The sequence below is a fragment of the Talpa occidentalis genome, unplaced genomic scaffold, assembly GCF_014898055.3.
Source record: "Talpa occidentalis isolate TD23 unplaced genomic scaffold, MPIMG_talOcc4v2.1 talOcc4.8, whole genome shotgun sequence".
Lineage (NCBI taxonomy): Eukaryota > Metazoa > Chordata > Mammalia > Eulipotyphla > Talpidae > Talpa > Talpa occidentalis.
In genome coordinates, this window is record NW_023605194.1 from 110563347 (window position 1) to 110707525 (window position 144179).

General features: G+C 40.6%; 1 protein-coding gene across 1 annotated transcript; it reads right to left on the reverse strand.

Moving 5' to 3' along the window:
- Positions 1–1118: 1118 nt before the first annotated feature.
- On the reverse strand, positions 1119–91608 carry HHIP (hedgehog interacting protein). The gene is made up of 13 exons (XM_037497545.2): positions 91298–91608; positions 85435–85627; positions 78846–79002; positions 77970–78171; positions 35380–35531; positions 34825–34998; positions 33970–34113; positions 30295–30416; positions 28042–28165; positions 26988–27118; positions 23357–23438; positions 3832–3980; positions 1119–1395 (listed from the first exon to the last, which is right to left on the reverse strand). Exons 1-13 carry the CDS (start codon positions 91574–91576, stop codon positions 1202–1204), a joined length of 2103 nt encoding a protein of 700 aa, XP_037353442.1. The 5' UTR covers positions 91577–91608; the 3' UTR covers positions 1119–1201.
- Positions 91609–144179: the final 52571 nt, after the last annotated feature.

Genomic DNA, 144179 nt, shown 5'->3' on the forward strand with positions numbered 1-144179 from the left:
TGACCCAAGGAACATTTTCATTGAGTTCTGAAGGAACATATACATTGAAAGTCATCGTTGGCAATAATTATCATATTAAAAATTTGTACAAGTGACAGCTTACAGAGCCAAGATTTGTTAACAACGCGTGAGCTCTTCTCCAGTGGGGCTCGATTCACTGTGAAATCTGCCACATTCTAATCCCATATCCTCTGACAGTCTTGCTATGCTGAAAAGCACTTTACAAATGTTTAATGCTGGAATCTTATAAGGACTGGTTGTTTTCTTGCTTTCTCGTCCGTCGTTAATGATTACATGTTGGCACAAGGACACACTGCTAGTTTAGATCCACAGCACATTAAAGACTGTTTGCTTTCTCCCCTTCATTCCAATTAAGTTGGTGAAAAATGTAACTTTAGTATTTTACAGGACAGGGTAAAGGTGTTTCATCTAGGTGATGTCTATATTATAAAAATAAAATAAAAAATATAAATATGTAACACAAACCCAGTGCCTACTGTTAAATAAAAATATACAATAAAAGCAGACCTTTTAGAGAGATTGGTTTTAGAATATGCTGTTTGATTAAATTATGAAACACTTGAAAACAATCTGGGATTAAGCTAGTAACCGGGTTTCTCTGCCAATAAAAAGGTAAGTGTGTAAACATTCTGTAATTGGATACATCGATAGAAATGAAGATTACAATTTTATATCAAGTTACTCATTTAGAAATGCATGAGGGAGTTCTGAAACATTTTCTCATCTTATAGTCCTTAATATGAAAATATTGCCTTTTTATTAGCTCCATCAGATTGCACAGTAATGTTTCAAAACTCCATTTAAGTTGATGATAGTTATTACAGACAAAATTCCTGGGAAGTAAAATAATCTCTTCTGGTGACATAAAAATTCCGTTATCAATTTACAATGGAATTTCTGTGTAAATTACCCCGCATAAGGAAATAGAGATTTTAAACACCCATCTGTTTTGCAGCCATGTGTAATAGGGGTCGTGAGTGTGTGAGTGTGTGTGTGTGTGTGCATACGTGAACAAACTTGCCGACATACACACACAGGATCTGCACATTTCTGGTTATTTTTAAATTAATAAACGAAAATGAAATCACAGGAGTGTGTAGCAGGATAACAGTCTTTCTTTTTAATGACAGGATAAAAAATAAATGCCCACTGGAAAGGAATATTCAAACAGTCCCAGAAACTATACAATGTAACTTGTTAGATCCAGCAAATAAGATGTCATGTCAATGATCTGATCAAGAATACCTGCCCTGGTCACTCTGCGGATGTTTCTGTCCACTTGTTCACATTGAGGACCAAGATATCCTTTTTTACAGAGGCACTTGTTCGGTCTAACACAGACTCCTCCGTGCCGGCACGCTGGCTCACATTTTGCTGGGAGGAAAAAGAGCAATAAAATCACACTCTCATTCTCTAGATCAGAAACAGTACTGAGGACGCAGCCAACACATATTTGACATAAAACGGAAGGAAGGAGCAGAAAGAAGAAGCCAGTCACAAATACTCCAGAAAAGAATAAACACAAGAAGGCAAGAGGCCTGCAGACCTACAGTCAGCAGAGGACCCGAGACCCTGCTTGACAAGCAGAGGTCATGGGAAGCAATTTCAGTCCCTTGCAGAACTGACCATTTAAAGTGAAAGTTTCAGTTCTTTCAAACCTCTGCTTGATAGGGCAATTCCAAGGGAGGCCTTCCAGGTCACTCTGTGTCCCCCCAGCTCCTGGGCAGGACCGCCTCTCCAGTGCAGAGGACAGGACTGGTCAGCTGTGCATTTTGCTTAGCTGGAATGTCCATATGGACTCCCTGGCACCCCCTCCCCTGGCTCCCAGGGGGTGCACAGTTGGGGTTTCCTCCCTGGATACACTTTGAAAACCCTTCCTGGGGCCAGCGCGGAAGGGCAGCAGAGGCTGTGCTGGACGTCCTTGCCAGGGTTACCCTAGAGCTCAGAATCTCCTCAGGACAGGGTTTTTAGCACTACGATGTAGGTGGGGAAAATTCGGTTTATGCTGGGGTGAGATGGAGCGGGAAGGCTGGTGAAGAAGCCTTTCAGAGATGGAGAAATCTTGGGGATGCAGCCACTACAGGCAGAAGTCCTTAGGTTATCAGGGGTCAGGGGCGCTTTTAATTTTTTCTAGCACATTAGTCAAAATCCAGGGGTCTCTGACTGATACATGGAAAATGAACAACAAGGAGAAAACAATTAGACTAATTGTCCTTTTAAATTTGTGGAAGTTGAATAAACTATGTGAGTGTGAGGAAATTCCATGCTGGGGTCAAAAATATCATGGTAGATTATTTTCATAAAGAGTTGTGGTTTATCGTATATGTCAGGCTCATTAACTTGGCTTAGTGGAAAGAGTAAAGTACTTTATGGAAAGAAAACTTAATGTTAACACAAAGAATGTAGTTTCATTCACATCACACTATAATAATAATAGTTATTATGATTATTAACATCTGTTATGCTATGCATACCATATTTAAAATAATTGCCACCTATATTTGAAATAATTTATTTACTCTCAGTTTAAACATACTGTTCCTAAAAGACAATGATTTGTCATCTGGTGACTTGAGGGACTTACGAGGTTAGATAAAATGCAAATAAGGAATAAAGCAGAATGGACACTATGCAGGCAGCAGGGAGAGAACAGATACTGTCAGATAACAAAGGAAGCCTAGGAGGAAGACATCGCTAGGAATTAACATATCACTGCATCTAATGCTGATTCTCATGTTTTTGTCAACTGGAAAAAGGAAGCTAGACTGGATGGATAAAATATAAGCATTTTGTCTAAATAATGCATTTGCTTGATATGGAACCATTGTATTAATCAGGTAGTGTTAGAAGTGCTGAAGCAATTAAACTCACAATATATATTGCATAAGTGGACTTTAAATGCTGGCTACTTTTTGTTGGACAAGATATAAAGTAGACAAACATGGTTATAATTTTTTGAAACAAATACATGTGTAGAATAAAGAAACGGGCACTTATGAATGAAGAATAATGTTAAATATTAAATCGGAACTTTAATTTTCATTAGCAAGAGCCATGAGACTATTTGAAACAGCCACCCTGTTATAAGCAACACGTTAAATACTGGTTGTTCAATATGCACTTTCAACCTAAACACCATAAACTCTAGGTGTTATCTAATTTTCTTATTTCACCAAGTAGACTTTACATATTGTTACATGGAACTGAGGGAATCTCAAAGGGTGGCATAACCCTGGAGTAAATCTCCTTTGCGCTCTCTGAGCTGTTGTACACCTCGATGATATTTCACAAGGGAGAGGCAAAAATAATTTTAAAAGTCTCATAATTTTCCAGACAATTGCAATTTCCCCTTTTATTTAATAACACCCACTGAAAGACCCTGTTTTTAGGGTGCCTTAGCAGGAAGGCAAGCAGGAAGTTTAGGGAGGACATTTATGGGGTGTCTGGAAAATGCTGGGAGGGGCTCTGTAAACAGTAAGTCATTGGCTGGTGTGAAATCTCAAACCCAGGACTGAGAACCAGCTGGGATGATGGAACTATACTGTTTTCACTTTTTACTTTGTGAAAGAACTCAATTATTTAAAGGCCTTTGGTGTTTATGTTGAATTTATACACATGAATCATTTACCATAGAATATTGAAAAGATTTCATTTAGCAGTTGAGAAACAGATTGGGCATTAATATTATTGTGGAGGGGTCACCAAGTCCAAACCCTAGAAAGTTCTAGAAAAATAACCACTGCTGAGTTCTTGCATTACTACTGTGGCCCCAGGCCAAGTCTTTCAGGGCGATACAACAGAAACACTGACCGATTCTGCAGAAGTCCCCTTCCCAGCCTGGGCTGCAGCAGCACTTTCCCGACGGGGTACAGTAGCCATTCCGACAGAGCCCGGCACACTCCGAGGTCAGCATCTGGGCTGGCTGCACCGTGGCCCTGCACTCCTCAGGCACCAGAGGTCTGCAACACACACAGCAGTTCAAAGTGCGTTTGATTGAAAATCAAAATAGGAATGAAATGTAGTGATTTTGTAGCTTACAAAGGATGTCTCTTGTTTTCTAAAGAAACCTTTCTTTTAACTGACTCGGTCAAAAAGATGGACAACTTTCTAAGAATAGAGTACACACCAGTGAGAATAAACTGACCTGGTTTTGAACCAAAGGGAACACATTAAACATTGTAAGGCACTTGGTCGGGATCACAATTCACTGATTACAGATGTAGTGATGCTATATTGCTATTTAACGTCAGGTAGCTAGTAATTTCTCACAACTGCAATTTAAAAAATAAAGACATGCAGATGTTTTAAAACTTTTTCCTCCAGATCTATCCACAATGTTAGAGTATCAAGAGAGGTTTCACTTGTTATTGGCATACTTGCCAGCGTCACAGTCTGAAGGCATTCCTCCAAAGGAACCTTGTAATCTGAAAAGTCTGGGAATCAATTTTTGTTTCAATTTTACATTTCTTTTGGGGTACTTTTTTCCAAGACTTATTTGTTGTGTTTATGTTACTGACTCAGAGTTTAAACTCTTTACCTAAATTATGTGCCATAGAGATTTTGTATGCGTACATTTATCTGTGTGTGTATATAATGGAGGGAATTCTAAGTCATTCTGCCTAAGATCTAGTCCCTGCCGATCTATTTGTGGGTGTACTTATTTCATACATGGACTTGCTTATAAGACCGTGTGGTTGTCATACATAAACATTATCATTCCCTTAAGTCTTTACCTACATTTCTGGGGGAAATTATCTTTTTTTCTTCTAAGAAGTTGATAACTAACATTCCTCAGTTAGCATGTTCAGTAAAGTTTCTCCCTCTCATACACACATGCACACTTTTTAAAGAAATCTGATGCCATCCTGCTATGAAGAAAACACGTGCTAGGAGCAGAGAGCAGGAGCGTCTTAAGACGTCATATACTTTGTTTTAATTGCTCAACAACTGCCATCAATGAGGGAGGAACAAGGATGCCTTCAGAGGAAGATTTTTATGGTTCTGTTTTTGAAACTAGAGGCTGCCTTTCAAGCAGGGTTAGGCTGGAATCGCTGTCACTAGGGCTCACGACCTAGCCTTCAGGGAAAAATGTGCAGTGGCTCAGCTCTCAGCAAGGTCACCTGTGCTACATGTGGAGAGAAGGTTCTTTCCAGCTAAGGAATGTAAACAAACTGTTCCTTCACCACCCAAATCACCAGGGTGAGAATGGCCCAAGCAGCTGGACTCCTTAAGTATCATCACAAAGAAGGTGATAATTATAGGTCAGAACCACCCCAAGAGCTAAATTATATAGCTTTCTGAGATAAGCAAATAATTAGGCCCTGTAGACTCAGTTTTCTTGAGCTAGATTACCTTGTTATGCTCCTACGCAGTAGTGGTGATAATTTGGGGCCTGACCTCAGGCTGTTTCTATAATGGCTCAAAACCTTATTAAAAATAAAAATAAGTGACTCTTTAGATCCTCTCTCCAATAAAAATCCCACTATATGTTGAAAGCCCTGTGTTTTGCAACTAATGGGACCATTCAGAAAATTGCCTTCATCTATTCAAATTCTTATTTAAATCTAGAAATGGTCAGTTTATGTAGAAGGTCCTGAAAGCATTCCACCCACAGAGCATATTTTCATTCAGGAAACATGACTGATTACTTTCCATGTGTTCCCCAAGGGAGTCTTTCTGGAAGTAGGGCAGAGTGGGGGGTGGCGGGGAAAATGGTAAACGTTATGCCAAGGAAGGCGAAGGTATTGCCTTCTCCTTCTAGAAAAACTCTGTCTGCTGTTTTTTCCCCGATAAAATTCTTATTTTGTATGTGAGGTGTGGGTGGCATTTTTGGCCATTAGAAGAGAAATTTTCGTAGAAGTCAGATCTTTCAAGTCCCCGACCATTATAGTGTCATGGTGACGTGACTCTGCAGAGACTCGGCTTGCATGCCCCGCAGCAGGACAGTTTATGCCTGAACGGATCTATCAAGAGAGGACACCACTAGGTCAAACAGCAACCTGGGGGCAAGGAAAATTTGATCCGTGAGCAGTGGGAAAGGAACTAGGATTGTCGCTGATGTGCACCAGGGTAACTGGTCCTAGTTTCCCAGCTGATCCTCAAAACTAGATGTTTTCACTATTTTTCACCAAACACTTAGGTATGTGGAAACCCAGTGTATGGAGGGGGAATTCTAAGTTGTTTTGACCTAAGAAATAGCACCTGCCTTTCTACCTATAGGTGTACTTATTTCAATTTAGGGTTGTTTATTTTAGCTTATATAGGACAGTATGGCTGTCCTGTATATAAACATGATTCCTATAAGCTTTTATTTAAATAGTTCAGAAAATTATCTTTTTTTCCTCTTATAAAGTTGATAATTAACATTCCCTAGTTAGTACATGCCATACATTCTCTTTCTCTTTTAGACGTCTAAGCCTGACATCTGAAACTTCAGTATGGTTATAAACCAATGTTACCTCAATAAAAATCAGTTAAAAATTAAAATGTTATTATTTTGGGGATCCTTTCACAGGAAAATTTACACAAAATATAGCTCATCTCTTAGGGGAGTGGGCTGTCTTACCCCCATTCCTTGCCCAGTGAAATAAAAGCTGTCTTAAGCCAACGCTGCATGTTGGGACCCCTGCAAGTCCAGTCATTTATGTGAGCAAACACTGTGTCCTTCATGGGCAGAAGACATAAAATATAACCCTGTTCCTCAAGGACCCTTGTGGGGGAAGACAGACACACAAGCACAAAAATAGAACGTGGGTGTGATCTCTGTCGTGATAGAGGTGAGGACGCGGTGTCGTGGATGTGACTTGACTTGTTATCTCTTTCAACTGCTTATATTCACTGGAGCTAGGAAAATACCAAAAAGGCATTCCATCCAAGACTTTATGTAATTGAATGTATATAGTAGATACTCCTTTCAAACAAATATTTTCCTCTCCTCTCTTGCATCTCTCCAGGATCTAGAACAGTGTATCACATGGAAGATGATCATTAAAAATCTGTTGGCTGAGTGAATGAAATGAGGAAGAATATGGGATTTGATAAGGGTGTTTGCTTCATTTCTGCATTGCCAAGTGAACAAATTAGGAATATATGGGCCATTTAAGGACCATATCATTAAAATCTAATTGCTATACTTTTACATCATAATACTGAAAACACTCACTGTAGTTTCTCTATTGCTTAAAGTAACTTAAGCCCTACAAAATTCTTCTAAGGCATGTTAAATTCATTTAAATGAAGCATTTTTACACTAATTATAATTAAATAACAGTTTAAGAAGTAAGCTAGATGTAAAGAGATACAATTGTTTTCTCTTCCAGCTGTGAGTTAAGTCAACATATTAAAATTGATTTTTCTAGTAATATACTTGGTAAAGCCTGACAAAGATTTCTGGGATCCCAACCATCCCTCTCAGCTCACTCTTTGTTCGAGTGACATTTCTTCCTCCCATTGAAAAGAGCAGGGTACCTTTACATGGAATGAGGAAGAAATAGGATGAAGATGAGTAAATCTGAACTTTATTATTATTGTCATCTTGAAATAAGCCATCTCATGTACCTTTAAGTACTACATCTATAGATACACGTGTGTGTGTGTGTGTGTGTGTGTATACACCAAGATAGGATCTAAACAAAAACTTAAGAGTATATAACTCATTTTTCAATCTTATTTTTATTAGACTGGAAAATTGGGTAGTTTAATGTATGGTCTAATAACAAACTGCTTAAATGGTTTTGTTCTTTTTTAAACTTTCGGACCCTTAGGTCTACTGGATGAAGTCCAAAGTAGCTTTCAAGATAGAAATTTCACCAGAGATATTTCAGTTTGTAATAAAGATGACAGTTACCCCAGAGTCCTCAAACTTAATTTAAATCAGAAAAACACATTTCCAAATCCCTTGACAAAATAATGGAACACTAAAAGACTAGTGCAGAAAATTACCTGACATTCCAAAATGCAAATATTTGCCTGTTTTTGGAAATTTAAGTCATTTGCTCAGAAACCTACTTGGGCTGGTTTTGTGTAGTAGCAGAGAGGCTCAGATACTTTCTTGAAATAAAGGAAGAAGTTGAGAAGCATAAGGAATTTATAAGCACTTCACACGTGATGACTTTTTGTGAAAAGCTAAGGTCTCTGGGTAGCAGGATTATGTATGGTTTTAAAAATTTTATGATATTTAATTGAATAAATGAATAAATCAATGAGACATTTGTGCATGTGTATGGAAGCACAAGGATAAATCCTTACTTTTTTCTTTAGAGTAAGAGTTGCAGAAATCTATTGTGTCTTTTACAAAAAGGAAAGGCGTTGGTGCTGAAATTGTGCTAAGGGTCCAGATTTTAAATTCGTGTCATTGTAAAATAAGGTACATGGGTCACTCAGTTATAAAATCCGATTCACTGGAGCTTTCAGAAGGTGTAATAATGCCTTCTCTTAAGCACCATCTGCGTAGGGCCAGGGCCTAGCCAATGGCCTTGCTTCACGTGACCACGAGTCCCAAGCTCTGCAATCTCATGTTGGGTGGGGTCTCCCCTCTCCACCCCCATGCAGAGGCAGTTGTGGTAAAAATGAGCTAAACCATGGACTGTGTGGTCTATGGATTTCCTCCCTTTGCAAGCACTCTGACACATACTATTACCCGGAGACTAACACCCAGCCACTCACAGACTACCACCAACACTCAGCACCTTTACCTAGAAGCGGGTGAGGCAGGTAAACTTCCTAAGTCAGGGGAGATTTTACAGAAGCCCTGCTGCCAGTGCTGGGTCACCCTTTAAGCTCATTTTATTGCCTTTGTCCAAGGTCAAGGTCAACACAATCATCGACTTTCTTTTTCTCTTTGGTTGGGATACAGTTCTTAAATCTGGATGTTCGCTGACTTTTTCCTGGGCAAGCAGACATCTCGCTTGTGCCAGGCTGTCCATGAGAAGCAACAGGTGTGTAGCAGATTCAACCTGACTTTGTGTTCAGAAGTGGCCATATTCCAGTCAGAAGAGAAACAAGGGAGTCTATTTCTGGGGAACCTTATATTATGGATGTCGTGGTGACTTTCTGGCACAACAGGTGGGCATATACATCTGCTGACACAGTCAGGTGTGGGGTGCACCCAGACTGGGGTGCTGTCAGTCATCCTTAAGCAGTTCCTTCCTCAACATTATGTAATATGGAACTGCATAAGATCTTTTTACATATGTCCTGAGTGACCCTGACATTGGAGTAAAGGGAAAGAAAAACTCAAAGCATAACTCGAAACTTGTATACTTGATCATATTAAAAATTTATGCATATTTTTAGAATTCTAATTTAAGAGGTGTCAACCCAGTGTCCTATGCTATTTGAAGACAGGGTCTTAAACCACTATATTTCTCTGTTCTGAAATCTGCTGGAAAAATGGGGCTGGATGTCTGTTGTGTTCTCTATGACCAGTGCTGTCTTCATCTTGAGGTCTTCTTGGATTTTAATGCTGAGCACATGCGTACTCAGAACTAGGGTTAATTGACCTTAACACCCAGGCCAGGAGGGTCTGAGTGGGCACTAAACTCAGAAGGGCTCAGGCAGGGGTGATTTGGTGAAATGAGCCAAGAGCTTGATATTCTAGTGCTAATAAGTTTCTCAGAACTTTCACAAACACCCACTAAATTTTCTTCCATGGTTAAAGATGCAACCATAATAAAAGTGATAATGAATTCACTCAACACTTTTAATAATTTCGTATTCCACTTTATCCTCGTGAGACAGACCTGGTCTTGTCACCCCCAAATTTAGAAGATCAGAACATGTGGCGAGAGATAAAGTGGCTTTTACACAGCTAGGTAATAGGACTCTTTCCTAGTCCAGCCCTCAACTGTTCCTCTCCCTCTAGGTAAGAAGTGGCAGGTCACCTGCATCCATTATCCAAACGCACCATCACAATACATAAGTATCTACAAAGGCGTGTGGGTAGACCTCATTCAACTTTATTATCTTACCTCAGTATAAATATTTTCATGGGAAAATTAGGGGATGAAAACATATACACCTAGATGATAGTCATCTGCTTTTAGAAAAAAATGCAAATGACAAAGTCCAGTTTTCTTGAATTGCCTTGGCTGTTGGTTGTATCATGTTTGCAGCGTCCTAAATTCAGAACTGGTCTATGCGATTATTAGTGGTATTAGTGGTGAGTCGAGAACAAGTCATTTCCGCTTGAATTCAATGTATATGATCCTGGAAAACCTTATATCCCACAAAATCACATGCTAAATATAATAGCGCTGATGAGAATCACAGGGTTGGAATGTGACACCCCCCAGGTCTTTGCAACTTTGTAACTAAAGCATGAACCCAAACAAAAGTTGGGGCCTTGGAGGCAGCACGGACTACCAGGGAGCAGGTTGGAAGTAGCTGGAGGTGGTCTCGGTGCAGATGAGAGATACAGAAAACAAAATGGCAATGGCAGTGAAGCTTTGAATTTGGAGGATGTGCAGCCTGCAGAGAGCCAGGGACCCAACCAAGAGATGCTTCTGGGGGAGGGAAACACAGTGGGTCTCAACACTGCTGAGAGGCTCCCTCTGAACGCCTGGCTGAGGATTTTTTCCTAGGCTTAAGTTCCAGCTATACTTTTTTGCAGAGCCACATAACTTCATGTTAAGCAGTCATCATTATACAAATACTTGTAGACTGATTTAATCCTCTGATGTATCTTGGATTGCATTAACACTTACTCTGATGATTAAAAAATTAGGGTACAATAAAAGTCAGTGTCATTGCTTCCTTATACAAAGAAATTTATATTTTTGTGTTAGAATAAATCTGTTGAGAAGTTTACATCCAAAATCAATTTTTTTAACTTAAGAACTTGATTTATAAACCACAACTAATAAAGATATTAGACCCTAAATAAGAAAAGTCTGCAAGTGAGAAAATGGTATTTGAAATAACTATGATTCAACCTATTTCAGAAGATAAAGCCTACAGTATTTTTTAGAATTATGATTAAATCATTTTCCTACTCATAAAGCTATAGATTTACAAGTGTTTTAATTTTGTATCATGATAGCAGAAATTTTAAATACCCTTAAATGCTTTAAATGGTAACTAAAAAATTGAAAAAAGTTTCTCTCCTTTCAAAGAGCAAAAAGCATCACTTTAAATTCTCTTTGAAGACACTTCAGATGACAAATTCCCAAATTTTGATCTTATACTCTGATTAATTTGTCAATGTTGACAAAAACTAGTCATTTAAGCAACAGATTTTTTACTCAACTAAAATAAATTAGTGAAAAAAAGCTAATACTTTTTTTCCTTAAAAAGTTTACCCTCCTCTAGAAAACACCTTTTTACAAAATTCATGTCTGTTTTATGCAAGATGAAATCTGCCTATATCTCAAATACTGATGATACCTATTGATACATTGCCTTATAATAAAGTATAAAGTATTCAGCAGTGTAACAATATCAGACTTCTGCCATTGTCCCATGGGGGAGAAACATGGAAATTAAAAGGAAATCCTTTAAAGAGAGGGGGCGGAGCAACATGGCGGCGAGGAGACGCTGCGAGTAAGATCTCCCATTAAAAAAAGTGAATAGGGAGGAAAAGCGGCAGGTCCCAGAGAGAACTGGGACACGGAAGATAAACGGGTGACTCCAGCAAACTGCCCGAAGAAGAAAGTGGCCATAAAAGAGGACTAGAAGGGAGGGAAGCGCAGAACCCTGCTCCCCTCCCCCGCCCACAGAGGCGGCACTCTCCGACCGGCAGAGAGGAGGAAACAACAAACCAAAACGACCCACAAGAACAAACGACGCAGCAAGCGGGACTGGGAGTGGAAAGGAACTATTGCAGCCACCACACCCCGTGAACGGGAGCTGAGGCGAACCCTGCAGGATTCGCCGCAGCGGTGAGCGAACGGCTCCGGGCGCCATTAGAGAAGAACAAAGACCCCGGGAGACACGCACACAGCCCGTGCTGCCCGTAAGCTGGCGCGGAAACGCGGCGCGCTCGGGGAGCTTGAAAAGCAAGTGCAGACCAGGATCGCGGCTGCCCAGGTCCCCGCGCCTGCGACCTAGGCTTGCGCGGAGGTCCTCACTGAGGTGAAGGTCCCTCCCTGAGTGAGCAGGAACCAGGCACCCAGGCACGGGAGCGGGTGCAAAAGGCGCCATTCCCGCGCCACTGAACTGGGCTACAGCCCGCGTCCTGGACCTGAGGGCTTTGAACTGAGACCTGGGGCATGAAAATTCGGGGCGTGGGTTCTCCACGACGGTGGGGCACAAGGCAGACACAGCACCCCAAAGCTGTTGAGGTGTACCCTACCATTCCTGCTCTGTTCCCCGTCCCACGGGGTGGGAGGGGGTGAAAAACAGCCCCCCAAGGACAATAGGAGAGATCTCTGGCGCCACCTAGCGACCAGGAAAAAAAAATCACTAACACCCCATAGAACAGGAAATTTCTTAAGACTGCTTGAAAAGGGCAGAAGGCTTCTGCAGTGGCCAGCCGGGAAGTTATTCCACGCCAGGCCCCTTCTGACCAGCAGTCTGAGCCCACAGAGGGAGCAGGCACCCACGTCCGGGGCAGACCGGGTGCGCAGAAGAGTGTGCCTGAAACCGGAGGCGCAGGGACTGCATCCCGCTTCGCCATTTGAGAACAGGGACATTTCTTCAGTAAAAACTGCCTAAAACCAGCAGAAACTCCCCCAGAAGGCAGAGATGGCTCCTGGAAGAGCCAGAGGGGAGCGCAGAAGTTCACCCAAGATGCCAGTCAGTCCGAGCATCACAGTGTCCCAACGCATACGACAAATTAGAAAACAGACAGTAGGGAGTAGAAGAACCACACGCAACCTAACAACTCCTCAGGAAAGAAGCACACCACAAAAAGAAAACACCTCCCCAGATTGCAACGACAGCAACTGGGAAGAACTTCTGAGCCTTCCAGAAAGAGAATTTAAATTGCCATGATTAAAAAGTGATAGATCAGAAGAAGGAAATTGAGTCCCTAAAGAGGGAAAACAATGGTCAGAAGAATGAAATTGAGTCCCTAAAGAGGGAAGTAAAAGAAATGCAGGAGATCAAAGAATTAATGGAGGAACTAAAGAACTCCGGGAAAAGCAAGGAAAGCAGAATAGATGAAATGAAAGAACGAATAAGTTCTCTTGAAGACACAGAAATAAAAAGAACCAAAACAGAAAAGGAAAGAGAAGTACGAAGGAAAAAGAATGAAGAAAGACTTCGAGAACTATCTGACTCCATGAGGAAAGGAAATATAAGAGTTATAGGAATTCCAGAAGGAGAGGAGAGAGATGTAGGAACAGAGAAAATATTCCAGGAGATAATTGAAGAGAACTTCCCAAATGCGAAGAAGGAGCTGAAAATTGATATACAAGAAGCAAGAAGAACACCAAACTTCCACGACGAAAGGAAAAACACAGCAAGACACATAATAGTAAAGCTCCCAAGAATCCAGGACAAGGAAAAAATAATGAAGCTGACAAGAGGGAAGAAACAGATAACATTCAAAGGAAAACCAATCAGGCTGACATCAGACTTCTCTGAAGAAACACTACGGGCAAGGAGAGAGTGGAGGGACATAGTCAACAGACTCCAAGAAAACAGATGCCAACCAAGAATACTCTATCCCGCAAAGCTCTCTTTCCTCCATGAAGAAAGAATATGGACCTTCCCAGACAAAGAGAAACTCCGGAATTTCATTACGAATAAACCCCCACTCCAAAAAATACTACAAGGAATCCTAAAGCCAGAACCTCAGAGGGACGAAAACAACGAAAGAAGACCAAAAAAAAAAAAAAAAATTATTAAAAGAATAATAAATAAAATCAAAGGAAAGACAAAATAATGGCAAATACAGATGCTAACATATCAATATTAACTCTAAATGTAAATGGACTAAACTCTTCAATAAAAAGACACAGAGTTGCAGCCTGGATTAAGAAACAAAACCCAACCTTTTGCTGTCTCCAGGAAACACATTTAGCTACAAAAGATAAAAATAGGCTCAAAGTCAAAGGATGGAAAACAATCCTACAAGCAAATGGGCCAAAAAAGAAAGCAGGAACAGCTATACTTATATCAGATAAAACAGACTTCAAACTCAAAAAAATAAAAAGAGACCCCAATGGTCACTACATTATGATTAAGGGGACAATACTTCAAGAAGAAATAACACTCATTAACATATACTCACCAAACGAAAGAGCACCAAAATATATCAGACAACTGTTGTCCTCTCTGAAAACAGACATCAGAGAAAACACATACGTAGTGGGAGACTTCAACACACCACTATCAACAATGGATAGATCAACAAGACAAAAAATAAGTAAAGAAACTAAAGCTCTAAATAAGGACCTAGAGCATTTGGGCTTAACAGACATCTATAGAACACTAAACCCAAAAAAAACGGAGTACACATTTTTCTCAAGCGCACACGGATCATTCTCCAGGATCGATCACATACTGGGGCACAAGACAAACATCAACAGATACACCAAGATTGAAATCATACCAACCATCTTTTCTGACCACGAAGGCATCAAACTAGAAATAAATCATAAAAAGAAGGCAAGGAACTATCCTACCTCATGGAGATTAAAAGCCACACTACTGGAAGACCACTGGACTAATGAGGAGATCAAAGAGAAAATTAAAAAATTCTTTGAATTGAATGACAAGGAGGACACCAATATCCTAAATGTATGGGATGCAGCAAAAAGCGTAATAAGAGGAAAATATATAGCAATAGAAGCTCACATCAAAAAACAAGAAAGAACTCAAAGAAACACCTAATCTCGAAGCTCAAAGATCTAGAAAAAGAACAACAAAAAACCCCAAATCCAGTAGAAGAAAAGAAATAATAAAAACCAAAGCAGAAATAAATGAAAATTGAAACTAAAAAAAACAATCCAAAAGATCAATGAAACCAAGAGCTGGTTCTTTGAAAAAATAAATAAAATAGACAAACCCCTAGCCAGGCTCACAAAGGAAAAAAGGGAGAAAGCACAAATACACAGGATCATAAATGAAAGAGGAGAAATTACAACGGACACAGCAGAAATCAAAAGAATAATCAGTAACTACTATGAACAGTTATATGGAAACAAGTTCAACAATCTAGTTGAGATGGACAAATTCCTACAAGTCTACAATCACCCAAAGCTAGATAAGAAGAAATAGAACACCTAAACAGACCAATTACAAGCAGCGAAATTGAAATGGTAATCAAAAACCTCCCCAAAAACAAAAGCCCAGGACCTGATGGATTTACAAATGAATTCTACCAAACATTCAGAGACGAATTAGTGCCTATCCTCACAAACTCTTCCAAAAAATTGAGAAGGAAGGGACAATACCAAACATGTTCTATGAAGCCAATATTACACTAATACCAACAAATAAGGACAACACAAAAAAAGGAAAACTATAGGCCAATCTCCCTAATGAACACTGATGCAAAAATCCTCAATAAAATTTTAGCTATCAGAATCCAACAATGTATCCATAAGATAATTCACCACGACCAAGTTGGATTCATTCCAGGGGCACAAGGATGGTTTAACATCCGAAAATCAATCAACGTTATCCAACACATCAACAAAAGAAATATAAAAACCATATGATAATATCAATAGATGCTGAGAAAGCTTTCGACAAAGTGCAACACCCATTCATGATAAAAGCCCTTGAAATTCTTGGGATACAAGGAACATACCTCAACATCATAAAGGCCATCTATGACAAGCCAACAGCCAGTATCATTCTCAATGGTGAAAAGCTGAAAGCAATTCCATTAAGATCTGGAACAAGACAAGGATGTCCACTCTCACCACTGCTTTTCAATATAATACTGGAAGTCCTAGCCAGAGCAATAAGACAAGAGAAAGACATCCAAGGAATCCAAATAGGAAAAGAAGAAGTCAAACTATCACTATTTGCAGATGATATGATAATATACATAGAGAACCCCAAAATCTCCACAGAAAACTAATTCAACTCATCAGTCAGTTCAGTAAAGTGGCAGGATACAAAATCAACACGCAAAAGTCAGTAGCCTTCCTATACCACAAACAATAAATCTGAAGAAGAAGAAATCAAAAAAACCACCCCTTTTATTATTGAAACAAAAAAATCAAATATTTGGAATAAATCTAACAAAAGAGGTAAAGGACCTATACAAAGAAAATTATAAAACACTGTTAAAAGAAATAGAAGAAGACACAAAGAAATGGAAAGACATCCCCTGCTCATGGATTGAAGAATAAACATTATTAAAATGGCCATCCTACCAAAAGCAATATATCAGATTCAATGCTATTCCAATCAAAATCTCAATGGCATTCTTCAAAGAAATAGAACAATTATTGATGAAATAATGGAATCACCAAAAACCCCGATAGCCAAAGCTCTACTGAAAAAAAAAGAAGGAAATGGAGGCATCAAACTCCCAGACTTCAAACTATACTACAAAGCCATAATCATCAAAACTGCATGGTATTGAAACAAGAACAGACATAAAGACCAATGGAATCGAATAGAAAATTCAGAAATAAACCCACAGATTTATGGTCAACTAATCTTTGACAAAGAGCAAAGACTATGCATTGGAGCAAAGAAAGTTTGTTCAATAAATGTGGTGGGAAAACGGGTCGCTACATGCAAAAGAATGAAGCTTGACCACTACCTCACCCATACACAAAAATCAACTCAAAATGGATTAAAGAACTAGACATAAGACCTGAAACCATAAAATACATAGAAGGAAATATAGGCGAAACACTACGGGATTTGCACATCAAAGACATCTTTACAGACACATCACCCAAAGCAGTGATAGTGAAGACAAAGATAAACAGCTGGGACTACATCAAATTAAAGAGCTTCTGCACAGCAAAAGAGACAATAACAAAAACAAGAGAAACCCCACCAACTGGGAGAACATTTTTTGCACACCCAACACTAGATAAAGGACTGATCACAAAAATCTGCAAAGAGCTGATGAGACTCAGCAACAACAAAGAAAATAATCCCAGTCAAAAAATGGGCAGAAGAGCTAAAAAGAAACTTCTCTGAAGAGGAAATGCAAATGGCCAACAGGCATATGAAAAAATGTTCAACATCACTTGTAATCAGGGAAATGCAAATCAAAACTACCATGAGATACCATCTCACACCAGTGAGAATGGCACATATTAAAAAAACTAGCAACAACAAATGTTGGCGAGGGTGTGGAGAAAAAGGAACTCTTCTGCACTGTTGTGGGAGTGCAAACTGGTCCAACCCCTATGGAGAGCTGTGTGGAGATTTCTGGACCTACTAAACATAGAGCTTCCATATGATCCAGCAATTCTACTCCTAGGTATTTACCCAAAGGACACAGAAACATCAATTCCAAGAGCACCTGCACCCCTATGTTTATAGCCGCACTGTTTACAATAGCTAAGCTTTGGAAACAACCGAAATGCCCAAAAGTAGATGACTGGATCAAGAAGATGTGGTACATATATACCATGGAATATTACTCAGCATTCAAAAAAGATAAACACATGCAATTTGCAGCAACATGGATGGCGCTGGAAGGGATCATGCTCAGCGAAATAAGCCAAAAAGAAAAAGAAAAATATCCGGATGGTCTCACTCATAGCAGGAATCTAGAAAACTTAAATAAGGGACCAGGAAAATGAATATAAGAAAGTGAAAATCAAAATCAACAAAAACCTATGAACCAGAGACACTTTTTGGGGGTGGGGGGGCGGGAGGGAAGGATTGGGGTCAGAATGGGGCGTTTGCAATTGTATGGGGGAATATAAAATTAAAATTTAAGATTAAAAAAAAAATAAATAAATAAAAGGAAATCCTTTAAAGAGTTTTCAACTCCTAATATGAGTTTCATTTTGAAGAATATATTGTCATTATTCATATTCCCCACTTTGTCTTTTTAGTGCATGCCATTTATAAGTGGGAATCAATCAAATTTTATTGCAATCTGTACAATTACTCTGGGGACTGATAGTCCCCACATTCAAAATTGATAGTTTAAGAAAGACTGGAATTATTATATAAGGCAGAAAATTCCTCTGAATGTCGTGTCTCAAGGAAATACATATTTATATATAAAGTCAAGCATGAGCATTTTAAAAAAAACGAGGTTATATAGATAACATTAAAAAACTATTATACAATATTATGCATTTGTTTTGAAATAGGTGATGGCTCTATATGGCATTGTGTGGGTTACCTGAGTATATTTAAATACATTTAAGTGTGTGTACAAATATATACAGAGATGCAAATTCTGGTAAAGTATGAATAACATTCCACTTCCACTTGGGCCATTACCATATATTATGCATGCGTGATCATCCATTCATTAGAAATTTGGACTTTGATCTAGTCCCACCTTTTGTAATTCTTTATGGTTGAAATTTATAATGCTATCTGGCCGCTTAGAAAGGATTTGTTAGGTAAAAAGATATTGTGCCCCACGATATAAGAAAATATTGATAACAAAATATAAGCTGGCAGATACATATAGAGCTATTTTTTAGCTCTATATAATTTTATAATAATAACAAAATAATAGCAAAATGTGGGACATGCGTCCTTGTCCTTTGGCCTTCCACTCTGGCACGCTGAATGGATTTTTATAGGGCAGAGACTTGTGCGTGACCTCCAGTGTTAAGAAATTCTGTCATGTTTGAAAACTAGTCCCTGGTGGAGCCCATGTCCCTGTTAATAGCCGCGAGGCCAGCAGAGCTGCTAAACAGTTTGTGTTACTGTCAGGGTGGCCGGGAAAACACTGCCTGCAGCAAGAGGACTTGGCAGCTGGGTCAACAGGCACTGTGGGGATTTATCAACCTAGGGGGGCCACTTGCATAAAACTTTGACTGATGAATGGGGACTCCACTGGCTCCTTGGGCTAAAGCTGCTCTAGTATGTAGGGCTTTCTTTAGGGTGGCGTGGCTGCCTGCTGGCTCTGAGACACATGGGAGGATTCACCAAGCTGATTTCCTCTAATTTTTATTTTTGAAAAATACAAACAAAAACAACACTCTTCAGCACCTGTAGGGTGGCAATATTCAGGAGGAAAATGAACAAAGGGCGGGAAGTAGGGCCATGTGGGGGCAGGAGGCAAATGAGCACTTTTTGATATTGGTCATGGGGAGGAGCTGGAAGGGACATTTTTGTGAAGTGACCTCTCGAGTTTGGAATTTGCATTGTTAATTTATAGACCGCTGTAGGGCACGGTCAGTGTGACTTAGGTGGGTAACTGATAGGCGATATATTAAAATCTAGTAAGACAGGGTACAGAGGAATTAAATCAACCTGACTAAGAATGATTTTGTTTTACTCCTAGAGAAAGCACCCTGGAGACATTTCAAAATCAAAAAAGGGTCATATTGTTTCAGTTCTTCTGAAACAAAAATTAAAGAATCTATGTCCATATTGTGAAAAAATGTGTGTTCTGTAAAAGCGAAGTTTGGAAGGCACAGATCTCTGCTCGAAGGCCTGACTTTCCATCTCCCAAGAGCATTTGTTAGATACTGAAAAAATAATAGTGAAGAGCAAGCCTCCAGGGACTTGCTGGTGTGCACACTGGGTAGTAAGAGCTCTGCAAGTGTCCACGGACACCTTTATCCCAATTTCGGAACTAAGGGAGCCTTAAAAGTGGAGAGATCACCTGAAAATATTTCTTGAATGAATGAATGAGCACTAACCGGTGTAATGAATGTAACGTGCTTTCAGGAGATTATAGTCATCTCCCCAGAACTCTACAGAAATGGGGCAGTAACCTACACGGCATCACCTGTATGTCACTGGGGGGCACCGGGGCACTGGGTGGGGAAGCAGCAAGGAGCCCTACACTAGGGGAGAAAGAGAGGTCAGATAATGGAGCCCCAGCCTATCAGGATGGCGTGCGTCTGGTCTTGACTAGCCCCTGATGGCTCTACCTCGTGAATCTAAAATTATTGCCCAGCTGGGTGTTCCATGCATGGAAATTCATTTTCTGGGAACTGTGGACCAAAGGACTTCCCATACCAAGCCATGTAGAAGATAGTACTGGAGGCTTTGGGGTCCAGTGAGTTGACCCCCCATCCCTCCATGCGGCCATAGCTGGGCCTGCCCCGCGCTGGCAGAGAGTGCTCCAGTGTGTTTAGTGTCCTAACCTGGAGCTAAGAGTCATTACTGCTCTGCTGCCTTAGAAACTTGTTTCCTTAATTAACTCCTGAGTTCTAGTTAAGCCTTAGGGAGACTGGGTTGTATTCTCATTGAATTTGTTTTCCTTTTTTCATCATAAATAATGGCATTTGATTTTTATAACAGGCTATCTTGAAATTCCTTTTTGAGAAGGTTGCTGCTTGTAGATGACTTGAAGCATACCTAAGTGATTACATAACTTACAGCCTTAGATCAAACTGTCCTTACAGAAGGAAGTGGTAATACTAGAACCTTGTCTGCTTTTGCCCTAGTGACTTCAGACTATTGAATATGGCTCAAACTTCCCCATCTTTCTTGTGTATGTGTATGTGTGTGTGGGTATGTAGGAGAAAGTAGAAAAACCATAGATCTTATGGTGAATCAGAATATAATTTCTAACTCAGGTAATTTAGAATATATAAATTTTATAAAATTTGTTGTAGTCTCTCCCAGGGCCTTGAATTGATGCTTAAAAACATTTTGAAAGCATTATTCTCACAAGATTGGGAATGTTTCCACAAGAATACAATGAAACTAAGATTTGAATTTGAATAGATTTTTGATACAGCAAAAAAAAAAATCTACATATTGCTTTTCCAGTTGATGGGGTTCTTTCTTCAAATTCCCTCTCAAAAGTTCCAGAAAATGTTTTGCTCTGAGGCAGACACCCTGAACACCATAATTAGCTTGTATTTCCAAAATAATCCCATTCACATACACTAAAGCGTCTGCTTATATAAACCTTCAGATCATCTAGGGAGAAATACTATAATAATAAACGTTGGCATCCAAATCGAAACAGCATGAGACTCCCAACAAATGTTTATGAAAACATTTGTTTTCTTATCGTCAGTTTAATTTTGAAGCAAATGCTTATGCCTGTGTACAAGGCCGCTGTCTTTGGAACTGTTACTCCCCCCACCTTCTGAAAACCAAACACACATCTTAAACGCGGCCCCCCACAGGACAGGACTCACCAGAAACAGGCACTATAATGAGAAGGCAGGCCTTTCAGGTATGTCACTCTGAGACCACCCTACTCGAGGGGGCCTTAAGAACACAAAGCCAAGGTCCCTGATGGCAGCCCTGGTAATTGGACACTAATAATGGATAGAAGGTGTAAAATTCACCTCGACTCACCGACAGACTAAACAATCCAGATGAAGAGAGAGATGTTTGTGAGGAGGAGGGAGAATTAATTATGAGACTACCAGGAAGCTTGTAAAAGCATATCCACTTTGAAAAACATAATGGACTAAAGATGATTATTTTGAAACTAAATGGCATTAGATCTGAGTGAAGTTCCTAGAATCATTATGAATCATCCAAATGCTATTATTTTACGAGTTAACATTAGTTTGGTTTTTGTTCTTAATATTGCCAATTTCAACAATCACTAGAAATGTCTGGTGTGGTTTTGTTTTTTTTTCACACATCACTTTGCTTTTCACAAAGAAGACATTGGTTTCACACCCAAAAAGGAAAAGAACCCCTACGGTGTAGAGATTCATATTTGTCTTATTGTGAAAGAAAATGTGTACCATTCAATGGAGATTGGGATTGATTTTTTTTTTTTTTTGCCCTGTAGCACTAATGTCAACTTGTATTTTCCTTGGGAAAGAGAATGTTTTCTAATTCCAAAGGAAATATGCATTTCTGTGTTCATTCCAGCACTGTTTATACTAGCCAAACTATGGAGCACTACCTAGGTGCTCCAAAACAGATGAGTGGATAAAGAAGATGTGGTATAGATACGCAATGGAATACTACTCAGCTATCAAAAATGATACACTGCCAATTGCGATAGCATGGATGGAACTGGAGGAGATTATAAGTAAAATAATCAAAAGAAGAAAGACAAATACTGAATGGTTTCACTTACTGGTGGACTGTAGAGAAATAAAACAAAGTTCAGATAAAGCTAAAATAATACTAAACTCTTGAGATCTGACAACAGAAGTGTAGGGAGAGGGATGAGAACAAAATGGGAGGGGGCACAGTGGACAGTGGTGGAGGACTTAGGGTGCTTTGGTGGTGGGTGATATGTATGGTGTAGTGTGACTCCTGAAAGGGTAGATGCTATACTCCTAAAACAAAAAATTTTGTAAACCAATGTACCTCAATTAAAAAAATAAAAAGGACAAGAACCTCCATTCTATTAGCCAGTGACTTTTTCAGAAAAATACACACAGCTTATGACTTACAAATAATATTTTAAAGATGGAACTAAAGTTAATGCTTTTAGTAAATTTTTTAGATTATTGAAACTTATTCTTCTAAAAGGGTCTTGAAGTTCAGGAACTGAAATTTGCAAGTAGTCTTCCAAAGATACTTTACTATAGGGAGAATTTAAAATCTGCATCCTGGCAGCTGGAGTGTGACAACAGCGGAGGTTCAACAATAGTTATACCTGTGTGACGACTTCCGTACTAGTTGTTTCTGAACTTATGACTAATGTCTGTTTGACAGGATCACTTTGGCAGCATCTGATGATTTAGTTTTTATCCATAAAATTAACAACTCATTCTGATTCAAGATCTTTTGAAAGCTGCGTGTGTGTTGAAGTTGTGATGGGTAGGTGGAGAGGAGCAGGGCGAGATAAATATATTCTTTGAAGGAAGAAAACGTTCGACTCTTCCTTTTGCTGAGGGATATAACAGAATACTTCTGTTATCATTTGCTTGGTACAGCAGCCTGCGTCAGGAGCTGTGAGTTTTCAGATAGTTTTGAAATGAGGCTCAGAAGTGGAATTTCCAAAGTAACTTATCCCGATGACCCCACGGGTGATCATACTAAGCAGCTGTCATGACTGCTGGATGCTTTTAGTTTCCTTAAAACAAAAGAATTTTTGCTTCCAGTATGAGAGCTGGGGCCACTTCCTCAAGGGTCTGAGGCTTCTGGCTTTTAACTGAGGACACGGAGGCCACAAACACACTGCTGCTCTCTGACGACTAAGAAGGGTGGGCGTTTGGGTGCAGTAAGGTTCTCAGAGACTCTACTGTGGCCAGGTGACTCTCACTGACCTGAGCAGAGGGCCCCCCAGGATGCCACTGGGACAGGGCAGTGCTCACCTGCAGTCATCTATCACTAACTCGCATGCATTCTAACACCACAGGGAATATTACTTGACCGAAAGAAAATAACAAGAGCTCACCTTTTGGGGTCTACAATTTTGTAGAGTTTTCCATTATGAGTCTGGGTCATACTTTTACTACTGGATAGAATGTAAACTTCGCCTGTGAAGAGAGAAAGCAAATTAATTCACAAAATTGCAAGGCTCTACTCCCTATTGCCTAGCAGATATTTTATAGAAATAGATACTGTGTATTTATATTTTCTCTGTCTCTCTGCTTCTCTCTCTCTTTCTGCCTCTCACCCTGTCTCTGCCTTTCTCTTTATTTCATATATATGTATGTTGACCCCTAAACAATGAAGGAGACAGGGGCATCAAACCTACCCCCCCATGCAATCACAGGTCTGTATACAACTTTTTTCTCCCAAAACTTAATTACTAATTGCCCACTGTGGACCAGAAGCCATACTGATAACATCAACAGTCAAGTTCACACGTTTTGAATGGTGAATGTATTCAATAGTATGTTCTGTATTCTTACAATAAAGTAAGCTAGAGGAAATCATAGGGGAGAGAAAATACATTTGCAGTGCTGCGCTGTGTTTCTCCATACTATAAGTTTACAATGTGCTTATAAGAAGATCCTCATGTGAGTGGGCCCATGCCGTTCAAGCCCAGGTTGTTCAAGGGTCAACTGTAAATGTGTATGTACATATGTATGCATATGTGTATATGGATGTATGTGTATGCATGTAGCTGTAACTATCTTTGTGTAGCTGCATTTCTTGCATAAAGATCATGCAAGAGCTGAGCAGTCTAGCCATACACGTGTCTGGATTCTGACCACTTCTCTCTCGAGTCGAAGCCAGTCCTGACAGTGGCTGGGATGCCGCATGCTCTGATCTCAGTTGCATGTTTGCCCTCTCACTCACTTCTCATTGGCCTCGCTGGCCTCTTGGCTTTGAACAGAGGAGTCAGATTCCACTCCCAGGCCTTTCCCGGTTCAGCATCTGCCCCAGGTCTTGTCTCTGGCTCCTGCCTCAGGCTGCTGACTCTCAGCAGAGCTCTGTCTACTCCATTCCCTGCTCAAGTCTGTGCTTAAATGTTATCTGTCCTGACTGTACTGTTTAAATTACACTTTTCCCAACTCCTAAACATCTGTATCCCTCTTTACAACCAGATTTTTCTCCAAAGCACTTATTACCAGTTGACATCCGTAGTTACATATATACCCATATAATACAAATATGTAAATACACACATTTTAAAAAAACATTCATTTTTTTTTTTTTTGGTCCTACTGGAAAATATGAAATTCATGTCTATTTGCCACTGTGTCCCTAACACCTAGGACAGAACTTTACAAAGAACAGGTGCTCAATAAATATTTGTAAGATGAGTGTTGAAGGCAAGTTTTATCTTGACTTATTCTACCCAAATTTGAAAGATTTTGTTGCAAAGTTGAAACTGTTAACTGATAATTTGAGGCAAGATGGAATTAGGGTATTCTGTGCTAATTTTTTAAAAGATTTGTTTATTTATGCATACAAGATCTGGGGTGTAGGCCAGAGGTGTGGATGGTGAGAGGATTCAGCAGAGACAGAGTGGGAAGCAGAACAGGTTGATCTACTGAAATACTGGGGATCGAACTCATGCTGCAGTGGCGATAGCCTGATAGTGCTGAGACTTTAATCCCTGTGCCACCAGGGAGGCCCTTTCTGTGTCAATTTTTAACAATTTAAAGCAAAATAGAATAAAAATTTGGAATGAGAGAGAAGGGGGAGTAGAGCTGGGAGTTGGGGAGAAGGTGGCAGGTAAAGGGAGAAGGAAGACAGAAATCCCAAGCCTCAGTCTCAACTCTGCCTCCCTAATTCTTGGTGCGAGGCTGTGCCCATGATGATGAAATACAGCCTTCTACCCTATTTGAAGAGAATCATTCTGGTTTATTACCACTGCCTCCGTGGAGTTCAGTGTATAGAATGGATCACATGGATAGGGGTTTGTAAGCTGATTTATGACTGTGTATTTATGAGGCTTTAAAATTTACTCAGTACTCATTGATAAAATAGTGTTTGATTTAGTTTATATTTCTCTATTCTACTCTATTATTATATATTAAGCAGAGCCTCCTACTTTCTTCTAAAACAAGCCTAAAACAAGCCTAGAAAAAATATAAATGAAGTGGAAAAGCAAAGGAATTTAAGTGAAAAAATTAATATTTATTTCACCAAGAACTTTAGTTTACTTCACTTAAACCTCACAACAAACCCATCTTGATATTTTAGCTAAAAGCAAATACATAGAAAAAGAGACTCTTGATAACTTTTGATTCAAAAAATACAAGAACTTACTCATTTAAAAATGACTGCTAATTAAAATCAGAGTTTTACATGAAAGCATAATTCAGTGAAAATATACTTATTTTTAATTGTGCATATATATGATGTTGTAGCTTTTGACAGAAGGGCTGTGTGTGCTTTATCTGTTAGTTTACGCCCAATATAGAATTCAGATGGACATTTGGGTATTTTTAACCAACGGTGGTGATGCTGATAGGATGAGTCACTTGTAGTAAAATTGAGAGAAATCAAAATGATTTAGTCACAAGGTCTAAATATTCAGTTCTAACTCTGCCACAAACAAGAAAATCTTAACATTTTAAAATCAGAGTTGCCAATGAGATTTAAATTTCATTACAGAGGATTAAGTGAAAACTGGTGTCTTTCTGGTTCTTTTGAATGGGATAGAAGAATATCAAGGGGAATTAATTTTAAAATGCTTTCAGTGCTATAAAAAGGACAGTTTGGACTTCTCTTATTGAAATCATTGAATTCCTGTAGCTCTGAAATATGTGCTATGCGTTTCAAGAATCTTGAATCTAGCTCAGGTGAATGGCATGGAATTATTCTGATAAATTCTCCTTTGATGTCAGAGAACCTAACCTATGTGTTTAGAGAAAATATTCTGATTTAGGTGGGAAACATACATCTATTTTCTTAATACAAAAATTCATCTCTGAGGCAAAAGGAGGACAGTAACCATATGGGAGGTTGGATGTAGTTCTTGAAATGGAGTCATAATGACAGATCCATGTATTTTATAATTTAAAATCAGTAGAATTTCCATTCTTTGCTTGATCAAATTCCAATTTCTTTGATAACTTGCCAACAAATACATTTTGTGCTATCCGGTAGATCACCAATGAGAAAATAATTTTAATCTGTTGGAAATGTGATCTTGCACAAATTTCATGCCCAGATGGGTAAAAATAATACATTAAAAAAAAGAGAAAATTAGGTGAGATTTAGATTACAATAATTTTTTTACTAACTGCAAGAGACATGGATACGTGGGACGGCTTTCAGATAGGAAATAGGAGCAAATGACTCAGAAGCATCAAAAATATCTGTAGACACTTAAATTTTTCTTTCTTCAGGACTTAAAAATTCTTTTGTTCTTGCCGCCCCCTACCCACCCACTTTCCTGCTTTGCTACTTTTCTATATCTATGGTGGAAATAAGACTTGAAGAGCCCCAGCAAAATGGTTACTGGAAAAGAATCCGTAGCTGGATCACCACCCATGTCTATGGTTGGTCACCTTTGCTGTAGGTTGCATTTCCAAAAGGGGAGGATGAGGGTGTTAGACTTAGTCTTCAGGGCAGAATACCACCTCTGGGTAAGGGAGCAAGAATGGAACTTAATAGAACAGTACCTAATTCATCTTCTCCAAATCCCAGGATGTGGCCTGAAAAGTAACCTCTACAAGAGCCACCGCTGCCCAGACACAGTGGCTTTTCTTGCCATTGCTTGCTCACAGGACTTTGCTGGAGAGTTAAGAAATTCCTACAAAGAAAACATACCAGAAAACAACATTGAAAACATACTTTTGCATTAAAAAAAAACACCACAATAAAATGTTCAGACTAAAACTCAGAATAAATTCTGTGCCACAGACCTGGCTTCTAAAGGGAAAAATAATAGAGCCCATAATGTGTGTGACTGTGAAAACCCATGTGGGGAGAAAGTACTTAAAGATACTATTTTGTTTGGAGGGGGGCACTAAAAGTACCTGAGGATGAGCAAAGCCCTCCCCTTCATCCAGAGAATGAAACTTCCTCTCCAGGACTAGACTCCATGCTGAGCTATTAATCAGAGAGAGGGGCAGGGGGAAGACCATGGAATCAGTACACTTTTCTAGTTCCTTTTAGTGACCAAGCACATCAGCTCTGCCAGATGCCTGCATGTCGGAGACTTGGAAAATGAGACTCTTCATTTGGATTTCACCATAGAGTTTTTTATAATTTCCCACAATGAAATCTCTAAAATTCAGGCCAGAATTTAATTTTGTACTCATCTGCCTATACAGGCAAATTAAGTTCTATTGCTTAATGTCCTAAAAATCTGGCCCAAACAAAAATTCTTAGGCTTTCGAGATAATTACAAAAATATTTATAGAACTCGTGTAAAACAATAGTTTTCAAATTACTCACTGCCATGGTAAATTTATATGAAGGATGAAGGGAAGAGTCTAAATAATATGAAAAGTCCATTTGAAGACTTCTCTTCCCAAGTCTGTTTAAAATGCATCTCCTAGAAAGTTCTTGAAACTCCCATACATAGTGGAACTGAAAATAAATAATAATATTGATATGTGTTCCAGACCTAACCCTACGGGGAGACAAACATCTGAACATTTGGGGCAGCCTGACAACTAATCAATGAATGTATCATTTGATATATCAGATCATGGTATCAAGGAAACCTACCCGTTACGGTCTCCAAACACATAACTTCCATACAGTCTCTCAGACTGGCAGCCTCGGTAAACAAATCCACCAACCAAAGGGCCGTTACTGAATGGCTTGAACTCTAAAAGTGAGGGCTCACTTTCTGGAAAGAAATAAACAGAGCATTAGATCAAATGAGACACGTTGTAAAGAAAGAGCAACGCAGGCCAAGCAACAATTGCTAGAACTATTGACTAATTTGCCAATGTGTTCCAAGATGCACAAGGTAGATCCTTACTATGTATATATTTTGTGAAAATAATTACTCCCATGGCTGAAATAGTATAAAATTTGAAGGGTTCCCATGTACACCTTAATGGAACAAGAATGCTCTGTTAATGCCTTCTGGTATTATAATTGCCAAGACATACCACATTTTCAATGAAATTAGAACTTGGATATATTGGAAATCATGGCAATCTACTTTAAACCAAAATACTTTAAACCAATAACACTTATTTCTTTTTGTAGAAGTGTCTTTTGTAGAAATATCTTCATTTGAACTATTTTAATGTTTTTGTTTAAAGAGTTGTGTGGCTGACGAAACCTATTCCAGCTATTTCTTTTGAATTACATGTGTTGTAATTGTGTATCTCAATATTTCCATGCAAGTCATATACTTGACTGCACATATGCTAATTAGAATGGAAAAGATCTAAGTCAGTTGCAAATTAATCTGAATTATTTACTGTGTGCTTAATGTCAAGTAGGTTACTACCACCAGGCAGTATTTTAGGCAAAAGCATTTGTGGAAAGACTTTACAATTTAAATTTTAATTAATTTAAATTTTAATTAAATTTTATACCCCTCCTCCATGTCCTTATGGTGAATACATTATAAAAATTAGAAAAGATAAGCTCTAAATAACCAGGTCACTGGGAAGCAGCATAATTGACTGATTCAGGCCAGCCTCTCTTTAGTCAGGCTGACTGGGTTCAAATCCAGGTCCTGCTATTTTACATAACAGACACCGAGACTTTCTGTGCCTCAGTTTCTTCATCTGTACATTATGGCCAATAAGAGCGCATGTCACATAGGCTTGCAGTGTAGATGTAACTACAGCACTGGGCATGTAGTTTGTGGGGGGATTTGAGGTTCTTTTTTTAGCTTTATTAAAGTATAATTGACATATAAAACTAAGATATTTAAAATGTATGTGGTGGTCATTTGATATATGTATACTCTGTGAAAGAATTCTGTGGATGTATTTTTAAAACATAAATGTAGGGCTGTCAATATTGTAACCAGCTCCAGCTGAATCCCAATTAATGTGATTATAGAATTTAATATTCAGATATGGTCAGCATTCAAGCTAGTGACTTATTAGATTTTGTTCAAGCCACATTATTCTTTGGTTTGGCTTTTAGAAGATGCATATACACACACACATACTACCTAAAATTAAAAAAAGTAAAATAACTGGCTACCACGTGAACTAACACAGCTGCCTCATTTCTCATGCTAAATAAATATCTCTGTTGAATGAGTAAATAGAAAAAGCAGTCAATTTAATAATCCTAATCTATTATGTTCCCTGAATCAAAATAACATTTGATATATTGCTTCCTCTAAAAAAGAGTAAATACTAAAACATTGAAAGATATTAAGTATTCTAGACCTCATTATTATCCAATTTTACATCTTTCAATATGTATCTCCAGATATTCTAGTAATCATATTATTAAAAATAATATCTAAATGTCTCATTTCTATGACTAGAGTAATATGTTTTTACAAGTTATTACTTTGTTTTCTCTAAAATAAACACCGGAAAAAATTACATTCTTCTTTGAAACACATAATTTTCCTATTTGCTGAGACTAGCAAGTTGAGTATTGGGAAATTTCTTGTCTTTAACACTTGGTTTTTCCCCTGTATATAAGAGATTAAGACAAGTTCTCCCTTATATATAACATAAATGGATGTTATTCATCATGATTCACAGATGAACAAAATATAAACTGCTAACTTTTGAAGATCCATTAAATTTTTTGGACCTACAGAGCACCATTCAATTCCTGGGAAAGGTAATTAACTAAATGGAACCCCCAGGGCTTGTAAGAATCACTGGATCTTTCAAAAGTGAGCAGTTTGCTCGCCTGCCACTGTTCAGTGTTTTTATGCTCTCCTAAACACTCCTTTTACAGACCATTTTTTCCTCTTCAATTAATATACTTAAATAAAACAAAACTGCAATTAAAGCAGAAATCAACAAATTAAGCTTTCCTTACCATAGTCTTTTCCCTTTATTATCTGTAGGATTCTGGCTGATGATCTGTTCTTTCCATTGGAGTCTGAACAGAGTATTGTTAGGTTGATGTTTATATCGGTGGGATGTCGGTCCACAGCACATCTACATAACAGAAGGGGAGACACTCAATATCTCCTACCTGGGGATCTTCCAAGGTCAGAAATGGGGATTCCTAACATAGGAACCCTTTGTGGGGTGGCAAGGGATCCTATGGGCTACTGAGTTCAGATGATCTACAAGCTGCTACAGGGAACATGCTGAGGTGTTTGTTGACTCTGCTGAAGCCTAATGACTCTGGAATGTATTTCTCAATTTGTCTTGGTTTCTTCCTCAATTAGGAAAGTGCACACTGACTTAAAACATTTGTTATTCTATTGTTAAGGAACAGTGTATGTATAACATACTGGTAAAATATATGGAATAAGAATCAGCAGCAATATCAACTCACATCAACAACACACAAGTAGTCTTACTTATATTATCAGCTTTGTGTTTTGTGCATGGAATCATTATGGCTAAGGCTCAGATTGCTCTAACAAAGGAGAATAAAGCTGCCCCCTCCCCAGCCAAGGAGTTCTTTTACATTGACGCTGATTTCACTTTGTGTTTACCCCCAAGGCGGGGCCAGAATGTTTCTGTGAATTAGGCCATTGACTATCAACTCTGTGAGGACAGCAACTGCCTCCAACTTTTTTTTTTTTTAAAGATTTATTTTTTATTTTTATTTATTTATTTATTTATTTAATTTATTTATACAAGCACTGGGTACAGTCAGAAGTGCGGGAGGGTGAGAGAATTCACCAGAGCCAGAGCAGGGAGCAGAGCAGGCAGAAGGACCGAAGTACACTGCTGAGGGGAGCAGCGGGCGGCAGGAGAGGTCTGCACGCCATGTGGGACCCTCCTCCAGTGGCTGGGGAGCAGCCGGGGATCGAACCAGCACTGCAGAGGCTGCGGGCAGCTTCGCAACCCTGTGCTCAACCGCTGTGCCACCGGGGAGGCCCGCTTCCAACTTCTTGATCACTGTATTTCTGTTACCTAGTTCGAAGTCAGCAGTATAAAGGGAGCTCAATATTGTTGAATGCCAAATCAACTATTGACTGATCGTGCAGAATTGGGGTGGGGTGGGGATGAAATTGAATAATGAAATTTTTGAAGTTCTCACTAATGTGGGAAACAGTCTTGCATTGTTTTTAGGTTTCTCAACCTTGGCATTACTGACATTTGAGGACAGATAATTCTTTGTTGGGTTGGGGAGGGCAGTGTGGACTTTGTCCTGAGCACCATAGGATGTTTAGCAGAATCTCTGGTCCCTAGATGTCAGTAGTAGGATCCCCTCCTCCTACATTGTGAAAATCAAACAAGTTTCTAGACATTGCCAAATATCCTCTGGGGGAAAAATCATCCCATTGAGAATCACTGTTTTAGTCCAATCAAATATATTAATGACTTAAAAACCCAACCCAGCCCAACCCAACCCAACCCAACCCTTGAGGTTATTAAATAAATTAAAAAAGAAAAAGGAAATCTGAGAGTAGATTCTGGGGCTTAAGAGACATTAAGAGTGATATTTAGCAATTATTTAAACAAGAAGGAAACAAAAAACTTGGCTCCACATGATTCCATTCATAATGGGGAAACGCTAAGCCTGACCTGCCAAGGATGGGTTAGTTGTTCTGTGACAACAGTCCCCTTATTGTCCTCTTTTATTCAATGATTCACAGAATACAATGCCTGGCAGGGACGATGACACAGGCATGCTCTGATTTCAGGAGAACTAAATCCACGCAGGATGAGAACATGTTTCTGTGCTATTTTTTGAAGATGGAGAAACGATGAGCAAAAAAATTTGATCTGTTTCTAATAAGAAAGAGTAAATCTAGAAGGAAAGGCCCAGTCCCCCAAAGATGGAGTTGCTGGGAGCATGAGGTTGAATTCTGGCTGGAAACCAGCTTTCCTGAGAACCATCGGACTCTTTAGTTTCTTATGTAAAATGGAGGCCGATGAGTGAGACTTATCTTTGCGATGCTATCATGATGGATACAGGTCATTGGGCATTTGTCCAAGTCCACAGAATATGTACCAAGAGGGAACCTTATGGAAAGTGTGATTTTGGTGATAGTGATAGGTCAGTGTAGGCTCATAGATTTTAACAAATGGATCGCTTGGTAGGGGATGCAGATAACAGAGAGGGTGCTCTGGCATGGGGACAGGAGGCACATGGGGACATTGTATCTTCTGCTCCATTGTGCTGTGAACTTAAAAATCGTTCTGAAAATGAAAGTCTTTAAAAATAAAGGGAGAGTGCCTGATCCAGCTACTCGAGGGAACTGCTGAGAGGCATAAAGAGACAGTGTGTGCAAGACACTCTGTTCAGTACTCTGCACCAGGGCGCTTAATACAAGCTTTCCTTTTAGCCAGTAATTATTTTAGCTTCCTTTTGGCTTGATTTTTTTAAAAAAGATTTATTTATTTATGCTTATAAGAACTGGGGTATAGGCCAGAGGTGGGGGGTGAACGGATTCACCAGAGACAGAGTGGGGAGCAGAACTGGCAGATTGACTGAAATACACTGCTGAGGGGAGCAGAGGGAGAGACAGGAGAGGTCTGCCGCACCATGTGGATAGCTCCCTGGCCAGCGGTCGAACTGCTACAGTAGTTGCAGATAGCTTCATAGTGCTGACGCTTAACCCCTTGCTCCACCAGAGAGGTCCCTGTTTCGGCTTGAGTAAGCCTTCCTCTGCTTGAGTACTCTTGGAGGGATGCGAGTTTTTCCTTTAGGCCCCGCTGCCTGTAGGAGGCAGGACCACAGCTCAGGCATCCTGCCATCATCAGGTCTGTAAAGGAGCTAGCACCGTGTTTTTGCACCAAGGGTCCAGGAACCCAGGGGAGGCTGCACCAAAGCACCAGTGGGATTGCAGTGACTCAGGCTGCAGGACTTCCAAGTACTGCTTTGTGGTGCTGCAAGTCTCGAGCTAGAGGAATGGAATGTGACAGCTTCCTCCACATCCTGAACCCACCTTCCCTCTTCCATGTTGCACAGATTTTAAGATCTGATGAGAAGCCAAAAAGGAAATGAACTGTAGACTCGGACTTTGATGGAGGGGAGATGAAGGGCATGAGGGATTATAAAAATAAAAAGTTTGAGAAATACTCACCTTGCACATAGTGAACACTCAATAAACATTACATAGCAATAATAACTTCGCTAGTAAGTGAATGAATGTGGCCACGTGTCCCCTTGTCTGTGTAACAGACTGCAGATTGGATGCAGGCTTCATCACAGAATTGCTACATGCATTTTTGATGTGTACCTGGAATTTCTCTCTCTGTTCCTTTCAGCATTCCTTCCTTGATAGTTCACTATGGTCACGATGAATTCCTTTTCTACTTCTTGTTTTTATGTAAAAAATGTCAATATTTAGCTCAACTCCTTACAAACTGATACTGGTCTAACCTGATACTGATATTTTCCTGGTCTAAGCTGCCTTCTTCATCTGCTTCCCCCAGACAGGAGAAAGGGTGATGGGATAGCGAGTTGGGGTGATTTTAGAGGCACATCCTCTTGCCGCTTTTTGTGGGGTGGCTCTCTTTCCTACCCAGCCCCCTGGCTACCCAGCTGGCTTTAAAGCAGCCAGGTCCAAGGCCGTGTTCTCACCTGCCTGGATCATGGAGGCCGTGGGCAAACACCTCGGGGGGCTGATTGGTGCTGTTGAAGTGCGGGTTGCTCCTTGGGATGGAGTAAGGCACGTTGCACGTGTCCGCGTCCACATCCAGCCGAAGCACCGAGCCTGTGAAGTCACTGAGAAATGGCCGGGCCACATGAGTGTCCAGTCTTGGGACACCGTTCCCCCCAGCAACGCTCAGGAAGCGAAGTCAAGGTACAGCTCCTGGCTGACGACTCGAATGAGAAGCGCGTGGCTTTCTGCACCTGATCTTTATTCCTTCTCCAATCCATGTATTTTCTGCCCCCCCAAAAGCTCCCCGGGGCCAGCATTTGCAGGCCTCAGGGGGTGCTTGCTTCTCCCACCCTGCCTATCAGAATGGCACCCCTACAATCCGTGCTGGGACAGCAGCCTAGCAACTTTCAAAAAGAATGCATTAGTCTAATACTGGATTCCAATTCATCTGATAATACAGACAAGGATAACAAATGTTATGTCACCAAGGTGCTGTAATTCAATGGCAGTTTTTTTTTTTTAGTGGCGGTGACATTCGTTTCCAACACTGTCTGTGATTGAGAGGCTCCGGATCCCACCTCCCCAGAGGCATGTCACCACCACGGCGCCCACAGGCCCCACCCTGGCCCTCCGTGCCCCTGCTCCTGCCTCCCCTTCCACCCTCCCCTCGTGGTTCTTACTGGTTTGGTTTTGTGTGACCCTTTGTTTCTCTGTATCCCACATATAACTGACATCATCCGGTATTTGTCAAGGACAGTTCTAAACTCACTAGCTCTGACCCTTTTTCTTGGCATTTATAGCATGTTCATACCAAAAGGAACCGGTTGTTTTACCTCAGCCCATCCATCTCTTCCATGTCATCCAGCGTGATCATGCCGTCACCAAGGATGATGTAGAGGAAGCCGTCGGGGCCGAAGAGCAGCTGTCCCCCCAAGTGCTTCCTGTGCAGCTCAGCTACTTCAAGAAATACCCTGGCCGTCCTCAGATCCACTTGATGAGGGTTTTTTCTGTATTGTGGGGTGGAAACAACACAGGATTGTTAAAGAAGCAGAAGCCCTCACCAGCAAGGCGACAGACACAGACAGGGAGCAGATGCCCGGCTGGCCGGTGAGGGAACACAGCCTTGACGAGCAGTTCCTAAAAATTACTGGGAAAACTGTGCTCTGTTCTAAGTTTCAGAAGTAGCATTTAAGTAGAAAGATGATTGAGGAAAAGTGCCAGAGCGTTCATTTTGCTCAGTTCTCCAGGCTGTAAGCGAGACGTAGATTGTTGTTTAATTATTACCATCTTATGGCTAATTACGTGTAACTCCTACACGAAAAATTATGAAGAGATAATGGGAAAATAAGACGAAAACACATCCCTGCCTGGGTGCCGCTCAGGGGTACCTGGAGACGGTGTACTCCACCACTCGAAGAATGTGGTCGTGGGGGCCGATCGCCCACCGTTCCTGGTTGGTGGTGTAAGACACATACAGCTTTCCATTTTTCTTGTAATTGGGATGGAATGCAAGGCTTAACAGTCCTCTTTCATCTCCTCCCTGCAGTCAAATGAAAAACACAAAGAATCGTGAAGTTAATTATGTTCTTTATTGTGCTTCCACTGGAACCCCGAAAGAGTCTCTTTCTTTCTTCTGGATAATCTTTGCCCAAACTCTTTTCTTTTCTTCCTTGCCTACTGCACAAAAAAGGATTATAAAACATTTCACTTTGTGGTACTCTTGAAGGGTTAGAACAAGACAATTGTCTTGTGGTTATCTACGCGCAGGACTCTTACAGCACTTTTGTCGAGTGATTTGTGCATGTAATCTTGGGAAGCTAGGAAGACAAGTTTAAGTGCGGTGAAGAATTCTTTGCTGGGTTACTAGGTTGCTGTAGTTCATAGAAGACAAATAAAAAGGTTCATAATCAGCAGTCACTTCTAATTCAAGTCTCCAAAACCTAAAACACAGTGTGGGCTGCCAACTCCCACTGTCTTGGCAATATGTTTAGAAAACAGTTCAATTGCTTGTGTAATATGTAAACCTTTGTTTTACCCTGGAGGCATCGACATCAGTTGTCACGACGATGGTGGTCTTTCATCACAGCTAGGTAATAAGCAGCCTGGGCCTATCTACATAGAAGTGATGTATTTTTACATGTATCCCTGCCCTGCGTAGTTTTTCCTTATAGAAGGATGGAGACCTGGGAGAAGAGCTAAAAGCCAGGGCCAAGATGGGGGTGGGAGGGAGCAAAACTAGGAGGAATAGGAGATACTGAAAAATAAAAGAAAAACCCGAAACAACTTTCTTTTGTTATTACATGAATGTCAAGGATTGTGTACATTAGCCATGCCAAATGCTGTACCAATTAAAATATCATCATGTTCTTAAATAGAAAGGCATTTTATCTTTATTTTCTGCTAATTCAGCTTGATGAAATTCAATATGGTCTTAACATTTGTTTTATCCCACAAGTAGTCTTGGAATTTCTATAATGAAATCAAAGTGTCTAAATTTATCTCGATCAGAGAGCAAAGTTCATATTCAGCGGCCAGGGAGCATTTCCTGTGTAGTCTGATGAGTTAGTCACAATGGTGAAAAGCAAGACGCAGAGATTAAATGCTGCAGTTGCATCTGGTACATCATCCTATATCCGCCGTTTCATTAAACATCACAGCATCTACTAGGGCAAAAAGCTCTAAGTTCCTCCTCAGAAGTGTTAGAGGAGAAAAAAAATCTCTAATGCTGCAACCTCTTTGCAAGGTTGTGCTCGGTAATGAAGCCCCTCGTGCTTTTGTCCCCCAGGACAGCATGTGCTTAGCATTATTTGTAGTTGTTATTCTGTATGGATTTGAGAATTTATAAAGTTTTAGGCATCAAAGTTCACTTTTAATAAGCACAGTCTGATTTATTTCCCAGATTAGAGGAAAACTGCTTTCAGATATGTACTATTCATATAAACATCCAAACTTCAACAGTATATAAATGATAAAGTGCATGCAAATATCCCAGAATTACCAAATCAGTATTCAAATGTCAAAGGAGTCAACCACTTCATCTGCATATCACCATAGGCTTAAATTTAATCAAAAGAATCACCTCATGGAAGGGCAGGACTGATGACTAGGATCTATGAACGCGCCTGGTTTTTGGATTCTCTTGCTATGATGATTTTAATATTGATGTGATGTGACGGCTCTAGGATTTTCCACTGAGCAAATATCTCTTGCCTATCTCGTGAGACACAGAGAGCTGGGATGTGTCACTAAGATTCGATTGTAGAAAAACATTGCATATTTAGACCTCCTTGTGGGATGTATAAGGAAGCCTAGGGGTGGGATTTAGTTTGTGATTAATTCCTCTTCTGAATATATTTCCCTCTAAAGCTGGGAGCGCAGAGTAAGTAAGGCATGCCCACTTCACAAATGTTTGTGTTCATCTATAAGAAGCTTTGGTTGAAAGTAGTTCTTTTGTAGTTTTTAATCGAATCATTTGGAACACAATTTGAGTTGGATAGCAACATGGTTTCAAACCATGCTGGTTGCCTTTCAGGAATTAAGAATGTAGAATGCAGGCACTGTAGACAGATGGGAAAAGAGATTTAAACAAATCCTCAATAGGAGATAATCTTTCATTTTGGAGATTCACCTATCGCATAATGAATCTGGGGTCATCCTTGACATTTATTAATGTGCCGAATATAAAAACAGAATGAGATATATGAGTGAAAGGAACTATATCAAAAGAGCCACCTAAAAAATGTCAGTAATTCTGAATTTGTCAGGTTATAGGATTTACATCTGATGAATCGTTTTGTGTGATTTCATAATTGTTTAGTTCACTTCCAAATGCAAATGCAAAGTGGTGTTCTGGTTGATCTAGAAATGACTAATTATTTTTTACTCATTTCAGAGAACTATTTTCCTAAGAAGCTTTAAAAAAAAGTATTAAGTAAGTACCTTGAGTGTATCTCAAAATTAGTTTAAATGATATAACACAACTCCTAAAGATTCAGGGATATCAGGAAGGAGGGATACACTCCGGAGGTCAGGAAACTGGCCTGATGGGTTTTGTTTGGCTCAGATAAATTTCCAGAGTTATGTTGTCTCTTTGTAGTGTGTTACTGATCAATCATGATTTACCTCTCACATGCAAACCTATCCTTGAGATCTGAGTTATTTCTCAAGATTTCATGGAGAAGTAGGTGGATTGGCCATGAAAGGTTAACTTTGGACCAGGGCCAGTGGAGGCATAGCACAGGAAATCCCACCAGACATTTGAGGCCCCCAAGCCTCCTGAGATTGCTCCAGGATATTGGTCCAGCCTGAGAACCCAGTGTTGGTGTGTGGAGGCAGGACTGGCTGTTGACCAACCCTCCCTGCTCCTGCTCTTCCATTCTTAGTCCCCTCTAACCAGGTTGGGCTCCATGTCCACAGCCTCCTTCTATTGATCACAGCCTAAGCACTGCCTCCTTTCCTTTCCCTGTTTCAGCCTCTGATCTCCAGCTTCAGAGGCTCTGCAGAAAACCCTTATGCTAACATTACTGACTCCCTTCTTCCTTCCTATCCTCTCCCCTCTTTGTGTGTAGCTTTATAGAATTAAAATCATGGACTCTTAGAAATGTCAAATGATTGAACTGTTTCTAGTGTGCATCTGGGGAGAAAGACTCTCCAGTGATTATTAGTTGAGCCAAACTGGTTGAAAGGGAGAAAAACACATGAATAGAATGGCGAATGGAAGTCGTGGTCCAGGGAGCCACGTCTTTCAAAGACATGGATTTCTAACATTAGACTTTTGAAAGCTGTTAATCCCATGTGGAAAGCAGTGATTTGTCCAATTAATCATATTACACTTTGTACTCATTATTAATATTCTTTGTGTTCATGTTGTGCTTCTGGGAATGTACATCACTGCTAGAAGCAAATGGACCACAAGTCATTTACAAACAACATTTTAGGGTTTGCTCTGTTTGGCTAATTTGTTCTCTCTGTCTCTGTCTGTTTCTGTGTCTGCCTCTGTCTCTCTGTCTCTGTCTCTGTCTTTCTCTCTTGCATTAGCTCATTGACCAATGCCCTACCTACCGTGAGACCTTCCCTTCTCCTCTCATCAACCTCCTAATTCTCCGAAGCCCCACACCAGACACAAATCACTGCTCAAAATCAAGTGGCTGCATGATTTGAAAATGTTTCCCTTTACACTTTGGAACCTTGGGATAGGCCCAGGCTTCAGCGTTAATCAGAAACCCTCCTGAGGTACTTTGTAAATTAAGTTCACAGTGTGCCACTATAGTTCCCACTTGGCTCTCAGGAGTAATTTCACAGGCTGACAGCAGAGACCAAACCCCCAAACAGAGAGCACTGATGACTTTAGTGTAAGTGCAAGGTCAGATCTAGTCTTAGAGTTTTGGAATAAACTCTTCTCTGGGTGAACAGATGAAAATTAACCAATCTACAAAGAATACTCCTTTTCTTTGAAGAATACCAAGTAGCTATGCAGAAGAGAGGCAATCAGGGCATGATTATAGCAGAAAGCATTTTTTTCTTTTTCAGAGAAATTGTGGAATATTATTTGAAAGTCTTTTATTGTGATACTGTTTGAAAGAAAACATTCTCTTCATACTTTCAATGTGGTTAAGATTATTTTTTTTCTGATTCCTGGCTTCTTTAAAATTTGCCTTAATTTCTTTCAAGGAATGTCAACTTGCAGATTTTAGGGAACAGAACTGGGCAGCACTGAATGGGATTCATCGTTTCTTTTAGTGGCCTATGGGGCAAGTCACTGGCATCAAGTTCAGGAGGCTGGAAATGGTCCTATGGTCTTGAGAAAACAATGAGATATAAATTAAATAATGCAGTGCTATGTTCAAGATCTCCCTTGTTCAAAAACAAGTTTGTATTTCACATTCATTCAACAAATATTTATTGAGTGTATTCTATGTGTTAGGTGTTATGACTGGCACAAGGGATAAGATGATCAACAAGAACTAAACAGGGCTTATACAGGAAGCAGTTGGAAAGGCAAGTGTTCGGTGTTTCTTCCCCACTATACATCTTCATGATGCTCATGTGGGCCATGCAAGGGGTTAAACAATGCTACGTTATTAGAAACATGCATGATCCAAAAAATGAATAATAAATAGAGTAACAATGCACTCTAGATAACTAGAGGCTAGTGTATTAACACCTAAGGTTTCTCTCTTATTTTGTTTTGACCATGTTTTGAAAGGCCATGTGGAGCATTATTTTCTTCAGAACTCCTGGAAAAACACTGCTTTGCAATAGTTCTAAAAGTCTCAGAAAAGGAGTCAATCCCTGAAGGTCCTGAGTTAACTTATGGGAGGAACTGCATGGGTTGGTTCTGTGCTAAAATGATAAATATATTTAGGCTTTGTCCCTAGTTTCTGGCACAGAGCTAAAATCACTGGACTTTCCAGAACAATAGGAGAGTCTTTTGTTATTTCTCCTGAGCCCCTGTCAAACTTACTTGAGTTTATGCTAATGAGTGACTCTTAGCGAGCCCCAGAGAGCCGCAGAATGGGGGCCAGGAGCCAGAGGTATGAGAAAATGTGATAGGAAGATTGGAATGTTTAGTCCCTCTGTGCCCCTTCCTCCCACTTACACAGGAAACTTCCAGGAGGAGAGAGGGGCTGGAGGTTGAGCTCAGTCACTAATGGCCAGGACTCAATCAATATGCGTATCAAAGCTTCCACAACAACAGAGTTTAGAGAACGTCTGGCTTGCTCAACATTTTGAGGTGCTGGGAGGGTGGGGTGTCCAAATCTCTGTGCTTACTTTAGTAAATATGAAATTTAATTCCATTTGACAATATAAGATGTATATAAAATAAAACATGAACATACATACATAAAATGTTGTGACTAAGATCACCCCTTAGCTTGCCCTATGCATCTCTTCCATTTGGTTGTTTAGTTATGGTATGTAAAGTACTTTCCTGAGTTCTGTGAGTCTTTCTAGAGAATTATTGAGTCTGTGGGAACCTCTGAATTTGTAGTCAACAGTAGAACTATGGGTATCCTAGACATCCTATTTGTAGTCTTGTGGGGGTAGTTGATCCCTTAATTTGTGGGGCCTAGGCTAACTCTCAATAGTTAGAGTCAAAATTAAATTGAATCATTTGACACACAATTGGTGTCAAAGAATTGGTTGGTGTGAGAAGAAAAATTCATTTGGGGTCACAAAATACCCCATGTAAAAACCCTACGAAGTTCCTTAATGTATTTCCTTTTAGGAAGAAAGAGGAGGTCATGATCAGCTCTACCAATGCCATTGAAGTCAAAGAACACATGGTATAATTTGGTAGTCTCCCTTTATACAAATCTTACTTGGAACTTCACATTTTTATAAAATGTTTTGTATCATTTTGTTAATTACTCTTTTGGTTTGATCGTACCTCTCTTGATCTCTGAGGATAAAATCAGCACCAATACACTAAAGACCTACTCCGTCAACTTCCAGCGAGGTTGGAAGCTGTTAGAAGGCACCCAGCCATCCAGGTTTTTAGGAAGTGTCTCATGGGGTATATAATTTCTGGTGCATAGCAAAAGGCTCATATCTTATCTGTTTTTAGAGACTGTACACCTTATTTTCTAAAGGTAGCAAATGCAAAGGCAGTCTAGAAGATTCCAAATGGAAGGAGGACACATATTCTAGGTAGATGCCATCCACCTGAAAGTCTACTGGCTTTCTCCAACAGTTCTCTTGCACATTTTTTTCAAACATAAACAAACTGCTCTGGGTTTGGGTTACAGTCTACACAAGGAGAAGATGTTAGAAATGGTTATTTTTTTAAGAATATAGATTCCCAGTGGCTTCTTATCCTATATATGGATGATCTTTTGACATCTGGCACCCATGGGGAAAGTGTATATACATATCAGTTATATACTTAAAAACTATTGTAGTCACAGTATTTTATGTATCTATGTTCATGTTTTATATAAACCTTGTATTATCAAATGGAATTAAATTTCATGCTCACTGAAATAACATTGCATTATAACACAAGTTTCAGGTATGAGCCATAGAAAATCAACATGTTACATTATGTTAATAATGTATAAAATGTATATACATTAGTACATATTGTGTATAGTATATTATAGTGGCATGCACAACATATGTAACACATACTGTACATACTACATTAAGCTCACATAATCAACCCAACTTTATTCTTCACTTTGCTGTGTCCTCTTTGTCCTGAGTTATCTACTCCCTCACCCACTCCGCCCTTCCTCTTCCCTTCTGGACTGAACTGTGATATTTATAAAAAATTTTTAATATGCTACCCAAGGAATCCAATGTGGTAACAGAGAATATCTTGAACACTAGGGACTATTTGGCCTAATATATGTCAAATGTTAATAATATTTATGTTATTCCAAAGTTCAGTTCACCAAAACATTGTCTTCAAAGAACAAAATACTTCAATAAAATCAAACTGTGTGAAACATCTATTTGAAGTAATCTAAAGTAACAAAATAATAAAACAAGAGAAAGAATAAACTCTTCCCCCAAATAAAATCCTACCGCTAAACACTTCAGAAGAAGGAAAATGTACAAAAATGTTGGTAACACTTAGAGAAAGAGAAGTTCTTTTGCTCCATCTAGGCGACATGAAAATAAGTTACAGGTTCAACAAAATCATAAGAATATCCATGAGAATTAAAAACGAGTAACAATGACAATTTTAAAAAGCTTTGTAACTACACTAGACTCTTCTATGACAAGCTACAGGTTTAATACCTATTGTACCTTAGATTTTAAAATGTAAATATTTCTAGATTGAACTATAAAAGTGCAAAAATATTGGGCTACAACATTGTTAGAGCAAAATGTAAGACACATAAACTAGCAACTAGATGAATTTACTAGGCTGTAAGCTTCTTGAACCAAAGACTTGATCTTGGTATGTCTGGTGTCTTACAAAAGATCCCATCTATAGTGGAACCTGGTACCATGTATTGAGCTTTTACTATGTGCCAGAAACTATGCTAAGTAAATTGCAAGCATTTTTTTGTTTGTTTGTTTTAAACTTTATCACAACTTTAGAGTGTAATGCTATTTTATTATTTTTATTTTCTGAATAAGGCCTCAGAAGGGTAGCAGCTTTAAGCAGCTTGCTCAAAATGCAAACTATCATGTGATACTGTTCCACCACATATTTCTAATTGAAGAAATGAACACGTAATGAATATGTTGCATTGCATGCCCTCATCAGCACCCATGGTCACGAAGCAGGACTCAAATAGTCTAAATGAGCTCTCCAGAGCTCCACAAGGGGGATAAACTAAAGCTTCGATCTCAATTATTTTAACACAGTTAACTTAGGTTTTAAAACAATATTGTGCTGGTAAACCCACTATTTAGGAAAAGAAAAATGTCTTGACTTGTTTACATTCTGTGATGTAAATATCTCACCAATCATGGCCCATTTCAAGCTGGTGACTTGATGTCACTGACGTGGTTGTTGAGAGACGAGACGAGTCAGCTGTCAAACGTTCATATTTCTATTCTCCTGACTGCTTTCTCTCCCTCCCTTATTATTGTGTTCTGTTCTTTTCCCTCCTGCTCTAAAATTCTATCACAACTGTTCCTTCGTTTCAAGGTGAAGCATCTAAATCTTTTTGTAAATTAAACAGGGGGGGTTAAATAATTAAATCATTCATTAAACATGATAGAAAAGGTATTTCTTTGTTTTTTTTTTTTTTTTTAGATAAAACATACATAAAATCTAGTAGCCCACCCAAAACAGAGCAGAACACACCACAATCCTTTCAAGGAGTCTGTTGGGTTACTTAATGGGGAAGAGGCCAATTAAAAGTGCTTGGTAAATAGCTTTCCTTCCTCTTGTGAGGTCACACAGATCATCAAAGGAAGCAGTGAATGTAAAATCATTTCATAAATTCCAATGTGCTATTTGAATTGAAAATAGTTATTTATGACAGTGGGCAAATTCAGTTGACCCATACAATAATAAGATTTTGGGAGTGTGATTTTAAATGTAACCCTATATTTCTTTTTTAGAGCCGGGGTACAGGCCCTATGTGCAGGAGGGTGAGAGGATCCATGAGAGACAGAGTGGGGAACAGAACAGGCAGACTGACAAAATACACTGCTGAGGCGAGCAGCGGGTGAGACAGGAGAGGTCTGCTGCGCCATGTGGGTTGCTCCGCGGCTGGCGGGCATTGAACCAGCACTGCAGAAGCTGCAGACAGCTTCACAGCGCTGCGCTCAACTGCCTGCGCCACCAGGGAGGCCCGTAACCCTACATTTTAATTAAAATGTTGTGGAATGCATTTAAATGATGTAGACACTTTTATCTTGCTGCCTACCATTCAAAGAACTTTTGGACTTCAGAAAATTGCAGCATGGAAAGGCACAGTGACGCAGCTAGCGCCAGGCTTACCCCGTAGTATTTCTTCAGGAGAGTTAGATGGTATGTGTTTACCACTGCCTCATTACTGAATATTTGCAAGGTTGGGGTAATCTGGATTTTCATTAAGATTTGAAACAGACCTGCTTGGCCATAGTCTGCATGTTCCAAGCTTAAATATAATTCTTTAGCAAACAAAGAAAAGAAATAGGAGAAACAAATCAACCCCTATGTTTGTGTATGGTGTAATAATATGGTAATTCTTCCCCACCAAAAACAAATGGCAAAAATGCACTTCCAAGATTTATGATAGAAAAATATGCATTCTTGATATTGGCAAATGACTGAGAATTACTGCAGAGTGATGTTGACTAATGTAATACATATTTATATTTTAGAAGTATGCAATTTAGATTCAAATTTGAATATCCAATTATAAACTAAGGAAGAAGATAAGACTATTCAAGAACTAAGAGAGCATACCACAGTGATGGAAAAATAGATCCTGGGCCTCACTGGTGGCCTAGGGGTTCAGTCTCAGTGCTATCACCTCTATGGCCTGAGTTCAATCTCCGGCCAGGGAGCTAACCCACATGGCCCAGCCTGTCTCACCCACTGCTCCCCTCAGCAGTGTATTTCAGTAGATCTGCCTGTTCTGCTACCCACTCTGGTGATTCCTCTCACTACCCCCCACACCTCTGGCCTGCACCCCAGTTCTTCTATGCAAAAATAAATAAAATCTTAATATATATACAGATCCTCAAAAACTAGGTGAAGAAAGAATATATTTGTTTATGTTGGGCAGTTTTCATTTTTCCCTCTCTCACTTTCTCAAGAATTTCCTTCTTAGGATCATGCTTAAAGTACAAATATTTAAAAAAAAAAAATCACATTGGCAAATATTGGCCAAACTTGTTGGAAAAGCAGATAATTCCTTTGGAACAAGGAAGTAATTTAGAAAACACACTAACCTCTTCAAATCCCATCATATATTTTACTTAACAAGTAAAAAGGTATCTTACTGTTTTGTAACTTAGAAATATTCTTCTTAGAAAGACTTGGTCTATAGTGAAGTAAAATAATTTTTCATAGTTTACTAATAAAGATTGTATAGATATAAAGACTATAGACTTGTATAACAATGAAAGTCAAAATTTTATTAAATTATTAGGAGTATTACGTTATTAGATTGAAAACTAGTGAAATAAAATTGACTTCACTGGCCATCTGTAAAGCTAAAATCTGAGTCATAAAGTCTGACCATTTTGTTTTAAACATTAAAATATAAAGGACAATAAAGTATAGCTTATTAAGAGTTTCATCTGATTTATATTTTGTAGTTTATTTTCTCCTGTCAAAAAAATGGGAGTTTCAGGGTCCTTTTAATTCAAAGAAAAAATATCCTAATATTAAGGATAAATGCTTACCTCTAGCAAAGTATAGAAAATAGTTTTCAATGAATTCAAACTCTTGCTTTCATAAAGTTTATATTTTATGATGTGTGGTTAATACAGTGGTCATGCAGCTAGAAACATTATCTTCATCATATGTAGAAATATAACACTAGGGTAGTTGAGTTTCTTAGTCATGTCTGTCCACTCTTTGCCATTATGTATTTCCTATTGTTACTCCAAATAAGAACTCAAATTGACTTACATGAGAACAAACATCAAATAATTAAGTAAGATTATTGCTTTGAAAGAAACCTTGAAAAAAAAACCCAACAGTTTAGACCACCAAGGAACACTAATAAATTTAAGAAAATATGAGGTTTCCTCTATGTGACTTCTTTTGAAAAGTTATGCAATAGATTGCTGGAACTTCAAGGTCATATAAAAATTATGGCACTTTTAAAATTGGTTTTCTGAGTAGAGTTTGTATTTACATGATTTATATGTCAATTAAACTTGCAATATACCAAAGGAGAAAAATCAAATTCTTTGAATCTTTGATATTATTTTATAAAGTGATTCGAGGCAGAATTCTAGCAACACAGCACCATGGAAAGACTAAAAATGATCCATCTGAACATTCATTTTTATATTGGAAATATTCTTATTCCAAGATATCATTAGTTACACATCAACATTTAGAAAACAAACATTTGCTGGACCTCAGCTCTCCAAATTAAATAGTTCTTTCTTATATTTGATATATTACATATTTGTAATAAATCTGAATAAAATTAATATATTTCTAAAAGATGCATCTTCAGTAGAGTTATATTACAAATTTAAATATAATTTTGCAGTCCCATATTTTCTGTGATCAAGAAAGTATGATGCTATCCCATTAGATGGACTCCAAGGGTTGACACAGGAACTTTATTGCCGCTTTGCAACATAATGAGGGACACAGCAGTCGTGGAGCAGGTTTGCAAGGCAAGGCTCTGCTACTTGAGCAGAAGTTCTTGAGCCATTATTGAAAGCATACGGGCTAGTAAAAGCTGATCATGAGATGGTAGTATGAGGAATAAGGTCCGGAGGGTGGGATAGGAATGGGGGACAAAGTTTTATGAGGGACAGGGAAGGGGGCATCGTGACCATACGTCAAGAGACATTTGCATCAGCAAAGTATGGTGTTGTCACAGGCGGAGTTATCCCGAGACTACCATGGAGACAGTCACATAATCAAGTCACAGCAGCCTAGCTGTCCCCAGGCCTGCCTGGAGATAGGGGCTACACTCTCCAGGTAGTCAAGGAATGTTCTGCTGTGATTTCTAGGTAGCAAATAGGTCACAGTTGCCTGTGAGTGGCCAGCTCATAGGAACCCACATCCAAGTATGGGAACTGTATATATAGGTACCTGAAAAATCCCTAGGAGGACCAGACTAAAGATAGGAAAGTAATTACAAAATCAAAATAGAACATATGAAGAAAGAATAAATGGAGGTCTTAGATTTCTAAAGTTCATAAAAGAAAACCTCTTGTGTACACCTCACTTGCCTTAAGTACATGAAAATTTATTTTGCAGAAGATAGTGTCTGGCTATTTACTGTTCCCATGGCTGTTCCGCCACTGGGGAGGTTTTCGATGGAAAGCAAGCTCTGTTCCCATAGTATAAATGATGGAAAATACACTTTAAATATCTGCAGATAATATAACTTGGGACCAATAGGTAGAATGTGGTGGAACTTCCAATACTCAAATTGCATGAGATTGTGTTCTTAGTTAACTGAGAAGCCCAACAGTGAAAGACAGATCAGCGTTTCTTAATATGTTCATAAGTCAACATATATGAATTTGATAAAACTGATGGCTATTTAATGCTCCCCATTTAATTTGTGGTATCATCGTGCAGAGATAAGTTCTCGTCCTCAATCTCAAGACTAATGAGTGTTTATAAAGGTTGCACCTTCCTGAGTGCCAGTACTGCTCCCTTCAACACCTGTAACATCATTCCCATCTATCCTGACTCTCTATGCAGCTCTCCCACCAGGACTCCAGTATCCAGCACCTGTTTGTTCGTGTTCAAAAGCACGGGCTCAGGGGTGGAGATGGCCTTGCTATGCAACTTGTCTCCTCCACTTGTTCGCTTTTTGACAGCAGTTACTTGGCCTCCCTGTGTCTCAGTTTTATCACCTTCCAATAGGGGCATTTCCTGCCCCCGCCTGTTAGGAGGTTGTTAAGGAAGGGGTGCAGAATGGTCCCCACCCACTGCTGGAGTCCAACAAAGGAGGGCCCTGCTTGCTGTGTGCCATGTCTATGCTATTTTGTTCTAGTTGGGGAAAGAGACTTCAAACAAGTAAGCCTACATATAGATACAAAATTAAATTTTGGAGAGGCCCATGAAAGCAAAGTCTAGCTGGTTATGAAAAAGCGTAGTTGGAAGAGGAAATCGGAGACCATCTCTCCGAAGATGCCCATTCAGGGTGAGCCTTCAAGGGGCCCGAGAGTGAGAGGGAAGAAAGAAAACAGCATATCCCAGAGATACCTTTTGTGAATACTGAGGATAAATTTTTGGAAAAAGAGACAGCTAAAGGAAGAACACAAACATGCACACTCTCCCATTCTCGCTCTGGATTGTGGAGAATCTCGGGTGGCTGAGGGCCAGGTCCAGACATTGGCTCTAGATGGGTTCTCTAAGCTGAAAGCTGGAATTGCATCCCTGCTTTGTGACTGTTTGACTTTGGAGGGGTAATTTTGCACCCTATTTTTTTTTTATGAAATGTTTGATTTTTTTCTCATTGATCATGTGTGACTGTGACTCTTGGGATGAGGGCTTGAGAAGGGGCTTCTCTGGTGGCACTTAGTTATTTTGTGCTATTTGCAGCAAAGCTGCTTGGTTTACTGCATATTTGTATTACTGGAGATAAAATAAAGGAACCAATTTTAAAAGACCCTCAAAGGCTTTTAAAAGACCTATAAAAGGCCTTAAAATTAAATCTACATAGACTTATTTAATTATATAAAGACACTCATGCTTGTACTTATACGTAATTAGTGACATTAAAAAAAGAATATAAACACAAACACATTAGTGAAAGGGACAGATATTTTTAAGAATCATATGGTCAGAAAAGCAAAATCCAAAAATAGCAGTTTATCAGACTAATTATGGACACAAAGATCAGCACTATGCCTTGTTCTGCTCTTTCTTAAATAATTCCAGATTTAAATTGTTACTCCTTAAGTCTGGATAGCGGGAATTGGGGAATCAGAAAATCTGAAATTACCTATCAAGATTAATATGGATAATATAAAATATTTAAAGAATTTTCCCTACATTTATAATCAAAATATAAGGTCCAATTGATGTGAATATTAGAAATCCAGCTATCTGATTATTATAAATATGATAGATATTAATTGGAAAATTAGCAATCTTTCCATTGTATGATAAACAGAAGACTACCACAGATACAGCTATGATTTTTTTGATAACTGCCAAATATATAATGAAATACTATTTTGTAGAATACTACACACCATCCCAGAATAGTCTAGAAGCAGGAGACAGCAGTGCCCTTAATGCCGCCCAAAGCAGGCTGTTGAATTGGTTAAAACACAGACGAATCTGTTTTCTTTGAATCATGCGGTTTCTTTTTTTTTTTTAAATAATAAATTTTATTTTTATATTCCCCATACAATTGCAACCCCTCCATTCTGACCCCAATCCCTCCCTCCCGCCCCCCACCCCCCAAAAAGTGTCTCTGGTTCATAGTTTTTTGTTGATTTTGATTTTCACTTTCTTATAGTTATTCATTTTCCTGGTCCCTTATTTAAGTTTTCTAGATTCCTGCTGTGAGTGAGACCATCCGGTATTTTTCTTTTTCTTTCTGGCTTATTTCGCTGAGCATGATCCCTTCCAGCGCCCTCCATGTTGCTGCAAATTGCATGTGTTTATCTTTTTTGAATTGAATCATGCTGTTTCTTAATGTAAAACTAAATGGAGGTAAGGAGCCCGTGGACTAGAGAAAAGGCAGCTCATTTCTCTGGCTATGAGAGTTTTGTCGTTCCATTGGCTCTGTCTGATGATAAATAGGGCCTCACTCCACTTGTTTTACACAGGTTTATAAAGAACAAATCCATCATTTCACTTTGCCTCCTTAAAGCAATAACAAAATGCTCATCACCTAAATAATAAGCCTAAATAACCTAAGAAGGAACACAAGACCCTTCACAAGACAGCCCAACCTCTTTCTCCAACTTCTGCCATTTTGTCTCATGTGCTGTTGTTCCAGCCACACTCGACTTTATGTTTCCTGGGTCGACATTATGTGTCCTGGGCTCTTAGAGCCGCATATTTTTTGCCCTTGGTTATTCCATCTGTTTGGAAGTTCATCCCCATCTAGTTGTTCTAGAATGACTTTTGATCTTTTAAAAGGCAACTCTTGCTCTTCTGCAAAGTCCTCTCTGACCCCAGAATGATATTTCTTCCTAACATCTGTATGTTTCTAGGATATCTGCTATCACAGAATTGGGTGGTGATTGTACCTACCAGGTTCCCTGCCACATAAAGCCATCTTAAATGGCAGTCAGATCTGATTATCCCTCGAGTGCATCTCAGTACTGAGTCCAGTGAATGACACTTACTAGGCAGTCAAGTATTTGTTGAGGTTATAAATGGAAAACTTTTAAACCTGTGCTCCATTTCATGTCTCACATATACCTAAACTCCATGCTCTTCTAAGACTCAATTTTGTCGAATAAGTCATTAAAAGAATTTGTTTAGAACATGTCCTAGAGTAAAGTTCTAATTAAAAATAGATTATTACTGACTTCTATTGGTATTGGTAGAGCAACGACACATATTGCTAAAACCATATAATAAAGTTATGAAAAGCCTGCTGATATGAATAAGAAATGGTCTACAAAATATTAGTGTAAATTGTTTTTTAAGTTGTGGATTAATGCAAGTGGTAGTTCAAATAAAAGGTAACAGTTAAAGGTAATTATTCTTCATCATCTGTTTTAAGAGACGTTTTGCTTTACTACCATGATGCTTTTTCATGATAAATGTGGAAAAGAAAACTAATGGTGTATGGTAGTCCCAGAATTACTTCCTCAGATTAATGTCACTAGAAAACATCAGGTAAAGTATTAGGGGATAACACTAGACAATTTGTTTTTCTTCATCACTACTTGTCCAGAACTTCAGAGCAAAAACACTAATAAAAGTCAGTCATCATTATGATGTCATTCTCATAATTTCCTTAGAAATAAACGAGCAAGTACAAAAAATATTTATAATGTACGACATCATCTATGTGTCTTTCCATTGCTTAAACTTTGGGTTAAATTTAGTGAGGTTTCCTGTTTGTTATAAAGAACAGCTTCGGGGTGAAATATAATATATTCAGAAGAGCCCTCTGAAGTCAAACTGCTCAGCGTATGTGCGCAGGCGCAGCCTGAATGCCGCAGACTGAGGCAGTTTGAACCCAGCAATGTGTAAAAAGGCTTTTTCATTTTTGCAACTCAGACTCTTTCGTAGGCATCTGTCGATCACAGAAATGGCTTTAGTATCTTAAAACAAGTGCCCAGATGCTATCTGGCTCCCTGCCTGGCCAGGCTCCAGTGGCATTTCTACTCAGAGACCTTACAGCTCCTACTTTAAACCCAAGAGACACCTATGGCCTTTCTGCACATCCATTGTATGAGTAATTACAAGTTATGCAGAATTATGCAGAACTGGGGAAATGGGATGTTTTGTGTGTATGAGATTGGATTCTCAGCCTTCTATTCTTGCATATAATTTCTTAGAGAATGCATTTCCTCCTTTATCATTCTGCAACTCTTTCATCGGGCAAAGTAAATGTTGTCTACTAGCGCCAGTTTGACATTTAACATGTGCCCCGTGAAGTGTCTTTTGGAGCATGAAATGGGCTTGGGAATACCATAGAACAGAAGCGCCTCTAGTTTCCTCAAGGTCACTAGAAGGGTATAAACTTTCTCCCAAAGTTCCAATATGTAGCCTCTCCACTTATCTTGACAGAAAAAGCACACACCCAAAATAGGAAAAGGCTTATCTTACCACACAGGTGAGCGTTTTCCCCAAAGATTGGCATGAATAATACATTTTCACCTATCAGCTACCTGGGACTTCAAAATGGGAGTTTCTATTCTATAGAAGGACACTGTCAACCAGCAACAACTCGGGGCTCTTGCAGCAAGCTGCCTTCTGCTCTCTCCATTTGTATTGTTCAAGGTCAAACCAAAGGGAGCTCTTTTTCTACTTCACCAGACTCTTCCAAGTTGGACCCATACTTGGGAGCAGAGTATGAGCAGAAACTTTCTCTGAGTCTCTCTTAGTTACTTAATCATGTCATCCTTCTGGAAGACAGCAGACTTGGGGATCAGTGTCGACTCTGGAGCAAAATGTCTTAAAATGTTTGCAGGTTGGATTTTGAGTGAGTGGTTTTTTTGGATAGATTTTGTATGACTCTAGTGTCAGAGATACATGAATTTGAATCCTGGTTCCACTAGCTACTAGATATTTATCACTGGGAAGATTACTTAACTCTTAACTTAATCATGTTAAGATTACTTAACATGAGTTTCCTTACCTATAAAACAGGGATAATACTATCCAGATTATAGGACAATTGCCGAAATGACATGGAGAGTATCTTGCAAAATATCTAAAATATGGAACTTTAAAAAGGTGCATCCTCTTTTTGTTAAACAAGTTCAAGTTGAAAGGTATATGCAATAATAGTGTAAGGTATCAACTTTAGCTTTAATCATCCTGAAATGGCTATCAGCCAATAGCAAAAACTATGTCAAACACTGTTAGGTGCCCAGAACATCAAAAATAACTACTTCAAATAACCTTTATGTGTGTGTAGTAGGGAAATGACATAGTTGATGGTGGAGAAAAAAGACACCAAGTAGCAACGTAATATAGACTATTGAAGGTACTGAACAAGAGTGGGCTTACCCTTTCCTGTGCAAAACTCGCTGAATCTTGAGCATACCTACTCAATGTTCTTGGGTTCTATTTGTAGCAGACTGAATATCCTTCATCAGGTTGGTACAAGTTAAGCGGGCATGTAGCATTAACACCAGTTTATAGTTAGCACATTCATGTAAACCAAAGGTATGTAGAAGACCCCATAAGAGATGATGTGACCAGCACCACTCGTGAGGTCATTCTTCACACCAAGTGGCAAAGGAGGACAAAGGAGTCCTCCTTTAGCCTAGAAAGTGCTCTATTTAAATGAAAGCAACACTTACTGAGCTGAAGCCTTCCTGGACACACGAAGAGACTATTATTAGGATATTGAAAAAGTTATTGCACAGATGGCTGATGCTTAGACAGACAGACATGAGCTGCTACAACATTCAGCTGTAACCGTTAATAAGAGTGCTGACCAAGTAGAACAATTATGCAGGGACAAATCTGTGGGATATTACTAAAGAATAAATCATCCTTGCCCTGCACACTTGATAGTTTATTTTAAGCCAATCTGCCATGGAGGCTAAGAGATAAAGAGCAATGCCTTGAACAGCGATGATTTGGAAGTAATTCCAAGCTCCATCTTTCTTCTCCATGTGTAATCTTTCATACATATTTTAAGAAATATTTGTCCCTGTGATGGGTGAGGCCAAACCATGGTCTTCTTGGGAAGCTCTGACAACTACCCAAGCTGCTTTGCTGCGGTTGTTCAGCAAACTGGTAAATTGATGTTCTCATTCTTTTGTTCCCTTTTTTCCACTCAGAATCATTTACATTCTTTAATAACCTCTTAATAGCCTAGAGTAAGTCTATAACTGAATAGGAGTTACTAGAAATTCTATTTTTAAGTACATTTTCATTCAGATAAGCAGAGTGAATGTCTTCCCTATCACTTCTTTCTTATGCCTTGTTTTCAGTATCTTCAATGTGTTTAATCCCCCATCCTAACTCTAACAACTCTTCCATCCCAGGACAGCATACCGCTCTGTTGAAGTATGATTTAATATATTTAGGATCACAGAGAACAAATTTGTATTTCAACTAGCCTTTGCCCTTAAACTGTTTTTTTTCTTTTTTGACTTTGCAATGTCTCCCCAAAGACTGCTTCTCCCTGACTTTCTGGCTCTTCAAAAAATTCCTTCTCTTTAGGTTTGGTGACATAATAACTCTTCTTAGAGCTTCCCCTAAAGGATACTGAATTCAATTCTATTATGGCCACTGTAATTCAGTGGGTCAGCCACACTCGCTTCCTTAACCAATTCACATGCTACTCAAGGCTAATCCAAGAGCAACCTCTCTTTATGCTTCAGCAACAAACTGTTCCAAGAAAGCCGTTGTTTATAGTATTGAGAAACTGTTCCTCCAAGCCACATCCTAGTGTAATGTTCAGTTGGCAACAAGAAGGTTGTATGTTGTTCAACAGGGAAGTCTGCCTGCCTCATTCGACCACCCAAGAGGGCAGCAAAAATAAGTCACCTAGTAAAGGTGGTCTTTTATACAAAGGTCAAACAGAACTTTCCTGGAAACTTTGGGTGGACTGGAAAGTCCTGGCTTAATATAGCGAGCTGCATAATTTAACATGGACTCAGTTTTACGGTCTAAGTGAAGCTTACTGCAAGATCAGTGCACACTCGACTCTGCTTTTTTCTTTAGGGATTAAAAAGGAAGGAAAGTGAAGTAAGATGGCTTGTGGCAGATCTGGCTTCCTTATCCTCACACAGCCCTAGATCACCCCACCTACTCCCCAACCGCCTTCACTCATGGTTTCTTTTTTCTTCTTTTATTGGCAATTGTCTATAGTGACAGCCACCTGTTTTTCTTGATTGAAAGGAGGAGAGCAAAAGGAAGAGGCCTGGTCACCATGTAGCTTGTATCAGGCACCAACACCACGGGCAAATTCATGGAGAGTCCTCCCATTTTTAAAACGCTTTGGATTTTAGTCATTTCACTACCATCATTAAGGTCATTTTCACCTCTATTGCATGATACAGGCTTAGTCAATGATGGGGTCTGGCATAGCTAAGGGAGTTTTGTAGTTAAAAAATTTAGATATTGAAGGTGGGCATACATCCTGGTCCACCTGGACACAGTTCTGGTCTTTGTTCTAGCAAAACTGGGACAAGACTCTGCTTTCACTCTCGTAAGCACCCCTGTTTGGAGGAGAGACAAAATGGTGTTCCTTCCCTGAATGCGTGCTTTCACTGTTGAGTGGGCAGAGGTGGGGAATGCTAAAAGGACACTTTTTGATGAAAACCACAGTTTTGCGGGGCTGGTGGTACCAAAGGCTGTCCTGCAGGGAGAGACATCAGCAGGGTCTCTGTCCTTGGGAAGCTCATGGCTGACATGGGGGATGATGCCAGTGCTAGGTGCTTGGAGCTGCACTAAAGGCTGAAGTATTCCTGGACTATTTTGTATTGTGCGGAAGGTCAGCATCACACACAGTGCTGCCTGGTTAATGGCAGGGAACAGCAGTATAATCCCAGGTCAAGACAATGCTGATTTGAAATATGTGTACAAGCCAATGTGTGCCGATGACTAGTGGAAATCCTACCTGTCATTGACTGTGGAAAGTTAAAAGATGCAATCAAGAGGACCCATACCACCACTTTCTGCTTATCCCATCAATAGCACTCTCAAAAATAGTTCTGTGTTATTTGTCCCCAAATATATTCAAAGCACCAAGAAGTATAAACCATCAAAAGCATTACAATTCATTGATGCAGGATTAAAATGTTCATTTAGAGAATATTCAAATTTTTCAAGAGATTCCTTGCTTTGTTAAAATATTATCATAGCAATGATTCTATAGGGTCTTCAAAGATTTAAAGCAAAATAATTTCTCAGAGAGGAATGTACTGAGAATAACCAATTCACTACCTATATGTGGCATTTGGGAACTTTTTGTTAAGGAGCCCAGTAAGTATTTAAGGTTTTGTGGGTCATAGATTCTCTACATAGTAACTACTCAAGTCTGCTGTTTTAGCACAAAAGTAGCTACAGATAATCTATAGACAAATGGTGTGGCTGTGTTCCAATAAAACTTTATTTGTAAAAATAGGCTGCCAGCCAGATTTGGTCTGTAGTTTTGCCAACTACTAATTTAAGTCATTACCACATAGTATGTCTTAAGTATACTTTAGTCTGGTCCATAAGCGCTGTAATATCCACATATGTGGAAGCAGTTGGTATAATATATTACAGGGTTTAAATTCAATTATTTAACTATAATCATAAATTCAATTTCCAGGAACCAGCCTTTATTACTGCAGTGATCTTTTGTTAACTCTTTAACACTACTGAAACAAAAAAGAAAATGATGTAATTAACTCTGTTTTTTAAACCATGGCTTGACTTTTACTTTCAGAAACTCCTCATAAATGTCATACTTATCCTTTATTTTTTCTATAAAAGTGATGAATAAAGTAAATAACATTTTTTCTGGTCATTTATCCTAAGTTAAGATCAAAATTGAGAAAATATTTTGTCTCCATTTACTCTGATCCAAGGTTCTGTATTTTAAGAAGAAAACAAGAAGCATTGGATTGCATGTCAATTGTCTAAACAAATTAATAAGGTTTCAAAATTCTTGAACAAGAACATAAAATCCTATGATCTGGCAATGGAGCTTGATTCTGGAAGTTACTACTTTAATGTGGTCCAGATTACAAAACCAGAGATTTGTTTTCCCCGTCCATCCCCTCTCAGGTTTTGCCTTTTTTCTCTTTTGATTTAAAGCTCTCTTTCTGTCTCCAAACCCCAAAATTCTCGAGCTATCTCCCCATCAGAATCTGCACTTGAGAAAAGAGCTATTATTTCTTCACTAAATGAAAAAAACTGCTAAGGATAAGAGTCCCCTTTCTCAGGGACATTTGCATTTTAACAGAGATCAAACTAATAAAAAAACTGACGGATGGTCTTTAAAAAATACATTTCATAATCCTGTTTTTGGAAATACAATTTTAACTTCATCCTCATGTCTTGTGTCTTTCTTTTTAAAAAGATCTCGTCTGTATTTCCTTTCACACATTGATCGTTTTCCTGAAAATAACTCTAATCATCAAGAGCTCCATAGCTGCTGTTTCGTGTCTTTCTTCCCATGAGAAATTTCATTGAATTGAAATATTATTGAGAAGTGAAGGCAATTCTCTGTTTTTTTTACTGTGATATTTGGATGTTTTGAAAGAAGGAAATCTAAGCCAGAATGAATAACAGTCGCCATGTAGACCTTCATTTTGTGTTCATGGACAAACAATGTATTTCCTTGGCCAAGCATCTCTGGACAAGGAGAGGGCAGGCTACTCTAGCCTTCAGGGTGTGTTATGGTCTGAGGCTTTATTCAGCCCTGCACGTCTGCTGCTTCCTACCCTAATATCAGTTTCCACTTCTCAGTACATCAGTCTCTAGAGTGTCCTCTCTCCAGCCTCCATATTTCTAATCTACTCTTCACTGTCACTCAGAAAAGGAACATTCTGGGAAAAGTAACAACAAAACATCAGCCTTGTTAGGTAATGAAGATTAATCTCACTTATAATTCAATGTCAGAATGGCTCTGGGTGGCTAACCCAGGCTCAGACAAATGATTTTGTCTCCAGGCTTCAGTGTCCTCCAGTGGAGAATGAGAGAGCAGGGTTAAATGAGTCCAAAGGTCCCTAAGAGTTCGAAAGGCTTTATGATTTTATCACTAATGCACATGATGCTTAGTGACAGCACTTTTCTTTGAAGTTCACAAGCCATTTTTGCTTCATTTTGCTTTCCCAGTTCTGGCCCTACAAGTTGAGGGTCAATTAACCGTCAGACAAATGAGTCGCCAGCACACCGAGCTGGATCGGAGAGACCCACCTCTTTAGGGCTCATTTTGAAATCCAAAAAGCTTGGAAAGGCAAGCGCTATTTTTGTAAGTTTAGTGCAAATTTATTTGCCCTCAAGACTAAACATGAACTGCTGTGACGCAGTGCATGTCTTTCCAGTAAGTACTTTGTATTTATCTCACTCAATTCCCAGAGTTGCCTTCCCAGTGTTCTGCGGATGTATTATAATATACATATTCATATATATGTATATTTATACACACACACACACACATATATACATATATATGATGAGGCACTACCTCAGACCCCAGTGGGACTGGCAAGTAATATGTAATATGTGACCACACTGGTTTAGTATAAATCTGAAAACCCCTGAATTCTAACACTCATCTAGTCCCACAGGCTTTGTGAAGGATGTGGGGGTGATGGCAAACCTGATTTATTTCTAATGATGACATGGAGACTACAACATTTCAAATTGTGCATCTAAGAATAGTGCTTTGTTGTTTTTCCATTTTTCATAATATTGTCATGTACATTTTTGAAAACTGGGTAATTTTCACCATCTAGCTTATAAATTATGAATGAAAATATTCAGTTAATAAGAAATCCCCATTCTTTGTTATGGATAAATGGAAATTTTGTGCATTTTGGTTTACTGTAGGTCAGTATGGGTAAAGCAATAGTAAATATATGAACAAATAAATGGGAGATTCTGACCCTGTGAAGAACAATTCTGTGGCACAAATACAAAAGCCCTATTTCTTCCTCCTCTCTCTCATTTTAATACTAGAAATCTCTATCTGAATTCTATAATGAATTCATGACAATCTAGCAACATATAAAGACAGAACTTCTGGATTTCCCCCACTTTCTTCTGGCTCAATTAGAAGTTCAGCAAACAGGAGCTTGGCGAACGAATCCATCAATGGCTGAGTAACAACCGGGCACTCAGTTCCAGCCAAGCGGGCCACAGCGTTTTTTGCAGATGTACAGAATACAGGGACAAATGCCCTACCTTCCTACACAGAGACCTTCAGGAAATAGATTTGTCCTCTGAGCTGAATTCCACAGCTCCATTCCCTTTTTGAGCAAATAGAAAGTAGTTTTATTACCATTGTAGTTAACAATCCACCTTGACCTTCCATCAGGGAAAAGCCAGTTTCAAAGAAAAATGCCTCCCCTTCATTTGACATAATCAAGTGGCACAAAGAACAGTGTGACAAGGGGTCAGGTGTGAAATAAAGCAGAAGGGTCAGGTCATTTCAACTCTGTACAGGAGCAAATGTTGCTTTGAGAAGGCCTGGCTAGGACAGACAGCCATAGAATGTATGCTGAGGTGAGCACACAGTGGGAGCGCACGTGGCGTTTTAGACAGAGAGCAGGGGAAGTCTGGCATATACCAAAGCGATACTATTCCTGTTTAAAACTAAGGAAACAAAAGCCAGCTATTTGCTTTAAAAAGAAATTAAGTTTTTATTTTTGCATGCTTACTGCATGTAGTTAGACGTGATTTAAAGAACATGTTTAAATGTGACAGAGGCTTCTGATGAGAAAACAAATGACTAATTGAAAGATTTTCCTGTTCGAGATGAAAGCATGCATGTTCTTGGGTCAAGTCAGGATTTGTGCTTTTTAAACTTTCGCTTGCTTTCATTTATGTCAATTACCAAGAGCAGATTTAATATGCATCTTAAGTACCTAGCAAAGGTCTACCAGCAGGCTCATGAGACTATTCAAAGTGTAAAAGAAAAATACAGCAAAATTTGCTCTTAAAGGAGCATATTAATCACACCAGTATGACTAAAGACAAATTAAAACCGTCATACTTGTGTACCCAGGTTCATTAAAGGCATGTGATGGAGCTGCACATCATGGGAAAGAAAAAAATGTGAACCTCAGAACTCTAGGTGCAAAATTTTCCCAGTGACATGTAACAAAATATGAAACTTTATCGTTAAAGCTTTCATATTCTCAATGAAGCACTTTGAAAGCAATTCACTAAATATTTCTGCTATTCTTATAGGTTTGCATGCAAAAATGTATAGTGACTCACTAATAAATATGATTCATGGATAGAATTGAAATAGAAATTTTACGAAAGTCCCTCAAAACAAGGACAGTGGTTATGTTGTTGTGTTCCCCACAGGCCTCACTCTCTTTGGTTGGGAGCGGAGTCATATTCTACAACCTAGAAGTCATTAATCAGGTGTTTTGATCCCATCGCTTCTGGTGGTTCAGCAATGCTTTCTCAGGCCTATCTAATAGGTAGATGGCATCCAGGTACACCTCTTGGTCTAGGTCTCTTAAAAATGAAAGCGGACATAAGCAGAAGCTAGAATCACGTGAACATTAAGAAAAGGTCACGCTGATAGGTATATGGCACCAACGGGAACCTTTAGTTGGGTTGCTTTATAAGCCTGGACCATCCCTAAACTAGAACACAGAGGAAAACCCAATAATAAGTAGCCTGGGGATGAAGGGAGGCCGGGTTGAGTACTAGAGGCTTGTGACTGATTTGAAGCAGACTTATTTGCCCGTGAGCAGTGAATGTCTGTTGTGTCAACTGCCTGGTCTGCACCCTCTTCCTCTGGGAACAACCCTCTGAAATTCCTCTGGGGCTCAGTGCTGTGCTGTGCTGGTCTCTGCCCTGTCACGGCAGAGCATGCTCTGGAGTCAGGAGCCGCACCAGCGGTTGAAGCACTGATTGGAGTCTGAGGAAAAAGCAGCTCGCAGCTCTTGTTCCTTTGGATTTGCTAAGCTGGTTAGTGCGTAAGCCTGGAGTTGCTAAAATCTGTGCCACAGGAAGGAAATGTGCCCGTGAACCAAGCCAACAGGGGAAGCCAAGCCAGCACAGAGGAAAGAGAGGCCGGGAGATGTTTGATTAAGTCCTCCTGAATTGACTTTCTGTTTTTTCTCATGTCTCCACCCCTTGCATTTGCTTTTCAGTTCTTTCTGGAGTCAATTCTTTTATTATTACTATTAAATTGAGGTAACATTGGATTCCAACACTATACACGAGTTAGGGGAGTAGGCTCACACCTCAGATGGATGTCACCGCACACCCTCCCAAGACCCCAACAGTCCTTTATCCTAGGCCACTGCGCCCTTCCTCTTTTGTTCCTACCCCACTGTACCTCCCCTCTGGTAGCCTCACTCCTGCAGGCGTATTTCTAGGGCTTATATTGGTTTAGTTTTGTCAGTTACTTTGTTTCTTTACATTGCACACTTGAAATCATCCTGTATGTCCTTCTCCTGATTTATCTCACTCAGCTTAATTTCCTTCAGCTCCATCCACGTTGTCACAAATGGCAAGAGCTCATCTTTTTGAATTTAGTTCTTAAGCTGCCCTCCTCTTCATATGAGAGGCCACAAAATCCCTTGAGGGGAAGAAGGGCAGTCACAGCAACAAGAAGAAGCCGCTGGTTCTACAGGGGCCTTAGCCTTCACCGGGAGCCCAACTGTCCTTGCTGCCTCCCATACAAAGGAACCCAGAATCCCACGCTGAGTGTAGAAGACCCTTTGTGGGGACGTCTCTTGCCTCAGTCTACAAGTCCAGCCTGACTCCAACCCCTCCATGAGGTTTCCTGCTTCATGAAAGGCTCTTTTCTGCCAAGCACTATAAGAGGCACCATGCCTCGGATGATGGCGTGGCCAGTTCTTTCTTCTAGGATTGTCCAGACTCTGTTGGTGGCATGTAGCATGTCATTTCTGCTCCTGCTTTAGGCCTGAGGGTCACATACCCCTGCCGCTTTTCCTGTTCCCCTCTATCCGCTTCTGATGCACTCGGATTTTCCTGTGGGGAACCTACCTTCCACCCCTTCCACTCCATGCTCTGTGTTCGGGGTTGAGACCCAGAGATGGCCCCTGTCCAGTGCCTGACACACATGAATGTGTCTGCTGGTCCATGCTGAATGGTAATTGAAAAGCAAGGCTCCAGAGAGTGATAATGTGGAACAGGCTGCAGTGGTTGAAACCATCAAGGTTAAAACCATTCTACTTCCATGCAGAATTTATGAGGAAATCGAACAAAATGGCACCAAGCACACAAATAAAAGACACGAACCCTAGCTCTCCAGGGCATGCGTAACCAACAAGTGCTTATTGGCAGGGTTAAAATAAGCAAACAGCCCGTGACAATTTGAGTATTAGTGGCTTAACACGTCCCATCTGTCTTATCCTAACTTGTTTTATTTCATTAAATTTTAACCTAACTTGCTTCTAAATTCACCTCGAAACTGTGAATTTAATGCCATTTTCTCATGGAAAACTTTGGAGGGTTATTAGCGAGTTATTTCTGTAGTCTGCTTTACTATTATTGTGTCTCCAACATCCCAAGATAAATGATTTGGAGGGAGGGAGGACGCACGTTCTGTGCTGAATTGTTGAAGCACAGGACCGTGAACCCCTCACATCAGTGCCACCAACTTGCTGTCGTCCCCCATCCTTAAAGATTCGCTCTGTGTCAACGGCTCTTTTACCACTGAGTTCCTCTCCTGGGTGGCAATTAAACTATATTTAAAACTTACATCTTGTTTATATATGCTCTTGAGCCAGAACCTTTGGTTTATAGGAAAGAATTTGCTGATTTCTTTCCTTTCCCACTAAAAAATTACTGAAGTTACACTAATCACTTCTACAACTGCATATGGCTGACCTCCTCAAAGGGTTGCTATCAAATGCAAAGCTTAGATTGCCTGGCTTTGCTTATATTACATTCTGAAATATAAATCAAAGAGATTATAGAAATATTCTACCTTTGGTCTGTACATTTCAGTACCTAAACACTGTCTGATTAAAAATTAGGTGTGTAATTTTTGGGAAAAGTTTATCTTGAGTAATATTTCATCAGTAACAGTGTTCTATTATGTGTATGTGTGTGTACTATATCTATATTATAATATTCCTGACTATTATGTATACATATAATGTGAATTACAAATGTATATGTATACATGTACAACATACTTATTTTTAAATCATATAACACTCTTATAGACAACAAAACTGAGTAATGAAATATTTTTCTTTAGTAAAGAATTAAAAATACTGGTTCATTCTATGTCATACAAAGCTAACAGGAAAAGAAGAAAAATTAGACATTCATGAAACTAAAACAGAGACATCTGGGCCCACCTACATTATGCCCTGATCACTAGTGAAACTTAATCCTCTAAAAAAAGTATTCCTAAAGTTTTCAGTGTGACATCATCAAATAAGGATATATTTCTTTTCACAAAACTGAATCTAAACTCCTGTGTTTGATAATGTTGATGTACATCACCCTCAAAAGAACACCGTGAAAGCTACTCCTAATGGAAACAACACAAAAATTGAACAGGACTTGTTTTCCCTAAGTATTTCATTTAAAAAAAGGTGTATTCTGATGCAATATCTTCATTCATGTTTAATGACTCATAAATTTTCAAATGCCATAGTAAATTCAAATTAGCAAAATTACAGGTATTACATTTTCTGCATGTCACCCAAGGCAGTCCTCACTATGAATTGGTTTTGAACTCCTTTACATTTCAACTCATTAAATATTTGGTATTTAAAATTAAATTGTAGAAATAAAAGCTTACTGGCATGCTTCATCTGGAAGTTTCACCACAAAGTGAGGTTAGCACTATCTTCTGGGCGCAGGGTGTGGGGGGGCCCTCTTTGAATATGACACCCAGACATGTGACTCAATGCCTCTCAGAAACTTAGAATCAGAAATGCAAAGGTCGGATGAAGTTAAAGGTCATCCCCCGCGGGCAGGAGGGGCCAGCTTCCCACCAAGTTTCTAGCAGATCTGCTTCCCTAGGACACATCATAAAAGTAATTTACTGACAACTCACCTTACCAGAGGTCATTTGGGGCCTCAAGTCTTCTGGAATTCACTTTTAAGAAGCATGATTAAGTGGGCACAACGATTGGCCCTGAAGAATTTATGCTGAGAACAAATGTCTGTCAGAATTAAATTCTTTGTGTGTGGTGGCTTCAGACTTAAAAAAGATGTGTGCCTGATGAAAAGCACATATATTCTGTTCACCAAATTAAATCTTAGAATGAATATTGGTTAATTGATTTATTAGGTTTTAAAAAAGTACTCCAGAAATCCAAAGAGACAACACAGTCTAATAAAGTGGAGACTGCATTTACCAAGTTAGTTAAATTCTTTTCAGTCTTTTCTAGTCCAGTTCTTTTCACCCACTGGAGGGGGAAAAAAAAACACATTCACATTATTTCAAAGAAAAATGAAGATGCAGTTTTAAACCAAGCCACGAGTGTTGACTTCTTGTCAAAGTTTTGCAAGAAAAACTATTTCCTGATTAAAACAAGTCTCCTGCTTTTACTGTTTTTGATAATTTTGACCTGAAATATTTGGCTTACTATTAGGTCGAGACGACTTTTGCACATTAAAAAAAAAAATCACTGAAAAATAAGAGTGCATTGAGCAAAATAAAAACAGATTATGTGACACTGTGTGTGGGTGCAGCTTACTCTATACAGTGCATGGAGACGAAGCTGCTACTTTCAATTGCACAGCACACATCTCAGTAATAACAGGGGATGAGGCATACAATTTCAAGGAACACCCACAATGAAAATTATTCTTTCCAAATAGAGAATTGTTTTGGAATAAGTTAGGTTAATTGGCACCATGGGATTTCTCTCAAGGAAACAGAGCATTGAAATCCTTACATGTGCAAGCAAATTGATCAAGCCTTACCCTCTCTCCTTTTCAATTTTTCACATCTAGTTTACTCTCTCCACAAGCAAATTAACTTTTGTCCATTCACATGCAGGTAGAAAAGGAGATAGGGTTAGTTTTTTTTTTTTTTTCCAGTTTAATTTACAGCCTAAAAGGCTGATTACATAAAGGAGGTTCAATTAATAACAAAGAAGCAGCTCACTGAGGATAGCTGGGCATATTTTACTGTTGAGAGTGAATTATAGGTACTTTATAAGTAAAGCTGGTATTTTATAGTCTAAACAGTGAGAAATTCTCTACAACAACATTTGTGTGTCTTTCTTACTTGAAGGTCACACCTTTATATCTCATTGTCATTTAATTCTCTCTGACTTCAAGATACCTGGATTTTGGCCTTTTATATGCTAAATCCAGTTATAAATGTCTTTAAAAAAAAAAAAAGCATATTTCTTCTATTTAAATGTGCATTTCCCAAGGAGGAAAAGTGTGTGTGTATGTGTGTGTGTGTGTGTGTGTGTGCGCACAGATTGATGGCTACTGTGTTCCTGAGCTGTCATTTAAGCTGTGGCACAGTGAGCCCTCCTCTTTATATATAACCACTCTGATATTTTCCTGCAATTTACATCTTTTTACCAGAACCCATTAACATCCTATGTTGCTAATATAATGGGTTTCAAAATTTGTGCTTTGAACTATGGGAAAGAAAGTATAAATTGAGTAAATACATGTGTAGAGCTGCTTACATTGAACAGGGTCCATTTCTAAATATTCATCCAATATTTATTGACCTGCTGAAGGTTGGAAATAAAAGGAACCTTGGCTATAACCTTGGTTATAGCCATAACCTTGGTTATGGAGTCTCCCATTTTCTAGATGGAGAGTTAGGCTGGAATGGTCAACAATGGGTCCTCAGCACAAAGCCTGTCACAGAGCTGGCCTCCGGTGCCTGTGTCCTGCCTTCATCCACTCACACCCCTCCTGGCCCCTCCTAGTCTATTCTCAACATGCCACTACCTATCATGTTTAAAAAGTAAATCAGATCACGTCCCTCTTCTGTTCAAAATCCTCCAGTGATTTCCCTACTTAGAGTAAATGCCAAAGACCTCATCAGAGGATCTGCCACACCCTTCTTGTCCTGTCAACCCCCACCCCCACTCCACCCCCACCCCATGCCCACCCCCAAGCCAACACCAGAAGCTCAAGTCTGGTGCCAAGGGCTCTTCCCTCTCTCAGCTCGGCCCTGGTCTCCTCCCCAGCACACTGATTACCGCCTGCCTCAAAGTCAGGGACATCTCCACTTTCCAGCCCAGCTTTGAAAATGCACCACCCTGGGGTGCTACACCCTCAGACCCGATCCCACCTTATAGAACCCAAGCCGCATCACATCCAGTTAGGCAGCTTCCACATGTTTAGCTGGAGCACGGGGGACTCACAGAGTAGGGAGCACCTGTCTGTGAATGGGGAGGAGGCCCCATTCTCTGCACCTCTAAGCCAGCAAGCAGGAGGGAGTTCCTGTGTACTGGGAGTGCTTGTCTCTCCCATGATTCTCAAGGAATCCTATTCCAGAGAATAGAATTTTCTATTTCACAGAATTTTAGCAGCAGAAAGGACCTAAGTTATCCTTAGCTTAGTCTCTGCCTTCAAGATGAGGCTGCAAAGATCCCAGAAGTTCAGGCGAACTGCTAAGTCTCACTGTACTGGCAAGGCTGTTGCTCAGGTGGTCGTGAAGAGTCTGAAGCTCTGGTCACCGAGCATCGGACCTCACATGGCCCAGCAGAGGCTGTGACAGGGTGTGACACGTTAGCCATCAGTGATGTTGGCGACTGAAGCTGTCACCAAGTTTCTGATAATTACTGACAAAGGAAGAAGCTCATTCCATCAGCCATGCCTTTTTGGTTGTGCTGAAATTTCCTCTGTATTGACATTTAATCAAAGTACCAAAAAAAATTTAAAACACACACACACAGTCCTTTCTTCAGCCAAGGAGATACTGTCTTTAGACTGCAATGAAGGAACTTAGGCAATCATGGGGCTATGCCAACGACTGGGTAAATCTTTTCAGCACTAGCCACATTATGCAAGCACAAAATCCTAAGGTAAGCCGCAGGGGGAAGTGCACAGAAACTCCAGGCATAAATACATTATTAATATCATGGGGTCAATATGACCTTCCAAACCCCTGGAGATAACAGCCACCTTTGATGGCTTCTGTTCCAACCCACAGTTGGCGAGGGAAGGAGCTGCGTGGTGTTTTCAACCTCAGGTCACGAAGTGAATAGAGGCCAGTCACTGATTAGTTAGGACAGATGTTTGGTGACTGTGTGTGGAGGGAATTGGGGCCACTTTTCCTGAACAGGTGTGTCATATCCATCCACAGAAAAGCGTGAACTGTGGGAAACTCCTCGCCAACCCTCAGAGAAAGGCTAAGAATTCTGTAGGCATGAAATTTGCTATCTTTTTCTGCTCTAAGAGTACTGCCTGCCCTTTTCTACCCCCTCAACCCCCGCCCCCCCATCTTCCATTTGTACTTCTTACAGTCTTGTTTTTTCCCAAGGAATGTTGAAAGGTTTCACTGTTGGCCAAGGGTTCTCAGAGCAGATATGTTTCCACTAAGTCAAAAGAACCCATTTTGACTTAAATGGCAAACGTCATTTTATTTAAGCTTATGATCCATTTGAAACAAAGGTGCTCGGGAGAAGAGGCTGGTTTAGATACAGCTCATTAATATTAAAAAAAGAAAAAGAAAAGATAAAGTATTTAGCTACTCCTTTTTTTTTTTTTTTGTGGGACACTCCCCGGTGGCGGGGAACGAACCGGCGCTGCAGAGGCTACGGGCAGCCTCGCAGCCCAGCGCTCAACCGCTGCACCACCAGGGGAGGCCCAGTATTTAGCTACTCCTAAAAAGAAAGCCAGAATCCTCAATATTTGAATATTTGAAAGGACAGTTCTTTTCTCAAGAAGTTTGTGACCATATATAAACTTTAAGATCCTTTGTCACAATGTGTTATGTTAGCTTCAGTTTATTGGTTTCAGTTCTACCATTGCAATAAATGATTTAAAAATGACTTAATCTACTAGCATTGAGAGAATTAGTTTTGCTGGATTTAGACCAAATTCCCTCATTTCCTTTTTTGTTCTGATCTTCTCTCAGGTATATATGGTGGAGTAATTAGCACACCTTTTATGCTAAGCAATTAATTATCTTTTACAGATATTCTGTGATTTGAAGTTTAGGCCTGTGGAAAAGCACACTATCTTTAAATGAGTGAGCGAATGAACTTAGAACAAGATGGTAGACAGCATGCCCAAATGCAGTAGGGTGGGAATTCAGCAAGTGGGAGATGCACATTTTACCTCCCTTCTGATGACAATTCCTGAGAACCACTGAGACAACAGGCAGTGTCACCTGGCATCTCACAGTCACACTCAGATTGAAAAATACATGACTTAGAAAAAGATTTTCTCAAGCCTTTCTCATTACAACACATTACAGAATGGTGTCACTAGCTAGCACCTTATTTTTCAAGGTATATTTGAACTGAAAAGTCCAAAGTTGGTTTTAATTTTTAGGCAGTGATCCAGTTTTTAAAACACTTTAAACAAGTCCCCAGTTTGTGACGACCTTGATGCTCTAATAATAGTTCAACATGATCGCAGACTTTACAGACAAAAATAACTAAATGCCAACGGATAAATACGACCGACAAGCATGTTAAGATGCACAGGAGTAATTGATAACACATTTATTGCATATACATATTATAGCTGGTCTACCTAAATCTATTGTATAAATGTAGAAGTGAAAGAAGTTTATTAAAAACAAAATATCATTATAAACACACTCCTGATATTGGCCCTAGAAAGGGAGGCACAAGTCAAAAAGCAGCATGCTGGACTGTGTAGGAAACTCTCAATCAAATACTGAGTTAATGTGATAGGAAAGTGTCTATTGGACTGGAGACTACGAGGTAGGCAGTTAAGCTCTTTCCATTGATGTATCTTCTCTTGCACCTGATCGCCAGCTCGTCAGCTTGATAACTGATGTTCACTGTTACTAATGTTTAATTTTGAAGTCATCCCTTAAAGTTCTCTCTTCCCTGACTTCCTGATACATTTTACTGAACATAAAATGTGTTGGGGAACGCACTCTCTGTATCATGACCTTACAAGTCAAAGTGACAGCAAGTTTGCCCAATTGCTTCCTTCCCAAATCCCAAGGTTCTAAGTCTGTGCTTTGAGCAATAGTTGCTCGTGGCAAAAGTATGTGCCTTCTTTGTTTTCAGTTCCAGGATATTTCCTTTGCAAATCCTACAATGTATTAACTCTGTGGCAGATTGACATGAACCATGTTCCAAAATAAACACACAAAAAGCCCTATATTACTAGAATATCCCAGTTGAGAAAAACTACTATGAAAGCAAGGAAGTTCTGATGAAAGGTCGCCGCCCACTCATGGGTCAGCTGCTTGGAGCTCAGTCCTCATGGGGCCTGGGTACAGTGCCGTGGACGGCACACCAAAAGGTGGTGCTGCCAGTGAGAAGGTGCTTCTTCCTCTAGTTGCACATTTCTATAAAATTATATTCCACTTTGGCTTTTGGAATAAAAAACAACACTCTGCACATCAATACAACTTTGTTTCCATGGCAATGTCACATAATTTTGGTGCAGACACTAACACTGTCACGGGATTTCCACCAGTCCTTATGCAATCCCAGATTAAGGGGCCTGTTCAGTACCTGTGAACCCACTGATGGAGCTTGGGGATCATTCTGAGGGGCTAGGCAACCCCCCCCCCCCACAAGACCTTCACGTTAGCATGAGAGATGAGAACAGCCAGGGCTCACTAAATACACCAGATTCCAAACATACGGTGCTACATGTGACCTTTGTTCTCTCCAGCCCACAGATGAAGAAGCTAAGCCTAGACAGAGTCAACGACTGGCCTGGCTGGACAGGCCTGGTGTGGGTGCAGCCAGGGAATCAAGTTCTCAGGCCTGAGAACTCCACTGTCTTGCCAGCCAGAATTAGTGTGCTAATCCTAACTGTTGCCAATGTATTTCTTGCACACACCCCTCAATCTGACCCGCTATGGAGAGCTGCTATGAGAAGCTTCCAGCAGAGAGTACTGACATAGACAGTGTGGCCTCAGATGAGGGCCCTGGAAGTCGTGGCTAGCGCCAGTCAACTGTATAAGCTTAGGCGGTTTACTTCACTTCTGTGAAATGGGGCTTTCATACCGGCCTCCCAGGTTACTGTAAGGATCACGGAGCTCTCTATGGAATAGCTTGGCAAAGCTTGCTCGTAGTGGTGGGTATGATTAGTAAGAAGAAAGACCAGGGTATCCTAACAACCCAGCTTCCTTGAGACTGTGGTCTTGGGAAAGAAAAGCCACTGAGTATCTCTAAAAGGGTGCTGGGCTGCCTTCCACCACAGAGAGGTGCCTGCTATTGTCATCCAGCCCCTGGAAAGTAACATCACCTGCGCTCCCCAATAGGGCTTCTCTTTTCTCTTTCTAGTCAGAAGTAGTGCCGGGGGTGGCCATGTTCAGGCAGGCACCTTCTCCAGTGTAAGCTTCTTGTTTTTTTTCACGTGTTGTAAGTGATAATCACAGAACTTTGAGATGGACAGGCTCCTTTTTCTCTATCGTTCAAATGCAAAGACATTCATTTACCTCAGCTGTGACTAATGGGACAAAAATGTGGGAGGGTGCAGGTCTTTCTGTCCTCAACTGGAGGGACCTTGCCTGTGCCCCTTCAGTCACACTTCAACAGAGAATATGATGCAGGATGGAAAATAACTTACAGATTCAACTGGCTGAAACTGGCATATGTCACACACGTGGCCTGTATGCATTTATAGTTCTTGAAGCACTTTATGAATAGATTGCAAATGCAAACATCAAGAAACTAGAACATGAAAATTAACGATACCAAACAGAAAATGACGCTGAGATTATTTCATATCACCAAGGGGACTTTTTGGTTTACAAAAATAATTTTTCTGTGGACAATCACAGTAGATTTAAAATGAGGTTAAGCTTATTTGAAAATTGCAAACAACATGAATTTTCAGAGTACAGGGCATTTTGATCTAAAGTGTCAGCAACACTCAATAAAATATGGTTTAATACCATATCATTACTACCTAGATACACACACACACACACATATAAAATGACTGCAGCCTAAAATTTTAGTCGCAGATCTACATTTTGTTTATTTTTAACTTAATGGTTTGGAACCAGATTTTTAAACTATTGAAAGAGAAGGTATTTAAAAGTTTTTATTTGGGGAAGACGATTTGATTCACTTTCTATCACTTTTAGGATAAATGTATTTAATGGTTATACCCAGCATTCTAGCAACTCTTTTTCAGATGAGGTTTAATAGCTTTTAAAATGGTGATCTTCTATAGTGATATTTGCCAAATATATTTTATTGCATTCTTTCAACCGGACCAATGCTTTCTTCTAACCTGAATGCAGAGTCTGCATTTAAGCATGCTCTAGCTGGGGAAAAAACATTCTGGAATGTTTTTGCATAATGATATTTTTAAAGTTTTGAACCTATCAAATGACTACTTCAGAAGTGATTAAACCTCATCTAAAAGAGAATTTCTCTAGCAGTAGGAATAACCATTAAATGCATTTATTCTCAAAGTGATAGAAAGTTAACTGACTTTAACTTTGGAAGCAACTTTGATACACGGCCCATTTATCACCATCCATACGCATGTGTGTGTGTGTGCGCCGGGTTTCCAATGTTACTTTTGAAAAGTAAATTGCTTTTCACTTCTGCTCTGACTCATTTCACTCGAACAAAAATACACTAACATTTCACAGGCTGCCAGCAGAATGCAAGTGAAAGACCAAGGAACATGTGAAAGTTTAGTTAGGACTAGGACAGACTTCAGGAAAGTAGGACATCCACCCCAATGGGGGCGAATCCTGCATGTGATTTACAAGTGAGTGAAGTCAGAGGAGGCTGCCCTGCTGGGGCTGGCCCCATGCACCCCTACATGCTCTCTAGCTCCTGGGCACCCTGGCCACTGTCTCTCAAGAGCCCACCAGACAGTCACCAGACAAACAGCAGCTTTCAGCCTTCTGTATTCTCCTCCCCTGGTAAAAGGACTGCTTCCAAAAACAGCTTTTGAAGTGAGGGTCCAGGCAGGTGAGAGAGACAGGAGTCCGGGTGCACTTGTTCCAGTGATGGACAAGGCTTTTGGCTTTGCTGCCTGTGGCTACCACTGCTCCACCCTCCCACTGCTTGCACTGGCACCTGGGAGCCCTTGAGAGCACTGAATGGACTGGCAGGGATCGGTGCTTGCAGGTCTCACAGGTGCACCAAAGCTGGGGCTGATTTTCAGGTGCTAGGTCAGCAGAGGAGACTGGTAAATCACATTTAGAGGGGCTTTTGGGGTGCCTGCCACTTTTCACAAGTGTTTACAGCTCTCATAGCCAACTCCTAATTTTAGGTACAGGAACTACACCAGATCCTGCCAATTTGCTGAGCACCAGATTCCAAAAAGGAACCCAAGTAGGCAAACCACATTAGGTGAAGTTGGCCAATGAGAATTGTTGAGTTTTTTTTTAAAAGATTTATTTATTTATTTATTTATTTATTTATACAAGAGCCGGGGTATAGGCCAGATGTGTGGGAGGGTGAGAGGATTCACCAGAGACAGAGCGGGGAACAGAACAGGCAGACTGACAAAATACACTGCTGAGGGGAGCAGCGGGCGCGACAGGAGAGGTCTGCGCACCATGTGGGACCCTGGCTGGCCGGTCGGGATTGAACCGGCACTGCAAAGACTGCAGACAGCTTCACAGCGCGGTGCTCAACCGCCTGCACCTCCAGGGGAGGCCCAGAATTGTTGAGGTTTTTAAGTAGCATTTAAAAAAAATTCTATCAAGAAGAACCCCGAATAGCCAAAGCTCTCCTGAAAAAAAAAGAAGGGAATGGAGGCATCACACTCCCAGATTTCAGGTTATACTACAAAGCCACAATCATCAAAACTGCATGGTATTGGAACAAGAACAGACACACAGACCAATGGAATCGAATAGAAAATCCAGAAATAAACCCACAGATTTATGGTCAACTAATATTTGACAACGGAGCAAAGAATATGCATTGGAGCAAAGAAAGTCTGTTCAATAAATGGTGCTGGGAAAACTGGGTCGCTACATGCAAAAGAATGAAGCTTGACTACTACCTCACACCATACACAAAAACCAACTCAAAATGGATTAAAGAACTAGACATAAAACCTGAAACCATAAAATACATAGAAGGAAATATAGGCGAAACACTACGTGATTTGCACATCAAAGACATCTTTACAGACACATCACCCAAAGCAGTGATAGTGAAGGCAAAGATAAACAGCTGGGACTACATCAAATTAAAGAGCTTCTGCACAGCAAAAGAGACAATAACAAAAACAAAGAGAAACCCCACCAACTGGGAGAACATTTTTGCACACAACACTAATGATAAAGGATTGATCACAAAAATCTGCAAAGAGCTGATGAGACTCAACAACAGCAAAGAAAATAATCCAGTCAAAAAATGGGCAGAAGAGCTAAAAAGAAACTTCTCTGAAGAGGAAATGCAAATGGCCAACAGGCATATGAAAAAATGTTCAACATCACTTGTCATCAGGGAAATGCAAATCAAAACTACCATGAGATACCATCTTACACCAGTGAGAATGGCACATATTAAAAAAACTAGCAACAACAAATGTTGGCAAGGGTGTGGAGAAAAAGGAACTCTTCTGCACTGTTGGTGGGAGTGCAAACTGGTCCAACCCCTATGGAGAGCTGTGTGGAGATTTCTGGACCTACTAAACATAGAGCTTCCATAGGATCCAGCAATTCCACTCCTAGGTATTTACCCAAAGGACACAGAAACATCAATTCCAAAGAACACCTGCAACCCCTATGTTTATAGCAGCACTATTTACAATAGCTAAGCTTTGGAAACAGCCCAAATGCCCAAATATAGATGACTGGATCAAGAAGATGTGGTACATATATACCATGGAATATTACTCAGCATTCAAAAAAGATAAACACATGCAATTTGCAGCAACATGGATGGCACTGGAAGGGATCATGCTCAGCGAAATAAGCCAGAAAGAAAAAGAAAAATACCGGATGGTCTCACTCATAGCAGGAATCTAGAAAACGTAAATAAGGGACCAGGAAAATGAATAACTATAAGAAAGTGAAAATCAAAATCAACAAAAATCTATGAACCAGAGACACTTTTGGGGGGGTGGGTGGAGGGAGGAGAGGGATTGGGGTCAAAATGGGGGGGTTGAAATTGTATGGGGAATATAAAAATAAAGTTTATTATAAAAAAAATTAAAAAAAAGCAAAATAAAATAAAATAAAATAAACTCCTAAGATTCATGCTACAGTAAGGACTCAATGAATTATTTTATATTAAAAATGACTACAAATTTTAAGAATAAATATAAAATAAATGTTGAGGGGTGAAACAAAAAAAAAAAAAAAAGAAGCTTATATGCTGCCAGAGTTAACACATCACTCAGAGTGGACAGGTGAGACGTGTAGGCCAAGTCAATGGCAAAAGGACAGGACAAATGACAAGTGGTGTCCAACCATTTGCTCCCAGAGGCCATTTCATTAAGGGACTTGAGCAGAGACTGGGCAGAAAAAGCATGTAAGTGACTCAGAGGCCCTGCTCTATGTAGGTGTGTGGCTCTCCCATTGGCTACCCATTGAAATCCCCCAGAAAAGCTTTAAAAACACTGGGTTCCCACCCAGCTATTCTGATTCAACTGAGGTGATAGAATTTTGGAAAGGTTCTAGATTATACTGTGAAGTCATCTTGAGAACCACAGGTCTGTCACTCCCCAAGGACTTCAGACAGATGTATTTGGTTCTACACTTGCCACAAGTTCTGATTCAAAATTCACATATATGCTTAATTTAAAGATTTCAAATTGCCAGTTTCTTAAAGAAGTTTTTTTCCTTGAAGATATTATACATTTTTGTAATTTCCTTCTTTGGAACAAAACAGCAATAGCAACAGCAAAAACCAGCGTGCAGGCTCCCCCTGCCCTCCCCCACAATGAAGATGTTCAAGTTTGCTCATCAGTCGGACACAGGCATTCTTCACACTGTCACTGTTAGCGGTTAGCTCCTACACTGCCCCATCACCAAAGAGCTATCAAATCACTATAAAATTCTAAAACATATTTGATTCACTCCGCTTGACAATGTTATAATTTTGTAATTATAACATTGTCAAGTATATAATCTGTCCTCTAGGTTGGAATCAACTCTTCTTAAATGAAGTGACAGTTGAAATTCACATGGTATAGCATTTATTTCATTAATCCAAGTCCACATTTCATTTCCTTTAACAAAATGAAGACAGTTTTTTTCGCTCGTGCTTTGCAATTTTGCACATCACTTTTGCCCAGTGAAATGCAGACAGCTAGCATGCTGGACTCTATAAATACAGGCTGTACCATCTGGGTGTTTAATAACAAGACATCATATGCATAGCTTCCATCCAGACCCACTGAGGGGAGGTATCCAGGTTTCCTGCATGATGGATTCTTTGCTGATGTCTCAGAAGATCAGAACTTACAGAGGTTTACGGAGACAAACCAAGAACTGACCAATCACTGTCAATTCTTAACTGACAATTAGCAGGAAAGGAATCCAGTTTCCTTTATAGCCAGCATTAGCTTTTAGAAACTGCTGTAACCAGGAATACCTCTGTATGCCTGATTTAATATACTCATACTGGTCATTAATTAATGGCATGGGGGAGTCTCCACTGTGGTTTGTCTTGTTTTCATGTTAACATATGAAATTGGGGCTGAGAGTACATCATTAATTCTGTGGTCTGAGTATTGCAGTCTGTACTTTAGCTTGTTAAGGCAGCTCTAAGCTCTGTCTTTGAATCTTAAAACCAAAAGAATAGAGAAATGATAGATACAAGGGTTTATGAAAATCCAATTTGCATTATTTATGTAAAATATTGTTGACAAAAACAGAATATTGCCAAGAACACACTACTCATGGATCTAAAGAAGCTTGGAAAAAACTACTGTGAAATGTTTTCCCTACAGGACTTCAGAAGTCTCCGAAGAGCCTACCACAAAATTCAGTGGTATTTTCAGCTCTTGAATGTTGGCCCCACACCAACAGTAGCCTCTTCTAACATTTAGCTTCTCGTGGGAGTTCCATGGGCATTAAGAGAAAGGCCATTTGTAACATAACCTTAGCTGATAAAGATGTGGTCTTGTTATTCATTATACTGTACAAACTCAAATATTCCCATCTTACTGACATCATGGGAATAATAAATACTGAAGGAATGCAATATATTGCACTTTAAAATATATAATATTATAGATTCTACGATGTATGTAGAATAATGGATTATGAAGGACTTCTGGATGGCCCAGAAGTCCTGGAACTCTCCTAGGAAAGAAGGGCCAAAGGGGGTTTGGGAAATTCCTGGAGATGTGCCGAACACATACCCAGCAGTCATATCTGGCTCATATGATTTTATCACATAATGAAATGTCAGAGAAGATGAAGTTCTGTTCAGTATCCCTACATTGAGCACACACAGAAACCAAGTAACTCTCAAGAAACCCCAATGAAAAAGAAGACATTCTTTTAACTGAAGTAGAAACAGAAACACCAGTTTTTCACTTTCATAACAAAATTTTCAAGTAATCTAAGTCCCTTTCTTACACCTACATTTTATTATAAATATCTTTTGAATATTAACTTTTTTAAATCAAAAGATATTTAAAAACTATTAGTCTTTCAAGTACTTGAAAACGTTACACTTTAGAGTAAATTGGTGCTGTGTGTCATGGTGTATGCTCTTACATTCAAATATGCTCTGTCGGTGAATGAATACCAAGGACCAAGTGATAGAACGTGTACAAGAACGATAAAGAACATTATTTATGATGGTAAAAAGAAAATGATGGAATCATCACAAATGTCTCAGAATAAGTAAATGAAACACCCCAAAGAGATTAAAAACTCAGTTTGGAGGAAAAGTTTCCACATCTGGGAATAGACTCAAGTCATATTGTTAAGTGGAATAAGAAGGCTGAAGATGTATATATGGTTTGCCTTTGAATTTATTTTAAAGCTGCTTAGGAGAAAGCCTAGTATGTTCTTCTTGTGTGTTTCCACCTTTGTTAATAGGGGTCTGTATTTCCTTTGTATTCAGGAAAGATTCACTTAATTTTAATATTAACACTGGAAGAAAGTGTACCAAAACTCTAATAGTGATACTGTTTAATTGATGAGACTGTAGGTGATGGACTTTCGAAAGTACTTCCCCAATTTTTCCTTTTATAGAAAGTGCATTTAACTTTCATAGTTAGAGAAAATATCCTGCCAGTGAGCAGATATGCTGCTGCCACATCTCTACTCTTTGCTCATTAGGCTCTGCTGTTGGCGAGTTATCGGAACACACCACAGAATATGGAATATGGAATGTATTTATTGGACTCTGATGTGCAAATCACTAATGCTTCATTTTAAGAGACTATTGATCATTTGCTGTGAATTCTAATGAAAAGTTTTACTGGGAAAAAGTTGGAATTACTGAGTTAAATGGCTTTTTCCTAATCATTGATGACTCGGTGCCAACATGCTTTTCCTTAAGGACCCCACATGTCATACACACTTCTCTCCTGCAGTCACAGTCACAACAAGAGCTGGAGTTTGGCTGACCCCGATAAGATGGCCATCCCTGTGTTCTCACTGACCCATCCTAATGGTTGTACAAGACAGCCGCTGAGTAGACATCAGGAACATATCTATGTTTTTTTCTGACTGACTTCTGCTTTTGAGATTCTGGCCTATGAGTAGAGCTCAAAAAGTAAGGAGTTTAATTCTATCTGGGTAGAAGAGTGCAAATCCTCCCTTCATTTTTTTCCAGGGAAGAAATAAAAAGGCTAGCCAGTTCTTCCCAAATCATACTGTTACTTTGCTTCATTCCAAAATAGCGAAGAGCCATCTGACAGGTCTGAATTTTAGAACACCGTTATTTTCTGTAGCAGCCCAGTCAATACTGAGCTGTGTACTCCCATGAAACAGATTTGACAATTTTATCTACATACCTACAGCGTTATTTAACCTGAGGCCCCAAATTGGAAAAGTGGAAAAGGCAATAGATGTTCCTATAGAGCATTAAGATGGCTAATTAGAGATAAAAGTATTTGACTTACCTTGAAAACTCTGTACAGTACAAGGAAGGCACAGTATAAGTAACATTTTTTTATGACACAGACTCAAAACCTGATTCAATGAGAGAGTAATTTGCAATTGCCACAATAACCCAAAAACCTGTTTCCACTAGCATATCCTGATACACAGTTCTAAGTAGAATGCCTGTTAAAAAACATTTAAAAATACATTTTATAAAACAAAGAATTAAATTGTGTCACTTACATAGGGGAGACGTCAAAACATCAATCTTATTGCCCTGCTTAATAGACACCAAAGAGCATTAAAATGTTAATGTCATTGTCTCAATGCAGTTGCCATTACTGTTCCCTTATGTTGTCTCCTTAAATAGTCTTTGATTTATTACAAAGTAATATCTTCACAGAGGATAACGCTAAAATAAAATCAACATGGCCAGAGCAAAGATAAATAAAATTTAAAAAGCCAACCTTTATTCCACTCTGAACAAGTTTGTGAATGTCCAAATAAGGCTCCTTGAAAATTTCTCCTTCGGGGGTGAGTATCTTCACGAAACCCTCCTTTTCCAGAATGAACAGCCGGTGCGAGCCGTCCCCACTGTGCACGGCCCCAACAGGCTGGCGCAGTCCACTTACAACCTCCTGAACACAGAAGCAGTTGTGTTTGTGCTTTCTAAACAAATTAAAGAAAACCAGTAAGCTTTGCTTGGGATGAAGGAGGAGAGGCACTACTGGGCATCTTTTTCTAAATACATTTCCCCGGAATCAATGGCTTTGGAACCACGAAGCACTGCTAACCTCAGGTCACATTATGACTCAAGTGATTCTTTTAAATTCATTTCAATGGAAGCAAACAAAGCAGCCTTCTCTCAGAAAGTAAAAGAGAGAATCAAAACAGGTATGTATTTTAGTTTCCTGAGCTCACCTCACTTTTCAGTGACTATAATTAAAATTAGCTTTACTCCCAATCATTAAATCTTACTGAAAGGCACTCGGAGAGAAAGTTCTAAGGTCTATTTATAAAACTCTGATTCGCTAATAATAATTATGCTGAATATTTCCATTGCACTAAGCTAACACCAATTATAAAATTCAAGTTTAAAACGATACTCATAAAATTCACATGAATCATAGAGAAGCCAAGCTCATAACAGTAGATTAGTAGCCACGCATTAGAAGCATTTAAGCTAATGTGATCGTAGAGAAACAAATGATTAAAAAGGAAAAGAGAAAGCCATCTGCAGGACAGAGCCTGCTGGACACAAGCACAGTGGGTTTGTTGTCAGAAATCACAAGACTTGTCAGTTGGGTTTTTTAAATGGTTAAGGAGCATTTATCGTTATGAACCTGGTGATGTCTTCTACTTTGTCGTACTCCTCCATCTGGTCCAGGTAGTTCGAGGCTGGCCCTCTAATTTGTTTTCTTGGAAAATCCGGAAAGCACAACCCACCATCTTTTCTTGCATAATAAAAGCAAAACTCCTCAGCAGTAGTTTGAAGGAAACCTTTGAAAGATATAGACAGACTCATTAGACATATTCAGCATCATAGTAAAATCCCCCTATTGAAAAGATACAATATTGGTAGACAATTTTTAAGAACCATACGATTAGTCTGGGAAAATACACAGACAAAAAGAAGAGGAAAGAATATAATTTTTTGGCTTGGCCCTTCCATTTCTTTTTTTCAAAACCAAAATTTCAGAATTACATTCAAAGTGAAATGACAACGTATTGGGTATTTTAAAAGGCTCAGAGGACATACAACACAAACCCAGCATCAACCTGTCACTTACTGCACTGACACTATTCTCCAGCTTCCCCAGATCATTTCTTCTCTACAGTCCTAAATAACCCCTAAGAAGAACAAAGTAGAATCAAGAAAGAGGCTATCAAGAACCATTGTATAATCCTATTGTACTGTCACTGACATATGATTAATAAATCTAAAGACTATCACAAGGTTATCATATGCCTAAATAAATGATCGACTCGCTGTTATGATAAAGTAGTGAATTGATGCGAATCAATTGATGCAAATAGTGTCTGTTTTTCTTCCTGTATCTCACTTGCTGGAGGCAATGATCATTTTGTAATACAAAAATTATATTTCAAATATCCCTTCAGTCTCCTCAAGCAGGATAGTTGACCTATCACTCCTCACTGAAAAGTAAAAAAAGCAGAGTAAGCCAAAATAAAAATGTAAAATCAACTTATGTAATAGAACATGAAAGATTTTTTTTTCTTACACATCAAGAATTTTAATCAAATAAAACAAGCTATATTGGACTAAATGAGAAGAGGGCTTTATGACAAAGAAAAAATTCAACATCACATTTACAATAGAAGTTAAGTTATTGTGTGGGTTCCTATGAGCTGGCTACGAGCTGGCCACTCATGGGCAACTGTGACTTATTTGCTATCTGCAAATCATAGCAGAGCATTCCTTGACTACCTACGGAGTAGAGCCTGTATCACGAGTCAGGCCCAGGGACACCTCGGCCGCCATTGTCCTGCTTACGCGACTGTCTCCATGGTGGTCTCGGGATAACTCTACCTGTGACAACATCATACTTTGCTGATGCAAATGTCTCTTGACGTATGGTCACGATGTACCCTTCCGTGTTCCTCAAAAAACTTTGTCCCCCATTCCTATCCCACCCTCCGGACCTTATTCCTCATACCATTGTTGCATTATCACCTTTTACTAGCCTATATGCGGCAACAAAGTTCCTGTGGCAACTCTATTGGTTTGGGGGAGAAGGGCCTGTTAATGATCCGCTTCCAAAGTCTGATGACTTCTGTTCTTAGTGACATTGCTACCAGAGTTGATCTAATACAGTGCTCTGTAGTAAATCTGTATTAAATCTGGTAGCTTAGCTGAAGTCCAGAAGTTGTGTAATGAATCCAGGTTTGCAAGGATTCCTAAGAAGTGTTTAGGGGACAAAGCGAGTGAGGATTATGAACGGAACCTGAAACAGACTAAACGTTTATTTTCTGCGCGCTTGACTGAGGTCCCTCAAACCAAAAATTAACCTTAGCATCTGAAGGTTTCCGAGTGGCTCACATTTTATGTGCACTTTGATCTCACTTTTGGGTGAGATGTATCGCTCCTAAATTTCTGAGGCAGACTCTTCAAGGCCAACAGCAGACTAGGCTTTTGGGAAACATCTCTTTGGGAAGTAGGCAAATGAGAGCAGACATCCTGGGGAGCGGGGGTGTGGGAGGAGGCTGGGGCAGGGAGAGGAAAGAAAGGAGGCCTGGCAGCTGAGAAGGATGCTCCTGGGATGCTTCTTTTCTTCCTTTGAAAAAAATTGTGGGATTAGAAATTGGGGTGAGGAATGAAGCCTGAAGCCACATTTACTCGTCTTCAGCAACTGACTGTTTGCAAAAGATAGTCTTTCCCTTCCATTCTTTTATGGCTAAGTATATATCAACAGGTGAAAAGTGCCTAGTCCGTTCAACAAGTCCGTTTGAGGTAAAACAGAAGGAAAACGGAGTTACTAAATTAAACCTCACACAACATACAATTTTAGGCTAGATTTTTGTGATATATGTGTGTGTGTGTGTATATATATATATATATATATATATATGTATATATATACAGATACGCACACACACATACATCAGGCAGCAAGATCTCCATGCCAATATTATGCATGAAGGAAGACTGTCCTATTAAGAATATATTTATAACAAAATGTGTGAAGAGAAATTTTGTTTTCATGTGATGTTTGCCTGTGGGGGGTCACAGAAAAACTTCAAAGCATAATTCAGAACAAATTTCAAGTGTGCTTTTTAAAAAACGATCTGTATCCAGCATAACAAGCTGTAAACCAATACCATCTTAAGAGGAAATGAAGGAACAATGCTAGTGGCTGATTCCATTTTGTAATGAATTATTAGCTGGGGACAAACATGAGGAAATAAGAAATCATTTTCAAATGAGTGCGGATTCATAAACTCTATGGCTGCAGATACCAGGCTCTTTGAGCAAATGAAGTCATACACATACAGTGGTAATAACGACTTTGTCCTAGCTTTTTCACAGATTGTGGACAAACTGAATTATTGAAGGGTGAAGGTATGAGTCAATGTGGAATATACTTGCTTAAAAATATGGTCTTTTTTAAACAATGATCATATTTGTATTGAAAAGTCCCATGCTTTTATTAACATTTACCTTAAGTGATTCGATTTTGCGAATAATGAATAATAAGTGATACCTTTCTGTGGAGAGCTGAAAGGGACCCAGTTTGGGGCCACTGGGCTAACATTTATTGTCAGGAAAAATCTAATTTACCAAATGGTAGGTTCCCCCACAACCCTGTCTCTGGAAGAAAGCCTTTGACTGAGGAGAGTGTGTGTCCCTCGCCCCCCACGAGTTACCATCACGTGGTCAAGTCTATGAATGAGGGAAGAGCTGATTGTTCCAACAGCTGCATTTTTAAAAACTCCCGATAAGTGATCAACTATCTTGGACCGGTAACTGTTCTCCTGGCTCATGAGTCCAATCCTCTTATAGCACAAATCGCCACAGACCCTGGGTGCTTGGGCGGTGGGAGAGCTATGGTGACTACAGCTGAGGGGAGAAACCCCACACTGTCAAAACACACTAGCAAGGATGTAAAACAATGGTGATTCAATTGAAAAAAGACACTGACAGGTCGATGCAGATTCTCTGGAGTGCTCCAAGCTCTGGCCTTTCTCTCAGCTTGGATGCTAAAGCCAAGTTCTTTTTCCTCATTATATACATTGTTCCTCATGTTAAGGAAAAAAAGAAAAAAACAAGGGCCTCCCCGGTGGCGCAGCGGTTGAGCGCTGGGTTGCGAAGCTGCCCGCGGCCTCTGCGGCGCCGGTTCGATCTCCGGCTGCTCCCCGGCCACCGGAGGAGGGTCCCACATGGCGCGCAGACCTCTCCTGCCGCCCGCTGCTCCCCTCAGCAGTGTACTTCGGTCTTTCTGCCTGATCTGCTCCCCGCTCTGGCTCTGGTGAATTCTCTCACCCTCCCGCGCTTCTGACTGTACCCAGTGCATGTATAAACAAAACGAACAAACAAACCAGCAAACAAATAAATAAAGCATGCCTCTATAAAAAAAAAAAAAAAAAAGAAAAGAAAAAAACAAAACACAAATTCTCTCAGGAAGGCCTGGACTGGAGGGCATCTTCCACAAGAATGAGTAGATTTTGATGCATCCATCCAAGCTTTCTCCTGGGGGCTAATCAGACAGATGTGCAAGATATCTGACCTGGTCAGAAGTGCCTCTGGACTAGAGGAACTCAGTGGACTCAAACCCTTGACCTTGGCCTCATTAGCCACAGGATTCAACCCATTGGACTAATTGTAGACAGAGAGTTCACACTACAATCACCTACAGCTGAAGAGGTAACAGTGGATGAGTGATAAAAATCACAGTGACAGTGAGGACGCAGGTGAGGCAAGGAGTGGAGATGTCCCTTTCTGTGCTTCCTCAGGGTGTGCTATGCTGGCATTCAGCCAACAGAATTCAGGCAGGAGAAAAGACCTGTGGTGCTGAGCAAGGAGTTTCTGTGTTTTTCTTTAAATAAAATTTTGGTATTTTTAGAAATTTCAAGAGTTTACTTCCCTATATAAATCCACAACTGGGGAATGTTAAAATTAATATAAAAGTAGTGTCATTTCACTCATTGTTTAACTTCTTTTCTCATCTTTAGGGAAATAAGCACATTATGAATATTTCTGAACTGAGCTTTACTAGAAAGTAGCTATCTTTCAGCTACACATATATTCCAAAGTGACCAAAGGTCTCTTAATGCTGTAAAAGTCAAGCAAAGGGATAGATCATGTAATATTTATTTCCCGATATGGTGGGCAACCGGAGTGCAAAATGAACATGTCCTAGGGATTCTTTTCTCTCTCTTACCCCCCTCCAGGATTCTTCTCTTAGCAAATACATCCCTTAGGGTCCCTTCCTCCCTGTGTTTTTTATTTTCAGGAAGATAAGATTATGAATAAGAATAATCAAAACATAGTTCCTCATAAAAATTCGTTTCCATCACAAAGTCGCTGTTTTTCACAATTTTGAACTTCAGAGAAAAGTAAACCATTCCAGTAAATAGACTTAAGAAGGTTAAAAAAAATTACAAATTGGCTTTTAGAGTAATATCTGAAATAGGAGTGTTCTAGAATTCTAATGAGTCTTCTGTGTCGGGGGTGCAGGCTGAGGGGGGTATGACCCCTTTAATTTATCATACTTTAGGAAATGGTAACCTACCTGCCAGCATAAGCCTGGCTAAGGAACTGGTTACCATAACGCAGAGGGTGTGCATGACAGCTCACTTTGGGGACCAACATTTAGAAGGATGATCAGATTGTCCACCAGGCAGACAAGCCCTTCTGCTCGCAGCCACAGCCGGCTAGGCTGTCCCTGGAACCCACTTGGCTGCGCTGCACCAGGGCAGTGTGGCTTTCATCTGGTTATCTTTCCAGGCAGCCTGGGTGGCCACCAAAAGCACTTGACATCTTGATGCGCTTCAGCAGTTTTACACATATACAAACTTTGTAGAAAAATAAATGTGTCATTCGTCACCACATATGTTGATCTGGGGAGCGAGATCCTTGCCATTCTAACTCCTGTGCTGTTTGCTGTGCCCTCTCTTTCAGAGGATAGGATTTTGGGGTCTGATGAAGGCTGTCCCCCTCCCAAGAGATGAATCCCCAAATGCATCATAGTTGTACTGAGCTTGAGTAGATAGAGGTGGATGAAAATGCAAAGTCCTCTAGCACTGTCAGCTCTCAGAGGGGTAAGGCAAACCTGTGAGACTTGAAATCCGCAGCAGCCTTGAGGTTACCTAATCTGTTATCACTTCTCCCCCAGCCATGGAGCCACCGTGACTTATCCTACTTTGCTTTGGGGAATGTCATAAAGAGGAAGAAACAGCTGGTTTTTAGAAAAGTCTCAGAGACATGGCTGTAGTTTCTAAAGACAATAATAATATTTTCACAAAGAATGGGTTTAGGTACATGTCATGGTACAGCAAAGGAAGTCAGCACCCCTAGTCAAAATGTTTTCTTAGGGTATTAAGAGAACTCTAAAAAATACAAATCTACACTTTTCTGGGTCAGAGAAAAGAATTCTCTCAGTGCATCCCGCAGTTCTTAAAGCCAGTCTTTTTATGGAATGCCTTTAGTCTTATAAACTGTTAGCTTCAGTAGATTTGTTTGTGTGTGCCTTTGCCTAACTAAACAGAATCTGTCTCGTTAAATTCTTTTCTACCTCTGTTGATTCCTCCCATTACAGCAACCACAGCCAAATCCTACAAACTTTTGATGGTGAAGTAGCCAATGCCCAAGGATCTGGATGTTTATGAGGGTCCAAAATACACTGGTGACCAGGTGTACTTGTGACATCAACCCTACCAGCTTCTTGTTGCACAGCTTGGGCAATAATGCTCCACTTGGCGATGACTCCCCTATTCCTACCTGCTTCCCGGGGGCTTGGGGGAGCAAATGAATCATTATGGGGAAGGTGCTCTGTCAGGCATCACTTTTTTGGATTTCTAATCATACTTTAAAAGTCAGGGGCCAATCTGTCCTTGGCTTGGAGCTCAGTCGTGTAGAAGAGGAAACCATCTCGATATTGACACCGATGGGTAAAGACAACACCAACAAGAAACTTGGGCTGATAATCCAACGGGTGTAAAGATGACCAACTGTAATATCAGCTTAACAAGAAACATCAAACTTTGCAACCAAACAAACATACCATTTGTAGACTGAAATGACCATAATTTCTTGAGCAGCATAAAGAGTTTCAAATTCGGGTAAAATAGGTTATTTTGCTTGGCGAGATAAATTTTACCCTCTCATGAGCCAGCATTTAAGAACAGGTATCTTGAAAAGTATATCCTGCAGGAGATTTTTTAATATACGCTCCCTTTATTTATTATTTTTACCTGGAATATGTCCGCGGCAAGTATAAAAGAATTCTTTGCAATAGTCTTTACAGAGCAGGGGGAGTACAAGGTCTCTTTCCAAGGCTTCTCTCTCAGGGGAGTGGAACAGGCTTTGGGAATGAGGCGAGCAAAGTGCACACTTGATTTCCTCCAGTAACTTCCCACATTCTGTGTTGTTGGTGACAGAAAAGATCTGAAAATCATAAATCAGAAAGAAACTTTTTTAGCATGTGAAGTTACGTTGAGGTTTTTGATGGCCCCCTCCCTTGACCATGTGAGTAGAAAGGGGATATTAGCCCATGCAGTTGTCAAAGAGAGTAACCCCATCCCAAAACCCAGATGTCTTTATAAGGATCTAAGTTAAGTCTCCTGGGTTGGGATGGACAAGCCTGCAGCAGGGATGCCCCAAAGTGGATCTGACTCTTCCAAGTCAGTCTGTTGATGTGTTTCAGGTGTGAACAGTCAAGTGACAATTATTCTGAAACTCTTTAACCTTTATGCCTTCACTTTGCCTCACTGGGTATATACAGACTGATAGACCTTTGAAGTTCCAAATACCTTTTTCCATTGTAGGGAAAGCAAACCTTCTCAGACCTGGCTTATTTGTGTCTGAGGTAAAAATCTATTTCGCACCTAGAATTCTTAATATGATACCAAACCACGGCTGTTATTTGAATGACGTTTTAAACTTTCGATTAATTTTCAATTTATAAATTACACTGGGAAAGCTGCTAGCTTGGGGGAAATCTCTCCTTTTCAAGTTCTATAAAAATTCTATCTGAAGCGGAATCAAATAGGTTTAAGACCTATTTTTGTTATTCATTATATCTTAGCCAGGAAAAACTTTCTAACTAGCTCCTCAGGTATGTTACATGCGTGAATAAACACAGCGTTTAATAAAAGTGCTGCTGTATAGTATTTAGTGAGTTTTAATGAAAAAGACATACTTTTCTCATTATTAACACAGTATTAAGTCTTTCATTTTAAAAAGACCAATTTGGGGGCTATGAGGTTAGTAATTTGTAGATAAAATGGCCTTGGTGTTTAGCACGAACTCTAAAAGGCTGACTTCAGGCATGCCTCTAATAAATACAGAAGACAGTCTTGAGACATGAAATGTAGTACTGTCTACATCAACGATTGAGTTTTCATATTAAAAAAACACCATGATGGGACTGAATTTGATGCTTTTCCCCAGTTTATAGAATTATATTTATACGTATTTCCTTGGAACCAGGGACTGAATTAACATTTTAAACTCTAGATCATTGTTGGAAGCAAACATTTCATTCACAAGTTGAGGTTCTAATTAGAGAATATCGTGTGACTTCTATTTTTTTTTTTTAGGATGGAGATATTCTGGGTGATCACAAAATCTGGATCTGAAAGAACAGAGCAATTAAAAAAAAAATCACTGAATACAAGCATGCTGAAATTTTAGCATGCAGTAATTAAAAATCTAATAGAAGCTACCCCGTTTCAGAACAATACATGATGTGTTCTAACTACCTCCAACATTGAGAAAAGTTATTAGTCATAATTTTATTTACATTTTTATTTTTATCAATTTATTTAATGAAAATTGCTTAACTGGTTCAAGTATTTTTTTCTAAAGCAAACATACACCAGACACTTAGAATTTGCATTCCAAAAATGTTTTAAATGTCTTTTATTGTCCATCCTCTGGCACACCTCAGCAGATCTGAATATTAATACTGTTCAACTTTGCTCCTTTTGTTTATTATATAGTCATCCACTAAGCACAACGGCAGCATGCTGAAGCCACCTCTGCTGCCTGAAAAACTGGAATGTAATTACCTTTGGTTCTGTGGAGAATATAGGCTTGTTTCCATTTTTATAGCTGAAACAGACTGATCCCCACATACTCTCCCAGCTGCTATCCAGGAAGAACTTGATTTTAGTGCCTAAAGAATTTTGTCTTTTACAATTTTTGGAATGTGTCCTGGCCACAAGCTCTCCCATCCAAAGTTTCAGAAATGGGATTCAATAAATTATCTGCAATCGAGTAGAATAATATTCTTTGTAAAGCTGCATGCTGTTCCAGCCCAGAGGATGGTAACATTTTGCTCTGTGTGAGGTCTGCAGTGTAAATACCTATTTGAAGAGAGATAGAGCTATCATTCTGGCTGTGCTTTCAATGAACCAATAGTCTTACTGAAGTCAATTAAACCGACTCAGCCCAAGCTGCAGCCCTGTTTTAGACAGATGAGTACTGGGGTATATAGGGTGCTTTTTCTTCTCTTTTGCCAATAGGTCTCTGTCCTTAACTTTATGTCTGACAGTGCCATCAACCCTAAGAAGAAATTTCAACTAATTTCCTGTTTTGATTTTAAAAAGCCATCCACAAAACCATGCAATTATAGTGGTTTAAATGAAATAGACTTTGGAAATCAGGTAGAACTTGGAACCATGGTTACAGCATGCCTAGAGAGGATTGTGGCTCTTGCTGACTAATTTATAACATCTGGCAGGTCATCCTTTAATCTTTAGTCACACGAAAGTAAAATCCATAGAAGAAAGGTAAGATAAATACTGGACTACCCAGCGAAGCTGGCCTACAACGATAGCTTATCAACCAAGAGAAAACGGGTGACAGAGACCTTCTGTATTTCTCCTTATTTATCAAGTAACTTAACAAAGAGGATAAAGAGACACCCACATGGGTTCAATGAACGGACAAAAGGAGAAAATACATGACAGTATATTAAGATGTCGCCTTAAGATCAATTGGGGGACAAAAAGTTATTTCCAAAAATCATATGCCGACAAGGTTGTTCAGCTGTTGGGTAGAACACATGTGTCTCTGGACTATAGCGCTGGATTATGTCATTAGAGAGTTCAGTTTCAATTTTAGGCTAATATGTAAATAGATCATTGTACTAAGGCAGCTGTTAAAGGGACCCCAGGATGAGTTATTTGTTTAGTTGGATGTGTTCAACAATAGCCTTTGTCCCTGAAAGAACCAGAGCAAACAAATGATTGTAAAAGGCACACTTGAAAACAATTACTTTTCACCCATTCCTTGACAGCTTTGGCTGTGAAACCACCCAAGGTAGAGAGAGCTTCTATGCCTTGTGGCTACAAGTTAAGTTTTAGAAATGGGGGTAGTTCAGCTGGTTGCAGATTCAATTTGGCTAATGGGAATTAGATACTTGGAGCATGCTGGATTTGGGAGTTGCAAAATATTGCTTGGACAGTATAACTTCCTAAATGTTGGTTGTCCTGACTTGTCACGGTAGTTAACCATCTTATTAGAGTATGCAAAATGATTAAAATGTACCCAAAAATTAAAATATTACAGCATAATAACATAATACCAGGGTTAAATGATTGAACTCAATGCTAGTTCGTTGCCTTAAAGAAAATATGTTTGTTCAGAAACTGGAATTAAATTGCACAATTGAACATCCTCAATGTTCCTGCCTACTTTTGTACTATCTGTTTGTCTATGAAGTTTCTTCCCAGAGGAAAAAGCTACTCCTGTAGTTTTTTTTCAAAAGTTGCAGAAATCTTTCTGGGGGGAAATTTTGTTTTTCATAAACAAAAAAAAGGGCCCTTTCAAATAGCCATCATCTCTCCTGTACATACATAATGAAATAAGACCCTAACATATATTATAAGCCAGGAAGGCTTAGGGGAAAAAAGTGAAACACTGAAGTTTATTATAAAATAACATGTTTTAAAAACTATTAAAACTTGAGAACTAACATAGGTCAAGAATGCATATGCACAGCTATATCAAATCTCTGTTTTGAACAATTTGAGTATTGTTGGTTTATAAACCACTTGTAATGGAACCAGCAAAGTTTAGTGTACCAAATTTAATTCAGACACATTTTCCAAATGAGTAGGGGTTTGTTGGAGATTGGAAGCGCATAAAACGAAAAGGAATGTGGACAGCTAACTTGGCAGATTGCTTCCTAAAGAATAATTTCTTTAAAAAAATTAAATAACTTCTTTTAAGAGTTATAACTCCTTTCAGTCCAGCTGCCCCTCCCTCCAGCTCCCCTCTATATTTAGTTAAGAAAAAGTTTTCAGTCCCCCCCTGTCCTCGAAGAGTTCAGTATCACAGGGGTCTGCAGATGGCGCATCAGTAGTGTACACCGCATGCAGGGAGGCTTAATGGCAAATATTTCTAAACGGTTCTTGGAGGTTCCTGGTTCTTTGGGGCTCCTGGTAAGCCCTGCAGATGATGTGAATGCAGCTATTTTGTAATTTAATTCAATTACAACACGGGAGCTTAATGACATTGTTTTGAATAAAATGCTGGAATATCTGGTCTCTGAATCTCAGGCTAATGCTGCATATGGTAAGAATAAAGAGAGAGTTGCAGCTGAAAACCTGCAGCAAGACAGTTCTCACTCATTTGGGAATAGAGGGAGTTGGACAAATGCTCCCTCAAAAGGCATGAACATTTGGACAGGGCTGGGGACTGAAAGAGAATGATGTTCTCTGGTTTCACCCATTAGTGAACCAACTAACAAACACAATGGTGTTGTTGTTATTCTTTTGCCATAAGCAACAGGACTCTGTGTGTGGTAGCAGTTTAGTGGGGAGCAGGATAAGTCGACCCCTTTTTGTCCTATTGATTTTTTCCTATTTGCATGACTTGAGCAAATTAAATGATGCAATATGGCTTTTTGTTACAAAACAAAGTGAGAGATACCACCCAGACACATATGTTGATTCGTAGGAGCTGTTTACATGAGAATAGAGTGAAATCTACCGTGAACTGAGCATAAAAATTAGATTCAGCCTGGGTATTTTTTTTATTATGCCCGGGCCAGCATGACAGAAGCACAAGTTTTTCCAAGAGTCTCAGACCTTGACAACTGCAGTGCTGTAACAGAGGAATTCTTAATTAAACCTAAAATGGAGAGAGGGAGGGGGCGCAAAGACACCTGATTGTTTATTTCACGTGCAGTGATTGTTAATGACGTGGTCCCTCCCTTCACCCCCACCCCCACCCCCCGCCCCCCAGACTTTCCTGGGAGTGCAGAGGATAGTAGGCATTACTGCATCTCAGGGCGAGAAAGACGTTGCAAACTCAAAATTGAGCCTGTCTCTGCACACAGCCCACACTATCTTCCCATTTGCTCAAACTTCTCCACACAAGGAAAATGTAAATGCCATGACTCCGGGTCCTAGAGATCCTTCTCGACAGCTAATTATCATGCAAAGTCAAGTTAAAAACGGTACAATCTGAGACGGAGAATCGGCTCAGTTTTCCGTGATAAATACGCCTCCGCAAAAATCTTTTCGCCAGTGTGTCGGGTGCTTCCCTGGAGACCCAGGAGTCTCCTTTCGCTGCTTAACTGCTGCAACGCAAGACATTCCCCGACTCCCCCGTCGAGGCTGGGGACCGTAAACCAACCGTGCTTCAACATCCTTTACGATCCAGCCTTCTCCCTCCCCGAGCACGTGGAGAAAAAGGCACAAATCTTTGCACCCCAGGAAAATCAAGCGGAAACCACAGCCACCTTCCTGTACACTTTTCCGCAGCCAATGCCTGTTGGATCCAACACACAATTGGATCCAACACGCGCTGCTCATCGCGCCTTCATCGCGATTCTTTCCAAGCAAATGCCCAGCCCCGGACGCGGGTACCACTGCAGCCTCGCTGTTCCGAGACAGGCGCTTTGCGCAGCATCCCGGCGCCGAACCTCTGCGCACCCCGCGCCAGCACAACGGAGTCCCCCCAACACTCAAGAAAAGTTCCCCCAAAGAACTCCCCAAGCAAGTTCCGCGCTGCTCGGCGCCCCGGCACGGCCCGAGCCCCCGGGAACCCCACCCAGCCGGCCCCGCCTGCCAATCTCGCCGCGCGCGCCCGGCGTGCGCCTACCTTGGGATCCAGGCGCCCCGGCCCCGGGCTGTCACTCCGCAGGCAGCAGGACAGCCGCGGGTAGAAGCCTCCGCACGCCAGCTCTCCCCCGCTCAGCAGCTCCAGCTGGGACATCATGCGCCTGTCCCTCCTTTTCAGGCGCTTCGGGGGGTTCCCATTCAGGCACCTTCTCCTCCTCGCTGCGCTCCCTTCACCCTTTTCCCCAAACTTAGCATCTCCTTCAAAGAAGCCCAGCGCCACGGCCAGCAGCAGCAGCTTGAACGACAGCATCTTCAGCATCGTCTGCCCGGCGCGGCAGGGGCTGGGCGCGCGGGGACCGGGTGGGGGGACTCCGCTGCCCGGCGGGGCTCCGGGGCGCAGCCCCAGGAGGAGGTGGCGGGACCCTAGAGGCCGCGGGCAGTGGCGGGGGCGCAAATCTGTGGAGCGATGCAACTTTGCAAAGAAGAAAAGGCGAGGCGGCCGGTCCGCGGCCGGGGGGGAGCCCGGGGAGCGAGCGCGCGCCGGGCGGGTGGCACCGCCTGCAGCCGTGCCAGTGTCAGCCCGGGTAGGGGCTCGCGGCGGCGGCGGGGCAGGGGGCGGAGGAGCCGGAGGGGGCCGAGACGGGGGCCGCCGAGGAGGCCGCCCCGGAGGCTCGCGGGTCCGCGTAACGGGAGCTGCCCAGGTGAGACGGCGGCGGGGCGCGGGGCGGCGGCGCGGCGGGCGGCGGCGGGGCGCGCGCGGGGCTCTGCAGGATGCTGAGGTCTCCTCTGCCGGCGGCTGCAGCGTCTCGCACAGCCTCTCATGTTTCGCTCCCTCTTTTCTTCTTCTTTTTAACTAGCGCGCGGGGAGGTGCTGCCACCGCGCGCCCCTTGACGTCACCGCTGCTCCCGCGCCCCCGCCCGGGCCGGGGGAGGGGAGGGGGCGGCCCCGGCGCGAGCGCGTCCCCCGGGACCCGGCGGGGAGGGGCGGCGGGCCGCGGCGGCCGCGGGAGGGGGAGGGCGCGCGGGGTCCCCGGAGCCCGCCCCGAGGGCGCGGAGCCCGGCGCGCGCCTCGCCGGGACGTCCGGCTGGGGGCGTCCCCTGCCCGGGTCCGCGGAGCCCAGCCGGGCGCGGGGGCGCGGCCGGGGACTCCCCACCGCCTCCCCGCTCCAGCCCCAAGCCCCTCGCGAAACCCCAGGTGCCCGCGGCGAGCTGGGACTCCGGGAGAAAATGAGTAAGTGGAGGCCGCGGCGGGGGGGGGGGGGTGTGGGGAGAAGGGAGGGGCCCCTTCAGGGCCTCCCCACCCCGCCCCGCGCCGCGCCCGCGCGCCCCGCCCCGGGAGGATGAGCCGAGGGGGCTGGGGCTGGCCGGGCGGGCGCCGCGACCCCGCTCCGCTCCGGCGCGCACGGACGCCCACGTCTGCCTCGCGGGGATTGTCAGAGGGAAGCTCCAGCCCGCGAAGGTCTTCCTTGGGGTCTGATGTGGGGGCGCGGGGCGGGGACACCCCAGGGGGTGTAAGGCGCCGAGGAGGTTGCGAAGGTCTGGAGAGCACCCCCACTTGCCCGAGGTCCCGCGCGCTCCCAAGGGCCCGGAGCGCGCGCTCACGGGGGCCCGGAGCCGCTGTCAGGAGGGTTGGCCCCCGCCGGGGCGAGCTGGCCCTGGACCCCTGGCGAGCGCCCCACCTGAGCGCCCCACCGGGCCTCGCTGGCGCCTCCCCGGGAACGTGGGTACCTCGGCCCACCGGGGGCCGAAAGAAGCAGTTGGCCCGGGAATCCGCGATCTTTTTAATGCAGGGGGGCGGGGAGTCCCAGGGAGACTCCGCAGGGGTGCCCACGCCGACGCGGCGGCTCTGCAGGGAGAGCTGGGGCAGGTGTGCAGGGTTCCGGAGCGCGCCGCTCTACCTGGCTACCTGTCCGGGCACAGGAATCAATGAGCCGCTACCCCGGCCAGACGCGGGCTGCGAAGGGTTCCCCGCAGAGCCGGTGCGTGAGCAGAGGAGGGTCTGGACGTTTACTGAATCCCGGCAAATTGGCGTGAGGACGAGCCTCTAGCCCGTTGGCCGCAAAATGTGCTTTTTGCCCACTTGAGGATTTTACGGGGAAGCTGATTTTCTGGTAGATAGATTTTGAAGAGGTGATAAGGCGGTTTTCCCATTTTGGCAATGGAGGAATGTTCACCATATTTGGGTTTGCTTCGCTTGTTGGACGTAGATTAAACTAAGCCAATGTGGAAGTTGGTGGTGCTGGAGGTGGGTAACTGATTAATGACCTTCCAAGTGGCGGCATTGGCTTGATAAGGCATCTGCCCCTTTTGCTTCCTGGGCCTCTGGGCTGTCTTAGTGGAGATTTTTTTTCCCAAAAGAGGTGTCCGATTTGAATACCCCCAAAACCTGCTGCATTATTTGGTCCAGCTCTGACTCAGTCTGGGGCCCTGATGATGAATTTAACATTTCTGCCCGTGGCTGTTGTATACACCAACTTCTGTGTACACGTGATCACAAATTCTGATCTGATACTTTATCTGACGTTTTCCCTACTTTAAGGACTTTTACTATGAAATAAATCATAGCGCTTTAAGAACTTTAAAACTTTAAATTCTCATTTAATAAACAGATATTGAGATGAATCCCATCAAGATTAAATCACTTACACCACCATCTCATTTAACTAGGTAGTTTCAAAAACAGGACCCAGGGACCCAGTCTTAGTTGCTTTCCACTCTCCAAGGCTTTATCCCCAAATAGCAGCTTTACGTTCTTTTTCCAAAATAAAAATCCTTTTAAAAATTATACTACAGTGGTTTTTAAGCTCCCAGGTTAATTAATGAATTCATCTTAGTAGTTTTAGAACAGGCCTTCCTCATGGTTTGTAGTTCAAGACTAAGACACTAAAAGGATGTTAACTCGGTTTCAAAAATTATGCAACTGTTAATAACCCAGGACCCTACATTTCAAGATAGTTTATGAGGTTACTGCAATGAGAGCTGCTCGTCTTCCTCGCTACACTGGGAGCTAGAATTGACCTCTGTCGTGAGCATGGAAGTCCATACCTGAGCTTGTATTTAGTGCCACTGATAGAATTTCCAAATAGTCACTAAGTGAAGCGTATACACATACGGAGGTGTGACACTGTTCTCCCCAAATTACCTAACTTTGTAAACAAATGGTAAATCAGTAAAATTTGATTCAATAATAAGGGAATAGTCACTGTGCAGTGTTTTATACGTGTAAACTAACTTCTGGTTTCTTTGTTGCAGAGGGAAATCACAAACTCATCCACCACCAGATGGACAGCCTCGCTGTTTAAGAATCGAGAATCAGCATTGGGTTGTTTCCTAAGATTCAGTCTGGAAGGCGCAGTTGGAGGCTGCACAGTCCTCTGACCCTTACATGTGGAAAATGGCCCTTTTCCATGGGGTCTCCCATCAGAAGTGGTGAGAGCAAGAGACTCATCCCTTTCCATCCAGAAGTCAAATCAGTTTTTTAGCCAGGAGAAGTGCTGCTCAGGGGTGGCCAGAGCTCTGTCCTGCCCCACCACCACTGAGCAACCCCTCTGGGGGTTCAGGCTGTGCCTGAACAAGGGCACATCACCCAGGCAGCAGCAAATGTGGGAGCTGAACTCCTACCCGGCCTCCAGCCCCCAACAGAGTATGTGGGTACAGGGCCTTGTCTACCCAGAGAAGGTGCCCTCTGCACGCTAGTGGCAATTGGGACTGTCCTACCCCCATAGCCCAGGCCTAGCCAGGTGTGTTTTTCTTACCTTGGATGGAGTAAACATTCTCATGAGCAAATTAGTTTTATCATAAAAGATGAAATATTTGACCCTACTTGAAATAAACTGTATCCGTAAAACTCAAACGGTTCCCATGGATGTAAATTATGTGTGTATGTATTTATATATGCCTGTATATATAGTTACATGGAGGCATAGTCCTATGGGTAGGAGATTTGCACAATTTAAATTTGGTAAATAGTTATTCACTGTATCCCGAACGCCATCACTTCCGTGCCCTCATGCCTCCCTCTGCCTTCCTCTTAACCTCAGAGGCCTCATGACCTTTATTAATGCCCCCTAGGTTTTATAAGAATCCTTTATCAAGTCATCTGCTATGTAAATGTCCACTATATGTTTTTGTCACTCTGACTTCATGTCACATAATTCCCTCAAACTTCTTCCATTTGCTACAAATGACTGCATTTTTCTTTCTGTTAGCTGAATAGTACTCCACAGTGTGAATAGACCACATCTTCTCACCCGGTCATCAACTGATGGACATTTAAGCTGCTTCTACCCTAGATGTTGTAAATAGCGCTGCATAAATGCTTAAAATAAAACTATTTTGGTGTTAGCTATGTATGGATTTCTGACTTTTCACAGAAATATGTACTATTTAATTCCATTTCGACAAATATATATTAAGGGTCAGGCACAGTGCCAGGATATATACATATATTCAAGATTATATTTTGAATATCCTCACCTAATTTATATTTAGAAAGAGCTTCATCCTCAGATTCTTTATCTTCAATATCCTTTAAAAGAGATGGAGACCAACTGCCTTTCCTCTATATTTTTTATGTCCAAACTCATCGTATTCACCATCATATTCTTCTTTTTCTGTGTATTGAACATGTTCACTTTCATTAAAACCATGGCCGTGTCCTGCTCTTCTTCTAACTTAGGAGTGTACTCAGGAGTATCACACATGTTACCCACTGATCTGGCCCTATTCATGTTACTGCATGTTTTATCCCGCCAGTTATTGCCACCTAATAAGCCTTGGCTCTTTTCTGCAAATGTCTTTCCTATTTTAGTGTCCCCCAGTTTTCATCATTTTATTTTATTTTATTTTTTAAGATTTATTTATTTGTATGCAAGATCTGGGGTACAGGCCGGAGGCGCAGGAGGGTGAGAGGATTCACCAGAGACAGAGTGGGGAACAGAACAGGCAGACTGACTGAGGGTAGCAGTGGGTGTGGCAGGTGAGGTCTGCTGCGCCATGTGGGTATCTCCCTGGCCGGCTGGAAATCGAACCCACACTGCAGAGACTGCGGACAGCTTCTCAGCACTGTACTCAACCCGCTGCACCACCAGGGAGGCCCAGTTTTCATCATTTTAACGTCAGTTGTTTTTTCCTAGTTCTTTCCTAGACTACGCATCTAGTACAGCTGGTTCTTCTAATGAACTTTATGTTTCCACATTTTTTTTTTTTTGTCAGGGCAAATCCAGTCACCGCCATTGATTTGGATGCTGGAATTCTTCTTCAACATCTTGGACACTGCTTCTATCATCTTTCTTTCTTTCTGTATAATCTTGTACCACATAACTGCATTTTGCTCAACAATAGAAGATAACTGCGTATAGGATGTTGGTTATAGCATTTAGTCCGGGTCTGTCACAAGCTTGACCATTTAAATCTGTGTAAGTACAATCTATGACAGTCACACAAAGACAACATCACCTAACAACACATTTCTCAGGCCTACTCCTGTTGTTAAGAGACGTGTGACTGTATTAAAGCATATTTATTATAGACAGCATATAATTGCATTTTGCTTATTTTAGCCAATGACTTTTAAATGAGGTGTTTAGGTCTTTACATTTGATGTGATTATTGAGCCACACTATTTTTTTTAGTTGTTCCATCTATTCTTTATTCCCTTTTCATTCTATTCCATAAAAATTTCATTTTTTTTCTGTTATTGACTTATTAGCTATCACATTTTCCTTTTTTAGTGCTATTTTAGAATTTGGAATGTCTTTAACTTTTCATAGTGTATCTTTAGTTAATATTGCATCACTTCTTATATATTATAAAAGTCTTAAGCAGTATATTTTCATTTCTTCAGCCTAGTCTTTGTGCATATATAAATTATTAATTTCAGTATATGTATTTTTTTTTCTTAAGACAGATATTTATCTTCTAGAGGGATTTAAAAATTGAAATAGACATCTTTTGCATTACCTACACACTCACCATTTCTGATACTTTTCTTTCCAATTTTTATCTGGTATGCTTTTCCTTCTCCCTGAAGAATATACATCAACAGTTCTTGGTGCTGATTTTAATTTCAGCTTTGGTGTGTTAGCTTTTGATATTTTTGTTTCTGGTTAATTTTTGCTGGGTATAAAATTGTGGGCTGATAGCTTTTCCTCCTTAATAGTTTAAAGATGTTTTTCTATTTTATTTTTCCCAATGAGAATTTGTTCTCTTAGTTTGTTTCTTAATGTATATAATGTGTCTTTTTTTCTGTGCTTGCTTGTCTTATTTTCCCTTTATCAGTGGTTCTGAAGTCATTTAATTCTAATATACCTTGCTGTAGTTTTCCATGTTTCTTGTATGTGGGGTTTTTTGTTTCTTTGATCTATGAGATTATAGAGTTTATCAAATTTGGAAAAATTTTAGGCATTCTGTCGACGATATTTTCTTGCTCTCCTTTAAGGACTAATTTTAATATATATGGCCATTTGAAAGTATCTCACAGCTCACTGAATCTCTCTTCATTTAAACATTTTTAGTCTTTATTCTCCCTATATTTCGTTGTATCCTTTTAGATAGCTTCTATATCTTTATGATATAGAAGATATATCTTTAAGTTCAAGTTCATCTTTAATTCTGCAGTGTCTAATCTTCTGTTTATCCCATTTCAGGTGGTTTCTTTTTTATTTCAAGCAATGTATTTTTCATCTTGAAAAGTTTGAATTGAGTCATTTAAAAAAATCTATTAAGTCTATACTTGATCAATCTTTGCATTCTTGAACCTATAGCATATACTTATAATAACTATTTTAATATCCTTGTCAGACAATTCTGTCATCTCTCATGCCCATTCTGGGACTGTTTCTACTCAATGATTTTTCTCCTTATCAGGGTTTATGTTTTTCAAACTTTTTGCATGCTTGATACTTTTTAAATTAAATTCCATACACTATGATTTTTTTTATATTAAAAGAGTAAATTATTATATCCCTATAAGTATCTCATTATTATTATTACATTATATTATATTCCTATAAGTATTTTGAACTTTGCTCTGAAGTGCAGTTAAATTACTTGGTTACAGTTTGATCTTTTCAAGCCTACTGTTAAACCTTGTTAGGTGAAACCAGAACCACCTTTAATCTAAGGTTAATTTCCTCTATTACTGAAGTAATTCCATTGTAGATACTCTACCCAATTTTCCTTGAATTATAAGATTTTTCCCTCTGGCTGTTTGGAACATGAACTATTCTTGACCTGTCTGAGCTCTTAATACCTGCTTCTTTCAATTGGTTCTTTCCCTTTCTTCAGATAGTTTCTCTACAGGCATGTGCTACAAACTATGAAAACTTGAGGGAGTACCCTCTGAGTCTCCATAACTATCTTTGCAGTAGTTTCCTCTCCAGGACTCTGGTTTTTGAACTTTGGCTCTTGGTCTCTTTAGAGTCCATGGGTCTCTCAACTCAAGATCAGTGCCTGATTTTGTTTGGAATCCCCCTGCCAAACCTGGAAAATATCTGGGCAGTAAGCTGGGATGGTCATAGCATTTCCTCTTGTTTGTTTTCCCTCTCTTGGGGACTAATGTTTTCTGCTAATTTGCTGCAATGCCTGAAAACATTGTCCAGTTTTTTAGTTTTCATTGTCATTATATCATTAACTGTTTGCTTGTTTCAGGTGGGGTAGTAAATCTGATCCCTAGTTCTACTTCGTGGCAGGAAACAGATGTCTCATAATGTCTTTTTTTAGAAGGTTTTTTATAATCCATCCAATTTATTAAAAAAATTAGAATATAATAGGCCCACTGAGGGGTTCATTTCAATTTCTTATCAGCCTCTGTTCATGTCTTTCCGCTTCCTTAGACCTATCACTTCATATAATCTGTATTCTCACAAAGCAATTGGCAGGAGTTTATTTCAGACTTTTTCTACTTTTGCTCTTCATTATGACTCATGACCCCCTTTATTCCCCCTCTTATTTCAAACTCTTTTAGTTCTGTCCTCCATCTTTATTTCCAGGGCCATATATGACCATCATTCTGGGGAACGCTGACTTTTATATTTTTTCCCCCTCACACTTCTACAGTTAACTTCTGTAGCTACAGAAGCAACTGTTACTTCTCTTGTTTATGCATGACATTGTGTTAAATTTATTTAGAAAAACACAAAAAAAAAACTTTCTTTTCTTCCTTTTTTCTCTTTTCTTTTTCATTTTTTTCTTCTTCTTTTTTTTTTCTTTTTGCCTAGAGGGTAACACCTGGCCGCTGTGTATTTGGAATATAAGGAGGGAGAAATCAGCCACAAACTTTCAACAAGGGTTTCTGTTTTCATCCTTGAGTCTGTTGCTCAAGCTCTGAAAGCAGCATGTTCCACCTTTACTTCAGGCTCTCCAGATTCATTCTGGACAGTGTCTTTTCCTAGCCTGCTTCATGGACTCCACCCCACTACTCATTTTCCACCTTCGACAACTGTGTTGAAATAGTTCACTCATTGATAAACTCCCTCTTGTTCTTTTTACTGCTCTGTGTTTACCCCTCCTTAAACTGGTATCTTCTTATTTTAATGGGATCCTAGGAATAAAAGGAGATCAATTTATATGCTCAGTTTGTAATCTTGAACTGGTACCAACTGCTGTTTAGTTCCTAAAGCTAAGTGTTGAGGTTTTTTTCCCATATAATTTACATTTCATTCTTTAATTCACTCTCTTGATCAATTCCATTTCCTGAATATGTGGCTTTTCTTGTTTCTGTAACTCTGATCTCACCTGGTTTCTCTCATATTTATCTGAATTCTACTCCTCAGTTTTCACTTCCTTTCTAGATCCCTTTACATGTTTTTATACCCCAGATTTATAGTCTTAACGTTCTTCCCTCGTTCATTTACTTACCAAACATTTCCAATTAGATAGTCACTTAAGATTTCGAACTCCTCATAATCCCAAGTCTGACTTGCCATCTTCAGTCCTAAATCTCTCTTTCCACTTCCACCTCCTGTCTCAATGGACAGTCCATCCATACCTCTACTTATCAAGCACGAAATTTAGAAACCAGGTTTACTCCCCCTTTCAGATGCAATTGACTTTGATGTAACTCCTCAATATTGCTCAGACTTACTTATTTCCATCATCTTGCCATAGCTTCTTTTATTTCTATTGTTTAAAGTATCTATCAGTGAAAAACTTAAACATAGTAAAATGTAACTGTCACTTCAACAACTACCAACATTTGGCTAATCTTGTTTCATCTGTGTTCCTTCCCTTATTTTTCCCTTCCAGAGTTATTTTAAAAAACAAGTTCCAGATGTCATATCATTTCATCGGTAAAAACTTCAGTATGCATTTCTAAAAGGGAAAGATATTTTAAAACATAGGCACAAAATCTTTATCATCATAAAATAATAACAGCGCTTTAATAATGTATTCATCTATCCAGTAAATGTTTATATTTCCTTGGTTGTCTCATAATTTTTGTTTTTACAGTAGATTGGTTCAAATCTGGAACTAAGCAAGAACCACACACTGCATACGGTTGACATGATTTTAGGGGTTTCCCCTCCCTTTCTGTTGTTCCTTTCCATTTATTTGCTGAATAAATCAGGTCATTTGTCCTGTAGAATTGCCCACATTGTGGATTTTTCTGATTACATCCACATGCTGTCTTAAAAATATTTCTCCATCTCAGTATTGGCTATAAATGCATATTTAGATCTAGAAGCTTGATTAGAATTTTTATAAGAATACTCCATGGATGGTCCCTATTTCATGTCAGGGGTCATATGATGTATAGCTGTTTCTCTCTTTGCAATGATAAGATTTTTAGTGGCTTAGTGTATTAGTATACTAATCCATCAATTTAAAAAATTATTACAATCTGTCATCTAGTGGTTTTAACAGCTGTTGATGCTCATTGTCTAGGTCCATTATTTATTAGTGGCCTATCATTTCTTACCAGCTTTACTGCAACCATTTCTTAAGGTTCCATGCATATAATCTCTTTTCCCCAACTCTACCTCATAGACCCACTGCCACCAAGTGGACTTTTGTATAACACAAATCACTTCATATGATTCTCTTGCATAAAATTCCTTAGTGAATTCTTAGTGAATTCAGAATAATATCCAAAATCTTTGACAAGGATGTACAAGGACCTGCTCACTTGCCTACTACTTAATTTACATTTATAAATGCTTGCAATTTTCTAAAATAGAATTCTTGTAGTAAAGGAGTTATAAAAGGTTGGTATAGCTTTTATGAGAAATGAAAAATGAGTGGGTGCACTGCTGATATATAGGCAGAAGGCAGGTTAATTTTAAGTGACAGTGTCTAAACTGAAGAACCAGAACATCAGGAGAGGTCTTGACCACAAAATCAACATGTCACATTAAAGGTCACTCCAAAGAGTGTTACTCCAGGGCAAGAAACTCAGGGAGTGGATGTAGGACAAGAAGGCAATGACTTTTGGAAAGAAGCAAAAATTTTATTTTCGTTCATTACAGTTTTATTGAGATATAATTGGTACATATAAATTTGTATATATATTAATGTGTACAAAGTAATGATTTGCTACAGCTATGATACATAAGTATACACACTATGAAATGATAACCACAGTCAAGTTAGTTAATAATCCACCATTTACATAGTTACCTTTTTTGTTTTGGGTGTGGTAAGCAAAATTATATTTCAGAATCTACTGATTATAAATTTGCCAAAAACAGTACATTTGTTGCTTAGGCTGTGTCTCCTTTTCAAACTTCATTCTCATGACACTATCTCTTAAAGATGTCATGTAGATATAAATAATTGTGTTTTGATTTATGAACCCATTTAATAGAAAATTCTTTAATTCTATACCATTTAATTTAATCAAAATCAATTATTTTGCTAGATATAATTCATTATAAAACAGCTTTTTAAAATTGCATCTTAATTATGCCTTATATATTACACGTTACATTTATTACATCAATTCAACTGAATAAAATTTTCTTGCGGGATATAAATTTCCAAAGAGCAGCAGTACCAATTAGCAGATGGCATTTTCATGAGCTTCCTTACAGAGTAGTTGGCCTTTACTAAACATCTACAATATCTAAATCATGTCTGAATCATGATGGAAGGATGGGATCATGTCTGAGTCAGATGGATTCTATCTGCAGCCTCCTCTGCTCTGGCCATGATGGCAGGGCCTGTGACCAGATACCGCTACCAAAGTGTCTGTTGTCTCTGAGTCTTCAAGACTGTTGATGCCTGTTGAGCATCCCAAACTCACTGATTTGCTCTCTGCACTTTGACTGAAGCCTGCACTAGTAACAGGCTGAGCTGATAGAGATCCCCTGGGCTTCTGCAAGAGGAATCTTTCATGTTGGTTTCTTAGGATGGCTGGAAATTGTGTCTCTTGGAATGGAATCTTGTCAGTTCAAACTTATTTAAAAGCAAGTGCCTTATTTGATGGTAGTGACTTAAACTGTTATTTTTATAGTACATGCTAGAATTGTTCTTTAGTGACTATCAATTTCTTATAGTACCTGAATCAGCTGCAGTGGTGTAATTTGCTAATACATTTTCCTTCAATGGAATTGCAAGAGTGAGCTAATGGGACCAAAGGGTGTGCAGTAGTGGTACTGAGTTATAAAATAATGGAAAACAATCTACATCATGAAATTACCTCATAAACAGAATGATCACAACTGAGATGATTCAGAACTTAATGATTACATCAAGTGAATTAACTCATTTGTATCTCAACTCTTCGTAAACGAAGTGAGAAAGTATAATACCTTAACTATGTAAACAATTAATAAAAGATGGAAGACATTAGAAATTCGCAGAATTGAAAGCCCACACAGCTATAGAATTAATTACTTTTGTGTGCATTAGGTGTTTTGGAAACTAAGCATTAATTTTCTGGCTTTGACTCATATCAAGACCACCCTGTAGGAAAGTTTAATTCCTCAATGTGTATCTATTTATCATTTAGCTAAATGTTTGGCAACTAAACCACCAAAACAACATATGCAAATGAACATTTACTAATGATTGAATGAAAACATTTTATTTCTAGATATGTTTAATTTAAGAGTAATGTAAAGTATCAAGACTTATTTATCTAAAACAGGCTACCTTAATCATGATATAAAATTAATCCTCAAAGCACTAAGCTGTGTAGAACTTGGCAATTTGACAATAAGGCAAAATACTTCTTTGAAAATATGAAAGAAAAGTACAATACGAATCTAGTTAGAGCAAACCAAAATAGATGGTCATTTGAACACTTTCAAATAAACATTTAGAACATTATTTATCTTATAAATAAGCGTCCTGGAGAAAATGCTGTGTTACAAAAACCTTTATCGTATAGTTTAAAATGTGGGTTTGCAATAGTCTTGTGGTTATTTGGTCTGGAAAGAGACAGATATATTTGTGAAAGAATGTTCTGACAGACTGAAACAAAAACTTAGCGTTTATAATTTTGGGCCAAAGAAATCATTACATTAAAGGCAACATTATATCTGGTTTGATAGCATGTGATATAGTTAAAAAATTATTTGTGTGGTGTGGTTTGAGACCGCAAATTCTGCCCTATTCTAACATTGAATAGCACGTAGCCTTTTATTTTCAAAATGAGTGGTTTACTTATAAAGAAATTCTTCAGATCTTTATTAGAAATATGTCTAAATTTTATGTCCTGCCTATGGGCATGTAGTTCTGTAAACATTTTCATTTATTAGTAGTTGTAAACACCTGGGCATTTTGTAGACATTTTGACATGCATAAATTTAGAAAAAATGCCAATTATGAGAAAGATTTCTAACTTTAAAATCTATTTGTATTTCATAAGACCATAAGTCCCACAAGATAAAACCTTTCAGTGTTTTGGCTTATTTACCTTATATCACATAAATGTGATTTTCTATTTATAATACCTGAAAAATACATTCTTGAGCATCAACTAGTTTCTTGAAATATATTTGGGGAATTGTAAGTGTAAATTCACCCAAACGTCAGGATCCCATATGCTTTAAACCAGATGAAAATTTTCCTTTTTGCTAAAGGGATGGAGAAATATGGGTTTATTCTGGAGAGCATGGACCCAATACATATCGAGCCAGGCTTGATTTTTCTATGTAAAGTGATCTTATTCTAATCACTGTGTGGGCCTTGTTTATTGCTTGTAAAGAATAGCTTAAGATGATTAATAAGCACCTGAAGAAAAATGGTTTCCATCCTGGAAAAGCATGAGGCTTTGCCTGTGAGCCCAACCCAAAGACCAGCATTTCATGAGGAAGATAGTTCTAAAATAAAATCTTCATTCCTAGTTAGGAAGAGAAATTTTAAAAAATGTGTTGCTGATTTTGTGAAGCATGGCGATTGATTTAGTATCTCCTCTGGGGAAAAATGAGATCATATTCCTGAAATTCAGGGTTGCATTCTGTAAGTTTGTTATCCAGCCTTATGTCTTTTCTTTTCATCTCTGCTGGGATATATGGATTTCTCCATTTATTTTGTGTTATTCTATTGGTGAGTGGCTATTTTTTTTCATCTTCTAGAATTTTCTCTATTTGCCCTCCTGTGTATCATTCCCCTCCAGACTTTGAATCCATTTAATCAATAATTTTTGTGAGACTGAAGTTTCTGGTGTGAAAAGCCAGTAGAAAGAGATGGTTGTGCCTCACATCTACCAGGGGAGTGATAAATGTTTTGCATCCATCATCTCATTTAATCATTGTAGCAACCCTACAATGAAGGAGGCACTGTTTATCTACAGAAACCACAACTCAGGGAGAAGAAAAATTTCCCAAGACCACAGAGCTGGTGGATCCCAGAGATATGGTGGTAACACAGGCACCAGCGAAGACCAGGCACAATCCTTTCATTCAAGGAGCTGGGCTGTGATTCCTGTTTTACCCTAGACACAGATATTCATCTTCATCTTATCAATCTGAGCCCACATCTTGCATTTGCCTGCCTAAGAGTGCTCCGTACCTGGTGGTATCACGTGTCCGTCGTGGGTGAACTTCATCGCGTGACTTCTTGGTCGTGGTGGAACAGACGACGCAAGCTGTTTCTTTAAGTTCTCATTTCCACTAACCCTTTTCTTCCTTTTACCTCCTCCACCTATTCCTGAGATAACACCCTGAGCTCTGTCATCGCCCTCGGTTTGACATTCCTTTCTGACGAAGCCTCTTTATTAATTATATTTACTTTGTAATAATATCACCACAAACCTAGCAGCAGTTTAAAACAAAACACATTTATCTTCTATGAGTTAGGAGTAGAGGTTTGGCTCCAGGGCCTCTCAGAGCTGCCGTAAAGGTGTTGGCCGGGACTCTGTTCTCTCAGGCCGCGCTGGGAAAGATCTGCTTTCCAGCTCCTGTGCTTGTTGGCAGCCTGCAGCTTCTTTGGGGCTGTTGGGCTGAAAGCCTCCGTTTCTTGTGGACTGCTGGTCAGAGACCCTCTTCGGTTGCTTCTCACAAGGCCCCCCACACAGGTCAACTCACAGCCTGGCAGCTGATGCCTGTGGGGAGCACGGAGAGCGCACGTCTGTCCCTTGGTCCTAAAGCCTTTGTAATGTAATCCCCCCATCCACGCCCCCCCCCCAACCACGACCACCCGCGGTGCTTGCAGTGTTCTCAGAAGCAAGCCTCAGGTCCCGCCCATACCCAATGGAAGAGCACCAGGAGATAGGTGTCATGGGGTCCCCTAATGTCTGCCTGTCTGCACCTCCTCTTACCTTTAAGGGTTCCTCAACTCTTTCTGCCATGCCTGGGCTTCCACCTCATTTGACTTTCAGGGCAGGTGATCGGTCTTCTTTATCCAGTTTCCATGTCTCTCCCTGTTCTCCTTCACTCCGAGTTCTTGCTCCTGTATTCCATGTCCTGTCTTGCGAATAGTCTGCCTTCCTTGACCCTTTGCCTGTTGGCCACATTCACTTGGAAAGTCACCAATTCTAAAGAAACCTAGTGATTCTCCTCGCCTAAGTCTAATTAAACTCAAATGGTTCTGCTGTACGCTCATGTTCACAAATTCCATGCGACTCCACAGTGCGCCAGCCTTACAGGGTTTTCCCATTCAGTTTACTCTCCCACTTTCCATGACTCTTCTGAACTTTCTTCTCTCTCCTCAAAGCTCTGAGCACCTCTCTCCTTCCTCTTTATTATCAGCATGTGGCCTCACCTCCTGTGTGCTGCATAAACAGACAAACCATCATTGCTGTTTCCCTCGACTCCCTGCGACCAGGTTTACAGACCTTGTTCCTGCGTGATCTTTCCACACGCAGGATCTATCCCCCACAGAAGTCATCCCTCCACCTGAATCTCATCCCTCTTTTAACATACAACTTCAGCCTCTTCATCTTTACTGGCTCCTTGTCAATCACATTTAAGCATGAAATATTTAAGCCTTTCCTTGATTCCATGTTCCCCTGTGTAACCAGGTTCTTATCTGTCTTTTCCTGATCACAGCCTGACTTCTCCAGAGTTGTGTATATTAACTTTTCCCTTACTTTCCACTGGCTTCTCGACCCGCATCATTCTGGCTCCCGGCTCCAGTGCTCCTCTGAAGCAGGAGCTCATCTCACCAGTCAGTTACTCTACCTAAATGATGTTTTATCAGTCATCAACTAGCTTAGTTGCTTAGCAATATCCATAGAGTTGACCTTTGTTTCCTTAAATTATTCTTTTCCTTTACTTTTTCACATGAAGATATAATCCAGTTTCCCATTCTTCTGCTGTTTCTTCTCCATCTTTCTAGCTATTCTTCTCTACTAAACCACTAAGTGTTGTTATTTCTCCAAATCTTATTCAAGGTCCTAATCGCCTCATCTACACTGACCTCTCTCTAAGCAATCTCATCAACTCCAGTTGGTCACAGCAAATCACAGGCATCAGGTAAGTACACAGTCAAGGTCAATCCTCCCTCATGGAATTCCATAGCATTTTCCATACATTGCTTCATAGGGACCATTATTATTGTTTTACTATTGGTTGACTAGTAGTTATTTTTGTTAGATGTTGGCAGAAGAGAGATAATATTCTTCTTAGTCAAACAGTTATTTCCTCAGTGGCTAGCTAGTATCGTGCTTGGCACATGGTAGGCATATTGTAGAATAATTGTGGCCAGGGCCAAACCATTACAAACCGATCCAGAGGGGAAGGTGGGTTGCTTTTCTAATTTTATGAAGTTTAAATGAATTAAAAATAAAAATCAAGATTTGGTTAATGTCAAGTAAGAAAACAATGTAAATTATTGTATACCCCCTAATTAGCTGTAATTAAAAGCAATTGGAGATATGATAATTTTATAACATAATGGATCTTCTTATCCACGGTAATTAAGAACAGATTTTAATATTGTAGACCTTCTCAATGAAGTGATTACTGTAACACTCAGCTATAAATTTCTTCAATATTTTAAGACGCTTTTGTAATTTTCCCCCCTTTTTAAAAATGCACTCTTATTTGAGGAACAGAGAGGCTTATGAGCCCATGTACATTTTTTCCATTTTATTGTACCTACAAAATAGGAACATAATCATGTTAATGATAATCTTTTAAATATGTGAGCTGAATGAAAGTGATATTTTCGGATCCCCTGGGAAAGATTCAGGGGAAAGGGAACATAAAAATCCTGCTTTTAATATATGTTGTGAAATTGCTGCAGTCATATTCCCTGATAGCTTGCTGGTTGTTAGCTCAGCGGGCTTCTGTATAACGTCATCTGCAGGAGTCCCTGTAACTCAAGGACAAAGCTTCATATAAGGCAGAGAGAGGCCGGCTAGGGACCTGGGAGGTTGGTTCTAAACCCTTAGACTGTTAATTTGCTTTCTGGAAATCTCGTCATCCGCAGATGGGTCTGATCTTATTAGTAACTGGACAACCTCTTCAGGGCCAAGTGGCACATTTTCTATGCTTCTAGGTTGGCCTAAAAGACAAGACATGCCCCTGTCATGGGCTCCTCCCCCAGGATGGTTCTGCCATCATGTGAATATAGCTCACTCAAAGAAGCATAGGCTCCAGAGCAGGTAGTTTAAGTATTGGCCCCTTTTTCTCTCAGTGGCTAGGAAATTGTTTTTAAAATCAATGATAGATTGAATTTAAGCAATAATAAAAACATTGACCCATTAGAACCTTGGAGTCAGCACTCCAATTAAAGCAAAGGTAAGTTTTCTAGGAATTCTGTCTTCTTAGCTGTTATTAATATTTTCATAAGGAAATGGTGCCAGAGTGGAAAAGATCTCTTTTATATATTTTTTTGCATCTGCGTATTGACGGGTGCATAGCAGTAGCTATGAACAGAAATCTAGTGAGGTGAACTTGAAACTTTTGCACAATGAAAGATGCCCCTGGCTGCTGATAGTTTCTTAACTGATAGTATTTCACACTTACTGTTTAGATCTAGACTGATGTCTATTTAGATAAAACAAAATGGAGGTGAGTTGCCATTAAAACACGTGATCAGGTCAAGCTCAGCAGCTCTTGTCGAACCACAAACCACATGGGAATATTTTCGCTTTATGTTAGCTCTATTAACTAATATCCATTGGTGAAATCAGATTTTCACATTTAGTGTCATGCTCATAATACATTTTTTAGAGGACAAAATATAGATTCACGCATTTAGAAAAATAGTGCTTATTGGTTCCCTAATGATTCTGTTCCTTATGGAGCTGGGGGAAAGCTTGGAAAATCAGAAGAAATTAACTGTTACCTTTCATGCATCAACATGCACGTTACGTCATTTTGTATTGTTATCTGAAGAGCAGAGTCAATGCCAATAAGAATAAAGAGGGGTGTTTTCAAGACAGTTAAAAAGAGTTGGGTTTTTAATTACATTGTAAACATAAAGAATAATTTTCAATGGATACGCAGCTGAAAGAACCTTTAAAAGTCAAAAACAAAGACGATGCTTGCCTGTCTCTCGGCTAGTAAGTAATGTTGCTCTGAATGAGGGAAGCAATGAGGGACAGCAAATGGGTGGAGAAAACCCTCCTGACTCTTTGCTTAAATGTTTTGTGTTATGAAAACCCCCTGCATGCTTTTTCTCTAAATGAAGTCCTGCTTAATTTAAACCCATGGGCATTTTCCAGAAAATTTAATAAACACATGCTTTCCTGGCCAAAAAGAATTCTGTGCTATGCAAACAATGAAGAGAGCATGACAGAAGATGCAGGGCGTCTGCTGGGCCAGGGCACAGTTCCACCCCCCGGGTAGCTTGTCCACGCACAGAGCTCCTTGGGAGTCAACGAGAGGAAATTAATGTGCCACCCAGAGCAGAGAAAATTGAAATGCGCTGAATTAAAAGTTTGGATCATAAAAGTCACTCCAAGAAAATTCTTTGAATAGGGTGCCAACCAGACGCTGGTTATATAATGCTTATATAAATCTTATTTTTTATTTCTTAAAGGAAATTTTGGTTTTTCTCAGAAAGAATAATGGCACTGCTTAGCACCCCCAGAGTACAATGTGAATAAGCTGACTTTAGGAATAATTCTTAATTTTTTTTCTGATTAGAAAATAAATACCTTCTCCATATAGAATGTCTGGGTAATACAGAAAATCACAGAGGAAACAAAATCAGGATAGTCTCACTCTCCACCCCCAAGCAGATAATGTTTTGACATATGTATTTAAATAGTGTGTAGTTTTTGTAGTCCTAATGGTACCAAAAAATGTGAGTGAGTATATTTGATCTGAAGGATGAGTATGTAGCACCTTCGAATATCAAGGTGAATTTTTTTCAACAGACACCTCAGAATGTATAAAGACAAGGCAGCATTGTACCCTTGCAATTGTTACTTGGAAGACTAGACATTATCCTGCTGATGTTTTCTTTGCTCTCGAATTTTAGTGTCACTTTCTTGGAATGATCCTCAGAACCAGCTTATGAGCCAGAAGACAAAATCATCTTATCATTTTATAACCTTTAAAAACAGTTCCTTTTTCTATATTTTTATTTTATTTTTCAGGTCATTATCTGGATAAACAACATAGAGCTACTTGTAGATTCTATGTGAGAAACAACTGTTCTTGACTTATTATGGTTTTTATAAGTGTACTTAAGGTTGGTTGAATCTCACTGTTTCTGCTAATGCGGAGTGATGCGTTGAACTAAACACACCAGCGTTTCCTATTATTCACTGGTTTCAAACTGTGCACTAGATCTGTTCCCGTCACATTTGCTAAGGAGCAGCTTAGCAGTTACAAGACTGACAAATTTAAAATTTAATGTTCAGTTCTTTTTTCCTTCAGAGTTTAGTCATTCAAGGCCAAAGTTGCAAGACTTTCTGGAAAGACTGAGGATACAGAAGATTACGTTGGCATGTCTTGGTGAATGGCATACAGAGGTGGTTGTGAAGTAAAAAGATCCAGTGTGTCTGGCTGAGTTGTAGATTATTTGTGCTTATAATCACACAGTGTACTCAGTGAGCGATAGATGTAGTGGTTGGCTGGTGAAGAGTCTTAAATTTCAAGGTCTCCCTCTAAGGAGGAGATAGGCGTGAGAGACACTAAAGCGAACTAGGGGCGTGTTGAAAAAAAGCTCTTGAGTCATTTCAATATTCAACACTTGTGACTGCTGCCATCTTAAACGCCCCTTTGTGGGTGTCTGTGGGGTCCTTCTTACGTATCTCATTGCATCCTAATGGATTTTATTCCATATGTCAAGAATTCTCTACCAGTTTTCCTCGGGTGTGTGCATGAATTAGTCATGTCCCTACCTCATGGAAAGAGAGATTACACGCTGTTGCTCGGGCGGGCATGGCAATACAAGGCAAGGATGTTAAAAGACTGATGATGGAAGATTGGAAAGGACCTGCATTTGTAATGTATCACCACTGCTGCTTTAACTCCGCTGTGGCATCTGGAAAAACGATAATGGCCGTGCAGTTTTTCTTTTCCTCTTGACTGGGTGACTCAACCCTGCGTTGTCATCATTCCCATTAACAGTCGTCTTCACATGATGCAAAGGTAATGATGGCAAGGAGTCTCACCCAAGACAACATATAGCAAAGATAAGACAATAAAAAAAAATAACTTTTGCTAACACAACAAAGTAAAAGTGATTCTGAGAAACTTAGATGTTCATTTTTTCTCAATTTATTCCTGTTACTCCTTCAGCCCCACCCCTCAATTTTCTCCCCTTCCAGAGGCTGTCTTCTGAATGAAAGGGTGGAGGTACCAGGATGGTTTGGTGAGTGATGGCTGTGGAGTCTGTCATGATAATGTCACTACTATGTGTGTGTCTTCTGGAATAGTCTTTGGAAATTATGATGCCATTATCCAAGAATCTCCTAGTAATGCAAGAATGTCATGTGTGGGGTAGTCATCTTGTTTAAATTAGTGACACCCTAACAAAACTAAATTATTTTATGAGCAAAATTATTGCCAAGCAAGAGTATTTGAGTATTTTTGGTTAATTTGCACTTCACTGATTCAAAAGATGTATCATTACATTTCTTTATTAAATGAACCAAAATCATCTATCAACTTAAGATGTATCATTACATTTCTTTATTAAATGAACCAAAATCATCTATCAACTTAAACTTGGACAGAATAGGCACACTCATGTGCTTTACCAAGGCTAAGTCTTAATTGTCTTCTTTTCCAGAGGGTTCTTTAAGATGCAAAGAGAAAATTTGCAGCTTCATAGTCACTAGTGACATTCTAGAGAAGAAGCCATTTGATTTAATTAAGCCTAATTTTGATCACTTGGGCTTTTTAATATTTTATCCATAAAATACCAAGATCTGTGACTTTCCCTGTGTTGCATTCTAAGGATAATAGTGTCTTTTTTCCAAGTATTTATTTTTCCAAGTATTATGTGAGTTGACAATCCCCTCCTTTGTGCTGCCATCTTGATTGTGCTGCCCACATTAATTTGCAATTTTTTTTTGTCTCTTCTAGTGAAGAGACAAATATATACTTTTCATAAACTCAGGGGCTGGTCTGGTCCCTTTTATTTTTCACGTGAAACGTCCTTAATAAGCTATCAGGAGGGGAAACAAGGCCGTCCCCCTTCTCTGCCTGAACTTGAAACCAGAGACCCAGGGTATGATTAAGACCCTGCTGCACTGTGGACAGATGATAGCTAAGGATTTGATGACGGACTCCTAGAGCTCATGGGAAAATAAGTTCAAAGAATAATAGAGCTTTGCAGAATTTGTGTGAGGAAGGGTGAGCAGAAAACTGTTGGATCATTGCACAGTTTACAATAACCTAACCCCTCAAAACTCAACACTATCACACACCCAGACATCCACCACTGTCTTCCCTCAGTCAGCCATGCTCAATGTGGCTGCTGTTGATTCGAAGGGGCAGGTGAGGGGAGGGGAAGGAGGAAATGTATCTAACCTGAGTTGGATCAGTCCGATCCTCTATCACAGGAGAGTGAAATTGAGATTCAGAGACAACATTGTTAGTCTCTGCAGTGACCAGAAGTGATAGCGTGTCAACCAGCGAGCACGGGGGTTCCCATCTTCGACTTACTGAGAAGCAGAGACAGCTGGTTCAGGAAGGGGGGATAAAAATAATGACTTGATGAAGAGTAATGTGAGCACGAGAGATCCAACACTTTCCTAAAAGCTTTCTAGTCCTTGGTTTCACCCCTTCAAGGTGCCTCACTAGCTTTGGGTTCCCTGAAATATGTCTGTCTAGTTTCACAAATTGCCTCCTTGGGATGAAGCTGGTGTCATCACTAGGAGAAGGGGGGAGTATTCCAGATCCCCGCAACTGCTGCTTCAGGACAAAGGGACCAGAACCTAGTCCTTACTTCTAGGTGTTGTTTTTGCTCGGTCCTTTTTTCTGCATTCCTCGGGCATCCATCTCATCAGTCCGAAGTGAGCATTCTGGCAATGTTGTTTCTATCACTGCTATCAAATCACGTTCTCTTGCACTGGTGCTTTCTAGAACACTGCATGTCTGGTCTACAATTTAAATTATTGAAGTTTATTACAAGTTCATTAACTACCCCAGGTATTTGAAATCTGTTGTTGCTCTGAGGTCTCCTGTTACCTGTAAGAAGCTCAGGCTGGTGAAAAACATTTTCTCCCACATTTTTAACAGTTAGAAGCTATCTGGGTTTATAAATCATCTTCATAAGCAAATAGAGCCTTGGTATTATATTTTGTTTGTTAAGGATTTATTTATTTATGCATACAAGAGCTGGGGTACAGGCCAGAAGTGCAGGGGGTGAGAGGATTCACCAGAGACAGAGTGGGGAACAGAACAGGTAGACTGACTGAAATACACTGCTGAGGGGAGCAGCGGGTGAGGCAGGAGAGGTCTGCTGTGCCGTGCGGGTTGCTCCCTGGCCAGCAGGGGATTGAACTCATGCTGCAGAGGGTGTAAATAGCTTCACAGTGCTGTGCTTATCCCCTTGCACCACCAGGGAGGCCCATTGGCAAGATATGTTTCTATGTCTTTTAGTGAACCAGTTCACTTACATAAGATTGGTCTCTTTTCTACATCTGGTTGAGATATACTCTTAAAAAAACCCTATCCTTTATTACCAGTGAATCTGATACAGGAGTGATATATCCCTGAAGGGCACTATTCTATTTGTTCTCTAGAAATGAAAGAACACACTATCATGTGAATTCTAATCCTAAGGGATCTTAAACATATACCAACAGCCCTTTATTTTTGCAATAGCTCTAAATATTAAGGCTAAAATTTAAAAAAGTGATTATAAAATTCTTTCTAGTAGACAAAAGGTAGCCAGCTACTCACTAAGTTTTGGATTTCTTCTTTCTCCATTGATTTTTGGACCACACTTCTCCCGGGGTCTGTGTTTCTGCAGATCTAGGGAGCAGAGGCACCAAACACCTTGCTTTCAGAATATTTTGTCCAGGATGTCTGTAGTGAACAAGTAACTTTGGAAGATACAGTCTCTCCAGAGCAAGGATGTGTTTGCTTGCTACCTAAGTAAAATAATGATGATGTCTCCTGCTGGGGCCATGATCAGGCAGGCTCACAGTTCATTAGAAAAGATTTGGCCTCCCTTCTCTCCTATAATACACCAAAGAGATGTGTAAGTGTCTATTTACTGTGTGGGTACTGGGGCATGGGGAACCAGAAAGAAGGTGCTGATAGTCCATCTACTGCTCTTGGTGTAACCAATTGTCTTTGCTGCTGCTGCCCAGAGTGCGCTGCTTCTGCCAACAAGTATGGCTCGCCTGTGGGTGAAGTGTTGCAAGCAGGTAAGGTCTCGGACCCTTCACACTGCTTGGCATTGATTTTCATGAAAATTAAAACCTTGTAGGACCTCCCCTGGTGGCGCAGGCGGTTGAGCGCTGCGCTATGGAGCTGTCTGCAGCCTCTGCAGCGCCGGTTCGATCCTGGCCAACCAGCGAGGGTCCCACATGGTGTGGCAGACCTCTCCTGTCGTGCCCGGTGCTCCCCTCAGCAGTGTATTTCATCAGTCTGCCTGTTCTGTCCCCCACTCTGTCTCTGGTGAGTCCTCTCACCCTCCCACGCATCAGGCCTGTACCCCGATTCTTGTATAAATAATCTTTAAAAAAAAATTAAAACCTTGTAAACCTTCTAGACTAGACCTAGATTCTAACAGCTTCATATATGAGCCAGTGCAAGGTTGCTGAGTATGGAAGGGCTTCAGGGTATGGAGTCCAGGCCAGTAGCATAGAGATGCTAATTTACTATGTAAAAGCTTTTATTTTAGCTTTCAAAGTATGGAGTCTGACCAATTGACAGCTTCTTAAGGACAGCAGATAAATATTACTATAGCTGTTTTATTTTATGGAGAAGCTATCTGAATTACAAAGAATTTAATACATTGCAAAAAAAGACCACACAACAATCCCAAGAACAGTAGATGGTGAGAAGCCATAATTTCTAATTTCTAATAATGTCTTTGGCCTTAGACACTAAGTTTAAGAGCCATCTCAGGAAAGTATGCAGGCTTTCTTTCCTAAGTGAGTTAGTCAGTTATTAGCAGCAGTAGTAGTATGTGGTGAATATAATCAAAACAAGAATCCTATTATTTTTTATATCATTTGTCATGCAAGATAGATGATAGAGAATCCATTTAACTATGTGATAGTGATGTTAGGTAACTTTTGAATTCTGTACTTGTATTTATAGAAAATTTGTCTTTATCATTCTGTGATACGGTTACATTAATAAAAGCTAGTGGTGGCTCCGATATTATAAATTAATCTTCCCACGTGGCTTTTAATGTCAGTGTGAGAATTGACACATAAGACAATTCAGATTGTTATGGTATGTTTTTAATTTTCAACTGTGCATTTGACTTGGCTTCTTTTCCCCCCATCTGGCTTGGTGCAAATATTTAAATCTCAATGACTTTATATTTCACAGTTGAGAAAAAAAAGAAAACTGGTTGTTATTTCATGATAAAATTTGAAAATATGGGAACACAGAGAGGAATTCGGTGGTGTGCTGGACCAGTTCTTATTGACTCATGGGAACCAATCATTAGCATTTCCCGCTGTGGGAGGCAGAATAATGGACCTCCAAAGATGTTCATATCTGAAACATGCAAACATGTTACCTTACATGGGAAGAGAGACTTTGTAGATATGAATAAATTGGAGGACCTTGAGATGGGGGAGGATCCTGGATTACTGAGCTGGGTTGAATCTAATCACATGAATAGTTTAACGTGGAAAACCTTTCCTAGTTGAGTGGCAGAGACGGATATGATGATGGAAGGAAGATCAGAGAGACGTGATGTTCAAAAGACTTGACTGTCCACTGCTGTTTTGAAGATGGAGGAAGGGTACCATGAGCCAAGAATGTCAGTCTCTAGGAGCTGGAAAGGGCAAGGGAATGGTCCAGGTGACACCTTGTGAGACCTGGGTCAGAGCACCCTCCTGCCCATGGAGCTGCAGTAGAGCAGTGTTGTTTTAAAGCAGTATGTTTGTGCTAATGTGTTAATTAGCGGTAGAAAATGAATGCATCTCCCAGCTCTACCTGGTGTCGGTGCCATCCTGCTGGTATCTTGAAATCAGCCCTGGTGGGAGTGTTTACATCACTGAAATCACAGCAACTGTTACAAAATGGATTTATTTTTTAAGAGTCCAACACTTTTCAGAACACCACTAGAGAATAATTCCTTTACATTTAGGTTTCCTAACCAAGCAAAGTGAATTGAATGAAATAAGTATCCAGTGAACTAATCACATTAGGGGATCACCTGGAATTTGAGGGGAACATCACTATTCATTCATATACCAATTTGTGGCAATGATGAGGATGGGTATGGTGGGTGAATAGAGAGAGAGTGGTGACTGGTCAAAAAGGGGATTCTAACTAAAACCCTACTTCATTTTATTCCTATTAGCACAGCTTAAAAGGTTTAAACTTGTCTCATGAATCCTGTAATACCTCATACAAAACTGGCAGCAAAATATTCTTGAAAAAGCCAAGGTGACATTGGACTGGCCAGTGACTAGAATTCCTGGGAAGATACTCTGAGCAGGTCACTCATCTGATGCTTGGATTCCTTATTAAATGACTTTCTAACCTTTTCTTGAGCACCTTATGTGAATGGAAACCAAATTTGTTTTACAGCAATCCACTTGACCTTGAACAGCTGTCATAGTAATGTTTTATAGTTTTGTTTTCACTGAGCTGTGATCTCAGTGATTGCTTTAACTTCATCTATACACCCTGGCCCTGTGAGATCATCTCTATCCCAGCTAAATCCAATCCATAGTCATAGAACACAGGAGATGATAGCTCCCCCCTATTTAATACATCATACGTCTTTCAGTTCCTGAAGCCCCCAGTTCCTATGGGCTGTTCTTGGAATGTGCCATCACATACCAGTGTGCAGCAAGGCAACTGTAAAACAGTGTGAGTTTTCTGGACTCCGGAGTCAGATTGTCTGAGTTCAGATTCCAGGTTGCCGTGTGTTATGTGTGTCAACTTGGGCTAGTTTTTTTTAATCTCTGCATCTCCCCTTATTGGTTTTTTTTTTTTTTTGGTGTTGTTTGTTTGTTTTTTAGATTTTTTAATTTTTATTTATACAAAGACTGGGGTACAGGCCAGAGGGCGGGAGAGTGAGAGGATTCACCAGAGACAGAGCGGGGAGTAGAACAGGCAGATGAACTGAAAACATGGCTTAGGGGAGCAGCAGGTGAGACAGGAAAGGTCTGCTGCGCCATGTGGGCATCTCCCTGGCCAGCTGGGATTCAAACCCGCGCTGTAGAGGCTGTGGACAGCTTCACAATGCTGCGCTCAACCGCTGCGCCACCGGGGTGGCCTCCCCTTATTGTTGAATGGTGGTGACATTAGTGCCTACTTGAGGTTGATGGGATTACATAAGCTAACATCTGCAAGATATTTAAAGCAGGGCCTGTCACATAGTGGTTATTTAATAAATAATAGCCATTATAGAAGCGTCAACTGAAATTGCTAAACAGTTTCTATGTGGTCCTTAGTCACATTTCCATTAACTGTTTATAAGACTTGATTTTTGGACTGGACTATATAACTTCATGTCTCCAAGACACTTTTTGTCTTGATTGATTTAACCTAAGTTTGGGCCCACAGAAATCACCTACGTGGCCTTTGGATCCCCAAATGTTCGCTTTTCTCTTCTGTTAATGTCTCCATCTCAGTCTAATTGAATTAGGTATGTGTAATCTTTTACCACATATACTGGGAGGTTTCTGAACCCCTCAAAAATTGTTACAGGGCTTCTATTTTATTTCAATTTGCTTTTAATTTCCCCCATTTTTCCCCCTGATATCAGTAAACAGAAACATAAGTGCATTGAGATTTTGATTTGTTGAGTTTGAGTTTTATTATTGTTTAAAGAATGTTTACATAAAAACAGTAACAAAATAGGTTAAATATCTTTGTTATAGTTTCTCCATTGGTAATACAAGAAAGATCAGACCAGTTCCCCCACTGTCAGAGAGTAAAGCATTCCTGTGAAGCCTTGCATGAGCTGAAATGCCTAAAGCAAAGTGGTGATGGGTCAAAAAAGGGATTCCAACTAAAACCTCACTTCATTTTATTTCTGTTAGCACAGCTTAAAAGATTTAAACTTATCTCATGAATCCTGTAATACCTCGTATAAAACTGGCAGCAAAATATTCTTGGAAAAGCCAAGGTGACATTGGACTGACCAGAGACTAGATTTCCTGGGAGCAATTATCATCTACTTATATGGGAAATTTTTTGAGTTTTCCCAGACCCCCCAAAAAATAACCCACCCAATCAGACCACAGAGCAAACCTAAAATCATCCTACTACACAGTAGAAGCAGGAATGGCAGGGCACAGACACAGGAGTGTCCCCAGGGAAGGGGTTTGCAGGGGCACCCACCTCCTGGGCAGTGCCTGCTCTACAGCTGCTGAATAACCTGCACCACTTGCACTTTCCACCTTTTGTCTTAAAAGCGGAAATGCTCTGTAGTTTTCTTTCAGTAAGCAAAAATAGGTACTAATTAGTCCTTTCATAAATGTGGTGTAACTTGAACTTTAAAAAACCTGGGTAGTTGTATTTCAGTTCACACCCACAACTGTTCTTGCAAAGTAGGTGGGTCCTATGAAATGAAAACCCCTTGCCCCTGTGGTTTTTTCCCCTAAGCACGGAGAAGGGTTAGTACAAAATGTGGCTGTTTTGTGTTCCAAAGAGTTTCTGAATCTAAAGGGTGGGAAGGTTTGCTCAGCATTATTATATATTCTCTTAAATCTGTATCTGTGTACTAGCAGTTAACTTTCACTGTGTCAAATACCTTCCCAAAGTCCATTGATGTAACACAAGAGCCTTTTCTTATTACTGGATATCTGAAGATTGACTGCTACAGGCTGGGCAGGGACTTCTCAGCAAGGGGGCCTGGTTCCACATTTCTCTAATCTTCTTCCTTGAACCGGTGGATGGCCAGGCGTGCTGGCAGGTGATGCAGGAACACACAAGGTCATGCGAGAGAACACAAGTCCTCTGAGGGCCTAGTCTTGTACTTGATAAACCAGCATTTCTGCTGTTGGCCAAAAAAAAAAAAAAAAGAGATATGATTGAATCCAAAGTCAAATAATGGGGAAATAAACTGTGACTTTGTAGAGGGTCCCAATGGGCTGGATATAGAATTGGGGGCAACAGTGCCACATACCACACCTTCCCCTGCACCCCCCCCCTTTCCATTCTCTTGACTGGGGAATTAATTAAACAGAAGAAACTTAGTTTTCCCCTTTATGCTGTCTCATCTCTTCTTTGGGTAATGTTTTCAGAACCATTTTGCTTGAATAGAGGAAGGACCTATAAGGGAAACACTGGGAATTAATCAGTGTTTCTAAATGTTTTCCCACCGCACTTACTAAATGTCTCTCTGGAGGGTTCTAGGAGACACCATGGGGGAGTCATAATATAAAAAGTTTAGTATTTTCTTCTTACGAGAAAACTAACTGCGGTATCATTTAGTGCATGAGACTAACCCTAGACCCAAGGTCTAGGATAGACTTCAACTCAGGCATCACATCACCTGGGGAAAGTCACTCAACCTATAGTTAGAATAAATTACTTAGTCTCTATGCCTCAGTTTTCTCGGTTGTAAAATGAATACAAGTGAGTATGAAGTGCTTCCTTCATGTTGGGAATTAGGTGTGGAGAGCCTCTGGGGCAGTACTTGTTCATAATAAATGTTCCATACATGTAGGTGCTCTTATCATTGGGGCTTTTTCTCATTTGTTAAACGAGGATAGGATAATAATAAAGCTTCATTTGTCTACCCCATAGTAAATATATTCTTTTTTTTTTTTTTAATAGAGGCAGGTTTTGTTTGTTTATTTATTTATTTATTTGTTTGTTTGTTTTGTTTATACATGCACTGGGTACAGTCAGAAGCACGGGAGGGTGAGAGAATTCACCAGAGCCAGAGCGGGGAGCAGAGCAGGCAGAAGGACCGAAGTACACTGCTGAGGGGAGCAGCGGGCGGCAGGAGAGGTCTGCGCGCCATGTGGGACCCTCCTCTGGTGGCCGGGGAGCAGCCGGGGATCGAACCTGCGCTTAAGAGGCTGCGGGCAGCTTCGCAACCCAGCGCTCAACCGCTGCGCCACCGGGGAGGCCCAGTAAATATATTCTTATTTGTCAACTCCTACACACATATTTTGACAAATACAATTTGACAAATAAATGTGCATATATGTAAAATTTGATAAAATGAGATGAAGAAAAATGAAACAAATGCAAACTTTTTTACTTGTAGAAAAGATAAATTGGGAAAGCTAGTCTGAGTTCTTATACAAGTACATGAGCAGGTCTTCTCGGTCTGCTAAGGGTAGAAATGGAATTTAAGTGCAGTATGACAAAATAACATTAAGTTAAGGAACTTCTTACAGTGAATGAACACACTTTGCCATGACTGCTGTTAAATTTACATGACATCTTTTAAGAAACAAGTTGATGGTTTTTTTTTTCTGGGTGTTTCAGTTCTGTATAATTGTGGGAGAGGACTTGAAATAACTTGAGGTTTTGACTTATTTGCTTCACTGTTTTTGTCATCACTTAAGTTCCAAACATGTTTACTTTTAGCTGGTATAGATAAGTCAGTCCCTCTGGATCAACTTTAATCTCTTAATTTATTTTTATTTCTTTTGCAACATATTCTCTTATTTTTGTTGCTATAAAATGCATATATATATATATATATATATATATATGCACATATATATGGCAGTCTTTCATTCTCTGAATGAAAGCCAAAGCAACTTAAACTTTTTTTTCAATTTAAATGACAGGTCATTTACATAGGAAGTGAAGATTAAAAAAACTTTCCTACAGGATAAAATCATTTGCATATATTAAACATTTTAAATATTTCAACTTTTAATATTTGAAGTCATTTAGAAATTTTTTTTAAGTAAGGTAACGGTTTAGATTGTCATTTGTGCTTTGGAAGTAGAGTTATTGACTTCATTTTCAGTTAAGTGGGCTTAAATATGAGAAAAGGAACCAAAGGTGCTTACTTAAGCATACTTTTTGCATAAATTATGTGTTTTTTTCCTAGAAAGTTATTTCATTCTGTCAAACATCTGCAGGTTTCTTTTACTTATGCAGTAAAGTGACTTTGAAATGTTTTGTTTTGCCAGGTAGCTGGAGGGTGTTGACCTTTGCCCCCTCCTTGGAACTTCACAGGTCCTTCTGCCCTTAGGACCTTTGTGGCAAGGAGAGTCAGAGCTTGGAAGTGGATTTTTTCCCTGGAACTTCCAAACTCAGGTGCCTCACAAACTGACTTCAGCCTTGAAATGTCCTGAACAGAGACGTCAGTCATGCTAGTCCAGAGTTATGACCTACAGAACAGTCAGCCAGCGGATGGGGTGTTGTATTCAGCTCCTCTGCTTGTGCTCATTCGATAGCAACAGAAAACCAATGTGGCACACATGGAGACAGGAAACCCTCTAATTATAATATTGCTCAATCAGCTAAAACTCCTATTGACTGGCTTCTGAACCTCAAGTTAGGTTAACGTGTTAGGTGTCAGGTAGTAAAACTGTCCATGTCCTTACACTGATCACAACAGGCATGGAGAATGCGAAAAGATGAAATCTTAACACAGAACCAACCGTGACATTATTGGATTGAGTTTTAATGTACAGAACAAGAATAGTATTGTTATACATATTGTAGGGTAAAGAAAATGTCAGGCTTTTCTGCCCTCCTGCCATCAGGATAGATGATGGATCCTGAATGCATGCCTGATGGCGGGCACCTGAAATAGGGTGTGGGCATAGGTAGATGGGATTCAGCTGAGCTAAGACTGTGCTTTTTTTTTAAGGGCGGCGTCACGGGGACGCCAGCAGCAGCAGTAGAAGCCGAAGCAGAAGCCGAAAGAGAAGCCGAGAAGCAGCAGAACGAACGCTAGAGAGCCCAGATAGAGTAAAGACTTGCTGGGGGCTGGGAAGCCTGCCAGCCTCCCAGCCCCCCAGCCAGCACCCCTGCCTGCCATATGCCTGGTGAACCCCAATAAAAGACCTGCAAAACCACTGAGGACTCTGACTCCTCCTTTACCCGGGATCAGAAAACCTGCACCGTGCTCGTTCCTGCCTTTACACATATACAGGTAGTATTGGGGGGGGGGGTGTCTATAAATTGTCACTTTAGGGTGAGTATTCAAAAGGGTTTTGGGGGCCAACTGTTATGAAAGGAAATCTTTTTTCTTGTCCTATGATGGTCACCAATGTATTTTTGTGAATTTCAATTTTTCTTAATTATGTGTCCTTATGAAAAACTACTGTGGTCAAAACTTTGGTTGGCTAGTAGCAAAGTGGTCTGATTTGAATACATCTTGTGCACATTTTATTCCTTTCTCTAATAGAGCAGTTACCAAACAATGACAGAGGGAAGAAAAAAAATCAGAGATTCAAAAAAGTAGGAAAACATAACTAATTAATTTCTTTCCTGTGGTCTTTAGCACTTATCTTTGCTGTTTCATTGTTTCATCTTATGCAAAATGTAAAGGTTCTGGTCAAAGACGATTGTATGGAGTAGGAAAGCCTTGCCCTTTCTCCCACCAAAAAAACCAGGGACTTCCCTTGATGTTCCTATAACATGAATAACACCTCGATCCCTGCAGCTTCTAAGACTTCAAAGCTCTGAGTCATTTTCCACTCCTCCCTCTCCCTAATCCCTCATATCCTACAATTAGTTGCCAAAGTCCTACAAAATTCTTTTTTTTTCTTCTGTAGGTTTTTTTTACCTAGCCCCACTGCCATGAACTTAATTCAAGTCCTTCTTATGATTTGCCAGATTTTTGCCATAGTCTCTGAGGTCATTCAACTGCTTCATTTCCCATTTTAATCCATTCTACAAATCACTGACAGGTTATTCCTTCTAAAATGCCATTCTAATCGTGACTTTTTTCCCACTCAGTTTTCAATATCTCCTTTGGCCTACAGAAGAAAGTCCAAACTCCTTCTTTTGGTATTAAATTAATCCACAATTATTTTCTAGCATTATTTTTTCAGTACCCTCCTACATGGACCCCATTCTTAGCTGAACTAGATTCCTGTGTCCCCTGAAATATGACTTTTGGAAATCAAATAGATTGCAATAAAATCCTGATTCTACCACTTACTGGCTATCTGACCTCAAGCAATGTCTTAATTTTCTATCAAACTTAATTTTGTCATCCGTAAAATGGGGTAATGATAACCTGCACAAAAAAGTCTAAGAATTAAATATGATGATGTATGTCAATTTGGGGGTCATAATGTTAGGGGGAAAAGAATGTCCCAAAGCTAATTCCATACAGGCTTTGTGGACTCCACCCCCACCCCAGGTCAAAGCCAAAGACACTGGGAACTCCAAATCCCATCACCACCAAAGGGAAGGTGGCTGGGACCTGAGGGTGGGGTTCAGCAGCCAGGTTGGTATAAAAGGCAGACACGTGGGCTTTGGAGGGGTCCCCCATTTTGGCTCTCCGCCAGCTCGCAGCGTTCGGCCAGCTCTGAGAGTGCCTTTGGGTTTCCAGGTCGGCGGATCGGGTAGGACGCATTAAAGACTTTATTTCCCTATTTTCTCCCTGAGTTGTACATTTTCCTTATTTCCTTTTCTCTTGTAAATAAACCTTTTATTAACCTTTTGTATGTGTCTGTAGTAGAGTATTCATAAGTCCCTTTAAAGCGCGTGGGTGAGGATCCACAGCCAGGAACCCGTTTAATATCGGGGTTGCTCTATAACAATAATGCCTGATGCTTAAGTGCCTAATAAACAATATTTTTCATTATTACATGCCTTCTCTTCTTTCTCTTGCTTTACCTTTTGTATCTTACTGCTGTTCATATTATTATCCTCATGCTGGATGTCTTCTGACTCCTTGGTGGTGGTGGTAATGTGCTTTCCATTGGGAATGCCCAAACTTTGATTACTGCCTGGTGAGGTGCTGACTACTTCCTGTCTTGACTCTCCTAAATCCTTTCCACTGCAAAAGATTGGCCGTCCAGTCCAATCCTGATAACCGCCTTTCCTTTGTAGAAACCAATTTAGGAAACTTGACACAGTCCAATTCTGGCCAATGAGCTGTAAAAGAATCAGCTGGTAAAGACTCTCTGTCTTTCCAGTGAAGGAGACTGCCCTTATCTCATTTGGACGTGGCTGTCTTTGGAGGGGATGCTTGAATTACTACCACCCAACCAAAGATTAAAGTGAAGATGGAGGATGAAGTAGGCAGGAGGAGGAGAGACCCTGACCCATAGCATGAAGTGACGCACGCTGAATAAAGAACCCTCTCCACTTCTGACCTTGTCATGACCTTCTCTCCTGTGCATTGTAACTTTCTTCTTGCAATCAAAAAAATACTAAGTTCTGCAGTCATATTTCTATGGTTTGTTTTGGTTTAGTCTTGTCTCTACCTTTCTTTTGTTTTTCTATATTCTGCATATGCATGAAATCATTCCGTATTTGTCTTTCTCCTTCTGACTGTTTCACTGGACACAAAGGAGGAAGAAGGCCAATGAGCCCTGGTGGAGGACTGTGGGTGCTTTGGTGGTGGGTGTGGTAGCATACATCTGAAGAGGTGTGACCTGCACCCTAAATCATATGCACCATTGCAAACCATTGTTACTGCAATTTAAAAAAAATACTCAGTATTCTTCAAGGCTACATGGTGATGCCACTTTCTTGATGAAACTGACCCTGGTTTCTCTGGCAGATGCATTTATCCCCCAACACTATCGAGTCTCTCCCTTGCACTCATCACGTGCAGGAAGGGAGGTCTTTGTCTCACTGGAGAGGTGTTTCCTGTGCTGTTGTGCTTTGCTCAAGAACACATATTCAGACAGGCTGTTTGTTATTTGTTGGGCTTTTTTACATATTGATTTTTATAGTTTGGCTATAACGCAGTGCTTTATTAAAAAAAGAGTGATAGATTCCATTCTAAGTCTTTTTAAAACAACTTCATTTGGGGCCTCCCTGGTGGTGCAAGTGTAGTTAAGATGCGACCTATGATGCTATCTGCAGCTACTGCAGCACGAGTTTGATCCCTGGCCAGGGTGTTACCCACACGGCAAAGCAGACCTCTCCTGTCTTGCCTGCTGCTCCCCTCAGCAGTGTATTTCAGTCAGTCTGCCTGTTCTGTTCCCCCCTCTGTCTCTGGTGAATCCTCACACCCCCCCACACCTCTGGTCTGTACCCCAGCACTTGAATGCATAAATAAATCTTTAAAAAAAAAAAAACTTCATTTGGAAGGGATCCCTGATGCTACTATAACCAGTGGCATGCTGCAGAACAGAAGCTAAGAGAGATGGAACATAGGTGCTGTGCGCAGTGGAACCTGTTAGCAATGCCAGTGGCAGCCTGAGCAGCCCCGAGGGCACTGATATCTTCTAGATGTACTGACGACCTCGGTGGTGATTAAGGTAAACAGTTGTCCTTTTGCTGAAGTATTTGCAGGGTAGGGAGGTAGAAAAAGCACAGAAGTGATTTTCTGAAACCAAAGAGTCACTAGCCTCTGTGCTTCCCTCTATGTAATTCATCTCCCGGCCCTGGTTTCCATCTTCAAACATTCATCCTCACGAGCACACAGTATGCCCGCTGCGCTCCAGTGCCCTCAGCGTGCATCTTTTCATTGTAGCCTCTGAGCACAAGGGACTAAGGTGATGTCCACGGGTGAAGCAGTGGTGGGAATATCATGGAGACTATAACTGAAAAAGCATACATCGTAAAAAAAAATGAAGAATGATGTAAAAAATATATAAAATAAATAAAATTATTTAAAAAATCAGAGTAGCCTCTGATAATTTTTCTTGACCTTTTTTGTTATTCTATCTAATCATGGAGCCCCTCCTGATCATTCCTTTGAAGTCCTCCCTCATTATCAAAAACTTTGAGTGACGATAAAACACCATGGAATTTTTGCCTCCTGGGCTTGAAACACTGTCACTGGTGATTCTACTCCGTTAGGGTGTTAAAATGTACCTGAAAATGGGGGAAGATTTGACTCAATTCACTTCCCCAGGTCTCTTGCAGCCTCCAAATTTATGATTTATGTCTGTTTTGCCTCAGGCAAGCAGAGGACAGCTGGAGGAATTTGAGTTTTAGAAAAGCTCATGGTAGAAAATGCAGAAGGAAGAAGGGGCAGCTCTGAGGTGGCTCTAGGGGGGATTACGTCAGCAGGTCATTTCTCTGAGGTAAGGGTTGGCACATAGAATTATGCTTTGAAGGAGGGAGTCGGTGTCTCCCCAGCGCTGAGCAGGCTGGTAGCTTGTGCCTGGGGCCAAAGGGAGGGTCATCAGCCTAGGAGAGAGAGAAAGGCGTGGGCCTGGATTGGGGTGAGGGGACATTTATAACTGGGCATGGCACTCAGTTATGACTGCATCTAGGCAGCTGCTGTGCTCTTTAGCAAACACTTCTTATTGCCCCACTGGCAGGCATCCCGGAGTGAGGGCTTTCTTTCCTCGGTGTGTGCTGGTGGAGAGGCTTTGCTGGACATCCGTGCGCACCACTAAAGCTGCCAAGTAGAGTGGACAGAGCAAAATGGTGCAACTAGGAGCCCACTGAGTGTCCATTTAAATTGAATTTTATTAGCTTCCTCTGCAGTTTCTAAGATCTTGAACTTTTTATGTTCATATTGGTCTCCCCTGACCTAACACTTTAATAATGAGCTACTTCATTTTATTTGGTTAATCGATTATGTGCATCATTTCAACATGTTTTTTGAGCATCTGCTCTTTGCTAGACACCTTTGTCCAAACTGGTGGCACAATGCCCCCTAAATAACTTCGGGAGGACACTGGCCTCGGTTCTAGCAGAAGGGGAAGCAGCAATATTCATCATGGGATATGCAAGGCCTGGTGGGACCTATTGTGGGTTGATTTTTGCACGCGGGGTAATCTACCTAGCCTTCCCACCTTACTTAAATAGGGCACTAAATACGATGTTCACAGGTGAAAATAATTTATGGGAAGTGGAAGACCTTTGATGATGAATAGTTACCACCATCACCATGAAATTCCTCCTCACTCATGTCCTTTAATAGGATGATTTCAGTGTCATGGGGTTGGTCCCTGAGTATGCTAATCAGGTTTGATCAGTGCCAAAGGTAGACTCTGTGCCCCTCTCTCTGTGCCCTTGCCAATGATCACAAAGGCATGAGTTGCAGAGGGGGCAGCTGGGTTGGACAGAGATGGTGAACATAGGTCAAGGATCACCGTATCAGTAAAAATAGCCGAGAAGCCCAGCAACCTCTGTTAGCAGTGCCTTTCTGTGTGCAGAGGAAGCTCAGGTCTGATCAAACATGGGGGTGCTTGGTCGCTTCCAGGTAGGTATTGAGGAAGTAGGTAAAAAATGAACACTCTTAGACAAGTTTCAAAAATATTGAGAACTCTGTATACCTTCATCTTCTTTATCAGAATTTCCTTTTAGCTTTAAGAATCCAGCCTGTAAGTTATGTCATTCAAAACCGTAGGAGTATGGAAATGTGTTATTTCAAAATGCAAAAGGGCTTAGCCATATCTCTCTCTCATAGTTTACAATGTCTATCGTTTACTAGCAACTAAGATTTTCACATCTGCTTCTGTGCATAGTGTATTTCATGAACTAGCTCTTCCCACAAAGGCTTGGATTTGAACTTTGTAACAATTTGGGTCAGCAGAATCACTACCCTGGGGGGTGGGGAGAAGAAAGAAAACCCCCCACTTATGGATAACGACTCTGTGAGTCATCTCTGTAATATTTTTTGAGACATTTGGTATGACTTTACATTTTTCTTTGTCTTTTTTGCTTACCCTTGGAGGTCCTTCCTTCAGGGAAAAAAGAAAGGACATATTCTAAGTTGCACCGTAGGTCTTTAGAAAGACCTAGAAAGGAAAAACCTGCCAACTTGGCACTAGCAGTGTGCTGGGGTAGTAGTGGTTTTGGTTTTGCAGTCAGAAGACCTGGACCCGACTGGCAGACAGTCATTACTTGGCTAGGAACACTTGGCAAGTTTGCACGTTTGCAGGGTCTCTGAGTCTCAGTCTTTCTTTCTGTAAAATGAGATAATAATATACACCTGCAGGGAGGTTGTCAGGATAAGGTGATGTTACTCATGTGAACATCACTGGAAGGATGATGTGAGTGTTTGCTATTACTATTGATAATTGATGCTGATGGGAAGAGGAAACTTGTCTGCCCAGCATGAGGGTCCTTTCAGGTTTCTCCAGATGGTTTACACATGGAAATTGACCAAGTGGACTCTCTGGAACGTTTCTCCTTTTCTTTGTATGGTTTTATGAAAGTCGCATCCTAAAAAGCACAGTTGAATGAATGAGGAATTGGAACAAATGCTAAAGAGTCTCAGGAAGAAAACCCTAGAGCTATACCATGTTTCATGCTCAGCACGTCAGGTGACATGTTTGAAATTTTTCAGTGATGCATTTGGGAGAGTTTTGCAACTGTCAGTTGTGCATCTGACGCCATGGGAGAGGTCGTGACACTGACACACGACAGGCCACAGGCGCTCATGGATGACCGGAATTCAGCACGTAGACCTGACATAGTTACGGAGGGCAGAAGCATGTGGAATTATCCCCGGGCTTTGTTTGACTTTGTTAAAAATACCACCGGCCCAGATTTTTTAAAAAATGTGGACAGAGGAGCTAGTATGAATAGAATGTGGGCATCTATGGTCCTGAAGCTGCCAGAAAGGGCAGGCAGGGGTAGGGAGCCCGCGGTGGGGAGGGGGAACCAATGGACTAGGGGTGGAGCACTAGGAGTACCTGGGTGGTGGGTGAGGTGTGGTAACATACACCTGGAGAGGTGTGACCCTACCTATACCCCTAATTCACATATAGTACTGTAAACCAATGTTATGCCAATAAAGAATAATATAATAAACATGATTATGACTGTGGACAACTCAGCTAACATAGGTTTGTGAGGAAAAGGAGCTTTTAGAACAGGCAGCTAATAGCCCAAGCTTTGAATTCAGTGAAATCCACTCTCATTTCTTCTGCTTTGATATTTTCTTTTTTTTTAATTAAATATTTATTCATGCATATAAGAACTGGGGTGTAGGCTAGAGGTACAGGGGGTGAGAGGATTCACCAGAGACAGAGTGGGGAGCAGAATAGGCAGATCTACTGAAATACACTGGGAGGGGAGCAGCGGGGAGACAAGAGAGGTCTGCTGCGCCATGTGGGTCAGCTCCCTGGACAGGGATCAAACTCAGGCAGCAGCAGCAAAAGCATGATAGCGCTGAGACTTAACACCAGGGAGGTCCTGCTGATATTTTCTTATTTGAGATCCTAGGCAGTCAACTTAGTGTGAGCCTATGCATACATCTGTGAAATGGGGAGGAGAAAAGGATAATTGAATTGATGAACTAAAACACTGGACATAAGCTTGAACCTAGGCCCTTAAATAAGCACTCAATAAATGGTTCCTATATTTCTGGATATTTTCAAATCTAAAAGAGTAACAGATCTTTCCATCTATTTCTGCGATATTCTTTCCACAAAGAAGAGAATTAATGAATCAGTAGCAAAATCAAACGCCATGATTTTGATTCCAGGGCCAAGCCTTCCTCACCAAAGAGTAGATAACAGGAAAGCCCAGGGTCGTGTCAGCCTTTGTGGGGAGACCCAGGTGGGGCGCGTGTCCCTGGGGTGCGTGTCCTCCAAGTGAAACAAACAAAACATGTTGACATTGCAGCCATCCAATAGCTCTTGGCGTGGGGCACTTTTAAAAAGGAACCTCAGGTGAAGAGAAACAGCACGAAAACCTGGGCGTTTTACCCAACCTAAAGAGCACAGAGGAAACCCCCTGTTTGTTGAAGGAACTGGCAGCTTACTTTTGCAGAAACAGGTCAAGAGGCAGAAGAAAGGAATTAGGAAGAAACCCAGGTAAGACAGAATCCCATGTGAACCACACCAGGGGCCCTGCTGGCCACCTGCAAGAAGCAAAAACAAGTGGAAACTTTTGGTCACAAATTTTTACTGGCGCAAGCCCCAGGCAGATACAAAGGCGATGCCCAAGGGGGGTTTATGAGAGTCCAAAGCTTGGGGTCTGTGAGAGTCCAAAGCTGTGAGAGTCCAAAGCTTGGGGCAGGAGGGGGTGTCGTTCTTCCAAGGCCAGTAAAAACCCTCTGTTCGCTGGGCTCTGCCCAGGGGGTGCCGCAGGCAAGACCACAGGCTCAGCCGGTGGGGGGCAGGGCTCGACCCCTCCTGCCTCTGGACAGCTGCGCGGTTTCGGGGTGCGCAGAAGGGTGTTCCGGGGTACACAGAAGGAGGCGATCACCGCTGTGTGTTTCCTGGCCCTGCTTGGCGAAGCGAGAGAGTGCGCTCCCCTTGGAACTGGGAGGGTGAGTACACTTGCTTCCCCTCTGTGTTTCGAATACTCAGTTGAAAAACACTCTTAAAAAGAGAGACTTTTTCTTGATCCAGTCATCTATTTTTGGGTATTTGGGCTGTTTCCAAAGCTTAGCTATTGTAAATTGTGCTGCTATAAACATAGGGGTGCAGGTGCTCTTTGGAATAGATGTTCCTGTGTCCTTTGGGTAAATACCTCGGAGTGGAATTGCTGGATCCTATGGAAGCTCTATGTTTAGTAGGTCCAGAAATCTCCACACAGCTCTGCATAGTGGTTGTGTTATAGGACAGGGAGAGGGGCAGCCCAAGCCCCGCAAACCTGCCTATTCTAAATGGGTTCTGCCATCCGCCGCATCAACACAAAACATAGGAGACTTTAATGGGAAGGAACTTTAATAAAAACTAGGAAACAATACAGGTAAGGCAAAGAGTCTAGTTTCTAAATGAAGCACCCAAAGTTACCCATCCCCTCGTGGGTAAAAGTCCATCCATATGGGATCGGCCCAGAACAAGGCCCCAAAGTCTACCACAAGTCTAAAACATCTTCCAGTTGAGACCCACAGAAAAGGGTCACAAACAACTGGACAAGCCCGGAAGGAAAAGAGCAAAATCAACATCAAGATAAAAGCTGCCATTGTCACCTCCCCACGGGTCTCACCCACATCTGTGTCACCTAGTCCACGACCAAAAGACAAGCGCAGTTTCTTCACGTGTCTCTAGGCTCCATGCACCTCCTCCAGGTCTCCTGGCTCTATCCTGCTTCCTTCCTCAGTCTCTTCTTCAGCTTCTCCCCTTCCTGCTCAGCTCCACCCTCCCTTGGGTGGGGCAGGGAACCTCCCCCTTTCCTGGGGACCACCCTGTTACAGTTGGACCAGTTGTACACCATGGAATATTACTCAGCATTCAAAAAAGATAAACACATGCAATTTGCAGCAACATGGATGGCGCTGGAAGGGATCATGCTCAGCGAAATAAGCCAAAAAGAAAAAGAAAAACACCGGATGGTCTCACTCATAGCAGGAATCTAGAAAACTTAAATAAGGGACCAGGAAAAAGAATAACTATAAGAAAGTAAAAATCAAAAATCAACAAACAACTATGAACCAGAGACACTCTATGGGGGTTGCGGGGTAGGGAGGGGAGGGATTGGGGTCAAAATAAGGGGGTTGCAATTGTATGGGGAATATAAAAATAAAAAAAAATTATATTAAAAAAATAAAATAAAATAATCAAGTTAAAAAAAAAGAGAGAGAGAGAGAGAGCCTTTTGGGGGTGTAATATAACATTGGGGAAAAAAACAGTTGCGCGCCCCTGGATCAGGTAGGAGACACTATGTGTCCAGCCCGCGAGGCTGCAGCGCGAGGCCCTGGACAAGGCTGACCGGCGGGGTCAGGGCGGCGAGGGCCATCAGGAGCAGGGGAGAGAGATGAGCACTGGGGTCTGTAGGAACTTAGCCTAAAAGTCACTTCTGAAATGGGCGAAAAGACAGACTGGCGCATTGGGAGTTTGGTTTTGAAATGATGGGGCCACGGCTGCTGCTGGGAAGGAGGGAGCCAGTGCTGCGCCCCAGGCGCTTGGGAAGGGAGGGTGCAGAAGGGGGCCTGAGGGGCTGCCATGAAGAAACAGACTGGTCCTTCCCTTCCACCACGCCCTGCCTTTTAGCACAAGCCTCACCTTTAGCCGCACAGCCAGGGCAGGGCAGGTAGAGGAGGGCTTGGAGAGGCGATGGGGCTGTTTGACCTCTTTCCAAATGAGAAGGGGCAGTGGTTTTCAAGGAGCCGGGAGGTGATGCATCATCTCTCTGCCTCACTCAAGCTCTGATATTGCTGTTTTGTGTTGCAACCTGGAGTGGGGTGAGATTTGGGAGCAAATGATTGACATTGGATTGGTCTGAACTGCGCCCAGAGCAGAGAGCAGTGAGTCAGGGCAGTGGCTGCCAGCGCACTTCTAGATCCTCCAGGAACCGGTTCTTCTTTCTCTGCCCTTCCTCATCCTCCTCTGCCCTGCTCCTCTTCTTCTTCCTCTTGCTTCTCTTTCTGTTCTTCTTTCTTTCCTACTCTCTTTTTCTCCCTTCCCTCCTTTTGCTGGTGTTGGTTTTCTGTTTAAATTTATGTTCATCCCACCACCCAGGGTGGCAGTCATTTTTGTTTATTTTTCAAAATTGTTACTTCAAGGAGGAGAAACATGCACTCAGGTTCCTGGACTAGGGAGCACCAACTGGGGGCGGAGAACTCACCTGAGCTAACCCCCAGGCCGCACTCTGCTCTTAGCTGCTGGCTCTTTAGTCTCCATGAAAATGAAGGTGTCGATTCACTCGTAATTGTGAGTAGCACTAGGCCAACTCCTAGGCACTTTGGCATCTGCTGTACTCAGGAACAACACAATTTTTCTTTGCTTAAAAGAAAGGGCCACAGAGCGCTTGCATTGCAGGGCACTGGGGAAATGAAGACAGTTAAGTAAATATTAGTTCATACGTGGTGATCCTCTCCTTTGTGTACACTTTGAACTAAAACAACAGCCTCTTAGCAGAGTGGTTGATGTTAAAGTGTTCTGACACTCATTTAAAAAGAACGTTTTAAACAGCCATTGGCCTCTGTACTTTTCAAAGCTTCTGAAGAACTTCAGCAGCATGAAATGAATGCACTCCGAAGGTGTCAGCTTCTTGTGCTGGTGCAAAATTAAGTAGAATATAATTAGTTATTCAGAGACATTGGAATTCTCAAGGTGATAAAAGAAAAGGAAATATTCCACCGTCAAAGCATCCTGTTTGCCTACTGCCAGGGAGTAATACATTAACAAGGAATTGCTGGACCTAAACAGACTAAATTCGTTATTTTTTTTTCGGCTGCTAAAATTTTGTTTGGATAACTGCAAAAGATGAAGTGGAAAAAGGAGACCTTCATGTCTCCCATGGAAGGAAAGGCCTGGTTGTGTCTGATATTGGAGAACAAATTTTTCTAGGACTATTCATTCTAGTGAAAATATTACCTTTGTGTCTGTGCCAATGTGAGCCTTCTAATTTGTGATTCAGGATTATTTGCCCTGTTGTGGCGGCCGCATTCTCCTTAAAAAAAAAGGGGGGAGGGAAATTCTTCCCTTTTTCTTTACTACTTGTTTGGCTTTCAAACTCCAGCTGATGTACACGGCTGAATAGTTTTCTAGAACAGGAAGCTAAAAACTCAGTTGGCATTCAGCTATGGTACTGTCAAAGTTGCTCTTTATTGCAAGGTGGCATGCCACCTCCCACGTGGAAGGAGGTACGTGCATTTCTAACTTGAAATTAGGCAATGAGTTGGTAAGGCCTCAGCCTTGGAATGGAGTCCTAAGTAAAATGCCTTTTGTTGTACATCAAATTGAGGCATGAAATGACACTCAGTGATCCGGAAAGGACACCCTGGTTCTGAGCCAATTAGTGGGCTTGCCCCAGGGTTTGAGGGTCAGAGGCTGGACTACTGGACTCTCTGTGTAGTGGGTCCAAGTAGCAAGCTTTACAATACCCAAAGAGTTTCTGGAACATATCCCTCATGTCCCCAGGGATGCACAGCTGCTTTGGGGCTTTGTTTTGACTTCTTCCTAAAGAACATGTACTCCAGGTGTTTGGGGTGCCCAGGAGAAAATGCAGGGGACCATTATATTGTAGCTATTCAGAGAGGCCCACAGGACGCTGATGAAAATTGGGTTTTATGTAATTCTGAAAGTGCTCCCCTGCCCAAGAAGTTCCTACATCTTTAGGAATTCTTCCTTATGTAGTGGTTGCAAATCAGAATTTCTCCAGAGATCCCCCAAATTCCTAGCATCTCAGTTCATATGGGTATAAAACTGAGTATTTATTTGGCTCACCCATCTGTGTCTGGCTTTTGGCCCATATTCAAGGGTCCTGGGTTACTTCTGGTCTCTCCACATGCTATAGAATTTTCATTTGGAGGCAATATTCAGATTCAGAAAGCAAAAGATGATTTCTATTTGAGAAGAAAAGGAATACATCACCAAAGTACCTTTTCCTGGAAATAATAAAACACTCGTTTTTATTCTCCCAGAAGGTGGCAGGGCTCAGTGGATTGTGAGTTTCCACCTATTTTTAGGAATTAGAGATCTCAGTCTTGCAGTCAAATCAAATCCAGTGTTTATGGGTCTACACAAATCAAATCCTGCGTTTTCCTTCATAACAACCAGTAACCTTACTCAGTAAGAGTCTGCTGTAGATCTGACATTTGAAGTGAGATCTGGTGTCTAAAGTAAGAAATTCTGTTTCTTTGATACATGTTGGGTGTCAAGTTGAGAAAAGTTATCACATTGCTATAACATAGAGTTTGAATGTTTGTATTAAATAGTTTTTTTTATATTCCTAAAGAAGATTTGAATAGTACAGGGGGTATGAGAAGCTGCTTAAGATTTGGTTGTAGTAGGGAGAGAAATACTCAGAATCAGGTTCACTTATCTATCCTTGTGCTGGTGACTTTGAAAACTTAGGGTCAGCAGGTGAGCTAGTTAGACCTTTCTAATGAGGGGCACGTGGGATAGAACCACATATAATATCCCAAGTGGTCTTAAAAAACAACACTCTCATGAGTGTTCTCAAGTACTCAAGGCAGAGTACTTGAGAAAGAGAAGTACATATCAAAGTGAGAGTTTTGTTTTTATTGGGATCAGATGTGGATTATGCCTAGTAATAACTGACCTGCTGTTGCTAGGTTAACAAAAGATAATACTGCAATTGTGGCAGTTGGCAATTGTTTTTCTTAAATTTGAGAAAAATTTAAGTTTTCTTGACATCTGAAGAGTTACATCAAGTCCCCCAAGAATGGGATTGTATTTTGACATCACAGAGTCCTGTATGTGAAATCTTTGAACAAGGTCTTTTTGAGTCTCAGTGCTTATCTCTAATACCTGCCTTACATATCAGTTGAGAAAAATAAATCCTGTTTCTTAGATAAAGTGGGTGCTATATTGCCTGTGTAGGGTAAGTAAATGATATCAGGCTTTTCTGCCCTCCCACCATCAGGATAGATGATGGATCCTTGCGGTCCTGAATGCATGCCTGATGGCGGGCACCTGGAATAGGGTGTGGACATAGGTAGATGGGATTCACCTGGGCTAAGACTGGGCTTATAAGGCAGCATCATGGTGATGCCAGTAGAGTAGAGAAGAGCAGAGAAGCAGAAAGAATGAGAGCTAAAGAAAAGCAGAGAGCCCAGAAAGAGCTAAGACTTGCAGCACTTTGTCTGCTGTGTACCCAGTAAAATACCAATAAATGCCTGCAAAAGACACCGAGGGCTCCAGGACTCTCTTCTTCACCCGTCTGCTCCGATCATAAAGATCCTACCCTGTGGCCATCCTTCCCTACAGCCTGGTATGTAGTAAGATGCAAAAAAGCTAGTCATTGTTTTTACTGTTTTTATGGTCGTTATTTAAATCTAGGTGAGCTACCCAAGAATTCTACCCTCGCTATTCTCCTGGGTCTTTCTTCCCCTACATTCTCACCTTCTGGGTTCTGTAACACAGTCTCCTAGGTTTCCATCTTCAGTGCTTCCACAGAGGAACTCTCCCTGAGCCTTCTTGGCTCCTCTTCAGATATTCTGACCTTTGTTTTCATGAAAAATTTCCAGATTCTCCAGCTGTCTTAGGGGAGGCTCTAGATGATGATGACCTCAGTTTTGCATATGTACTCGATGAGAACCAAGAAAGAGGATGGTAGAAGGTTAGCATTGGTTAAAAAAAAGCTCTACTGGGCATCTGTTGGTTGTCTACTTGGCATTCCCTGTTTCCTACCCTCTCTCTTTCTGACAAGTGTGAGAAGAGAATCCATTTACAAATATCTGGCAATTTGTTCTCAGAAATATATCTCAAAATTAGTTTCACCTGCTGATATCTTAGTTTAGCACTCCCAAGTTGTCACAGAACCCGTGACATTACAATCCTTCACATCTCCGAGCCATGCCCTGCAATCTGCTTCTCCAGGGAGTAACACCGAAGACTTGATGTCACTGGACTGAAGGTAAGTGGTAAACTTCTCTGTAGAAACACTAGTGTTTGGGGTCCATTTGTTGGTGCAAAAAAAAATCTACCTCCCTCTCCCCATGTCACTATCTGTGTCTAAATATGGACAAAGGGTTTATTGTTGGAGGTGTGTTGGATTTTACGTGGATGTGGACTTTAAGAAGGTTGGGGAATGTCATGGTGTTTGGATCCCAGAGTTATTCTCTTGAAGAGACTTTGAGTACTTATGGTTAGAAGGACAGGGACCAAAGGACTTCCTTTTTTGAAAGCCTTATGTTGCATTGTTGGGTACAATTGCTTTGGAGCCCACAAACTAAGTTAGCTGTGAGAGTCTTTCTAAATCCCTTAACCAGAACCCAGCACCACTCTAGAGCTCTGGGGCCCATGGTGCCCTTTTCCACAGGTGAGTCAGCATGGTTGTTAATGAGGTTGTGTCAGTAGCTTCTTGGCAGTGGGTATGGGCAGGCAGAGTTAGAGCGGAGGAGGAGAGCATGGTTGATGACATTTAATGACTGTGGCTCTGGTCGTTAAAAACTGTGGCTTTCAGTAATGGTAGCCCAGAAAAAACTGGGGAGGCTTTGAAGGGTAATACATGTGGAAGACGGAAAGGACTGAGATTCTGCTGTAAAGTAGGGCCATTATAATTTATTGTATGTATTTATAATTTTTGTGTATCTATAAATATACACATACACACATATATATAGTGTATATATATTTATGGGCTGTGGCTAACATACAAAAAGCTGTACATATTTAATGCATGCAATTTGATGAGCTTGGAGATAAGTATACACCCATGAAACCACCATCCCAGTCTATGTTTTAAGCATATCAGCACCTCCAAAAGTTTCCTCCATTCTCTTTATTATCCTTTTTTTGGTGATAAGAATATTTAACACAGAATCTACCTTCTTAGCCAAATCTGAGCACATGGTACCGTTTGGTTAACTCTGGCCACCTGCGCTGCAGTGGACCTCTGGACTTACGTCTCTGTCACAACCACAGCTTTGTGGCTGTTTACTGCAGCTTTTCTGTGTCTCCTTCCCCGGCACCCCTGTCAATGAGTTTGAGTATTTTCGAGTCATTGTGTCAGTGATCTCTTGTAGTATCTGTCCTATGTTAGGCTTATTTCACTTAGCATAATGTCACCCAGGTTCATCTGTGTTGTTATGAAAGGCAGGATTATCTCCTTTTTTAAGGCCAAATAAAGGTGGGTATGTATTGTTTGTATATTCATGTATATTACATTCTCTCTCTTTTTTTTTTTAAGATTTATTTATTTATTTATACAAGCACTGGGTACAGTCAGAAGCGCGGGAGGGTGAGAGAATTCACCAGAGCCAGAGCGGGGAGCAGAGCAGGCAGAAGGACCGAAGTACGCTGAGGGGAGCAGCGGGCGGCAGGAGAGGTCTGCGCGCCATGTGGGACCCTCCTCTGGTGGCCGGGGAGCAGCCGGGAATCGAACCAGCGCTTCAGAGGCTGTGGGCAGCTTCGCAACCCAGCGCTCAGCCACTGAACCAGCTGGGAGGCCCATATTACATGCTCATATTTGTCCACTTATCAGTGGGCACTTAGGTAGTTAGGTTGTTTCCTTATCTTGATGACTGTGAATAATGCTGCAATGAACACAAGGATGCAGACACCTCTTTGGGGCTATTTTGATTCCTAACGATGTTGTGTGCATCATCTCTGCTCCCTTTCCCTGCAAACCTGTTCTCTTGTCTCTTTCCTTCTCTGTGCCTTGTGCCTCCACCCGATCTCCTCCTGTTTCTCCCCACGCCCATTTGTTTCTGATTTATTTATTTTCATAAGTCTCTCCTTTGGTGACTAAAATGATTCTGTCATATTCATTCTCATTCATTTCCTCTCTCTCTCTCTCTCTCTCTCTCCCGCTCTCCCCTCCTAGTTCCCTCCTTGGGGGTGGACTAGGAGCCATGTTTTAGATTTTAAACAAATGCTTGTTGAATAATTGCATAAACTTCGTGAGGCCCAAGGAACTTAAAGTGGTGGAGCAAAACTGATCAGAAACTTGTTTGGATGTTTATTTATTGCTTGGCTACATCTAAAAAATGTCAGACTTTTAGGGAGCAGATATCCTTCTTCCACACAGAGAAGGCACTTGTGGGGTGCAGTTCCTATCACATTTTGCTTAAAATGGGATGCAGGCAGCTAGTCTCTGGGTGACTGGACTTTAAAAATGACAAGGAATGACATGGTGGTGGCCATGTGGGGACCAGGAGGGTGGGCAGTGTGAGGATGAAGATGACACCGAGATGGAGAGTCGGTCCCCACTGAGAGCATGGACACAGAGCCTGAGTTCCACTGTGAAATCTGCCCCACCTCTAGACTCTTGTTTCCCCTAATCAGAGATTCCCTTTTCTATTAGAGCTGGGGTTTTCTGTCCAGGCAACATAAATTGTTCTAGTACAGAACATTATGAACCTCCCCTCCCACGCCGGTCTAATACCAGGCTATGGGTCATGTGCTCCTTGTGTGACTGAGTAGAGCCTAGGACCTGGTTTCTTCTAGAACAAACATCTTTTTGCCAGACTCTTAAGGCTGCTACTTTCATATCTAATCAGATATGTGACCATTTAAAAAATCTCTTAACTGTTATGGTGTTACTACTCAGGAAGGAATTTGAGTACACCAGCAATATGGCCCAACCAATATTTAAATGTATATTGATTAAACTTTATGAAGATAATATGCAAATTATGCAACATAATTTTCAAAGGAAGCATTGGAGAATTAGCTTTTTTTTTTCAAATCACGATTATAATTTTAGCATCCTGCTTTATTTTTTTCCCCAAATTACCAAGATTGATTAAAGGAATATTGTAGTGTGTTTTCACAATTCCGGGTAAAAAATGTCTAGCTCTGTAAGACCTACTGTGAGCAAAATATGAACTATAGCAACAGTCATATGTTTAAGGTGACACACTTATTGATAGGTTATAAAAAGTGTCTCTTATTATTTGCCAGGTAGTCCACTTTAATCAAAAGCTTCACAGTCTTACAAAGCCAAGTGATCAAAAGACTTTATAAGTGTCCAGGCTCACACATGTATAATACAGGTTTACCTTCAAAATACAACAAGGCCTTTTCACATTCTTTCTGGGGTTGATGCATTCCACTTCTATTACATCATTTAGCAAGATAACTGCATACTAGCTGGTGATCCTCTGATGAAGTGTGTACGGCAAGCCAGCTCACCATGGTAAGCTCTGTTAAGTATCTCATAGTCTAAATAAACTCCCCACAATGTTCTGGGAGCCAGTACAAGGCAAAGTTTATCATTTAGGGTTGCTTGTGAAGAATCAGTAAGAACATTCTGTTTACTTATGCAAAGAAGTGCTTTTGATGGATCCCAGTTCACAAAGGCACTGGGGAGCTCCAACTGCTTAATATTAAGAGGCCATAAATGTCTTTTTCTTACCTACGCTTTCTCTGTAGGATGCTATTCTTTCCTGCTCTTCATCTCTCCGTGACCAACGGTTGCATACACATCACTATCCTGACACTTGGAAAACAGATGAGTAACCTTTTCTATTACTGTCATAAATGCAGTGAACCAGCCACTAGGTCACGCTCATGTGCAAAGCAATCTGTTCCCTCCCTCTTTGGCGTCAGCCTCACCTTCCAAATGACTTGAGTGGGAGCTGACCTTGGGAATCTGTTCTCCACGTAGGCTAACCTAAGTCCATTATTTTCCAAGTAAGGTAGTTCTACAAACATGAAGTTTCCAAGTTGGAAAATGTCAGCTAAGATTAATTTCAATGGAGGGAATTAACTACTTAGCAATTTATGAGAGAATACCTAATTATGAAAACTATCCTGATGTTTTATGTGCTCATGTTGAATAGAACGCTTCTAAGAATGCCTCCACTTTATATCCTCCTTCTCTTTCCCACGTTCTTAAGAAAAACTCATAGTCTCGTACCAGGCTCCAGAGAGGGAATTTAACAATACTGACATTATGAAAGCTGACATCATGAGAGAGAGGGTGGAGAAACTTGAAGATAAAGATTAGGAAGCACTGCCAGCAAAGATAAATCATAGTAAAAAACAAACCAGCTCTAAAAAATCATTTTGCTGGTCATAGAGATATAGGAATAAATGTACAAGGAACTCCAGCAGATTTCACATTTAAAAAGTAGGCCGCATCTTACCATCTGAAAGTTATGACCAAGTGTGATTTTCTTCCAGCATTCAGGAAAGCACACCCATAGTGCAAATGCTCCACTTCTCGAGTAGGGTAGGAGGGGGCCCAATGGACTGTGGTGGAGCCTATGGGTGTCTTGGTGGTGGGTGTGGTGTGGTTTACGTTCCACCTCCCAACCTACATGGGCTAAATTCTGACGGAAAGTCATGGTATTGTGGTGGATTGATAATGCCCACCCAAGCATTGCCTGCTCTATTGAGAAATAGATTCTGAATTAATTATTCAATGCCGAGCACACAGTAGGCCCTTCCACAGTGCTTGGTGCACACAGGGCTTCAATAAATATTTGCTGGAGAAATGAAGAGGTCAAGGAGTAATCCTTTCTGAATATCTGTGCTTCACCCCTGCTTCACCTCACAAGCAAGGGTATTCCATGAATCCCCAGCCGTGAATCAGACTCTCTGGCCTTGGGCTTCACCCTTAAAATGTGAAGGCGTGTTCCCCCAGGTCTGACACGTGGTCGGGAAGGCCTGTTGCTGGTTCCCCAGCTAAAGATGTTAACAATGAAGACAACGTACTTAGTGTCAAACTGGCCTTCGTCGAGGTCCCTGCTCTGCTTTTACCAGCCACATGACCTCAGGCTCAGAGACCACTTTCCTCCTGCCTTGACTGCCTAGGAGGACTGAATGGGAAATTGTATTGATGGAACACACTGCCTGGCTCACAGTGAACACATGGATTGTTATAATTTTATTTTCCCACCTGTGAGAGAGACTCTTAGTTCCTAGAATTCCTTTTCATAAGCCTCTCAATCTGGAGATCATTCTATTTTCCTCTTTTTCTAGAGGGTCAGTGACTGTCAGTGTGGAAATTGACAGTCCATTCTTGGTTCATATGACATTTCATAATTGGTATCTGGTATTTTATTGCTCCTCTTGTCCACAGCAGTATATTGAGATTTTTATATTCACTGATTCTTAGAACTCTGACCTAATTAATGGCTCAGAGCTCTTCATTTATTAGTATAATATGGACCTTCTCAATTTCTTTCCATATGTCTAAGCTGTAGCTCATGGGACAACATGAAAGTTCTGTGATAGCATCATTTAGTTAATTACTTCACTTTTACGTTTCAAATCTTCCTTCTGTCTGGAAACTTGCGGTGTTCAGGGCTAGAAGAGAAAGAAGTTCCAGTATTAGTTCCAGGAAGAAACACTGTTAGCACAACTCCTTTTCTGTTTATGGTCTTCAAACCAGGTCCCCATCATGGAAGTTAAGGGGGATTTTGGTTTTCTAAATAAATTTGCATACGACAGGAACATCAACTACTTCTTGTATTTTGGCAACATTTTCTAGTCTGTTTGGTTTTCATTTTATTTATACAATTTAGACCTATAGCAGTTCTGTTTTTTTTTTCTAACTTAAGTGGCCACTGAGAGGGATGTGGGCTGTCCACACCATGGAATACTATTCAGTCATAAGGAAAGACAAAATGCTGTCATTGACAGCAACGTGGAAGGAGGTGGAGGGAGTTATGCATAGTAAAGCAGGTCAGAATGACAAAGACAAACATTGGACGTTTACATAGCGGGTGATTTGACTAAGCAAAATACTTATAAAAACTAGCAGGCGCTCATAAATGAAGTGAGGCTTCTGAGGTTAAGGAGAGGAGGGAGCGAAGGTCAAGGATGGATAAGGGATGGCCTTGGGGAAAAACAACAACAAAAAAGGATGTTGTATATTATATAAATGAGATTTGTAAGAATCATGCAGTTTTGCAGTTGCATAAAGAGTTTAATTTAAAAAATCTAAACAAGAAAAGAAACTCTAAGTTTTTAATCTAGTTAACACTAGTATTTCCTTCTTTGTGATTTCCTTTGTTGTTGTTTAACTTAGAAGTTCTAATAAATTCAGGTGAAATTTTATCAGAATTTTCTTCTGGATAGTAATGGTTGCCTTTAAAAATTGATCACATTAGATTTAATACTCTGTCTACCTTTTCTTTGGCATCTTTAATAGTTACCAATATGAGTTTAAAATAGGTAACAAATTATTGTAGCACCACTTATTAAATTATTCTTTTCCACAGTTTTGTTTTGGAAAACCAGTTTATCATATACTCCATTTAAAAAAATATATTCTAGAGTCTGCTGTAGGGCTATAAATTCATAAATGATTATCTCTTCATAAAGGTCTAATTACAGATTCGTGCACTGTGCTCTACTTTTTGTTTGTTTGGTTTTTGTTTTTACAGTTTATAACATCTTTACTATCTTAAGGTATAAGTTCTCCCCCTTCATCAGCAAATCCTGTCCACTCCCCCTGAGTGTGAATCCAGAATCTGGCCACTGATAGACCGGAGTCCTGCCATTCTGCTCCCTCCTCTGTGGCCACCTGGGTTCAGCCACCAACATCTTGTCCCGGGATGGCAGCCACGACCCAGCTGTTGTTCCAGCTCACATCCTGTGCCATGCCACAGTCACAGTGTGGGTTTCCAGTATAGTCACAGCGGGTAGATCACAACCACACAGCCACTACCCTGCTTACTGGGTGAACCATGTGACCTGGCTCTTCACACTCCCCCTGTGCCTCCCTGGGCTCCAGGCACGTTTGCCACTTTTACCTCGGGGCTCTTCACTCTTTGTCTTCCCCAGACCATCTTTGCAGCTCATCTGCACCGTGTGGTCTCATTGCTTGCAGGTCCTCGAATCTTCTAGAAATAAGCATCCACCCAACCCTGGAGTCCCTTCCCTAACCCTCTAACTCTGCTGTAGTTTTTCTTCCCAGCACGTATCACCTATTTGGTTTGCTGTGTATATAGTACCAATATAAGTAAACGTATATATGTCCCCCTCCCCCCATTGATCATAGGAAAGCAATGATACCTTATGAAGACAATTTTGCTGTTTTTAGGCAGATGTAGATACTACAGTGTGCAGCGTCTGCTCTGTCCTCACTTCCCTCCTGGGTGGGTTCTCAGAAACCAGGGCTTTGAGCAAAACAGTGTAGAAGGAAACCAGGTCTGGGAACAGCTGCATTTCATTCTGTCTCGGCTGGGATTTTCTTTTCCTCGTAAGCGTTGTAAGGAGACCTGCTGAATACAGTGATGCTATTGCAGGCCCTGTTAGTGCTCAGTAAACGTTTACTGCATGAGGGGGTCTGGCAAGCTGAGGTGATTGTTTGATGACATAAAGTCCTTCCTTGCCCACCGTGAATGTTGCTCTTCACAGCCCTTCTGCATCTTGAGCCAGAGTATTATGTTCCACAAATTTATGTATTCACCAAGTATTACTGCCTGTCCCCGGCGTTGTTCTAGATGCTGTCCATCAGCACTATTAAGATTTAAATTTTCATTAAGATAGTGTTCTCTAAGGTTTTAAATTTTTTAAAAATTAAGAAATTTATCCATATCTATTTTTAGGTCTATTTTCTCATGTAAAATTTGCTACTTGAGTTCATTTTTCCTTGACTAAAATTTTATAGTTTTTTTTTAAATTTTTAAATATTCCAAAT

What these genes read in the sequence shown, in the direction of transcription:
- HHIP (XM_037497545.2), bottom strand. Translation starts at nt 91,576, where the DNA reads ATGCTGAAGATGCTGTCGTTCAAGCTGCTGCTGCTGGCCGTGGCGCTG. An exon ending in TTGTTCAGAGTGGAATAAAG is followed by an intron (nt 35,532 to 77,969) that starts GTTGGCTTTTTA and finishes ATTTGACTGCAG; the next exon opens with GGAGGAGATGAAAGAGGACT. An exon ending in AAAATTGTAGACCCCAAAAG is followed by an intron (nt 3,981 to 23,356) that starts GTGAGCTCTTGT and finishes TGTGTGTTGCAG; the next exon opens with ACCTCTGGTGCCTGAGGAGT.